Raw genomic sequence first — 129,134 nt, 5'->3', positions numbered from 1 at the left:
TCCTGTGAGCCACCACTTACTACCCTTTACTCCTGTGAGCCACCACTTACTACCCTTTACTCCTGTGAGCCACCAATTACTACCGTTTTACTCCGGTGAGCCACCGCTTACTACCCTTTACTTCTGTGAGCCACCTCTTTCTACCCTTAACTCCTGTGAGCCACCACTTACTACCGTTTTACTCCTGTGAGCCACCACTTACTACCCTTTACTCATGTTAGCCACCACTTACTACCGTTTACTCCTGTGAGCCACCGCTTACTACCCTTTACTCCTGTGAGCCATCACTTACTACCCTTTACTCCTGTGAGCCACCAATTACTACCCTTTACTCCTGTGAGCCATTACTTACTACCCTTTACTCATGTGAGCCACCAATTACTACCCTTTACTCCTGTGAGCCACCACTTACTACCCTTTACACCTGTGAGTCATCACTTACTACCCTTTACTCCTGTTAGCCACCACTTACTACCCTTTACTCATGTGAGCCACCTCTTTCTACCCTTAACTCTTGTGAGCCACCACTTACTACCTTTTAATCATGTAAGCCAACACTTCCCTTTACTCCTGTGAGCCATCACTTACTACCCTTTACTCCCGTGAGCCATCACTTACTACCCTTTACACCTGTGAGCCACCACTTACTACCCTTTACTCCTGTGAGCCACCACTTACTACCCTTTACTCCTGTGAGCCATCACTTACTACCCTTTACACCTGTGAGCCACCACTTACTACCCTTTACTCCTGTGAGCCACCACTTACTACCCTTTACTCATGTGAGCCACCACTTACTACCCTTTACTCCTGTGAGCCACCACTTACAATCCTTTACTCCCGTGAGCCATCACTTACTACCCTTTACTCCTGTGAGCCACCACTTACAATCCTTTACTCCTGTGAGCCACCACTTACTACCCTTTAATCCTGTGAGCCACCACTTACTACCCTTTAATCCTGTGAGCCATCACTTACTACCTTTTAATCCTGTGGGCCACCACTTACTACCCTTTACTCATGTGAGCCACCACTTACTACCCTTTACTCCTGTGAGCCATCCCTTACTACCCTTTACTCCTGTGAGCCATTACTTACTACCCTTTACTCATGTGAGCCACCACTTCCCTTTACTCCTGTGAGCCATCACTTACTACCCTTTACTCCCGTGAGCCATCACTTACTACCCTTTACACCTGTGAGCCACCACTTACTACCCTTTACTCCTGTGAGCCACCACTTACTATCCTTTACTCCTGTGAGCCATGACTTACTACCCTTTAATCCTGTGAGCCACCGCTTACTACCCTTTACTCATGTGAGCCACCACTTACTACCCTTTACTCCTGTGAGCCATCCCTTACTACCCTTTACTCCTGTGAGCCATTACTTACTACCCTTTACTCATGTGAGCCACCAATTACTACCCTTTACTCCTGTGAGCCACCACTTACTACCCTTTACACCTGTGAGTCATCACTTACTACCCTTTACACCTGTGAGCCACCACTTACTACCTTTTAATCATGTAAGCCAACACTTCCCTTTACTCCTGTGAGCCATCACTTACTACCCTTTACTCCCGTGAGCCATCACTTACTACCCTTTACACCTGTGAGCCACCACTTACTACCCTTTACTCCTGTGAGCCACCACTTACTACCCTTTACTCCTGTGAGCCATCACTTACTACCCTTTAATCCTGTGAGCCACCGCTTACTACCCTTTACTCATGTGAGCCACCACTTACTACCCTTTACTCCTGTGAGCCATCACTTACTGCCCTTTACTCTTGTGAACCACCACTAATTACCCTTTACACCTGTGAGCCACCACTTACTACCCTTTACTCCTGTGAGCCACCACTTACTACCCTTTACTCCTGTGAGCCACCGCTTACTACCCTTTACTCCTGTCAGCCACCACTTACTAACCTTTACTCCTATCAGCCATCGACTACCCATCTGACTTATCAATTTTTCCTGTTCTTAACTATTTCTCTCTCGTATATGTCCATGTTTAGAGGTTCTGTCCGATAACTGTTACGTCATTTCTATATTTAAACTTCAGATTCCCCATATAGAATAACTTTATATGTAACCTTTATGCTTCCTACATATCTTGTTGTATTTCCTTAATTCGTCTTTTGTTTTTAACTCAGTTGAAGGAAACATACTCCTTTTTCTATTCTAACCTGCTTCTTTCCGTCCTTGGAAATATTGATTACATCTCGAGAACTCGTTCTTCACATAACTAAATTGGTACATGTACTTGTGCCTATGGCGTTTTCATCAATGTGAACCTTTACAGACCTAGCCTAGGAATTAACCTGATTATTACATATGTAATGTGATTGTGTGGGTTTTAACAAAATACATTAATCAACACGAATATAGATATAGAGAGCAGAATGGTCGTGAAAAGCATTGATTCAGTCACAGGGACTTGTCAATCTGTTATAGTCTATGTGTAATTACACTTTACTATATAATGAAGACTGTAGAAATTCTCAGGCCCCTGTGAATACAGTAATAATACTTAAGTTGTAAGCTTATTTCAAAAAGACAGGCAAGTGAATCTTATCTATGCGATGTACTTTAAAGGACACAAGTGTTTGACCCTGTGATATTTCCGATTTCGAATTAGCACGGTACCAGTATCAAACCTACTGATAAACCTAATATTGATATCTTCCATACTTGTGCCTGTAACTTACACACTCTTACAAATAAATCCCCTACCTGTAAACCAGACCATCAGACTGGGTAGGAAACACAGACACTTTTCTCCTATTCCTTACGCAATGTCCATAAATATATGTTATTTGAATAGTCGGTTGAGCCATATTTGCCTAATCCATGAGGCAGAGAAGCCTGTTATTTCTGATTGTAAAGCGTGTTTTAAATTTTTTTTATGTCACCCCTCATATCAAGACATTCCCCGTACGTGTCAAATGCGACACCAAAGTGTTTATATATAATCAATTAAGAAACTCTTGATAGGCCAGAACATAGTAAAATAATCATTCCAGTCGGGAGGAATAAAAACACTCCGAGTTATCGCCCTTTGAACATGGAAATCTATCAACAATGACATACTGACGTCATCATTAGCGATGCTATTGACAGTACTGTGGTGTAATGAGGCTTCTGCGAGCGATATGGTCTATCAATCAGAAAAGAACATGTACTTTTACGAACAATATAATTCTAAAAAGGGTAACAGGAGAGATATGGGTGTTTTAAAATACTAACATTACGGTGCCGGGTTATCAAAGACCATAAAGCTTTAGATAACACATGCAGGAGGGTCATTAAAGGACGCACGTTGTTTGGAGGTGGAAGAAACCCAAAGTACCCGGAGTACCCAGAGAAAAACCACCAGCCTACATATGTAAGGTCAGTACCAAGCAACTGCCCCACGTAGGTTTCGAACTCGCAACCCAGATGTGGAGGGCTAGTGATAAAGTGTCAGGACCACCTTAACCACTCGGCCATCGCGAGATCCGAGTTATTCTCAAAATAGTTAGTAATTTTCAGGGATCAGTGGGCATGTTATTCAATGATGTGTTGTAAAATATTCACAAAAAAAGTAAAACATTGTTGTTTAATTGTTTGAATTCAAGTTGCCTGCTCGGAGAGACAGGAATTCTCTGTTGGTCGATATTTCTTAAACCTTCAGCTCATTATGTTTTAGACTTTTTATTTTATATAAGTGTTCACTTTCCCTGGGATGGAAATATAGGTATAACGTGATGTTGTACTATATAACTTTACCAAGACAATCTTCAAAAAGACAGCAATCGAAAAAACAACTTTTATGATAACACATAAACTTGTGTAGGATATAGGCGAAGCGAGATCTGAGTTATTAATAGCATACGTTAGATATCATCTGTATCTGTGACAGTCTGAAACGGTACAAATGGTCGTATCATCGGCATTCGTAGTCTTAAATTGAATACTAAACTACCCATTACAAAGTGTACAATAGTAAATACTTGTGTGGGTTTCTTACTCCTCTGACCAATGGCTCTGTAACGTCACATCATAGTAAACGCCCCGTGTAAAGTATCAATTCACGGGGATGGTCGTAACGTTGCTTCAAGATCGCGATGTTCCTGTTTCCACGAAATAAGTGTGATGTTTGTTTGGTGCTTGTAAATACTTGCTTCAATTTCCGTGATAGCTGTTGAAGGGAATTTGTGAACGACATTGTAATACCAGTAGGAAATGTTGTGTTTCCTCCTTGTATGGTATACAGTTAGACGTATTTAATGGTGGTTAATGCCAGTTGGTTCAAAACATCCTGGTTCACACATTGAGAACGTTACATTAGCTTGATTTTACCCAAGTGTATATTTCAGTGTCGGCAATAGAAGATGAAGCAGGAAACGCTTATCCTCCGAAACACCTAGTCCTATTCTTCTGGTCATTTCCAATTTGTCATATAAACAAGACTATCAGTTCCCTAATGTTGTCATTACCTTGTAACTGGTGGACTATTAGTTCCCTAATGTTGTCCTAACCTTGTAACTGGTGGACTATCAGTTTCCTAATTTTGTCCCAACATTGTAACTGGTGGACTATTAGTTCCCTAATGTTGTCCCAACATTGTAACTGGTGGACTATCAGTTCCCTAATGTTGTCCCAACATTGTAACTGGTGGACTATTAGTTCCCTAATGTTGTCCCAACATTGTAACTGGTGGACTATCAGTTCCCTAATGTTGTCCCAACATTGTAACTGGTGGACTATTAGTTCCCTAATGTTGTCCCAACATTGTAACTGGTGGACTATTAGTTCCCTAATGTTGTCCTAACCTTGTAACTGGTGGACTGTCAGTTCCCTACTATTGGCCTAACCTTGTAACTGGTGGACTATTAGTTCCCTAATGTTGTCCCAACCTTGTAACTGGTGGACTATTAGACCCCTAGTATTGTCCTTACCTACTAACTGTAAGACTAATAGTTCCCTGATATTGCCCTTACCGTATAACTGGTTGTTTAATACGATTTTGATCAATGGAGAAAATAATATACAACTGGAGAAAACCATAAGAGTTATTTCCCTTCTCACAAGTTCTAAGCATTTCGGCATGACTGGATTTTTTTTTCTAATTTTAGCTAGCTTCAATTTCCTCTATTTGCAAACAATTTCTATCAGTTCTGATTACAAACAAGAAAATAAATCTGGTTATTAAATTACCTTTAAAGATATTTCTTAATACGTAAGGCCGATTTCGGCTTTATTTCAGCCAAGTTGACCCATTTTGTGCTCCGCCCATCAACCCCTAAATGTCAATCAGAGGTCAATATATGCATATTATCAAACTTTGATCACAACCAGATTTGAATTAATTCCAATGCCATTTAAACAAATGATGGTCTAAAATATGATTTCCTAATATAATCTTGAGGTGACTAAAATATTTTTCAAGCACCTCGTGTCTTATTTCCGGGTTAGTAATGAAGTATGCTCTCGATTACGGAATTCCTGTCATTTATATATTTACGATAGAAACTAGCTATATAGTGTATAGACTAATGTGTTATTATGTATGGATTACACTGTACAGACATGTTACCCTATCCCGGAACTATAACTTCCGTATCGTCACACACCTTTCCTTTATCTGTCATGTCGTAATCTCACACCGCGATAATGATGCTGCAACCACACAAATATTTACTTAAGTCAGCATGTGGTACCACTCCACCCGTATCTCCAGTATCAGTACTAGTATAATCTTGTTTTATGTCCTATCGACAATCTGAGTCATTTAGGGCCAATCGCTTAAGGTGACGTCACAATTTTGTTGTAACCGATATATAGAACTTTCAATGGGTTTTCATGTCACATGTAATTTTTTAACCACGTCACAAATTGATACCATTTTCTCCCAGACTTAACAGGATTATCCGGCGGTTGCTAGGGAAAAGATCAATCGATCTTACACGGGGTAGGTAAAGACAGCTGGCACGCGCTATATGACGCTTTAACAATAACGTAACGTCATCATTTTTACGTTGAGTAACCAAGTCGTAAATGATGACGTCATCAATTTTGACGCACATTCCAAGGAGCATTAAAGATGGTGCGATGAAAAACTTTCATAAAACCTTACGTTTAGTTGCAAGGATGTGAGAACAATAATCAATCATAGGTCTGTTCCGCGAAAAAGGATATCTCAACCCTCGTGTAAGAGTTTGGCTGGCCAGCACTCGGCAAGCCCCGTGCTGGCTGGCCAAACTCTTACACTCGGGTTGAGATATCCCTGTCCACGGAACAGACCCATGATAGATTCTATTAACCTATTTTAACATGTGACATTAATAATGGAGCATTGAAAAGATTTCTGCAGTTTTACCGGGGTGAGATTTTCTGATCTAACCCTAGGGAAAAGACAAGCTACACGTGCTTTTTGAACGTGCTCTTGTTCTCGGTACGGTGACGTCACTATGACATGACCCGGAACGATTGAATGCTAAATATCAAGATTATTCACAAAAGAAATTAAAATAAGTATTCATTTTCAGAGTTAAATGAGTGTTTGGTGTTCTTTTTCACAAGCTAACTCGGAACTATATTTTGTAAGAAATCAACATCGTAAGGTGTAAAACGTCTGGTACAGACTTATCACAACTGTCATCCGCCGTCTACGTGTTCTTGTTCACATTTGTTTGGATTTGGTTCACACTTCGATTGGAAAACAGGGTAAGAGAAAAAATAATCATTCACCCCTTTTCGGGATGAGATAGGGCGATGTCAACCCTCGGAGAGAGATTGTTATGTTCCCAAACACTTGGCAAGCCTCGTATTTCGGAATTTAATAATCTCCTCCTCGGGTTGAGATTCCCCTATCTCACCCCAAAAGGGGTGACAGATTCTATTAATCTCACCCACTTCATCAACATGTCGTCACGTCAACAAAACCATGACGTCAAGGGGACAATACAATGATGTCACGTCAACATTTCTTTGCATTGATGTAACATCCTTATATTTAATACATAAAAGAGAAAAACAATAATCCAACCCAATGGAAGTGAGTCGGGGAATCTCAACCCTCTGGGTAAGATACTTTAGCTGTCGAACACGAGGCTTTCCGAGTGTTTTGCAGCTTAAGTATCTTAACCCGAGGGTTGAGATTCCCCTTAAGAATTAAGTTCCCCTTAACTTAAGGATCTTCCCCCTCGAGCTGGAATTCCCCTGTCTCAAGCTAAAGGGGGTGAAATATTCTATTTATCTCACTCAAATGTAATTGAAAATCTAAAATTCCGAATCATTAAAGGCTGAAACAGAGTAATGTGAAACGTTATTCGTATAACATGTATTTCACGACGATTTTCGTCCAGACTAGCATACTTGAAGAAAAGAATTGTTTCTAATTCAATGGTTTTAAGAGTTCGGTATAACAAAGGGTAACATTTCACCACATCAATGGTCACCAAAGTTGATGCAAATCTTTGGAAACTTTACACCGGCTCACCGTAATGCAAGTGTTCTTTGATTAATTCACTAAATTAAGTTAAAATGAACAAAGAATTAATGCAAACAATATCTGTTTTATTCAAAGTCTTGAATTTATTTTCATCTAAGAAAACAAACATCAACAACAACATGAACATATCGATACATAAACAACACCGATAAAGACTTAAACACTAGAAGGACATAGTGATGCCCTAATATAGCTTTAATGCTGTATGGTTGAAGTATTATGTGTATTTCTATGTAAAGAAAATACATTTTGATTTCATTGTAATGATTCCTTCTCAGCATGTATAATAATATCAAAAAAAAAAAAAAGAAGCCATGTGGGCCTGGATCGCGCACCCGGTTATGCAGAAACTATGCTTATTACCACTTTATTCAAATATCAGAGTAGGTTAGATTTATCATGTCAATATCGTTTAAAGTCTTTCATTCCATCATGCTATTGACCTAATAGCAGGTCTCATGACTATGGAAACAATCTTTGTTTAAAGATTTAAGCCTTTTCGACCCCTGCGACCTTGAATGTAGGTCAAGGTCTTTCATTTAAATAAACTTGTCATTTGTGGCCCTTCACTCCAGCATGCTACAGGCCTAACCACTCCCAGGATCTCTTGTTTATTGAAAACAATTAATTTAAATATTTAAGGTTTTTTGGCCTCTATGACCTTGAATGTAAGTCCAGGTGTTTCATTTGAACAAACTTGGTAGCCCTTTATCCATGACTGCTACAGGCCCAATATCAAGACCCTGGGCCTCTTGGCTATTGAGAAAAAAAGTCGTTTAAAGACTTCAGCCAAATTGACCCCTGTGTCCTTGAATGTATGTCAAGATTATTCATTTGAACAAACTTGGTAACCCTTCACCTAAGCGTGCTACAGGACCAATATCAGGTATTGGTGCCCCATGAATATTGAGAAGAAATTGCTAAAAGAAAAAAAGTTGACGCCGAACGGACAGACGATGGAGGCCGAACCACGACATAAGCTCACTTGCCCTTCGGGCAGGTGAGATATAAATTATTAACAAAAAGGATAATAAGAAAAACTCCAGTATTACAAGTACACGTGTAGCTTAAAACACTTGCTGGGAAACAGAAATCTACAAACCTCTCACAATATCCGCTTTGTACATAATCTGCTTGATTCCCACTAAATAACACATGTATGTATCCATCTAAAGCACATCATCACATATGCAACCTTCTCCATCACAAAATTCATTCATTCATTCATTCATTCATATGCATTCATTCATTCATATTCATTCATTCATTCATTTCTTATTCTATCCTAGTTCATTTTTCAAAATAAATACATGTACCAACTCATGGTCAGAGCAGATACCTCGCTAACAGCCTTGCATTAAAGTCACAACTGTGCTCCGTCTCCGAAAAATAGTGATTGTGTTCCATTGAATAAATAAGCTATTGTGTGGCTTTTTCTACTAATATATCAAAAGTTACTTTTCTTTACGCTATTAACATCCTCTTGAAGTTTGAGCTTTTCTTTTTATCTTTTATATTTGAAAAAAAGTAAAAAGATAAAACAACATCCCCAAGAAATTCTAACCGTACTCCACATCTATATTCTGTATGCCACTGTCGGCCTGATAAGTAATCCTTATCATAACGCCCTCATTTGTTTTCATTTGATGGTGTTAATCATAGCAAGTTTTGTCATTATACTCGAATCTTATTAAACTTATAAACCATCCTGGTAATCAAAAGTCTATCTTGGTTATTCGTTGTGTCTGTCACTGTATTTTAATACGGGGACTCTGTTGAGACATCTGTTGCTGGGATCAATGGCCTTTCGAACTGACGCGTATGGAGTCGAAGGTAGTCAATACGATTTTGTATTGGTTGAACAAACTCCGTCATGTTATCTCTTGCTAGCACGAGCGCACGTTCAGCATTTTTTAATGCATCACGTTTAAGATTTTTTCTAAACATTCGATCGCAATTGGCAATTCTAAAGTACATTTCAAGAATCGGGCACGATATAGTATTCGAGCCTTCATATTGTTCCATAATAAAGTCTGCCGTGGTTGCATCTTTCTTTGAAAGGTTAATTTTGCGACACATGCCATGTCCGTTACATCCACATCTTAACAGTAACACTACTAGCTGAAACTTCACAGCTGCAGCACCGTAAATTCTATCCTGGCCCATTTCTTCATTGAAATGTTCTAGAGATCGGTTATAACTTTCCATAATGCGTTCCCGCATTATCCACACACAGCTTGTCTCTGCATCACCGGTAATCATATCAAGCTGTAACGATTTAGCTCTTCCTTCGTTGTAGTAAACCCAAGCTGCACCCCTTCCAGTGCAATGCCAGGGGTTGGACTGAACAATCATTTTCCTGTCATCAATTAATTTTTGCAGTTTCTCAAACTTTCTCTGCAAGAGATACTTCCTTGTTTGTGGAGATAAAACCAGCAACTGTGAATACATTGGATCTTTAGTTTTTGGCATAAGTGATTTTGCCTCAGCAAGATATGTCTTTTCCCCTGTGTAATCTAACTTGAGCTGAGCAAACAAGACCTGCATATATGCCACAGTAAACAACGTATCATAACATTGTGGCCTTTCTTCTTTTAGGCTGACACATTCCAAAGCAAACTCTCTACTCTGTCCATTATTGTACATGTCCGCAAGTTTGTCAAATGCTGACTCCACATATTTGATTTGTTTTCGTTCTGAAGACACTGGTCTTGGTACCATATCAGATTTCAGAAGCTTTTTAAGCTGTTTTCTCTTTGTTTTATACACCTCACTTTCATGTTCTTTTCTACATTTCTTTCTCCATTTCTGCGACGATCTTGAAGCTGGTTCTTTCCGTTTCTTTGACAAATTAGTGAGTTCTGGTTTAGATGAATATGTCTGCTTAAAGTCACAATAATCGACGACCTCGAGTTCATTTGATAACGCCGAAAGTTCTGATATCTTTGCAATAGCTTGCTTAAACTTAGTGAATGCTTTCTCTCCCCGAGTGGCTATAAGTTCCAGCAGTTGGCACCTCCTGTCATTCTGTTGAATATCTATATCGTTAAGGTTAAGGTGTTCATCTTGTGTTATTACTTCCTGTTCGTACAGGATGTCAATAATCATTCGAGGTTCAAGGCTGTTGATAAACTCAGATTCCATATTGCCTTCATTTTCTGGAAAAGAAAAAAAGTTAATGAAGAGTGAAATATTAATGAAACTGAAAAGGAAATACTAAACCAGTTCTGTTTTATAAATCTCGAACTCAAGACTCTGCTTAACTCATAGTAAATATTTAGTTGCAAAACTAAAAATTCTATATAAAGTAGACCTTAATGACTTCAAAATAATGGGGTTTTACTACTATTATATATTTTCATACAAAATTATTGGTAGATAGCGGATATTTCACTGATATTATCACATAATATTGAAGTCATTTAACGAGTTTATTAATTTATATGAACTCCATATACGAACGTGGTAAACTCAATAAATGCTGTAAATGAACGTGATAAATCGTTAATCACGTTTCGTACTCGACTACCCCATAAGGGTTAAAAAACATAACCACCCCCATCTGCAAAGCTTTGAGTTCCTGTGGATGATACTTGATGATAACACTATCGGGATGTTATCAGCCTATCATGTTTTTATGTGGTAATCATCGGTACATGCACAGACATATTTAAAAAAAAAAAATCTTCCTCTCCCTCTCTCTCTTCTGTCTCTCTGTCTGTCTCTCGCTTGTCGTCGTGTCATGGAATACTAATGAGGTAACGCAGTACGTTACTTAAACAATCTGAAATTTCCCTTCGGCAAAACTATTAATTCTTTTCCTATTATTCCATTGAAAACGTCTCCGAGTTATCTTAGTGCGGCAATTTGTCAATTGATGTTGAATATGTACATTGGCGTAAATTACAACATGACTGCTAAGTTATCTTACCAGATGTTGTCATCATATCAACTTAGATTCCCAATTTGTCGTTTTATGGTATACTGTATTTCGTTTTTCTATTATTACACTGTTTATTATCCATGTACTTTCCATCAACATAAAATCAAACTATCCAAGAATCTGATCCTTCCTATTTGCTTTGTCTACTCACCCTGCATCACCTGACTGATGTTAAGGCCACGTGTTTCTCCGAACTGGCGGATCGTCAGTAACATTATATAATAATCAATATGTGTACATCTGTGACTCAGATTCTAGGAAATCTCCAGTGCATATTTGTGTAGACAGATTTAGGTAGTTTTCAGTTTAGATAAAACGGCTAACAGATCTAGGTAATTTTTTGTTCAATTTAGATAAAACGGCTTAACCTAGTCACTCCCCGGTATATGGTACTTGGCCCAATTACTGGTATGAATGCGTATGGCGGTTGATATCTTATTACGCTTAATTATAGATATGTATTAATGTGTTGAATAGTGTATGAAACATAAACATAAATAGCGATAAAATCGACAACAAGAATGACGGATAGATGTAATTGAGAGACATATTTACTAACAAACAGTGAATTGTCTAGCTATATCTTTAGAAACACAATGCTAGGTGGCCGACAGACTTCGTGACAACACGTTCACCAGTTAACTAGGCGGCCGGGGTTCCCCGATCGGATATGAAAAGTTATGGGGTCATCTTTCCGACCACGTGGGTTTTCTCCGGGTATTTGGTCCCCTCCCACAGTAAGATACCCTCGGTTGCTTCATCCGTATTAACAGGAGTGATTGCTATGAGGTTGATAAACTTATTTCGCAACATTGTTGTAAAATGAATAAATCTAAACAATATTTACAGATGCATTTCTGATGTTTACTAGTATCAAATATGTTAGTTTGGGTGATATCGAAATAAAAAAAATCTAAGTAGACATTGCACTTAAAAATATGCTAAGAAATTAAGACTAGATAGTCTATAACATCACATTTTAACTTGAATTCACAAGCCACAGTACGAATACTATTAATATATGTCAACCATACATGTAAGTATATCTCCCAAAGACATGACATGCATGTGAATTAGCTACCACAAATTAGTATCACACATGGATTGGTTAATTTGATAGCATATATTTTACTTTGCATCAATTTTACTTTCATATACAGGTATATACAATTATTAGTATGTTATATGACATTAGGCTGTTAAATATTTTATAGACCTGTATTTACCATGACGTATAATGGGTTGATATCATAGATATAAAGAATATCAGCTGTTATTTAACTAATCTGTTATTTGTGGTTCGTAATGTGATATAGAGCTTTCTCTCATCATCTTGTATGTACGATTCATTGAAGATAATGCCTTTGTAAAGTTGAAATATAACTTGCGCCCAATCTGTTCGCTACATCAATGAATGAAATATAATTAAATAAGAAATTGTTAACACGTGTAGAGGTGTTACAAACAAACACATTATTACATAGACGATACTAGATAATCGATTTCTATGTAACAAAAACGTTGCTTTCTGTACATCTCGAGACGGCTAATACGAATACACTCAACAATGAAAAGTAATTATGATCAACTTCATATGAACATTTCAGCAGAAATAACGTAGCCGGATTATCTGTGACTTAAACCTAGTCACATGATCATCCTAAAGAACGTAGCCGGATTATCTGTGACTTAAACCAAGTCACATGATAATCCTAAAGAACGAAGCCGGATTATCTGTGACTTAAACCAAGTCACATGATCATCCTAAAGAACGTAGCCGGATTATCTGTGACTTAAACCAAGTCACATGATAATCCTAAAGAATGAAGCCGGATTATCTGTGACTTAAACCAAGTCACATGATAATCCTAAAGAACGAAGCCGGATTATCTGTGACTTAAACCAAGTCACATGATAATCCTAAAGAACGAAGCCGGATTATCTGTGACTTAAACCTAGTCACATGATAATCCTAAAGAACGTAGCCGGATTATCTGTGACTTAAACCTAGTCATACGACAATCCTACAGAACGTAGCCGGATTATTTGTGACTTAAACCTAGTCACACGATAATCCTACAGAACGTAGCCGGATTATCTGTGACTTAAACCTAGTCAAATGATAATCCTACAGAACGCAGCCGGATTATCTATGACTCAAACCTAGTCAAATGATAATCCTACAGAACGTAGCCGGATTATCTGTGACTCAAACCTAGTCAAATGATAATCCTACAGAACGTATCCGGATTATCTGTGACTCAAACCTAGTCAAATGATAATCCTACAGAACGTATCCGGATTATCTGTGACTCAAACCTAGTCAAATGATAATCCTACAGAACGTAGCCGGATTATCTGTGACTCAAACCTAGTCAAATGATAATCCTACAGAACGTAGCCGGATTATCTGTGACTCAAACCTAGTCAAATGATAATCCTACAGAACGTAGCCGGATTATCTGTGACTCAAACCTAGTCACATGCTAATCCTAAAGAACGAAGCCGGATTATCTGTGACTTAAACCAAGCCGCATGATAATCCTAAAGAACGAAGCCGGATTATCTGTGACTTAAACCTAATCTCACGATAATCCTACAGAACGTAGCCGGATTATCTATTACTCAAACCTAGTCACATGCTAATCCTACAGAACGTAGCCGGATTATTTGTGACTTAAACCTAGTCATACGATAATCTTACAGAACGTAGCCGGATTATCTGTGACTTAAACCTAGTCACACGATAATCCTAAAGAACGAAGCCGGATTATCTATGACTCAAACCTAGTCACATGATAATCCTACAGAACGAAGCCGGATTATCTGTGACTTAAACTTTACCCCACGTCAATCGTACAGACCTTAGCCGGATAACCTGTCTGCACACACATATATTCCAAAATGTTAAATATCTATTTTACATCAAAAGATCAACAACTATAGAGACACAGTACGATAGAATTTCTTTGGGAGGTTATTGATTATTTATTAAACTTTTGGAATTGTATTAGCGTAAGATATTTAACTTTTGTCTTGTAAACACATATCAAACTGTGTATTCTTCTGTAGTTGTGGTCATAATCATGGATTTTCTCCAGGAACACGTTTCCTTTTACAATAGGGCCCATTGCGCACTTCTACCGAGAAAACAAGCATGAATGGTTATTATTAGTTGATATAACTTGTTTCGTATCTGTTTTACAATAAATAAAGTACTTGTATTCGTATAACAACACAATTCATATTACAACAAAAATCATATTTGTTGATACCTTATTTTGGACCTTACAATTAGTTTTATGATAAATATAAACAAAAAGCTGAAATACATCCATTTAGTCTTTTATCTTAGCAATATCAATTCAAATATGTTAAGTTGTAGTTGTAAAATAGTGGTCAATCCTTAAGTGGCGAATTCAATAGATAAACAAGAATTACTTCTTTCGGGAAAAAACATATAAATGTAGGATTCATTATTGAATTTATTGATAGCACAAGTTGAACTGACGTAACTAATCCATATGTTAGTTTAAAAAAGGTTATGTTGACAAAATACCAAAAACAAGGGCCCAATGGGCCCGAATCGCTCACCTGCAATGCAGTGATCTTTTCATATATGGATCCTGCAGTTATTTGAAAGCATGCTACAGGACCAATATAATGTCTCTCGGCACTTAAGCTATTCACTAGAAGTCATTTAAAGATTTAAGCATACTTGATCGACGTGACCTTGAATGTGAGTCAGGGTCATTCATTTGAACAAACTTGGTAGCCCTTCACCCCAGCATGCTACAGACCCAATATCAACTCCATGGGACTCTTGGTTATTGAGAAGAAGTCGTTTAAAGATTTCAGCCTTTTTGACCCCTTTGACCTTGAATAAAGGTCAAGGTCATTCATTTGAACAAAGTTGGTAGCACTTCACCCTAGCATGCTACATACCTAATATCAAGTCCCTGGGACACTTGGTTATTGAGAGGAAGTTGTTTAAAGATTTTAGCCTTTTTGACTCCTGTGACCTTGAATGAAGGTCAAGGTCATTCATTTGAACAAACTTATTAGCCCTTTACCACAGCATGCTACAGACCCAATATCAACTCCCTGGGACTATTGGTTATTTAGAAGAAGTCGTTTAAAGATTTTAGCCTTTTTGACTCCTGTGACCTTGAATGAAGGTCAAGGTAATTTATTTAAACAAACTTAGTAACCCTTTACCCTAGCATGCTACAGGCCAAATATTAGGTCCCTGGGACTCTTCGTTATTGAAAAGAAGTCGTTTAAAGATTTTAGCCTTTTTGACTCCTGTGACCTTGAATGAAGGTCAAGGTCATTCGTTTGAACAAACTTGGTAGCCCTTTATCCTAGCATGCTACAGACCCAATATCAACTCCCTGGGACTCTTGGTTATTGAGAAGAAGTCGTTTAAAGATTTTAGCCTTTTTGACTTCTGTGACCTTGAATGAAGATCAAGGTCATTAATTTGAACAAATTTGGTAGCCCTTCACCCCAGCAAACTACAGACCCAATATCAAGTCCCTGGATTTTTTTGGTTATTTAGAAGAAGTCGTTTATTTTTTTAGCATATTTGACCCCTGTGACCTCGAATGGTAGTCAAGGTCATTCATTTGAACAAACTTATTAGCCCTTTACCACAGCATGCTACAGACCCAATATCAACTCCCTGGGACTATTGGTTATTGAGAAGAAGTCGTTTAAAGATTTTAGCCTTTTTGACTCCTGCGACCTTGAATGAAGGTCAAGGTAATTTATTTGAACAAACTTGGTAGCCCTTTACCCTAGCATGCTACAGACCAAATATTAGGTATCTGGGACTCTTCGTTATTGAGAAGAAGTCGTTTAAAGATTTTAGCCTTTTTGACTCCTGTGACCTTGAATGAAGGTCAAGGTCATTCATTTAAACAAACTTGGTAGCCCTTCACCCCAGCATGCTACAGGCCCAATATTAGGTATCTGGTTATTGAGAAGAAGTTGCTTGAATGGAAAAGTTGACGCCGGACCTACGGACGGCCAGACGACGGACGGACGACGGACGCCGCGCCACGACATAAGCTCACTTGCCCTTCGGGCAGGTGAGCTAATAAAACTGCAAAGGAGTGTTCACCGTTCTGAAATAGGACACGAGTACAAGCTTACGTAATTAACCTTGAAATACAAAAGGGAGATTGTGACTGTATTACTGTAGAGAAATTGGATACCCTTCATTGTTATTGGTCTTTATATGTGTGCGATGTGTGGGCCTGCTTCTATTCTAAGGCAAATGGTATTCAACTGTGTAAGTGTCACAAGTTCATTTTAACGGGACGCACACTATATACAAGTTCCTTTGTCAAGATACTTCAACAGAATTCTATATTTAGATATCCGCTTTGTCAAAATAAGCACAGTCGTTCATCTTTAAAATAAAATAACATTAATAAAGACATTTATATTTACTTTATACATTGGATATGCTAATACCACAAAGTCAATTAAGACAATTATCACTGGTTACTTAAAATGAGGCAATCTAACGTGATATAACTTCGTGAAAAAATGTGACAACGATGAGAAATATACATAATAAAATATACAGACATAAACATTTTGCATCAATCAATTTAGTTGGATTGTCACAGGCCAGACACTTGAAAACAGGAAAATAATAAACCGTATGTTTTTATTCAACAGTTAACCTGTGTGCATATATTGAGTAACGCATGTAACTTATCAGAGCCCGCCTTCCACAAATGATTAAATATTCACACAACCAGGAAATGAAACCCTGTGTCTGTGACACGGTAACATCTGCACTGTGTGTCCACGTAAGGGGCATAAATAAACAGCAATTCAAGTCAAAACAGTGATATTTTACAAGCCTATAAATTCCTACTATTGTGCAGTTTAACAGAAGTAACTTGATTAACTTATAGTATCATGGCTAACCTTGCTGTTGACATGAAATTTGATAAGTTATTTGTAAATTTCAACAAAACAATAAAACTCATATTTGTGCAATATTATTTATGGCCGTCATTGGTATTTCAATGTCAAAGCAAAATAAGTGTTTATAGTACATAAACTCAAATATGGTCAAACAAATGTTCCTTTATTGTGCTATAGACACTTTTAATTGCAAGCATAACAGCTTGGCGATTTTCAGGTTTCATTATTTGTGTGACAAAGTTACTGCAAAGAACAAATTATTAGCATCTACAGCAAATTATTGGTGATTTTGAGAAACTACATTGCCATACTAGAAATTTTGGTATATTGACATGACTATTTTTTGCGATATTTATAAAATCGTGTTTGAAATTCAACATTATTATCCTATATAGACGACCCTTACAATGTTATATTAAAGAAGATTTTGTATCTTTAATAAAAACGCTGTGCACTAGCTTGACCTACATACACTCAATGATATCTAACCAATGGCATGTTTGGAAGGAAAACCAAGAAATAAACGATGACTTACAAATGTCCTCCATTTCACGGAACAAGTGACACGTGTGTGGTGTGGGTATTTTGGAAGCCATGTTGTTTTAATGCATGCAGGTCCATATATAATATGTATTTTGTCTTTAGATCGTCAATTTTAGTTTTATTAATAGTTTATTGAATTTAAGCCTTTCGGCCAATCAGATTGGGTAGGCGATTCATGCAATACAGAGAACGCTGCAGGTCGCCAATACTTCCTGATCAAAGGACACAATTTGTGCCCCGAATTGTGAGTTAGGACCGGTTCTGTTTGGCTGGATGTTTACCTAGCCAGCCTCTTCAGAATATCAAATGATTAATACCCTGCTTTAGTTATACAATACTCGAGGAAATAATTTCAGTTCTATTAAAACTGATTCCGAGAATTTTCCTTGTATACTTGGAATATATGACAATGTGTATATCGTCCTCTGTATTTAAATTGTATTCGTGTTATGTAATCGTTAAATATAGTAATTTAACGAGATCAGTATCAATATAACGTCTGTCTGACATATATCATATATCGATCGTGTCCATGTGTAGTCGCATTTTAAGTAATTACATACACCTTAACTCATACTATGCTGTCCTGTAGTGCCTAAGAATTGTTATATACTGTCTCAGTCATATCATATTAGTATCCCCATCAAAATAGAATCCGAATACATTTTTGACCATCATTTAAGTATCCGCCTACAGTATTTGCATCCATTTGATTACCATTCTGATTAATGTGATATGTTAGGTTGGTAGTAAGTCAGCTTACCATAGGTATATCATTGGTACCTGTACAGTTGTCATGGTAACTGGTCTTAAATTAAAGTTACACTGTACATGATATAGCTAGCCAGTGTAGATAGCCACTTATATAAGGTAATGGCTGTATATCTGCAGCCAAACTTTTGCTATTTATGTTACATCCGTATCGATTTCATATTTCATTCATATATAGTGTAATGCTATTATTTCTGAAGTGTACATACAGTACATATAGTATATTGCACATCCATATACACATATGTATATATGTATAGGTGTTTTTATGTGATTCAGTCTAATTTTTGTATCAAATATGGTCTTTTAAACCTAACGCTAAACGCCCATAATCATATCGCTCATAAATAGATTCCCAGTATCTCTCCGGATAGCAAAACATACCCATCTATCTCAAACTCTATTATAACTGGTTACCAATAAATAATGCTGTTGGTAGTCCTCTTAGCTTTTTTGGGAACTTTATACTTTTTTACTATTATTTTGGAAGTAATATCTTGGATCTCTTGCGCTGTTTATGGAATGAACTTTCTTTGATAAACAGTGAAATTCTTTTGAAATTCGGTGAAGGGATTTATCTTGGTTGAATCCGTTAAGTATGCGATGGGCTCTTCTTGCAGTGTAGAGCATCTATAGCTATGACGTGGCTATTTATAGAAACAAACCACGTAATCCAATTAATTCAGCTACGCATTAACATAGTATCGACCATAATTATTGATTATTATCCAAACATCTATATTAACTTTGTCTACTGAATAACCCTCTTCCTCACCACGTAATCTTCTCAGTCAAACAGTGTATAAGGAATTAAGACAACTCATAAAACATCTACAATATAATGTGATGCACGTGTAATGTATGGGCATACCTTTTCCTCATATATAAATTGAAATTATATGGCCCACACACTCTTACCTCTGTTTAGTCATGCATGCTTGCTTATTCCCATCTGTGTAGTATTTGACCTCGTTGTTTGTTAGAAACAGATAATCGGAGAAGCCAAACCGAAAACAGGGCCAGCATATTAATCTGCTCTCTGTCTGGGGTCTTTAACCGCGAAGCGAAAGGTTTTCCCAAAATGTGTATTTATAACCAACAAAAACTTCGGAATGTTGAGATTTACAAAAACACATTATTATCTTTGTAGAGAGCGTTTTACCGAGAGAGAGCAGTGGGGTTTACTGTGTAGGTACAGTATGTTTCCTACGCCTTTATAATGTCTTTTTAATATGTTGCTATGAATTAATACAAATCAATCTGACGGGTTTCAGTTGCAATCGAGTCACAGTCCAAGGGAGATAAGTCCACCATCAATAATGCACAAAATGTTTAAGTTAAAATAGTCGCCGAGTGTAAGCGATGCGGCGGGGGAATAACTAGCTAGGTAGATGGGAATTGTGACTGTCTGTAAATTTTGATTTCTTATTTTAGCTGACGTTAAAATGCGACAAATATCCTGGAATCTGGGTTATCTCTGTGTAGGACTTCCATCGTACTGTGTATTTCATGAATGTTAAAAAATAGACCACTATATCAACATCGTGAGCTGTCAGGCGCTGTATCTCTCGTCATGGTGTATCATTTAGTTCTAATAATCATATTGTTCCTTATTAGATAATAAACCGGTGTCATTAATACCTGCTGTCACCGTACCATGTATGTCATAAAAGGCGTCTAGATTTGGGATCCTGTCTTTTCTCGTCTTTCCCAAAAACTTTGTTTTTGTTTCGTAATGGCTGCTTTGACACTGCTTCCCTTTTAGCTAGTTTGTTCTTACCGCCATTTGTTGAGATAGAAACCAAGTAGAGGACAGCATGTTCAGTTATTACAGATGTTTTGCCTCGGTCACGAGACATCACGAATATTTTCCTTGCAAATAACACCTCTATGACAATTACGTAAGTGAAGCTGTAATATATTTATAGTGTCAAAATGAAAGGCGAATATTTTGACAGGGGATTCTCAAAGTATCTAATCAAGATAATAAGGATTAAGATTAAATATGAATATTATGAATCATTTACTACTATACATATGTTTTGTGTAAGAATATGTGAGAATATGTTGTTTACATTAGCGATATAGTTTTATACCGCCCCAGACTGAAATGTTTATGTTTTTGTAAATTTTGTAACAGTGTTTTACAAGTGGTACAGATGACTTCTGCTCTAATGAAAATGTTTGATGCGGATGTAGGTTGACGACAGTGAAGTTACCGAAAAGTAAAATCATACACTGGTTGTGATATATACCAAGATCTATTAACCAACCATAAATACATGTTTCATGATATCCGTTCCAAGTAGTGACACGATGTTATCGAACAAATACGCTTTTTGAAACGAAGTGAATTTAGGTTAAACAATATTTTATTAATATTCAAGTACTTGCACACAAACTCACAATACAAATCATATACACATATACATTGTAGGATTGGATAACAAAGCTAAAAGCTTATACCAATTCCTTTCCTAAGATACGATTACGGCATAAAATCATGGACATTAGCTTTGTTTTCCAATCCTATATGCTGAGAAGTTAATTTATCCATTTCATTATTGTGTGTAAACACAATAATGAAATGGATAAATTAACTTCTCAACAAAATACTTCAGTTGATTGCATATTTGATACCTTCAATTGTACTATGATTTGTATAGCCCCGTATGTACAACAAATAATTTCTGGAAAAAATGATATAACATCAGCGGTGTTTGAAAACTATAATTAAGATGTGGACATTATCAAAATCGTTTACTGTTACAAATGAAATGTTGCACAGAAATGAATATTTCTTCATTTTCCTTATAGAAGCTGTATTAGTGTTTAGCAGTTTATCACCCCATAAAAGAATATCTAGATTTTCATTATTATCATACTTCGTCATTACGTTTGATAAATATTGTTGTCTGATACGACTATAATTAATACAATTGAATAAATAATGAAAATTGTCTTCTATCATAAAACCACATGGGCATCGAGGTGAGTTCGCAAGATTTTTACGAAAAAGATGCTGGTTTAGTGAACTGCATTCTTGTCGGAGTCAAGAATTGACAATTTGACCTGTTCTATTTCCAATGTTAAAATGATTTGATGACAGTTCGTTACTCGCGTTGTGTAGATGTGTTTTGAGGACCCTGATAGAAGAATTCTCTCTCACATCTAATGACAGTTCATTCCAGAGTCTAATAGATGAGGGTAAGAAGGATTCATGATACATGTTTGTTCGTGTAAGTAGTGTGTGATGTCTGATCGTCTTGTATTATATCTATGGTTTTTCGACGTTCTTAAAGGCACTAAGGAAGACAAATAGTTTGGAGTTACAAATGTATGTTATGAACTATGGTGTATGATATTAGAATATCTTTTGTTTTTTTACGACTATCAAGTTTTTCCCAATTTGTGTCTCTGTAAAGATGTTGCAATTTTACAAGCTTAGTTCCCCTGTAACAATTCTGGTCGCCTCTATCTGCACACTTCCTAATCTATCACGAAGATAATATGGTACATTGTCCCAAACTATATCCGCATATTCTAGAATCGGTCTGATAAAGGATAAATAAATGGTTTGTAGGGAATTTTAGATCGAGACTATCAAATACCTTCTTAAAATGCAAGCACGTATCTATATATTTTGACTGCTATTGTTTCTACTGCAATATCGTTCTTCGGGAGTTATATTCCGAAATGACAATTTAATAATGCTAACTGCACATTGTGATCGATGCAAAATGCAAAAATCTTATGAAAATGAAACCGTTATTATAACTAAAAAAACATAAAATGACGGAGGACGAATGCAAACTGAAGAATACTCATTTACATTGAGATTCATGAAAACGGACAAGGATAGGACCAGTTGTTCGGAGGTGTAAGAATATACGTAATGACATACAAGGTGGTCAAACATGTTTCCTTTTATGATTGTTGAGGTCGGAGCCCCTGCTAAGGAGCAATTCAGGTCATCACAGATAGAAGACAAACATTTTTGACGTTATCATTTGACACACTTAATGTTCCACAGACATGAACAAGGATAACTGGCGTTTTCTTCTGAACTGAGAGATAGATAAATGATTAAAGTAGTTACCTGGTTTCAGAATTTGTATATGTAAGAAAATCCTTGTTTACATGTTGATATTTTTTTTGAGACAATTTTTTTTATTAATAGTACCTTTTTTTTCAAATAGAATATGATAGCATAGAATAGAATATGAGATCTGTTTAAGTGGCGTAAAAATTAAGATATAAATTTTCACAGATACATAAGATATCTGTTAATTTGTATTCGTATTATTAGGTATGTAACACATCATATATGAATTCAACTATGGGTGGTATTTCTATGAACACCTTTAGTCAGTTAGAAGTAGCATCCTCTGTATTATTTTATAGACTAGTGTATAAAATATACAAGTCAGGGTAAGATAGTGTCGTTAGACCGTGATTGATTGCTTCCCAGTGACTTAGATAACATATTAATAATATAAATTTTGTGCGATATTTACAGGATGAAATCTTTAATGTTCACATTTATATGCGTTCGAATAAAGAATGCAAATGTGGAATAAGGAACATTTAAAAACGAATTGCGAGAAAACCAGTCTCAACACACTTCAAACATTATAATTTTCGGGTGACTTGAAGAAATCGTAAGGTTGTTTGTAATGGATTGACAAAAATAGTATTGGACGAAAAAAACCTTTATATATATTAATGATTTGCCTGAAAACAATGGTGTAATATATTATCTATGTAATATAAAACGGTATGATGTATTATGGTGTATGACATGTACTGTATTAACAGTGTAATACAATAAGATGATTTGTACCAACGCTCAACGGTATAATCAGTTATTATAATGCAATAATACAAAATTATTAAATATATAAATGATGTAATATATTGTCGGTGTAGTACAAACATATAATACATAACAACGATGTTATTCTTAAGTCGGTCAGTCTCTGATTCTCCCCTTATTGTTTTGTTGGTACTTTATAAACATGTAAATAAAATTCCAGGATAGCTAGTCTACCAGAACCTGCGGTACACTGTTATCAGTAATTAACCATCTAACCTTTCCCCGTCTGGTCAAACCAACAGATCACAGGTTTCTATCATATCATAGGTTATGCATCATTAACTATGGATTTCGACAAAATTTTAGAGGCACTTGGTGTATTTGGTCGATATCAAAAGAAACTGTATTTCCTTATATGTATTTCGTCAGGATTCGTTGGATTTTTTGCAGTAATATCAGCAATTCTTCTCGCTGCACCGGAACACAGGTAAAACAAAATATTAACCTCTGAACAGAATTGATTATATTCGACCGGTGTAACATGTTTACATAGCGACTATACTTAATCGTTTTAGCAGATAAATTTATATATTATTTGATTTAATTTGCATACTACTTATATTTTTACCTACTTCGGAAACTTTTCTTCATACAATTGTATCGACTTATTCAGGTTTGTTTTCAATAATCATCCAGCAAAAGCAAAATGTTACAAATCAGTCGCATTTGAACTTCACTGCTAAAGTACAGTTTATCGTGTGTGGTATCTTATTTGTGTTATCAGAGAAATATGTTTAAAATAAATATATATACGTGTAGAGATACCCCTTTGTAATCTTCAATTATTTAGCGAAAGCTTTGCAATGGATACCGAGAGAATTTTCACCCAATTGGGAGAATTTGGACGTTATCAGAAGATTTTGTATTTTCTCATATGTTTGGCATCAGTTTTTGTTGGATTATTTGGTGTTATATCAGCCATGCTTCTCAATGCACCAGATCACAGGTGAGCTTCAACGGATAAAATTCGATCATGAACATGTAACTTATGTCTGATATTGAATCGTCCTGATGCGGGTGATAGATACACACACATCTACATATGTATATTGTGGACTTGAATTGTACGATGGAACGTTGATTAAATAAGCTGATCCAAGTAAGATATCTATATTCTAATATTCTAGAAAACACAGTTTATCCAAATTGACTTCAATATTCATATAGCATATTTTAACACTTAATTTTATAATAATCCCATAGCATTATAACAGGCAAATGGTATGAATTTTAACTACAATTAAATTTCGTAAAGGTTAAATCCTCTTGTGACCTGTTTAATAGTGTCACTGGTTATAGTTAGATATACTGATGCTTTATGACGACCTAAATGTAAATAACAGTATTGTCAGAATCCTGAGATATAAAGATAAATACTTACAATAGTGCATACTATTTGATGAAGCTGTGACAAGTGTTGTTAATTTGCTGTCAGTTATTATATATTTTGAATATTAAGTGCTCATAACTGACTTTTCCCGAAGGCGTTTTATTTGATGTACACAGCGGAGATAATCTTTTTGACCTATTTTGTAGATGTAAGATACCAGGTTACGATAATGATACATATCGTATTCAAAGTGACAGCCATCTTGCGCTCATCAACAGTTATATACCACCATCGTCGGATGAGACCCATAAATATGACCAGTGCCACCTATATGCATTCAACTTCACAGCAGTCACGTTCGATAACTCTAGTCATCCGATAAATGCCACAAAAGTGCAGTGTAGTGAGTGGGTTTATAGTGATGAAGTTTTCAAGGAAACGTTTACGTCAAAGGTAATATTTTTACTGATATTTTCTAATCAACTGGAGAAATATATGTAAGATAATAATAAAACACATTTGGATTTTAAAACATTATCTTGCTGAAAACAGTACTGTTCAAATGTGTATATATACATGCATATCAGAGTAATGCTAAAATGACGCCATAACTACTATCACTTACTTTATTTTGTATTGTTTTGAATTATCCTATGTTCCTCCTGCAGCATAACCTCGTCTGCGGGGACTCCAGTAAACCGTCTTTGGCAAAGTCTTTTTTCTTTGTCGGAATTCTGATAGGAGCATTCTTCTTCGGCAACTTGTCTGACGGGTAAGATTTAAGTGTATATTTAAATAATTTTATTGGCAGTGGCTGGTAATAAGATAAAGGAAATATCGTAGAGCTGTTGTGTTAAAGTCTTAAGATACCTTCCCTGATTCCATTATCTGCACTATATGCTAAGCATAATTTGATTGTCAAATAAGTTCCCACAAATTTCTTTAATATCTTGTAATATTTTGTCAATTATGCTACTGTTAATTACTCACTGGAACAATAAACTCTATGTTAAGTGTAATTGTATATTCCTGTTTCACGCGATGTTTGCCGTTACATACAAATGTTTATTTCTACAATACTAATAAATTAATCAATACGCCATTGATAAATTACAACAAACCACATACTTTGTCTACATAACATTCCTTCAGAATTTCTAACAGCACACGTACTGCTGTCACTGGACCTAGAGATGGCAAACAAATATATTTCATTTGTAAATACAATTGTAGTGACGTATTCATCAAACAATACCTGTAACGTTATTCTCAACATGTATTCAACACAATGTATTTTAATGTCCTATTAACCAGTATCGGACGGAAGAAGACATTCTATTTGGCGGTGATCCTCATGCTGGCCTCAACTCTGGCACTGGCGTTCAGTCCTAACTATGCGGCTTTCATCGTGTTCATGACTATGATAGGGGCGACAACTCAGGGAGTTTTTCTCGTTGGCTTTGTGATAGGTAAGGACTGAAACTGATCCAAACATGGTTTTAATCTCGATCATAAGACGTTTTATTCCATACTCATCCCCTCATCCAATCGTTCGACCATATATGTTTTTGCATATTTCGCTATGTAAGATATCCGGCTTTTCATTCTGAAGCAGCCAGAAATCGACTGTAACGTTATAATACCTTATAAATTAAAAATTACCCTACCAAAATGGCTGCCTCCATTTGATTTTGCCTCCACATTTCTACTTGATAACCTGTAAGAGTTATGTGATAACAGTTTTTATGAAACTCGTCTAAATATCTTAAGATCTGATCCCCAAGGCTTGGAAAAATAAATTATTCTGACTTCAATTAACCGCATCACAGAAAGAAAACTAATTCAAGATCTTATATATTGGCATTTCATCTAACAAAATAGCTTACTGCGCCGCTCAAAAAATAATCATAAAATAATCTGAAAAAAAAGGTTATCTTATATTCTCACCAAGCAGAACACAACATGAAACAATGTACCGCATTATAAATTGATATTTTACAGGTATGGAGCTGGTAGGTCCCTCAAGGAGGACATTTGCAGGCATCGTCAGCGAGTATTTTTTCGCACTGGGATTGGTGATTCTGTCTGGAATAGCATACTTTATTCGTCACTGGAAATATATAGAGATAGCGTGTGCTGCTCCTTTCAGCATTATACTCATATATTGGTGGTAAGACATTCTATCACATATAAAAAGTATTAAAAATCTTATAATTAAATCGTTAGCGGCTACCTATATACGTATGATACAGTAAGATAATACAAATGAAGGAATGGTAAGTCGTGATGGTAATTCGTTGTTCAAATGGGATACATTGATGCCCTATCATATATGGTGACGGAATAATCATGACGGGAACCTCATGTGGTGACAGGGTATATAATGACGGTACCACATGTGTTGGAGACATCGTAGTGGGTACTACGCATGAAAACGAGATACATCACGAGAACAATAAGTGTGACAAAACATACCATTGGTACAGATAGTGTGACAAAATATACCATGGGTACAAATAATGTGACAAAATATACCATGGGTACAAATAGTGTGACAAAATATACCATGGGTTCCAATAGTGTGACAAAATATACCATTGGTACAAATAGTGTGACAAAATATACCATGGGTACAAATAGTGTGACAAAATATACCATGGGTTCCAATAGTGTGACAAAATATACCATTGGTACAAATAGTGTGACAAAATATACCATGGGTACAAATAGTGTGACAAAATATACCATGGGTACAAACAATGTGTGGTGTTGTTAATTTGATATACCCTTATATATCCACGGATAATTTGCTAGAGTTCATTTTCGACTTCGTTTCTTAATCGGTCACGTTTGATTTTCTTTTATTTGTAACACGAAGGTTATTGCCGGAATCGCCAAGATGGCTGATTACAAAGCGCAGATATGAGGAAGCTAAAGTCATCCTACGAAAAGCAGCCAAAGTGAACCGTGTGGTCTTAACCGACGATGTTCTAAAAGTCAAAGAAAAAGAAGTTGATGTACCTAAAGATGGAAAAATCTGGCAGCTGTTTACTTCACGGGTTCTCTTATTGCGAACTTTAGTAATCTTTATAAACTGGTACGTTCATGTTGGATATATGATTTACATTCATACATACATTGTTACAATATAGGCACATTATTATCGCACGTAAACCTGTTTCTTATGTAACATTTTATACGTTCGTAGTTCGATTATATCTACGTATATCTACTATAATTGTACATATTTTTGCGGTTACATTATTTTAGCGAGTATCACAATGGAAACATATAGCAAAATTATGATTTCGTTATTCCATGTTTTGTTATGTTATTTTGTTTTATCAATGAGCCAAACATTTAAACAATGATAATGCGATAAAATATGAGAAGGTACCAGCTAGATATGAACTTATACATGCGGTATATATTTTCTCGAAGTATACAATAACATACCATATATCACAACTAATGTTTCAATTATTGAAAAATCACCACACAATGAAGTGAAATAAAGTTTTTCCGTCCCAGGTGTATGGTGACAATGGCCTACTATGGTTTGTCCCTAAACTCCGGTAACCTGGGAGGCAACTACTACCTGAACTTCTTCCTGTCTGGCCTAGTGGAGTTTCCGGCCTATACACTGGTCATACTCTTAGTGGACAGGGTTGGACGGAAGTGGCTACATTGCATCAGCATGATCGTTGGAGGAGTGTTCTGTCTTAGCACCATATTCACTATTCTGTATCTAGATGAAAGTAGGTTAAATATATCAAACGGTTGTCTTATCAAAGTGCAATATTATTATTCATAATGTTTTCATACCTATTTTGTGTTTATATACGCTTGTTTGACCCATTCGAACATTGAATTAAATTTATTTCGTTTCACAAATTAATCATAGCTTCGTTAACGTCCTCAACGATCAGCGAATGAGTCACATATTGTGATTTGCAAACATCAAACTTTGTCATTGTTTTCAGAATATCAGGCCGTTACCACTGCCTTAGCTATGTTGGGAAAACTTGGAGCAGCAGCCGCTTTCGCTATCATATACATGTACTCTGCCGAGCTATTTCCCAACGGTGGTGCGTAACGCTGGTATGGGGGCAAGCTCTTGTATAGCCAGGTTAGGAGCAATTGCAGCCCCATTCATTGCTGATTCGGTATGTAGGTGTTGTTCATTTAAAGAACAAAATGTGTAGAATTTGGTAGAGTTCATCTCGTGGTAAACTCATCCAAAATGTCTGTTAGTCCGGGATTTTCATCTACGATATTTCTTCAAAACACTAACAAAACATGCCATGGTTTTCATTCGACCCAGTTTAATTAATTTCTTTCTTTTTTGTTTTCATTAAATCCATGACTTAAACTATCTTTCCTAATAATTTGTTTGTATGATGCATTTTATCTTTAAATATATACGATTCGGTGTTGATATATTCTCTATAAAGCATATCTTTCCGAAGAAAGTGTTATATATCAGATGCTAGAAAGGCCTTGTTTCAGAAACTCTTTTGACCTGTTGACTTTCAGGGGGATAAAATCGGGGGTAAAATGGGAAAAGCCTTCCCATTGATGGTGTTCGGAATAGCAACAATTGTGGCGGGAGTCCTTGCTTTGCATTTACCGGAAACACTAAATCAGGACCTGCCGGAAACTCTTGAAGATGGTATTTTGTTCGGAACGTAAGTTTTCTTCGCGACATTAATATATTTTGATCAAATAATACAAAGTAGAAACCTGTCGCTATATTTTTCCTTTACTGTAAAATTATATTTATATATGCTTTCTCTTTAAAAATAAAACTGTACGTGAAGTCCGAAAAAGCGTAAAGGTTTCAGGTCAGAAAAGATAACCCATAAGGTATTTACGTTTGTACTATGACAAACAGTCATTAAGCTCACATGAGTATTTTAAGGGAGAGGGAAGTAAGGGTAACGCACGGGCGTCACACTTTTCATTAAGAGCGCCTTACTACTCATGCGCCATACGTGTGTCTTACGTCCTTCTCACTACCTCCACGAGGCATGCCATGCTATTCTACCCATACTACATAAATGAATGATACATTTACCTCTGCTGCCTCTGCGATCATCCCCAACAGCGTGAAATGCAGAGGATGCATGATTACAGCAGTGAGTCCGAAAGTGATCGAGACTCTTCGAGACTTTAAAGAACCTTTCTAGAAAAACTAAACCTGTTACAAAGCAGTTTTCTCTATCATTATAATCTCTACATATATTTGACTAGGTATATTTTCGAGAAGTGTGTATATTTTAGATCAGCTTACGTTCTTGTTACGAAGCAGTTTCTGTATCATTATTCACCTTTAGATACTGAAGTTTGACGATGTAACGTTTACGTCTTTTGTGTATATTTCAGGCCTGCTTACAAAGCCAGGAAAAAAGACGAACTTGCCTTGGCTAGCATCAATAACGCCTACACACCCGACGAAGAAACAGTCACAACTAATGGAGAAATCGTATCTAAGCTATAGATAGTCTATACACGTATAAATACATTGTACAGTGTATGTTTTGCAATGGATGTTGTATTCTAGGTTTTAGTCATATTTTTGATATTTTCTATTCCGAGTGCTGATCCAGCTCCATTCATATTACCATTTATATTTAATTTACATATTACTTCCATGCTGTAGAGCTCTTTTTGTTGTATTGTTTCATTATAGACTTGCATACCGAATAAAAACAAATGTGTGGCGATAAATTGGCTCAATGTTTAGTGACTGTAGTTCTTTCATTTAATTTACAGTCTTTATGAAGATAATGCTAATTGAAAATTCCAATCAATAATTACATTTCGTGGAATTCTTTGTATGAATAACACATTATATAAGTAAAGGTGGGCGGAAGAAAAACATAGTCCGCAAAAATGACAATATATTAAAAATATATGTATTGTAATCCGCCACTCGAAACAGCATGGGTAATATTCACATATATAATAATAATAGAAATAAAATAAAATAATAAAATAAAATACAGCATGTTATTTTTTGCTTTGAAAATACAAAACACACACAAATACTTCAGGCGAACATATGGGCCCACGCTCCTGTAACCAAACTGAGTAGTGGATTTATAGTGTTTATATCGGACCTATGAACAAGTACACATATATACATTTGTATATCACAAGTCATGAAAAACCGTATAACACAACAGTGAACATTTATTTCACCTATAGAGGCGCACGAGCCTACAATAACCGACTGAATACCTACTTGTACATCGTCATTATCCACATTTGAAGGGCCCACGCGCCTGCACCTTTCGAATGAAGGAAATAAACATTGGTGTCACAAGGCTTATGACCACACACTGAGGTCATCCTTGTCATCTTTCGTAAGACGAAAAAGATGAAATGATTTGTAACCCCCATGATTAAATCAATAAGACGGCGTAAGAAGGCACGACCTGGTAACACCACAGTTGTAGCGAATTGTAAAGTGCCAATGAGAGACTAATTATTTCAAAGTTACATTCTTGCTTGTTTTAAAAGATGTGATTAGTTCTCTACACCGAACTAATTTATCCTGAGGGAGGCTAGCTTCCGTGGTATCCGAGTCCAATATAATACCCAGGAATGGTAAGACCTGTGTTGGTCAAAAACTTTTATCAGGGGCTAATGGGATACCAACGTATGAGCAGATATCTTGAAAAGAGTTAAGCATGGCTTTGCATTCTGATTCTGTTTGGGCAATACACAGGAAATCATCTTAAACAATAACAACTCTTCCTGCCTTGAGTTTAGAGAAAACAACCCATTCTAAGACTGTACAAAGCTCTTAAAAAATTGCAACTCTCCGATAAACCCATTGATAAACATTTGTCAAAATAGAACTTACCTTCCCACTGCAGGCATAACATATTCCGGTCAGCCGGATGAATGGGTACTTTTCTAAATGCTGATTCGATATCAGTCTTAGCTTAAAAAACCTACCTTGCCTACTTGTTTTACTTTGACAATAGCATCCGCTATTGAGGCATATTGCACAGCTTATGACTCTAGACTGATTTGATCATTGATTGAAAGGTCTTTCGGGTGACTAAGGTGGGGAATCATACGAAATTTACCAGGTTCTTTTTTTGGAAGAACACCTATAGCACTAGTGTGGAATTCTTTGTATGGTGGGGTGATACATGGACCTGCAATACGCCCTACCTGTAATTCTTTCACAAGTTTTTCTTCGATAATGTGAGGAAGGTCTTAAGCTGATCTTAGGTTTTTACATATTGGCTTAAATTCCTCCCATCATAATGAATGAGAAAACCCTTTCTGCAACCCTGAACAAGATATTGTGTTTTTTTCCGGATTATAACCTTTCAATACGTCTGCCAGCCTATCGGCGATTAAAGGGATTACGATTTCTTGGGGCCCCGCATGTTCTTGTGGTGTATGGTTGGAAATGGTTGAATGAGGACTGGAAGTGGTATCGTTGGGGACGAAAACACTGTCGAACCAAAATTTGAACGCGGAGCTTGGGAGGAACTGGGGCAGGTACTTGGGTGGAGATTACTCTGACAAGTGGTACAGCCATGACAATGTTTACACATCAATGGCATATAAAATTATAAATAAAATCAGTAAATATATTTAAGCAACCCCAATATATTACTACATGTAATTGAAATAGGATAAAATGTTCAAGCACAACATAACTAATGGACTTTCACGCGCACTCAGTCATTGTTGTAGGGGAGGTAACTCCAAGAAACAATCCAGACTATTTGTACGACTTTAAATTGGGGAAGCGCTGTCACTGCTTTTGATGCCGAATAACCACCCCGTACAGATTAAAAGTATGAACGCCGTCTCTGTCGTAAAACCGACTCAAATCCTTAATACGATCATGCTGCCAAAATTTGCAAAATATGCTCCCGGCTGGGGAGTCTGTCAAACAGTCACGTCAACATCACCTGTGTGGTTACGAGTCTTCTGGCGAGGAAAAAAGGTCAAACATTTCAACATAATGCACAAATGGGACCGCAAACAACTGCTCCAATAACAGGGTCATAGTGTTCATAACTACGTCGGGGGTCTGTTTCGGACGACTAATGTCATTCCCAGCTATCTGTACACAAATTACATCTGGCTGATAAAATTGAATGTCATCCAAATGTCGCCGTAGCATGTCAATATTACCGCCTGGGTCACCAACTTAATGAATATTGCTGGAGTCTGGACGAAATCCGAAATTGTTGCAGTCTGGCTGTTCGTCGCAATATTGTCCTAACCGTCGTACGAGGCTATGCCCACAAACTAAAACGGTCTTATGTGACATGGTAAGAAAAATACTTAACGTTACCTACGTGAAAAACTGATTAAATGGATTAAACAATTACTCTCCTTGTATGGTAAATGCCCTTAGACTATCTATATTCGCCAACATCGCAGATTTGTAGGCCGCCATGTCAGTTTATTGCTTTTCTGTTTCCCTGATCCATGCATAGGCAGCTTAAAATCCACAAAACCACACACAAGAAACGACATATAATTGTTTAAAGATTAGCACGGAATTGTCCCAAATCAAAATATACCGAAAAACAAACCAATCAGTAAACTCTAGATGTATCAAGTTCGGATAAAGTTATGATCTTGGAAATAAAATGGCGACCTTCTGCAACTTTTTTCACGATGCTTGGATACCAAGTTAATATTGACCAATGAGCGATGACCTTCACTCTATGAGCCCGGATGTGACGCTTACCGTATATGGGTCGTAGGAAGTGACTTGACCCTATTGATAAAGGAATTGGGAAAAATAGACAGTTCCTGCAAAAACAAGTTTGTTTGTTACAAACTGTAATTTATATACTTATTTTCTTTATATTACTTTCTTTATGATGTATCAATGCTTGCCCTCGCAATGATAGAAAACACGCTGGGTTTACAGTTTATCACGTTCAAAAAGCATATTGAAGCCTGCTGTGGGGCTGACCAGGTATGTCCTTCATAGGCCGTTTTGCACGTCGTTTGAAAAAGAAAAATTGAAACATGAATACACAAATGCGGTTCGCATGACTTATCACCATGAGTATCACTAGCTGATATACTTACAAGGATTGGTAAAAAAGTTCGTTTTGAGAGATTCAGGTTATTAAAGGTCATAAGAACGTTTGATTTCAATAGTATTTTCTCCAATGTAGAGTAAAAATTCCATATACATTGTATAGATACACTAGGATTGCCTGTCACGTGTTCTCAAAAATGTTCCGTCCTGTTTATGGTACTGTTGTTGAATTCCAAGTAAAACGCCACGACTCGGGATCAATACATAGACTATGTGATAAAAATAGAACATGCATGTTTACATTCCCATTGTAAATCAAAACAATAGGTACGTCTGCCTCTCAACTTCAGATCTTTATGAAAATTTCAGCATGGTTCGAATGGAGAATGGACAAAAATGGAAAAAAACAAATCGAAACAAAAAATTATGCATTTCATTTATCTTTTCATTCTCATTTCTCACGTTCCTGGAGTTTATTTTTTCAATGAACTGTATATGAAACCCATCTTGACCAAACCATGATCTTAAATTTGACTTTACTGATCAGATAGACCGGCAAATAAATATTCATCCTAGCAATGTTGACTGACTTAAAGTTAGTCCATTATCGGTGTTACCTGCTGCATCAACACGGCAACGTGTTAAGGAATATATTGATGGCAAACTTTTGTAGTAAACATTTGGAAATAGTTTACTATGGAAGGACAGGAGCAAACTGCCCCCTTACTGTTTGCTTTTGATATATAATGTATATATAAATACACATAAATGTACAAACCTTCTGCTCAATCTTTAAGGCAGCAAAACCTATAGAAGTAAGCATAATTAGGCATACTGTCTGTTTATTGATAAAGATGTATTATCTAAGAAACATGGCGTTTGTTTCTTTTTCAACGACATCTTGTTAAGATATTGATATGTCTCTTGTCTTGATTATAAAAAGTAAAATTATCTTTTTACAGATCCTTTCTTTATTTAGAAGCAACTTAAGCTTTATAACGTTATACGTGTATTTCTTGTCTTGTTTGAAAGATTCTCTAGAATTTGTTGCTGTTTATAAATTGATCAACTAGTCTCGACACACGTTGTGTAATATTTAGAATATTGTCTTATCAGGATGGTAATATTTCAAGACTCTCATACACCTATAGAACTATTGAATTGCACATCATAATATCAAAATAAGATTATTTCAGCACGGTAAATAGGGTAAATAATCTGTCTCAGCTGCTAAAATCAACCTGTTTATAAGACATGACGAGTTCAAGATAAACAATCGGTTTTGTCCCTGGAGCCTTAGGGACAGGTCCCAATAGGGGGAAACATAGATATTTCAGAATGAAAGGATGTTGTCCAAATTTGGTATAAAGCAAATGACAAAGGGCAAAGGGAAACTAATTTTGCATAAACGACGGGTCTCTCTCCCTTTCCTGGGGTATGAGAGACAGGGTCCAATCAGGGAAATATTGCAAATTAATATCTTAAAGTACTTTTGATGAAGGCCCGATGATCAAACTTCGTGTAGAGGATTATTTGGTGAAGGAGACAAACACATATCAATGGAGTGTCTGCCTCCCCTGAAGATGTAGCCTCGAAATAGAAAGAGGAATTATATTTATATATCAAAGATGTATATGTAAATATTTTGGTCTACAGAATATTTGGGCTGTATAAACTGAATATGGATTAACTTGACAGTCTATTCCATAAGATGCAGAGTACGGGTCTAATAAAGAAAGTCGATAGTTTATAATAATAATATTTGGTGTTTTTTTAAACTTAATTTGCTTTTATTTTATTAGTAGGAAAAACTGCAAAACATGCCTATGAGAGACAGGTCCCGAAATTGGAAATATATGTGTAATTATATGCTTTGCCATAAACATTGATATATCCAGAAGAACGATACAGGCACCATGGACCCGTGTTAACAATTTCAGACTTTGGAATTCCTTTTTTGGTCATTCACCCAATCACAGTCACCGTAAGATAATAACTTGGAACAACTTTCTTATTTCATAGTCACGGTCTTACCTAGCGGGTTGGAAACACTATAAATCATGGTAAATATTGCAATGTTCATGACTACCTGTATATCATTGATAGATGGGTGTTAACCACTGACGAAAAATAGTAAAGATTGCTATTTATACATTCTAGGCCGAATATTTGCAATGATCTAGGCCACAACAATATAAAAACTTTATATATACGAAATGCTGCTATGTTGTTTTTTTTTACTCTAAGTTGATTATTTATCCTGATATAGTCCAAAATTTATTCAGCATAATAATTATACTCTTAGGTATAATTGGTTCCACCATAAAATTACCATTTCTGTGCCCGATGGTATACAGTTACATGTCAATCAATAATGTATGGAATGACAGTTCCTGCAATATTTCACCCTAACACCAGCTAGTTACAGCTGAGAAAAGGGCATCAGTAATAATATTTTTTATCGGTAGACCTGCCAATTAGAGCTTTTTGTGATGCTTCTCCTTAACGCTGCAGGTCTAAATGTTCGAGAAATTTCTGTGAATCCATGTTTGATAAGACATCCGAATCCTGTTCACACAATACAGCTAAATATGTTTTACCGGTTCAATTGGGCTGGTCGACAGGAAAATTCAACACATAAACAACAGCACAAGGGAGCAACCAAAAGTTTATTTTAGTTTAATCTGTACATCCCTAGGAGATTCTGTACAGGTAATTCAATGTGTGTTAAGGTAAACAACAATGAAAGGACATGCGTTTGAATAGATAGAACGTAATGCATACATTTACTTTAATTGCGCTGTCGATATACTAATAAACATATAAGTTCATCATAACCAATCTAAGCCATGTTAAATGATAATGAGATATTAATTAAAAATGATTGAAGGAATGGCGTCACGTAAACGTATCTATTTTGGTAAAAGATTATATACACGTAAACACACAAATGTTACAAGTAGAAGAAACTATTGACGTCTTCAGTTTTATCAAGACAATATCTGGGATTCAAATTTAAATAAAATCCTGGTAGTGATTAAGAATGATTCCGGTATCGATTTGTTCTCTATTTATTTACTAATAACAAATGTATTGGATATGACTGGTATTTTTTTCATTCAAATTTACTACAACAGGTGTCCCTTTTCTGTCTTAAGTTATGCTTGAACATGAACTAGAATGTGTAAAAAGTAACGAAGTCCAGTAACTCAACAACTAAAACTATCTTCACCTCAAATTAATTATTCAAAACATCCTGAATGGATAAATATCAATACAAGAATAATCAAACCTTCAAGAAAACAGACTCCCCAGCCCCCAACCACCACTTCAAAAGCACATATTTCTTTTGCAATATTGAAATTTGGAAATTAAAATCATGCGTAGATATGATATTGTACACAACATATATCTGCCATAATTGCATCGACAGTTGTCCATTTAAGAATTCATTGAATCATCAACACGATGTGAAATTGTTCTAAGTTGATAAAACTAAGGGGTTCCCTTATCACAAAATCAGTTTATCTTAACTGAAATAAGAAGTTAATGACTGCCTGATATTCTATAGCTAAATGTATATACACAAAAACATCAACTTTCAAATTGACTGTAACGATGCTCACGTTTATCCTGTTTATAATTTTGAAAAGACACCCACACAAATGCTTCAAATGCGAGTTGTTATAATGTTAGGTTAATGAGTAAAGGAACAAAGCCTTGACAGAAACTCTGGTTTCATTCAACTTGAAGTAATTCGTTAAAATTGTGTTCTAGAAGATATCCCTTTACTGTTTTATCAGACTAAGAGATGGCTCTAGAATGAATTTCAATATCCTCTGGAGTTCATTACGCACAAGTATATTCTGGAAAGGCAGTACTGATTCCAACAAAATTGTCATTCGAAGTCACGTACAGCTAAAATATTGTTTGCGTACAACTAAATTATTATTCGTACGTGTTATTACACATTTAAAGCCCGCTTAATATGTTCATGATTTGTCAAGAACAAATGAGAAATATCTCGCTCAGAAAAAAATAACATCCATATGTCAATTTCTACGATCAGGATGTATAGTGTAAAGTTTTCCTTCAATGAAATAACTTTTTAGTTTTGTTAATTGGAAATATATTTCATATAGTACCACTTAACTATAACAATCTATATTGTTTTACGTTTTTCGTTGTTACATTCTAACTCACTAAATAAAACAGGGATGTTGTGTTGTCTAGTCTAATAAATGGTACATTGTATTAGGTCAAAGTACATTGAATTAATTATATGTTGCATACTTATTACACAACTGCAGTAACATCTCGTTGTGATTATAAAAAATACACGCTTATAAATACTACAATCCTAGTACATTATTCTATTTACGTGATACACATGTGATTCGTGTCAAAAATCTACTATAGCCAAAATGTTTCACTCATGATAAGGCCAAATGTGGTATTTTTTTCTAGAAAGATAACTTATGTAATGTCTTACTTTTTTCAAGATGGTGACTGGTAGATTATTATTGAAATATTTAAATTAACTCGCATTTATATCCTATAATCATAAATACGTTAGGTTTCACGTCAAACGTCGGACATTGGTAAGACAAAAATCTATGAAAAACATAAATACTTTGTTATAGAGATATAAAGCAAACACAATAAGAATAGTATTATGATCGGTTCAAATGGTTAAGGACACAATTTTTAGAAGATTGTGTAGAGTAAGGTTTTTGGCATGATAATTAAGTTAATTTGACTCGTCCCTACACTTTAACACTAGCCCTCCACCTCTGGGTTGCGAGTTCGAAACCTACGTGGGGCAGTTGCCAGGTACTGACCGTAGGCCGGTGGTTTTTCTCCGGGTACTCCGGCTTTCCTCCACCTCCAAAACCTGGCACGTCCTTAAATGACCCTGGCTGTTAATAGGACGTTAAACAAAAACAAACCAAAACCAAACTCGTCAACATTCGCATTAGATCGGTAGAAAATATTGGATCGTTCCGAGTCAGTTGGAAGAATCTCAGGTGGCAATAAAATGTTATACGCACGTTTTGATACACAATTAACTACTGTAGGTTAATCTAAGATGAGTTTCTAAATTGACTTTGATTAAATTTAGATACAAATTTATTGTATTTCCTAAAAATATGTAGAAAAATAAAATTGAATGGTTTATTGTATAAGATTGTAATACGTTCCGTATAAAACACATATAACTACCAGATACACCCCTACAACAATACAATATATTCACGTTTATGCACAGTACATATATATCTTCAAAAAATAAAGGATAAGATTTTTTATGTTGAATACAGTGTTTTTGTTAGCCAGTTTTTTAATAACCATGTGCAAGCATATCCCCCTTTGAAACATATTTACATTCCAGTGGTGAAGTGTGATTTATAGGACAATAAATGAAATCCGCCGACCACCCGTTATATGACGCCATAATTTTAGTCATTGGAAGGCAACAGTTCGATGTGAAAATGGCCGCTTTATCTACAGGATCATGTTACAGGTAACGAATAACTTATTTTAGTTTTAACCGAATAGTAATCCACATACTCAGCTAAATGTGTAGAAAATGTAAATATAAACATTGCAATTTGAAATATCTAAATATATCATACAGTTATGACAAATTTCATTGGTTGATTTGTCGTAAACACAAAGAAATGTTACATGTACAGGTGACTTTATACATAGTGTATCTGAATATAACACGAGTACCGTTTTGCTATGGTAATTAACCGTCACAAGACATGATGAAATAGCACGTATATATCAGAATAGCAACTGGAACAGTTAAATATAATACAATATGTTATATAGAGAGAGTTTCGTTAATTCCTTTAAACCTCTGTTTGGGATTCTTCTGTAAAACTAGTCCAGTACCCTATGTATTCCGGGCAGATGTATCTTAAACTTCAATGTCAGGTCCCGTCTTATCTTAAGTGTCATCTTGTTCCTTCACATGATCAGGTTTAGATATAATCAAAATTATAAAGCCCATAGAGACATTCGCCTTTAAACGTGAACGCCTGGCACTTCTTAAAATCGATTTACATTGAACACTATCCTTGACCCTTGTTGACCAAAGTGAAATACGACCATGCTGATAGTTCATTATCTGTGGATTTTCCCGCCCAATAGGAAAATCTTGTATACTAACTGTCCAGTTTAAAATTAAAATTAGGCAGATTTGATTGGCACATCCAAAGCTATGTTGGTGACCGTACATACACTTAACGTTTAAACTTAAATCCTATAAGATAAACAGCCAAACAAACACTTAGACAGAACACATTGACACTGTGGTTTATCAGAACAACGGAAGCTTCATCTCACTGTACCTTTGTTTACCCCACCATGGAGGACCAACAACAAACAGGTCAGTACCCATGTTATATATATAGTCTTTGTATAATTACGAAGCACACTATCTAGATGTACTGACAAGTAATTTATCTTTGATATACAAGTACTGTGACAGTCACACTATACAGTAGATAACTATAGACTTTTGTTAATGTCAATACATAATTTAATTAAGTAAAGAAAAAAATAATTACCGAAGAGGATATCAAATAATAAAGAGAATTGATAATAAGATATTGTTCCATTATTAGATATACTGTAAATGTTTAGATCAATTACATAGCGCAGTTAAGAAAATAACAAGAAAATCCTACAAGGTGCATTTAAAATAGTCGCATATAAAGTATACTTCCAAATATCCCCCGTGAATATATTTCTGGAAAACTAACCCAGAAGAGATTAAAATGTAGCAGGAAAGTCTTGAATCTCTCCCAAATTAAACGTCTCTTTAATATGGAATCCGCTGTGTACTCTTCCATTACCTTAAAACATTGACGAAGCAATCAATAGCACGTGCGCGTGTTTGTAACGTTATTTGATATATTTTTTAGTAGATCAATGGTTTTACGCTTTATTAAAATTATTTATTAATGTAAATATATCTATTATCTCAAACATACTTGCCGTCATCAAAACACAATATGGTGTATTTGCACGCCTGCCTGGTTTAGTGTATTGTTGTTACCAACTGGATATATAACAAGGCTAAAACAGAAACCGACTGTATTGACATCAGAGGAGGAACTGCATTTTCTTATTCTTTATATTTACCGTTATTTGATTACCGTTTAATGTACGATAATGAATAATCAATAGCTTCATGTAAACTTAAGTAGACTGAACTTTTTGTTAATTATTTGCTTTCGTATGATAACGTCATTCATATAAAATATAAAAATACACACGTCACGTTCTATCATTATGATGTCAAAAAGGTAGATTTGGGGTTTTCTTACCTAATTTGAAGATGACTGTTCTACAACTATCGTGAACAATACAAACATTTAATTTGTATTATCACATAGTTCCATAATGAAATGTCAGTTATAAAATTGATATAAACGCCGTGAATGTATAACTATTATTCCTTCAGTTAGTGATCATCATCACCAACTACAATAAAAGGGTGTAAAAGCATTCTTATATCCCATCCCCTATCATAAGGAAGTCCGACTTAATTTCAATCAATAAGTATTTTTCTCCATCCGACACGGTGCACATTTGGTGTAATGGTTTTCGTTATATCAATATAACATACTAAGTTTTTAGTACAGCAGATGTATAGGGTAAAGGCAATTATCGAAAAGTAGAAATATCACCGCAATTTTATGTAATTAATGGCGCAACATGAACCCGCTACTGTCACATATACCGACAATTGCATGGCTGTTACACATACAGTGTAGTATGAATGACGTAAACATGACCAGGCATACAGACATTCTACATACATCTACATTGATAATGCTTTACGTGTATCACAGGCGTGTGTACGGCCTTATAATACGAAGGACTCTGGGATCGAAGTATGTGGTTGATATTAATGATACCGGCATTGCAATACTGCTACTGTAATTACTGTACAATTAATTAAATGATAGAAGTCTAAACGATCATTAAAAATGTTTGAAATGTGCATTGCCAGGATAGCGAAGACATTTATATTAATGTTGGTCGTTTGTACGAATCATATATGATACCCGCATTACACGATTAGTGGGAGGCATCCTATCTTTTTTTTCAAAACAAGTTCCTAATGTCTGCTCGATGCTACCTGACGTTTTGCCTTTAGTTGAGCGTTAGTTCCTGTGAGGAAGGTTTTGCGATTTGTATTCTAGCTAAGACATACCTAAGTCTATAAAATGGTAGTTGATACTAGTACTAGTAACGTTAAGCATATTGGAATGGGGATGACTTTCTTTGCCCGTTGTCAGTATAATGTGACCGGATGGGCGGTTGCCTTCATTGACATAGAGCTATAAAGCCGGCATCAGTTTCGTGCCATCACACGGAGAAAAAAAGGATATGCTTTACAATATATGCGTATAACAATACAAATGAAATAATAATAATAAAAAAAAATTAAACTCTTCATTAATAACAATACATATATTTTCCTCTGTAAATCTAAAAATAATGCCAAGTCATATCACATGTCCAAATGCATCATATTTCATTGTTCTTCAAATTGAGATTATCTAACGTTTATCCTTAAGTATCCTTAATCTTTGTGTGGTCATAAACTCTCGCCCATCTACGATAAGATGTTTCAAAATGTATGAAAATATCAATCTACTTTTCCTACCATCTCACTGTAGAGTAGAATATACGGTATGGATTGGTTACAATTACGTACACTTCCACATAGTGTTCATCTATCACACTTTTTATCCGGAATTCTGACAATTCACGCATTAGTTGTAAAAACTGGTTCAGATGTATAGAAATATTCATTCGTGCACCTGTTTTAGACCATGTATACACATACGTATTCGTGACCTCATTCTGGACAAGAAGTGTCTTATTGCCTGCCATACGGTTGCATACTTGTAATTATTCATAAATATACTATTGTTTTGGAACTGTTTATGAATGTTTGATATAAGCTCGTTCGCGCAACTACGCACGGTCGCAGAACTAACGGGAGGCGTACATACGGCACCGTGACCGCACACGCTGTCTGTGAGGTATTTGGTATGCTCGACATGATAGCTGGCCACATGCTAACGTATGTCAGTCTGACCCTGGTTAGATCCTGCAGCCTGTTTACTGCTGTCATAAAAATACATTTAACTGATATCAAGACACAGCATAAATGTGGCATACAATTGTTGTTGGAATGGTGATTTTTTTAATGGCGACATATTGTTACGCAGATAAACGTTAAAAGTTGACATAAAAATATAAAAAATATAATTCCCCACAAAAAACAAAAACCAAAAATCACTTCAAATCAGTAGCCATCTTTATTATTTCAAAGCAGCAAAGATGGGGAAACGTTATTGCACAGATAACATACATCCTTTATAGGTAACTCTTGTCATTCCCCAATCCAATCGGAACGAGTCTGTGTTCGCTGATTATATTCACAAATCTGCCTCATGTACGTCACTTACTGTTAATTACTTAGATTTCACGAATACTTTATTTCGTGATTTTTTTTTTACCAGAAATACATGATTTCGCGAATGCTGCTCTAGAAATACATTGAAATTCGCGAATGATGGTCGCCATCCAAAGGTAAAGATAATAGCGAAGGATCAGAGTTCGCGATTGACTTTCCTCGCGTATCAACGCAAAATAAATCCAACAGTAGTGATTAACAGTACACAACGTAAACAACTATATCATAAAGATCAAATATAGAACAGACTCGGGTCACTTTATCAAATGATAATCGTTACGACGCTGTTATTGGGTCAGACGCGCAAGCTGCCCTACATTGTATATCAGTTGCGTTATTTAAAGATCTGGACTTCTTAACATTTAGGTCTTTGTGCTATCTGCTGTCTATAATCGGAACACTGGTACATTGTATATATACGCGCACAATTTTAAGTGCAATTTCACGTGTTCTTAATGTGATTCATTACTTATTAATCAAATATCTAGTACCATTATATATTTATCAAATATGTACTCAAAATTAGAAAAATAACTAACTCGAGATGGATAAAAATGATAAACAATCTCCACTCGTTGGGGAACCTCTATTTATCTAATATGACCAAGCTGGTAACTTTGATTATTTCATCGATAGAACTAATTCAATCGGCGATTACAGGATTCGAATTTGTAATATTGTTTTCTTGTATAACCGCTAATTATATATAAGCTAGTGTCAATTAAGGACGGCCACCCCTGCATGCGCTGTGATTGAGGTTCGAATAACGAATCATCAACGAATTGGAGATAAATGATTCCAATACAGCTTCCACCAGTTCACTGGAGAATTGGGAATAGTGTATTGATTAACGAAATCGTTTCTCTATATCATAGAAGAATTAACCAGAAGAACAACCACTTTTTAGATGTTATATACTATTCCCAATTCACCAGTGGACTGCTGGAAACTGCTTGCATTCAAAAAAAAACTTCAGCTATATCGAAATGATACTCGATCTCGTTAGAGGTTACAACGGTAGGACCCCTTCTGGTCTTTATTTATTTGTACTATAGCCGCTGCTGACAGTGGATACGGTATTCGAATCCCAACAGCAAAATGCCAATAATAAGAAATGTCAATTAAATATAGAGAACTGAATTCCAAATTATCACGATTTCCGTGACAGATGTGGACTACTGACAGAGGAGGTAAACACAAGGTTTCGTGAAGTCCCGGTTGATGAAGACCATGTTTTATGGTCAACATCATGGTATCATTTCGAAATATTGTATTTCCTGATACGACATGAAGCCAGGCGTGTTTAAAGCTTATTGATAGGTCTAGCGGTTCTGTTATCACCACCCTAACTCTCATTTGAGATTGTGCGGATTTGACCTAGATTTGTATGACGGGTGTCGTGGATGAAGCAAGCTTACTTTTTTCAGGAGCACCGATTCTTATTCTTCTTATACTTTTTATGAGTCTGCATGCAAATCTTTATTTTTATTTTACATTTGACCTCGTTTAAGTGCAATGTTCTTGTATTTAAAAGCACATTTTTATTATTTGATTATAATTTATTTATATAAATAACGTCATGTGTTTTACGTCACACTGCGGAGGCATTTCTGCTGAATGTAAAAACTTATCAATGTGGTCGTCATGGAAAATATGTCTGCGTCCAGATGGTTGATGAAACTGGAGAAACGGCTTTTATAAATATTGAGTTGCTTTAGAGCCGAACGCATGGACAACCTTGCTGGTTGACTACACTGTTTACATGGGTAAGAGTATTTTTTTTCTCCATGTTGTCATGTCAGCTTGCATGTTATCATGATTTTAGATATTGAAACGATATTATACATTCTGAAAATAATAAGTCGATGGTCTTATAAACGTTGGAACAGTGAGAGATTTAACACGTTTGCATCTATAATATCAGCAGTTAGAGCAATAATTGAATTGGGAAAACAAAGCAACTACGTTTGCTTTCACTTCTCGCCAAAACGAGAGTTACACGATTGTGATTTGCATGTTTGTTTACATTGATATTCCGTACTGTAGCGTAAATCTAAAAATCAAATAAAGAATAGCACCTCAAGGACTTTTCACTTATGGTAGAGATAAAAGTACGGAAATCAAGCAGGGAATTAAACTGGGAAATCAAACAAACTGGTCCTGAAATATAGTAAGCGTTCATGCTAGTAAGTATTTTTCACACGGGAAAAGACCAAAAGGAGCAACTCTGGAAAGCAAAACGGTTTATATATGTATAGTTGTCACGATATACGAGAACCTAATAGACGAAATTCGGCCGGTGGTTTTGAGATTCTGCATCAGTCTATATTTTGTATCATCTTAGGTTCAAAGAGACTGAACGGAAACGTGGACAACGCGCGCATGTTCGCACCGGATATTGGAATGCTTACCTATGTCAGAACGTGCACAAAATGTACTTAATACACATAATACAGATCATGCATGCTGGGCGTGTGACACACTCTCACAGCCTGTCCTTGACACACGAGCCACGCATTCACACATACGCGTCAACACGTTATAAATAAAAAAAGAATGGGAGGAAGTGTCCAATTACGTTCTGGGTTTCTAAATTATAGCCATGAAATCTATTTTTACAACAAATCGGAAACAAGTTATACCAACATATATATATCTATCACTCTTTCTGGCCCGGATGGAAGCGCAAAGGGTCTTACTGTGGGAGGAAACCGGAGTACCCTGAGAAAAACACATGGTAGGGCATATGACCTCACATTACCTTTACACATGCAAACAGGGAAATACAGCCATGGCCGACTACGTTTAGGTGAGAGGCGAGTAAAACCTTTGTTTTAATTTGCTCATTATGATTATAGTAATGTATAGTATTTTATATAGGAATTAAGTAATCAAATTGTATGTATTAAATATTTTCAGAAAATCAACCAAAATATGGTTAGTCAAGCTATAATATATTCAAAACTAAAAGAAATTTTAAATTGCACAAAGCCAATGAAATAAATGAATCGCCGCCCAGTGAGATCAGCATGACAACCATCGGAAGCTTTGATTTGGGAACACGTCTTCAGATATCAAACAAAAAGCGACTTGTTAACACTAAGTTTGAAGAGACGTACAGGGGTGTAATCATTAAAAAGGGAACTAAAAAGGGTTAGCGATCCCTGTTGGTTAGGCAACACGGACTACAGGAAAATATCCAGGTAACAGACTGATATAACAAACGTCTTTTCCTCTTGATCCATTTATATAAGGGTAACACCCGGCATGTTAAATGTTATCGAACTCATCATTTATTTACCTGGCCCCTATTTCGTCCACGTTCCTTCACCTTACGGAGCTACTTAAATCTTGCTGTAAATTTAACTACACATTAATGTCAATGGACGTTGATAACCAGAGCTTTAGATTTAATTATTTGAAAATTCCTTTGTCAGTTTTCGGTAAGCTTTTAAATTTGATAAATTCCTAGTAAATCAAAATGATCCTGGCTGTTTCCGGGGCGATAAACCCAGCAAACAAACAAACAAACAAACAAAGTCAATCTGGTGACATCATAAATACATACTTCAACACATTAGCGTCACATGATTGTCTCGGCGGTAAACGATTCAGGCTATTTAGATAGTGGCATAGTATAAACTTTCGTGGTAACCTCATCCAAACCTTATTCCCTTCGCAAAGGTTCACACACAACGGACTTTTTATGTTTTGCATTATTTTATCAAAAATAGATTGTTCGCTTATTTTCTGGTGAATACTAGCTTTATGACCAAATATATATATCCTTGTAATATATACATATCAAATCTCTGTCCATGTGTGCACGTTTTCATATCACGTGGAAATTCATTTAAAATCGTTTTAGTATAATGTTAATAAGCGTATTCGTACGAAGTCAATATAGCATACCGGTAAAATGTCAACATAGCGTACTGGTATAATATCGATATAGCATGCTGGTATAATATCAATATAACGTACTGGTATAATATCGATATAGCATGCTGGTATAATATCAATATAACGTACTGGTATAATATCGATATAGCATGCTGGTATAATATCAATATAACGTACTGGTATAATGTCAACATAGCGTACTGGTAAAACGTCAACCTGACGTACTGGTATAATGTCAATATAGCGTTCTGGTAAAATGTCAACATGACGTACTGGTAAAATGTCAACATGACGTACTGGTAAAATGTCAACATAACGTACTGGTAAAATGTCAACATGACGTACTGGTAAAATGTCATATAACATACTGGTAAAATGTCAACATGACGTACTGGTAAAATGTAATATAACACACTGGTATAATGTCAATATAACGTACTGGTTTAATGTCAACATAACGTACTGGTATAGTGTCAATATATCATTGAATTGCCCTTAAGACAGATCACAACTACAAAATCTTTTAATACTAGATTCCTACAATTTTAGAATCGATGAAAAATATCTTGCAGACAAAATGGTTTCATTTCTAATTGTAAGTTTAGTATTCTAGATACGGAGAACGGGGGTCAATCACCAAAATAACGTACGGGTTATTGGCAGTATGGCGTATATTGTGACCGAACGTACATTCACACTGTTTTTGTAAACAGCTTCACCATTGGAATCTGGAACTAATGCTTCAGTGTCCAGAACGTGCGTTGTCCTACATATTCACGCGCATATACACGTCCGAGATCTACAATGTACTGGCTACTGTTTATGCTTCATGTCATATCAATCGGTTTGTACTTACGCGCACTGACCCAGTTCTACACCCAATTAGTCTGAAGGTCTATCACTGCATGCATGGCCACCTAGTATGTTACTATAATGGTCAGCTTTCGTATACAACGCCCAATGTACGTACAAGTGTGTATGCGACTATCCGTGTGAACAAGTTTGTCCTCCAGAGAAATAAGGTAAGACCGCATATACACAGTCAAAATGGCTGTTTTAAAGCTTGTCCAGTATGTACTATTAAACACTAAAAATCACAAAAAGGTTACAAAAATGTTGCTTTCTTTTTCATAACTCATTCTGGAGAGTTTGAGGGAATATCTGTAGTGCACGTGTTGTAAACATGCACGCCGCTTTGGTTCATGTGTGAAACTGCTATGGGTATTCGGCATCTTGTAATATCTTCTACTTTTAATTTCTATTTTCTGTTTCATCTATCCTTTAGTTGGAGTTTGTATGGCATCCTATCTCGTAATATCAATATTTCTGTCGATGTGGTGCTGGTTTGTACCCTACATTTTTTGTATTTGTTTTTAGCTTTCATCAGCTGGTTAGGTTGACCGAGATTTCGGTAACATACCACCAGCACATATTTTCTGTGATTATATCTTGTACATTTGTATTCTGCCTGTCATACCCAAGATGTTGGAGTTTTGTGGGATTACTCTCATATTCTATCACTAGGACGCTTGTAAGACTACCAATGCGCTTGTGAGCAGCCTGCAAGACTAGCCGTCAGCCACAATATGTTGGAACTCTCTCTCGGACTATCTTGGAGGCTAATATGTTATTTAGATGCAACAACAGTTAAAATGGTTAGAAGGTAGATCGAGTAGACATGGTGTCAGGGTCAGAGGAAACTCGAGCTAGTTAGAAGGCTATGATGGTGACTCTTAGAGGAACGCAGAATAGAGATCAATTTACGTTAACTCTAAAATTGCTCAGTACCTTTACATCTCGAAATTCCTAGTATGATTAATATAGTACACTGATAATTTGAGATATGGATTGAGTTTTGTAAAACCGATATGTGTCCAGATAATAATATTGAAATAGGTTGGATCTTAATACCATAATCAATGCATTGAATATGTTACATCTTAAGAACACATGTAGAGAATTCGAGTGAAGATAAGGTTTGTAATTCGATACCTGATTTTGATTTTCGGCCAGCATGTGGAATATCAAACTCAAAGGAACTTGTATTCCTCTCATTACCAGGGAATCTTATCAGCGAACTTGTGATTACTCACGCTCCATTTACTGATCCCACACTTTACCTTGTCAATCATTAAACCTGGTAGAGAGTATCTTCACCAATTTATAAAAGTCAAATAAATTGAAGGCGTAATTAAGATAAGCTTGTATCAGAGGTTTACTTATATCTGTTTACATAAATGCAGATCCATTTTGAGTTATAACAACTGATTTACATAAATGTCCAAATAGTTTACTCAATGAACAAAACATATGTTTTATATCATGACAATAAAACCAAAAAAGTATTCGTTATTGAAAATAATCTTACATTTTGAGAAATGTTATGAACTGTTTACAAATTGTTTCGATGAATACTTGATTCGACATTTTTTATAATAACTTAAATTGAATTTGAATCTTTTAAAACAAGAGTCTCTATAGTTTCGTAATAGAATATTGGACTTCGAAAATTGCATAACAAATGTCAAATTTAACTGTTCAAGTCCGTTTGTGAATTATTGTCCTTGATTGATGTATTACAAGCTGGCGAAAAATATAACATTTCTAATGTTTCCCACACGGACAAAACCTGTGTTATATGGATTTTTGTTCACTCTGCATTTAAAAATATTTTTTCCAATCTTAATGCGTGTTAGTAACATTGAGGTAATTTGAGTCAAAATACATGAAATTAAACAAGTATGCATTAATTAACTTTGATTAAAATAAAACGGATTTTTATTTCTTAATTGAATTATTGTCGTTTATATATCAGATTTATTTCTATTGAAACTGCCATGAGGACGAAACATGCATAAGCATACGCAAACACCGTTTAATTCATGACAAGCAAACGTAAAAGAAACTATTTATATGGAAAATAAATCTGTATATATTTAAAATAATGACCATTTTATATTAATAAAGCAACAAATGCATTGATTGTTGGTGTTATCTCGTTTGTACATAAAGAGTTTTATAGGAATGTTCACGGTTATTTAATATTTAGGAAAAACCCGGGACAAGGCATAGGCGATAATAATCAATTAATAATCAAAATAAAGCGTCGAACGTAAAAATAAGTAAACCGCTGTATGTTTAATTACCATCGTACTATACTGAAATATAACTGGGAAAACATTCCATATGCATTGAAAAAAATGCATGAACGGAATTTTTAATGGAGATTAACAACCATTAAAAATTGATAACATTACGTTATGATTTAATTGAAAAGCATAACCAACCGTTCGTGAGGCTATATCACCAGGTTTGATTATGCTATCGGAAATAGTAAATAAATATCGTTAATGGAAGATGAAGGCAACAACACTCTCAAAGATAAAGATTTTATCTTAAAGCAATAAAGGTCTTTATCAGTTTTACTTATCTAAATATTTATTCTGAACAGTGTCAGTGTTTGTAAATCCGAGTACATTCTTAACGAGAAATTGTCCAAGCTATCAAAGCTATACATGGAGCTAGCAATTGTTTTTATTGATTGACTGAAACTAGAGGGCGGGGCAAGTTTGAGGGATGAGAACTACCTACAGCAGAACATTGGAAATTTAGGTAGTTTTTATTACTGGCACGGCGTGTCCTTACGTAACGCCCCCTTTCTATTATATCCGCGTCCATATTGGAAATCATTTTCACATATATCCACACTTTGGGTGACATTTGGGGCAAGTCGTTAAGATAAAGGCCTTCGTGTACCCGACTAAAGAAGTATTTGATAGATATGACCTGATATCCGTCACAGACAGGGCAGGGACCTTTACAAACCACAACTTGTTATCATACCGTACCACGCTACGAAACAGTGTTCACCTGCCATAAATAAACACATGTAAAACAACTGCTTATAATTTTTAGAAACCCTTGTACCGAAGGGGCCCGGAAAAATGAAGCTGGACGAAGTTCTGGATACGATCGGCCAGTTTGGACGCTACCAGAAGTTCATATTCGTGTTGATATGCATTCCTGGTATAAGTTGTGGCATTGTTATGACTTTGGCAGTGATACTACTCGGGATTCCGAACCACAGGTAAGTCCTCTTACCCACGTGCTCAACTTTATATATCGAATAATAGTAGAACAATGAAAATTTCTTCTTATTTACATAGTAAAATAAAAACGACATAGCCTATAAGAAACACCCTCACAACATTTTGGTGTGTAAACCATTATGTGAGTATTATATAGTGGTTACTAGGTTCTTTGTACGAAAAAACTAATTAAACTTCTAACTAAATTGGGAAATGAAGTTCAATATGCAGTATATTGGGTAGTACATAATGCTATAGCAGAGTGATTCAATAGATTTGAATAACAACCACTTAAGTTTATGACCTGATAACAGTTAGATGCAGGTCAATGTTAACGTGTTACATTTGAAAAACGTAACACGTTTGTTCATGAAAAAAATGCATGAATTACATAATAAGTCGGCTATATGAGAATAGATAAATATTTCATAATCGTTAACATAATATATTATAACATTACGCATTGCACAATAAGATTTATTGTGAATTTTTATTAGATTGGTAAATTGATAACATAGTTAACAATATTTACAAATCGTTGTTACGTTTTCTATATAATACTAATGTTAACATGTTTAATGTAATTAACCGCTGTTAACCAAGGTATTTTTCAATTGTAATAGTTATGGACTATTGTGTTATATCAGCAAGTGTGATATCAACATTATAAGCCTTTTAAAACCGATATGTGTGTCCAGAGAATGGTGGTAAAAATAGATATCAATAGCAGAATTAATGCATCGAACACAACAATTTTACATCTCGAGAGCTGATGTAGAGAATCCTAATGTAGATAAGGCTGGTAACTTGATTGGTATGTTAATTTGGGGCCAGACATACATGTACGTTGAAGACTGATTACATATATTTACAAATACTATAATGTAAATAAATTATTAACCTTTTGCGTCCATTAAAACAAAGAGTAATCTATTGTATTGTTATAACTGTTATCTGTTATTACTGTTATCTGTAATTACTGTTATCTGTTATTACTGTTATCTATTATTGCTGTTATCCTTACTACTGTTGAAACGTATACTAGGAAGTGACTTACAAGGGCGAATGTATAGATGTTTTCCGATAGCAGTATACATTTGGAAGCTATATAGAGGTTTTCCGATAGTAGTATACATTTGGAAGCTATGTAGAGGTTTTCCGAGAGCAGTATATATATGGAAGATATATAGAGGTTTTCCGAGAGCAGTAAATATATGGAAGATATATAGAGGTTTTCCGAGAGCAGTATACATATTGAAGATATATAGAGGTTTTCCGAGAGGAGTTTACCTATGGAGGCTATATAGAGGTTTTCTGATAGCAGTTTCTATACCTTATATATATGCAGATGTATAGAGGTTTTGTTAGATCAGTATATATATATATATAACAGAAGTATAATGTTTTTTCCGAACAGTATAAATGACAGAAGTTTAGTGGTTTTTCGATAGCAATATAAATGACAGATCTATGTATATTTGTTTTTCACCCGCATGTAAGCCGATTTATTATCCAATCAGATGCAGTATTCCTGGTTATGAGAATGACACCTATGCAATACAGGATCCTCTTCATCAAGAGCACGTGGCCAGGTATATCCCGCCTCCAACAGACGACACATCTCTGCCATATGACAAGTGCCACCTCTACAGCTATAACGCCACCAGCACAAGGTTCGACAACTCCAGTCATCCAATCAATGCTACGCTGGTGACATGTACATCATGGGTGTATGACGATAGCGAGTTTTATGAAACTTTTGTATCAAAGGTAAGCCAGCTAGTAATTACAATGCCCAGTACTCAGGTACTGTATGTAAGAGCTGTATCTGATACTCATCGATAACCCCTACAACTATACTCAGCCATTACATACTCTTATTGTGGCATTCAAAATAAGTATGAATGATACAGCTTTTCAGGAAAACATCACATTGTATGTTTCTTCCATAACAAAAGCGTTTATCTTCGGACATCCCTGATCAACCCAACACCATTTACGCCGTTAACAGTGTTATGACTTATGTATGACTTCTCGTTGAAATAAAATGATACATCCTGAATCGTGCGTTATAACAACATCACTAACTCATATTAATTGTGACATCTTAAAGAATATCATTGTAACGTCAAATATCAAATAACATTGTTTATTGTAAAGAAAATAAACAACCAGCATACAGAAATGATGTACGTGTTACCATCTAAATCTCATCAAAGTACTGAGAATTCCTTTACTTCGTATTGTAATAATCTCATCCTGATTATATTTAAAATAGCTTATTGACTTCATTATCGAGTTCATTATATTTAAAATAGCTCATTGACTTCATTATCGAGTTCATTATATTTAAAATAGCTTATTGACTTCATTATCGGGTTCATTACACATTCCCATGACGTGGGTAATATAATCAAAACATACATAATATCTCGTAAAGCATATTCTAACTTAAAAACGGTAAAAAAAGATTAAAAAAATAAATAAAAAAGGGTCTAACATATAGAGGAAAAGATGCATAAGTCACATGGTTTAAACAAATAGGCAAATGTTAGATATTGGATATTTTCAAACCTTTTATACCCTACGTCTCTAACGAGACACGATTTAGGGTCTGAATACTTAAGTTCCTCTTTTCAGCACGATCTGGTTTGTGGCAATCATTATAAAGTATCTACAGCTAAGACCATCTTCTTCGGGGGTGTTTTGGTGGGCGCCCTCATCTTTGGTTCACTCTCGGACGGGTAAGACTCTAGCACAGTATGACATATGATCATGAAAGAATCGAACAGAGGCCTGCAAGGTCGTATCATTAGACGTCATATACTGTATAACATGATATATTCGTGAGGCATACACTTTTGCGATGTCTGTGGGTTATAATGACATATAAAATTAATACAACAAATTAAATGGAGACCATTATACGCTGTTTTTCGTTTTATCTAGGGCAATCACCAAAGGTTGCACCACGAAACTCAGTTTGTAGCTTAAACCGCAAAAGAAAGTACCTACGAATATATTATGTTATACAGTATAATATTGTGTGGTGGTTACATACTAATGTGTATGATTTAGCACAGTGAAGTGAATAGCGTGTTATGATTAATCTCTGATTAAACATAATTATGATACGCATCGAAAAAGATATAAATTATTACGACTGAAACAATAGCATATGATCATATCTATTTAGTTGAATTGTTACCACATGACATATCATTTGATATTAATATATTGATATTAATAGTGTGAATACCATCATTAAATAGCTAAGTTTTGAATTGATTTTGTTAACATATTCTAACAATTAACTATTCAAGCGGTGTATGATATGTTAATGTCTCCATCCACAATCAGAAATAACAGCTGTTTATGATATGTTTCAGTCTTGGCCGTAAGAAGACCATCAATATATCAATGGCATTGCTGTTTGCATCCTCTATAGGCCTGGCCTGGGCTCCAAACTACATTGCTTACGTCATTCTTAGGTTCTTAGCCGGTATGGCATTCTCGGGAACCTTCATTACTGCCTACGTCATAGGTAAGTTTATGCGACAATGATTGAATACAGGACTTGACGTAAAAAACTATGAACACTTTTCGCATGCATATATATAGTATTATCGACGATCTTTATCGATGTCTTATATTATTCTTGCTAATTATTATTTAAATGTAATACTGGATTCCATGCATCGATGGTATACCAAAATGTGTGTTAAAGGAAGATAATACTTATATGCAAATACATCTGTTAATGCAGCCAATGTTCCCCTCAAACTGTAACACGTAAACCCAGACATGATATCTCAGCATACTTGTCTCAGAATCATAGCGTCATTTTATTCTAGAATAAATAGTTTACACTTAAGATATTCACGTAGACGGAATATGTTTAACATCTCGACATATTCTAAATCAACAAAAATCCTACTCAATAACGATAACTTATAACTATGAGGTTATCCTTTGCATATATCGGGATTAGCTGCAAAATGACTCGCAAATCATAATTCATTTGGAAAATTATGAATATAACCGTAGTACAATGTCTAATAAAGAGTATAACATACATTGTCCTTTAAAGGATCAATTCTCGCAGAATAAGTATCCGGATATTATTTCTATCTATCATTTGTGACGTATTTTCTTACAATTAGGAATAGATGTCGCAGGGATTCCTAAAATTAATTTAATCGTATAAACGACATGTCAAGGTACCTTATCACTACGATGGAATGATGATTAGATTAACAACATTTGTCCTGATACATCAATACGATTGGCTGACTATTTATCGAAAGAAAACAATCTTTAGCAGTCTTAACATATCACTATCTTTCCCCAAGGTTCTAAATCGAAAGAATTTTCCCTAGTGTATACGGGAAAAGTAAATATTTGATAATAATTTATATCGATAATATTTAAGTGTTGCTGACCCCGCTTTAGAGTTCAGAACCAATAAAGTGAATGGGATGCCATGTTGACAGTCCGTTGTTGTGACACTGATCCCCACACTGTCTGAGATAGCTAAGTAGTTATGGATAGCCAACTACTTAAAGCTTCTTCACTTGACCTTTCTACTTGTAACTATACGTATGTCAACAATGTCGGTATGCAGTGTAAAACACGCAAAAACAACATCTGATATAAAATTTAGCTAAAATTGTACATTTAGATATCTAATTTATGGTATCCATACCCATATATTTAAATTTACTGATGACACAAAATACATTCTGCAGTATAAAACTAATACATACTCTAACACAAAATCGATCATTATCTGAAATTAAGATGTAATCACATTGAAATTAAACCATTTGTTATTTTTTGGTAGATATATAAAATACAAATAATTACTGGCTGCACAATTTTTTCTCTCCGAAATTCGTAATCATTGTTGCGACCAAACTTTTCTGATAAGTGATATGGCTATTATTATGATTATTATTTTTCGTCGACATATTGACATAAATTATGTACCAATTGGTCAACAATTAATACTAAGGAGAGAGCATATAAAGTGATCTTATAATACCAATTGAACACCCGTTCACCGGACATAATCGTATTTGTTTCTAAATACAATTAACTAACGATATTTTGCAGGTGTTGAAATCGTAGGGCCATCCAAACGTAAATACACGGGCATAATCAACGAAATTTTCTTCGCATTTGGAGAATGTTTTTTGGCCGGCGTTGGATTCCTAGTAAGGGACTGGCACTATGTGGAAATCATAATAGCAGCGCCAATGGTCTTGTATCTAGCCTACTGGTGGTAAGGATATTCAAAGTTATAATCTTTTGAGCTGATATAACTCTAATACACACATTTTAATAGTGTTAGTTGCGTTACGTTTTCATCTCATCGGGTAATGAGATGAACATACTATCTGTTGAAAGAGAATGTCAAAGTGATTGTTAAAATATCGATTTTATGATGGGTTAGTGAATAATATAAATGACAAATAAGTCAAATACTGTAAAAGTGGATATTTTCGCGTGTGGAAATTTTCGCTTAGCCAGCTTCTAAAGTGTTCGCGGTGTGGATATTTTCGCGCCGTCAAGATATTTTTGCGCTAACTTGTATCTTTTATATTTAGTATTTTTGTGTTAATATATTCGCGTGTGGAAGTTTTCGCGGTGATTTACTGATAGCGAAATAAGCGAAAATTTCCACACCGCGAATATTTCCACTTTTACAGTAACAGAATCATTACTAATGAGTTAGTATGACTTAAACTTTACTTGTAGATATAAATTCAACAGCTATATGTCTCTAAGTTTGTACCGCTGTTCTCTATCTTTAGCAATGTAAAATTATACACTAACATGATTTTATTAAGCATACATATGCATTTAAAAAAAATCGCTATTGACGGGATTTGAAAATATGATAATTTATAAATAAATTAGGTACGGACAAAACAGTTTCAGATAAAGTTCATTTTATTTATATAATAATCACGTGTTTAAAGGTTAATACCTGAATCCCCAAGATGGTTGATCAACAAAGGAAGGTTTGACGAAGCAGAGGAAATACTCCGAAAAGCCGCCAAAATCAACAAGAAAGAGTTACCTAGCAAACAAATACTTGACAGAGACATGAGAGACGACACAAAAACAGAAAAAGTCTACAAGATATTCACATCTCGAGTTCTCTTCATCCGGACATTAATCATCTTATACAACTGGTATGTACCTCAGCTCCGACATAAATAGCTACGGCGTAGTGTAAAACTATAGCCATAGATAAGGAGATACATACACTCGTCGTCATAGTTACTACATTAGCACCATAACTTATTGTCATGGACACATGTTTCTCATGTAATAATATCGTAATAAAAAAAAACCTCTGCCGGTGTAACAAAGAATTACAAACATCATTGTTAATAAAACATAGACAATTTATTTCATGAACACTGGCATGGCATATATACATTATCTTTAATGGGTTATCATTATATGAGATTTATCAATAAATGATACTTTTTATCATACAACTCAGAAAACTTACATTTTTGACATGTTTTAAATTCAAATGGAGATAGACATTTTTTCTGCGTCATTCACAATCACGTCATTGTCCATATTAAGACGAACCAATGACAAACGGTCCAGGGTATGTTACACTAGTAATGAATACAAAAGTATTACACTTGCTGGTTAATTGAATAACAGGTCGATTATGTGATAAAGATATATTGCAGGCAAAGCATGGCTATTGTGTAAGTAATTACTACCAGTATAGGTAAAGTAATCTTAATGCTAATAATATACTGACATGTCATAAAAATCCCGTTAATTTAAAAATGAAATGTATTAGTTTTATATTTAATATTCGGCATATCAGAAGATGATATTTATTTGTGTATGTATAACTTTATGATTACTATGCCATAAAATGACTTTTGTTATTAGTATCACATATTACCCGTAAAATATGATATTGTATTGCATACTACTAGTCATATTACTGACGACATAGTCTTGCATAAGGGTACTAGTATTATGTTTTAAATCTAATATTACATGATAATGAAGTATGGCATACTATGTACATATTACTAGTATTACATATTACTTCCCATAGTACTACTGTCATATTTAATGCTACTGTTATCACATAGCCATCGCGATGAATAATATTTTGCATCCCAGTTACACAAAAAAGAAAAGTATACCCTCAAAACTCAAAAACAAGACGACATAACAAATAAGCCTATCCTAAAAATAAGCCTGTATTTTAAATGAGCAAAAGTGACTTGAAAATGCGCCTTGGTCAAAAATAAGCGTTTTCTCGAAAATATATAATATGATGTTTACCTTAAATATTTTCCAGCAATGTCCTAAATGTCTGATTCGAAAAGATAACATCTGCGCATTGTTATTCCTATACTTTGGTTTCTACTCTAATACAACGTCATTTTGATACGGCCTTTATAATTGGTCTGTATGTAGGTACAAAATGTAACTGGTAGTATCGGGGGAGTTCTGGCTTGGTAATTTTTATCATGTTGCACAAGATAAGCAATAGTGGAACATTTACCATGAATAATACATCAAAAGTTTGACAAAATAAAACCTTCGTATTTGCTTTCTATTAAAGAAAGTAAGTCACGTCTTATTTTCGAGTTGTTTTGGCATTACATGTAAGGGGTTGGGGAGTTACATTTGTCCTGTATTCAGCACATACACAAAATGTATTATATCCTCTTAGTTCAAACTTATCCATTTAGGATTTTATAATGAATGTTTAATACATTTGCATGGTTACTGTTTTCACCAAAAAGGAACTGACCAGGTGCTAACAGTGTAACTGTGTACGGAACCTAAGGCCAATTAATTGTTTGTTTTTGTCTAGGAACCACACTAAAACGTTAGGAAGGTATATCTTGTATGGAATAAATTAAAGATCAATTTAATTAAATATGTTTTATACAATAAAAGATATAAAGCGAAATGTTTTATGAATCCTTTATAAACATCTATAGCTGTATACTTTTAATGCTTGAATATTTTCTTTTATACAATGTATATGGTGTCCTTCTGACATATTTGTGCGGAGATTAAGCAATGCTCAAATGTGTTAATGGTTATTGTAAATGTCATTTCTTAAGCATTAGATGTTTTTGTTTTAACACAGAATTATTAAGTTTCAATTAATAATGTGTTACTTTTCCTACAGGATGGTGGTCAGTATGACGTATTACGGACTGACCCTTAACTCTGGAAATCTCAGTGGAGATGTTTACCTCAATTTCTTTTTTTCTGGAATGGTCGAGTTTCCAGCCTACATCATCAGCATCGTTTTTCTCGACAGATTAGGCAGGAGGACACTTCATTGTATAATGATGCTTGCTGGAGGCGTGGCTTGTTTGTCAACAATATTCACAGTTTTATATGGTGGAAAAGGTATGGCCAATTTTTAGTAGACCTAAAAATTAAAGTTGAATCCATTTGTTTAATATGTTTATTACATTGAAATCAAATACATCGTTATAATTTTCATTCAGATCATTACAATCAACTTTAACTTATTAATTTGATGGGTTTTTTTTATTATACATGTATTAATTAATCATGACTATGGCATCTGCCTGATAGCTACAACAGTCTTCGACGCCCCGAATGTCACAACGTCTTAAATTGATTTTACTTTTAGAATAAAAATCACGTATCTATATTTGAATGTTTTAATCTAATTTGTGTTATTTCCCTTTATTTAGATCTTCAGATTTTAACAACGGTCCTAGCTTTGATAGGGAAGCTCGGGTCATCTGCAGGATTCGCTCTCATCTACATATATTCCGCAGAGCTGTTTCCAACTGTTCTCAGGAATGCCGCCATTGGTATATTCTCTTGTGGTGCCAGGGTCGGTGGAATGGTGGCGCCATTGATAGCCGACTCGGTATATCTTATTACTTTAAGATGTTACAAGTATGCTACTGCATGTATACAGATTAGAATGAATATAAAATTTGCCACAAAATGTTTCAGCTAAACTTGCACGTTCTATTAAAGTGAGTACAATTTGATAATCATATCGTTGTTTGAATTAAGGCTATCCAATTTTCACTTTTGACCCGTATTCCGTTAATATCTTTTGCTGTTGCAGGTAACTATAATAGGCGGGAAGATGGGCCAGGCCATCCCGTTGGTGATATTTGGAGCGGCGTCTGTCCTTGCTGGTATTCTCACATTGTTCCTGCCTGAAACTCTAAACACACGTCTGCCAGAAACAATAGAAGATGCTAGACTATTCGGCACGTAAGTAACGGTATCTTGGTATACATCACATCACACATGAGAGTGACTGACATAAAGGATGTGTTAAATACACAATGTTACAGGAAGAAGCGTAATCAACAAAATAAATCATATGTGTAAACAAAACAATAATTCTAAGACTTGTAAACATGACAAACAATTAACACATTTCAATAAAGATTGAAATTTAGAGATAGTATAGTCAAAATAAAGTATACTACTGCATTATAATCATACAGCCGCTTCATCATTCGAGGACACGTGCTTCAATGGGCCTAACATTTTGGTTCCTATTATACGATTGAGAAATTCGCAATAGGTCAAAAGAAATCTGTCAATAAGGAGGATTGGCTAGTCCTTAATTCATTTTTTAAAAATAATTTTCAATATTTGGTTTTAAAAGAAAGTCTAGTGCATGTTTGCATTCTTAAGCGTATCACTGTTTAAATAAATTATGCATAACATACAGGATAGAACCTAAGTTACTCTAAATCTAATATATATTGTAACAGTAAGTAAAAGACGGGGCAGTGAAAAATACACTGTTACTTTTTAAAGAAGAAATAGTATTCATTTTTTTCGCAGATAGTATGGTTATTGTATAACATATAAGAATACACCTTTTAATCAGATCTGAAGTATACATTTTCATCAACTTTGAAAATTAATATAATTTCATCTACCGAGAAATGAATATTCCGTATGTATTACGTAGTAGACGTCATACTGCCACTTCAGATTGCATATTTTGTCATCATTCACACTTGAATTAATTATGTTAAAAGATTTTTTATATTTATTTTCCAGGGAGAAATACAACAAACAAATTCAAAGAGATATACATGTTAGTCCGGATGAGGAATCGACGACCAAATTTTAGTTTTAATTTACAGACAGTGTGCACTGATATTCTTGGTTATTTCTACGTCCAGGCAATCTATTAGATTTATGTCACTGTGAAGGGGCAAATATCAACCTTAAGGTTAATATGCATTAATGATAGGTATTTTGTGATGTCTACATTTGTCTACAGTTGTCCACTTTTTATCTCGACCATATGGAAATGCTACCTGTTAAAATGATTTGAAGAATTGATATTCTGTTGTTTTTAAAATCGGTTAAGGAGTACAGTTATGGCAAAAAAAGATAATTAGTTTGTATAAGCAATAATATACTAATAATAGATTGACAATTCAGTAACAGAATTTTGACCTACAATTGAGTAACATAATCTTGACCTACATTGATGGTGTGATAGAACAATTTTCGACCCGAGGAATGATATTCTTTCTATGAAAAAAAAAATCCGTGAACAATGGGGAATATATGTGTGAAAGCCATCATTTGAAAGAAAATGAAAGTAATCAATTAGACAATTTAGGAAAATCAGTTAATTATTACATCAAAGCACATTACACAAGTTTAGTTTACACCTAAATGAAAGTTTGCATCTTTTCCATTTGGCATTTCCCTCCGGATAACAACTTGTATAGATATATGTAGTTATGAAGTATTGGGAATATACTCAAGTTAGAATATGAGCGATATCCATGTATAATTAATGTTTTACGGGTTCATCCTTCTTTTGATTGGACGAGACGTTTCCAGCATTATCTTTCAGAAGCAGTAATATCATTCAGCCCAAATATGGAATATCTGATATAATCAAACTAGGTTCACACATCACCAATGCAAATCTATGAAATGTACTTATGTGAGTCTTACTGGATGCATTCTAGACAATAGAAATGTATTATCAAGTATAGGAAGTATAACGGAAGTGCTCAAGTGAAATTTAAAGAAAAATATGATGATAATACATCAGGACCAGGCTACTTAATTAATTATGATCAATTCTGTCTTATCTTAAACTAAGGTTTTATTCACGAATGCATTTTAATAAATTTGCTTATCAGTTGTCATTTTATTGGTCTTATTTTTGATCCAGCCCACTATTATCAGACGGTGAGCTATTCATATCACCATTTGTCTGTGGTCAGTCTGTCGCCTGTCCGTCGTCCGTTTGTCGTCCATCTGTTGTCTGTCCGTCCGTAAATAATATTTGTTATTGCTATTTCTTGAAAAGGGTACAGAAGTATATTTCTCAAACTTCATATGAAGGTTTATCTAGGTCCCTTGTTGTGCCAATTTAAATAAGATTTTTGACAAAGAAAAAAAAAAAAAAATCGACAAGCAGCCGTATTGGCTTTTGATAATTTAAGTTTGTTATCACAATTTTTCGGGTAATTTTGGAAGAGTGTTCCGCAAATTTAATGTTTTGGTTCCCCTTGGTCCCTAGCTGTGCTTAATTTGTTCACATTTATGAAAAAAAGAAAAAAATCCGATAGGCGGCCATCTTTGATTTTGAAAATAGAAGTTATCGCTTTATTCTTGAAAAGAAGCGAAGGGATGTTTCTTAAACTTTTGTGGTGTCCACTAGTTCTTGTTATAAGATTATTAAGAGGAAAAGAAGAAAGAATGGAAAAGCAAATATAAGATCAGAACTTATAAAGATCACTCAATGGTGGGCGCCAGAATGCCTCTTGGATATCCTGTGCATTCTTTCCACCAATCCTATGTTTTCTTTAATTATGTCAATCCATCTTTCATACAGATGCGCCTCGACAGAGGTGAATTTTACCTTTGAAATGAAAAAAAAAAGAAAAAGAAACAAAAAGGAGTTTTATTTGAACTATAACATTCACCTTCTACAACTACGTGAGTGTGGTCTTTTGGAAAATCCTTTAGGAATTACAGCAGCGGATATAAACAGTTATGGTGAGCACAACACAATACAGATTAGTACAGATTATCAGTGTCTTAGTGTTCATACTGATATGAAATAGAAAACAAAAAAGTGATACAATCTCACAATGTTTATTGTAAATAAAAATCGTATTAGTGATTCGTGGATAATTAAATGAAAGTCCGAAAATATCTGCAAATTGATCCGATGGATATAAAGAGCATTATAGATGAATCACTATATATGTATATAAAGATGTGTTTTGATGAGCATGTTTGTTATGAATGAGAAATGATGAATGATTTTATATCAATAAAGAAAACTTCTCCGTATACACTGAAACTTGCTTCTGTTAAACAATACAAGGACTAAAAGCGACATATCTTAGAAAGCTGGAATGTTGAATTATATATGTTTAATATGCCCATGCCCAGCACATTCAAGAATTTAGCGTTCGATTATTATAGTAAAACTAATTCTATCCATTTAGGCCTTAAAATGTGCATATAAACACAAAGTGAAAAAAAAACATAAAAAAAACTATACATAGCAACTATGCACGAATTGTTTTAACTAAGCAATTTGTTTTTTTTTCTTTTAAAAATCTGACGGAAAGGAGGACTTTGGTAACAAGGAACATACATGTTCCTTAGGTAAGTGGATAGAGTGAAAATATCAAACGTATAATTGGCGTTTCGCAGGACCATATTGCTGAATAGCTTATATTCCGTTTTTTTTTCGCATTTTCAGTATATTCTTGCACAATACGACTGTGGTTATGAGATAAGCGTAAGTCGTACTTGAACTGTAATGGAGACGATTGCATTAAGCAACCAGCATAGATATGTTGCTTATAAGTGTTCCCGTGAAGGATTCTAACGTAAACGAGGCAGGTTCATATCCAATTTATTCATCTGTCTGCTTCACACACACTTTTCTGGTCGTTATAGCTGAAATAAAATCAAATGCAATCATCAAAACGTTACATGAACTGGTTTGACACCGGGAAAAACTATCCACGCGTCATTGTGTTTCTTAACAACTAACATCACCCCTATCATTTTTTGTTAACCCTGACCTTGATCCAAACACCGTGTGAACGCATATATATTACACATCAGTAATATATTAAGAATTGATACGTCTGTACACACATATGTATATTTGCTTATGAATAAGAAAAGCATGTCCTCTGTATGTCCTCTGTATGTCCTCTGTATGTCCTCTGTATGTCCTCTGTATGTCCCCTGTATGTCCTCTGTATGTGACGAAAGCTTTGCAAAATGAATTTTATCAGAAAGTGTTTTTTTAGGTGTTTGCTTTGTGCAGGGAGATCCATGCCTATCTTTTACTGGTATACGTATCCTCCAATTTGATTGATTTTATAAATCCGGGTAATGGTGTTTATATAAGAAGACATCAATAAGTATTATTGTGCATATATATACTATATCAATTAACAAACTCATTAACTTTATTGTCAAAATAAACATGTGTTTATCATATACCTAACCTGCATGTAGGGCGTAAGAATCGACCTACTGCCCCCATTACAGGATAGAAAGAGGCCACTATATTTGAAATCTTTTCTCTTTCTCAACTTTCTTCTTCCTATTGCTTCCCTTGACATTTTTGCCTTTTAGTTGAACGTTCGGCCTTGCCAGGGAGGCTTTGGGCTCTGTCCCCAGATGAGTCTATAAAACTGATACAGTGTAGTTGCTACTTCTTTTTAACGCTCAGCATTTTGGTAGTGGGATGACTGGTTTATACGTTTTGATAATGAGACCAATTGATGTGTCCTGTTTCGTGGCTTCGCTGGTGTGTTTCATTGAGGTAGCACAATCGACATCAGTTTTGCGCTATTACCAGCACAAACACGAATATACCACAGCCTCCCAAAACACACATACACTAATCGTATTCATCTTGCCCACAGGGAATACCGTCCATTAATACGACCATAGTTGTTGATAAGACTTGTCAGTGTAACATCAGAGTAAAAATGTTTTGCTATTGATCTATTAAAGCGAATTCAGATTTAGTGACAAGATTTTCTGACATCGATGAAACAGACACCCACAGTCGCTTATACCGATCTTAACTTACAACATGACCAACAGGGCAGCTTACAAGTAAGCGGTAGGTTTTAATTTCCTCATTAGTGAGTTGTATGCCCAAAAAGTAACACCATTCCTTCATCTAGGTTTTAATTTCCTCATTAGTGAATTATATGCTCAAATAGTAACACCATTCCTTCCTCTATGAAGAGTGTTAACATTTACCTGTTGATTCGATATTCAAGGACCTGTTCCAAAGTAATAACGTTTTCCGTGACAGATTTCCATCTCTGACGGAAGAACTAACAACATTCAGTTTCGGGAGATGTAGGTTGAGGAAAACCAAGTGGAAGTGTTATGTTCGACATGATGATCTTATTTGGTAATATTATATTTCGATGTACAACATTAAGTCAGGAAATCGTACATGTATGTTACCATCAACGTTTTCATTTTGAGTATGTGACTGAATCAATATTTGCCTGGCGGGCGTCGTCAATGAATACTCGGAATACCTGGTCTTATTATTGTACTTTTGCAAGGTTCTCAATGTGGATCTGCATTTTGTGTTAGTATTATGTCCTCTTTTAAGTTAGAATTACGGTATCGTCGTTATGTCTGTATTCTATATTGCTTTTGTGAATACATTATTGACATTAAAAGAGCAGCTGTTCCGTGTACATGCATATACATTTTATCACGTTATAATTAAAAGACGTCAACCGCTAGGTATGCTTTTATATAGCTGTATGTATTATGAAAAGCGACTAAATCATTTTCTAAATGAAGAAGTTCGAAGAAATTTTAGGAATTATTGGAGAATTTGGATTCTATCAGAAATGTGTTTTTCTGATGCTATGCTTCCCACCGCTAGTAACTGCAATGCATTTGGTAATGAGCGTGTTCGCACTTGGCATTCCAGATCACAGGTATGGTCATCTACAAGTATGTTGTTGACACGATTTGATATTCCCCGTTCATATATGTAGGTGTGTTTGTTCTTTAAAGGGACATAGCGGTAAAAGTGTTATATCTTTTATTGATTGTACAAGTTTTATAATCTTCTGCTGAAAGTCTCTCCTTAATAATTCTGTTTGATATGTTTAACTAATTACGAAAGACACAACATATACCCAATAAATGTTTGATAGAATGAGAGAATTAAAGGCTTAAACTAAGTTTTTTTTATATCATGATATGAAATATATCATGATTAGATTAAATATTATAGAATGATTATTTGACTTTTACATCCGTTACCGACTTTTGAAAATAAGATCGCGTTCTAGAAGCGTTGTTAGTCGTAATGTAATTTCAAGCTTATTTTCAGATGTGCCATACCAGGGTACCCTAACGATACATTTGCCATCCAAAGTCCATCTCATGAAGCTTTGGTCAAACGACTCGTGCCGCCGTCGACGGACGAAACCCTGGATTACGCCAAGTGTGACCTGTATGATCGGTCGTACGACGGTGATGATAACTCTACCGACCTAAAGGCCTGTTCGAGTTGGGTTTACGACAGGAGTGTCTACATCAACACATTCACGTCGGAAGTAAGTTCTGGATTCATTTGCATTCAATGCATTCATCATATCTATGATGATATATAGTTAAAAATTATCATATCTATCTTTCCAGTATCTGATGCTGTCATACTAATTATTTACAGTTTTTCTCTCGATCCGTCGCAATGAAACTAGTACACTCAAATCGCTTCATTTTCCGATGAAGATTGCTTGTCTCGTGCTTTTGTTCTTCTGACCGGCAATTCACATAATGAAGTTGGTCATTGTTGACATAGGCCATCCAGTTTTATACCGCTTCAGAATTCAATGATTTTTTTTTTAGATATATAACTATTGTTTTCCACAAGAATAATAACGCAAAGCAACTAAGTATGTACTAATAAAAGGTGGAAGAATAATGTTTAAAAAAAACGTTATCTCACACACCACAGAGAGGTCACAGAAACCCTCATCAAAAGTGAAAGTCGTTACACTGTTATATAGTACGAACACGGACTTACAGCAAGACAATATCTTCTGTTGTTGACGGTCATCCCTCCATTGAAGACACCATTCCCCCATTCCACCACCTAACTTACGCAAGTCTTGTTATTGGCTAGGTACCGTCAGATTGCTAATTAAAACTTACATTTTCTCAAGTGGTCTTACAAGTCGAATTCGGCCTTTACTCTAACTGTGTTCACTTCCCTCAGTATACATGCATGCAACAAAATTACCTATCAATTCTTAAATATTAGGGTTTCATTGTTTTGTCAGATTGTAATATTATGGTGTAATAATTTCAAAATGTCTGTTGATATGAAATGATCTTTTCTAAAGCATGACATCGTGTGTAACGACAAATTGAAGACGACACATGCGCAGATGATTTATTTCGGTGGAGTGATGGTTGGATCAGTTGGCCTGGGGTCTATATCAGACATGTAAGTTTCCATTTTGTTAAATACACGAACAAAATTAATATGCCGTTTCATTGCAATACACAGTTTTATAATGTCATGAACAGGATGTTTGAGAATTTACTTCGATCCGCCTCTGTTCTTTTTTATTTTCTTCTATTCTTTTTTATTGCATTTTTGCCAGTGAAATATAGAAATTTATCATACTTATAAAACTTATATTTTCACTGCAGCAATAAGCAGTAAAAATAAAAGATTTTGCAGTGAAAAGGTATCCGTTTATGACCAATCAGAGCGAACTTTTGTTTTCACCTCATTGGAACTTGCCGATTTTTCCAATCGAAGCGAAAATAGGTAAATGTGTTACTTTGACATATTTCTGATATATTTAGACTAGCTTTTGACAAAAATACTCAATTGATGTTAGCTTTTCATATACATATTATCCAAAATAACCGCAGAAAACATTTAAATTGCCCTGATCAGTCCTTTCAAAATGACGTCGTCAAGTTTACGCTGATAAAAAAAGAAATTAAAAGATTTCCTGTTGAATATAACACATGTATTTCACTCGTATGACAGAATATTTCGATATTTTCAGAAGTGCTTCGCATACTCTTGAAATATATGCAATATTCAACAGGAAACCATTCAATATCCTCTAAATATTCTGTTTGTCATTTTATCCTTATGAATAAGATCTTACATTTTTCCTTTTGCCAATAAAACATTTATCGACGAAGATAACATATTATTGAAGACTGTCGAAAATGTTGGACTTCATGATCAGTTCAACTATCATTTTCTTTTAACGTTTATTTTTTTTTTTTTGTAATTTACGAGGTCAACATTTTATGTCTGGTTAATGTATACATTTTGTAGATAATAAATATTTTTGGAATCTCAATGTATGCGTTCTTAAAACTGTTGTGGTGTCTTCAAAAAGTAAGACAAAACATAACATATGTTTGGTATATCAATTATCTTTCACACCCACTTAATTTGATTTTCCGTACAGAATCGGACGGAAGAAGACTTTGCACTTTTCCTTTTTAATGCTACTGGGGACGACCCTAGGTTTAGCATGGGCTCCGGATTTCGTCACCTTTTGTGTACTTCGGTTCCTTATAGGAGTATCGTGTGCTGGAGTATTCATGACTGCTTTCGTCATAAGTATGTATAAATCATCAGTAAGGGAAAATTGTATATAATATATGGGTTTGGGTATTTATATATATATTTCTAATATGCAATCAGTAAAGAGGAAAAGAATGGAACAGCCATACAATATACTGTGTCTATAAATGAATGAACATGACTGCCAACGTGTTTGTAAGCCTGTCTTTCAGCGTTTGTAGTCAGCTTAATGTTGCAATTATGCATTATAGGTATGGAGTTGGTTGGTCCTTCAAAGCGTGTGTGGGCAGGTATTGTCCTCCAGTGTTTTTCTGCCGCCGGATTGGTCATTCTGGGAGGGATAGGCTACGCCTTCGGAGAGTGGAAATCTATTGAAATCGCGGCTGCCGTACCTTCCGTCGTCTTCCTATTCTACTGGTGGTAAGTACATGCCTTCCAGTATTAAGTGACATTTAAGCTAGTTACCCATTTGTATAACGTATATTATCTGTCTTGGTTTATCATGATCTCTTTATGAAACACAACATTTTACTTTGAAACAGTATATTTTGATTGGAAAAAAATACAAGAAAGATAAGGACTGATATTATTTTTTTTGTCATGGCAGATTTCTTCTAACTCATGATCTACGGCTTTAACCAAATTGCCTTGCCAGAAAAATAAAAAAAAAGATGCTTAACCTTTACGTCACGACAACCGCCCCAAAAAGGGGTTTCAAAGTCACAAAGCTTTCTAGTCAGATAATATAATATAACAATGGCAAATTTTCTTTTAGATGATATGAATGCAATGATCATTATATGAATAAACAAAGTTACGAATTATACGTATAAATTACCGGTAATTCACGGCTTTCAATTTTGTTTCAACAACAAAATGATGATGATACTATTGGTAAATAATGTGATCATTCAATTCAACAGGACACCTAAATTAGCGCACAATTAATGTTCGGCTATTGATTGAGTAGCTATCTAGAATATGTCATGAAATACAATATCAAACACTTTAACTATCAAAATGATACGGGGGTCAATTTGAAAAGTAATACAATATATGTCCGGCAAAATTCGAATCCGTCCATTCGAGGCTTACAACTTATCAATCAGCCCTCGTAATTTACCGAAATGGTTTTATCTCCCTAAGAGATATATCATCATTCATTATGAAGGCTAGGAATTTTGAAATGTATCCTTGAATTTTCATTATTCAACTACAAACAACACAAGAACCTGAGCTGGTCAGTTTTGTGTTTAGGTTTATCCCTGAGTCACCGAGATGGCTGATCAGTCAGGGTAAAATCGAGGAGGCCAACAAGATCATACAGAAGGCGGCCAAGGTAAACAAGGTGACGATTCCAGAGAAGATTCTGAATGCTGACTCTATAGAGGAACCGGAAACTGGTCGCCTATGGCACCTGTTTACATCCCGTGTTCTCCTTATAAGGACACTCATCATATTCTTTAACTGGTAGTTATTTCCCTTTGATATTGGCAGTAATTGTATGCAATTGAATTTACCGAATTTCATTATTTTCCTATCGCGATACCTGATAGACTAGGTTTACGATATAACCAATCTTGTTAGTTCACTGTTATGTTTATGCTACCACTTCTGGAGGATGTAAGATAGTTTTAATCAATAGAATAATCTTTTATGCATACATGTTTTGAAGGGGTGTGGTCAGTTTGGTTTACTACGGCCTCTCCTTGAACACCGGAAACCTCGGAGGTGATTTCTACGTGAACTTCCTATTGACTGGCCTGGTCGAGTTTCCCGCTTATGCGTTATGCCTTGTTTTACTCGACAGAGTCGGCAGAAGACTTCTCCATGCCTCATGTATGATAGTTGGCGGTGCTGCATGCGTAATAACAATATTCCCCATGTTATACGCAGGTGAAAGTAAGTAATTTATATTAAGTGTTCATAACTGTCAGCTCAAAATGAAAGAACTGTATCGATTTAAGTTAAAGGCAGCAAAAAGTAAAACAACTTAAAAATGAAAAAAAGCAAATACGCGAATAAAAGATATAGTGAACATCCTAACTTGTTACATCTATAAGATTCGTTTATGCCTTGTTGTCACTTGAAAGCTGTCGGTTTGCTTCTGTTCAAATAAATTTGGGTGTTAAGCAAAACAAAAAATTATAACCTCATAAACAAAGGTATAATCACATATATGTGATATAGCAAAACCTGATTTCATACGCACATAAATCTGACACATACTACAGAAACATATGAAAAATAATAATATTCCGAAAACAGAAATTCTTGATAAGAAATCATCATAATAAAGTGTCTTACTGTCTCAATACCATAGGTCTTCAGCCAATTACAGTCACTCTGGCCATGCTGGGTAAGGTTGGAGCAGCTGCTGCCTTCGCTGTGATATATGTGTGGTCAGCAGAGTTATACCCGACCGTTGTAAGGAACGCCGGGATGGGCGCCAGCTCCTCGTGCGCTCGTATAGGGAGTATGATTGCGCCGTACATTGCCGATTTGGTATGTAGTTTGACAGTGAATGTGTACAAATTGTGTTTCATTGTATCTTATAATTTCTATCTTTACAGTTGAACAAGTCTTTCATACGGTGACATAATCCAAAAATACAATAAATTTTGATGCACAATTATCTTCTCCTGAAAAGTCAATAGGGCGGCGCACTAATATACAATGTAGCCTAACTTCATAATTATATATCATTTTTATTTTCGCAATTAAGACTAAATTTCTCAAAAACGACCAGGACGGTAGAGCAGACGGTTGACGCCTCAGAATTTCATATTCGCTAACAATAGCTTACGCTACCATTGTTGTCTTTCGAAGACGTAATATGCCTACAACAACAATAACGACGCAAGCCGTCCTCCGTTATGTACCGCGATAATACGGAACTATAATATTTCTAAATACTATTCCTCTGTTTGTTTATTCTGTCGCCATGAGAATATTTCATAAGACCTCTAATGTAACTAAATAAAGTCACTTTCTTATTTTGTAGAGTCAGGTCGTTGAGGGTAACTTAGGACGAGCAGTACCCTTGCTCATTTTTGGCACAGCATCCGTAGTAGCTGGAATAATGTCACTATGGTTACCGGAAACTAAAAACAGCGAGCTTTCCGAGACTCTTGAGGATGGGAAACGATTTGGTAAAACATTTATTTTTTGTTTCAAAACTAGGAACAATTACGTATTGGTCAGTTGTTTTTGAAAATTGGTTATATTTTGGTTTACAATCAATATTCATTGTACTCATTGTAATAAGTGGGTAAAGGAACACATATACTCGCCTAGTTTGATACGAATGTTTAAAATTTAAATATATGCAATACATTCGAATAAGATAACATCATTCCTTTCACAAAACAATTTTAGGCCTCCAAAGGAAAGATATCATACGGTGAAGATGATTATGTACAATTCTAACCATTTAGTTAATGGAATATGAAGCACTCGTAAAATGCTACCTGCCGAGAAAAATGATTTCAAATCAAGCGTCAGACCTACACTTGAGTGAAGTTCGTAAGAGTTATTCCCCTGCGAGCACTGATACATCTTCTTATGTTGTGTCAGAAGTCATGTTGGTATGTGACACCAGGAACACGACAGAACAATGTGATGAAATATATTTATGTGATAAACGAAAAACATTGTAAATACGTTATCTTATTTTTATTTTCATGGTAGAGTAATATTCTATTTTTCTAATATTTATCAAAATCTATTACTGCAAGAAAAGTTATTTGATTTAATTTATGGATTTTTTTTTTATCTTTGGTGTAATACAAAAATTAATGACGCTTAAATGAGATTCTTACTTACGGAAAAGTTTCACAACATCAACTAAAAAGGGATTATCCCTGTAACCAATAGAATATCACATAGATTTGATTAATTTGAAAAATAGGTTTTTGGAAAAATTCCCTGTTTTTCTTTTCAAAAAGTCTAGATGTCAAGATATTTAGCATGGAAAGACAAAGATTTTTGTAACAAAGCAAATAGTTGCACAAAGATCACTCATGTTAATTTTCATGAGCATCGGTTATCTATTTCCTGACATTGTCATATCCCCTTAAGCGTGAGACGTGGAGTAGTTGATTAGGACAATTGCTTTCAGCACGTATATTATGATAAATTCTTGATTCTTTTGGGAAAGTCTGATGGAAAAAAATAATACACGTAATCAAATCAAGCGGTACTCGTGTCATTTCGAGATATTGTGTTTGCAAACACTATGAACTCAATAAATCTAGATTGACTAACTTATATTTGTTTGACCTTATGTCCATATATAAGACGTAAAGTGAGTAACATCAATGGAATAACTTTTCATACTCTAATAATTTGAAGGGGTGTGGTCAGTTTGGTTTATTGCTGCCTCCCTTTCAAACCAGAAACCCACCTGTCGACATGGATGAGTAGGAATATACAAGAATCCAAAATAGAGAAAATGGCAACTATTTCGTTTGAGGAAATAATAAATAAAAAGAACCATTTTTGACTAGCGTGGGGAATCTAGCAGTTGACAAAGTTCTATATATGTTTAGCTTGTCAGAAGACGACGCGTCATTCTATCCCGAGTTTATCTTACATGTATATGTTTATAATCTTCGGATTACAATTTGGTATTAACCTGTTTACAGTCTTACCCCAGATTGACTTTGATTATGTACAGTGATTTCGCTCTGACCAAACTATACATATATATCTATAGTATGCAATCGACGTAAACATAGCCATGCTGAACTTTAACTATGCAAAGTAAACGTTACAGCTAAAAGGTCGATACCATATACCAAATAATCCACAGTTCTGATTGATATTGCAGGTCGACAGACAGATAGGAAACAGGGCTGTAATTTGGTTATGAGGCATTTAGTTCCCCGAAACGACAAAAATGGAGTGACCACCATCACAAATTTATGAGGCTATGCCAAGTGTCGGGACATTAACATTTTGTAGGTGAGGTACCCTGGGACACTGGAGGAAACAGGAGATGTTGATGTATCCAAGTTACTGATTGGAATTTAATACTCGAAACATAAAAAAGAATGATGTGATTTTAATAAATTCATTGTTGTAAACCGTTTTTATCATTGTGATAGAGTCGGTTATAGTGTTTGGTAATTTTTAGTTTCTTTTGGTTGAATTCGGATGACAATGGATAAATCTGTAGTAGTAGTAGTAGTAGTATACGTAGTAGTAGTAGTAGTAGTATGCGTAGTAGTAGTAGTAGTAGTATAAGTAGTAGTAGTAGTAGTAATAGTAGTAGTAAGTAGTAGTAGTAGTAGTAGTAGTAGTAGTAGTAGTAGTAGTAGTGTAGTAGTAGTAGTATACGTAGTAGTAGTAGTAGTAATAGTAGTAGAAGTAGTAGTAGTAGTAGTGGTGGTAGTATACGTAGTAGTAGTAGTAGTGGTAGTAGTGGTAGTAGTAGTAGTAGTATACGTAGTAGTAGTAGTAGTAGCAGTGGTAGTAGTAGTAGCAGTGGTAGTAGTGGTAGTAGTAGTAGTAGTAGTAGCAGTGGTAGTAGTGGTAGTAGTAGTGGTAGTAGTAGTAGTAGAAGTAGTAGTAGTAGTAGAAGTAGTAGTGGTAGTAGTGGTAGTAGTAGTAGTGGTAGTAGTAGTAGTAGTGGTAGTAGTGGTAGTGGTAGTAGTGGTAGTAGTAGTAGTAGTAGTAGTAGTGGTAGTAGTAGTAGTAGTAGTAGAAGTAGTAGTGGTAGTAGTGGTAGTAGTAGTAGTAGTAGTAGTAGTAGTAGTAGTAGTAGTAGTAGTAGAACCTAGCAAACGTGCTAATTCGGATCCAATTATCAATCAGTTTGGTAGAAAACTCGTATCGTTATGCAAAACTACTACTTTGAGAATAGTTAATGGAAGACATAACGACGATCCTAATGGTAGTATTACCTTCTATAATAGCAGAGGAACGAGTCTTATAGATTATGTTTTAACTTTTGATAACTTCCTTTCAGATATAATTCACTTTGAAAGTGGTATTTTTAACTGTTTTTCAGACCACTCTCCAGTTTGTATAACTTTAAAAATTAAGGTACCAAAATATTCCACAGAAAAAGAAGTAATTAGGGAGAATCTAACTGGTGTTAAATGGAATGATGAAAATACAGTTGAGTTATGTAGAATATTGGAAAATAACAGACAGGAGTTATTGAACTGTTGCAATAGCAATGATTATAATCAGTCTGGTGTTGATAGTTGTGTCGAGAAGTTCACTGATACTTTAAAAGAATTGTTATTACCACTTACTACTGTTACTTATTCTGGACGCACTCAAAAGAAAACCTGCAAAGAAAATGAAGATATGCCATGGTTTAACAATTCGTGTAAAACTATGTACACAGAATATAAGAGAGCCTTATATAATTTTAATGCTTGTAAAACTGAAGAAACCCACAATATACTTGTATGTAAAAAACGAAAATACAAGAAAGCAGAACTAAAACTGAAGCGGGAGTACAAAACTCACCAAGGTAATATGTTGAACTTTATGAGAAAAAATAACTAAGTAAAGTATTTTTTATAGAAATTTTAAGAAAAGGAAAAGTACGGGTGTAAATTCAACTCTAGATGAACATGATTTTTTTCCAACATTTCAAAAATCTGTCGTCAACTGAAGGTACAGAGAACGAAACAGTGAGTTTTGTTTATGCGCAACTATGATGCTAATATACCGCCCGATATGCTTCATGAACTTGGAGATGATATTTCTGAAGAAGAAGTTAAACGAGTTATTTGTAATTTGAGCACCTCCAAAGCGTGCGGACATGATAGGTTAATAAACGAATTTTTTATCAAAGGTAAAGAAATCCTATTACCATGTCTTGTTACATTATTTAATAACATTTTCAAATCTGCGAAATATCCGTCTAGTTGGTCTATTAATAACTATAGAGGAATTACCCTTATTAGTTGTCTTGCCAAGATATTCACAGCGACCTTAAACTACAGACTCATGTAATTTGATAGCAAATATTTAATAGTTAGCGATGCTCAATTTGGTTTTAGAAAGAAGATGTCTACCACAGATGCTGTTTTTGTATTACAAACACTAATTCAAAAGAAATTGAAGAATAAACAGAAACTGTATTGTTGCTTCATAGATATTTAGAAGGCCTTTGACTTTGTTAATAGACAAAAATTATGGTATAAGCTTGTCAAAGAAGGAGTAGAAGGTAAAATGTTAAATACTATACGTTCTTTGTACAATGATGTTAAATGTTGTGTTAAGTTTAATAATTGTTTGTCGGATTTCTTCTCTTGTGAAAACGGTTTATTCCAGGGTGAAATAATGTCGCCGATTTTATTTTCGCTTTATGTTAATGACTGTGAAATGCATTTGTTGACCGAAAATTGTCCATCAATAGAATTACAAATGATTAACTTATTTCTATTAATGTATGCAGATGATATGATACTATTAGCTGAATCAGCAGAGGGGCTACAGAAAATGTTAGATTCATTGTTATTATATACTGATAAATGGAATTTAACAGTTAATGTTGAAAAAACAAAAGTAATGGTTTTCAGAAATGGCGTTAAACTGAATGACGCTGAGAAATGGTACTACAATGGTTGCTTACTAGAAAATGTAAATAGTTTTAGTTATCTAGGAATGTTGATGAAATTTAATGGAAAATTCTGGATAACACAAGAAAAAATAGCGGAACAAGGAAGAAAGGCATTGTTTGCTGTATCAAATGTTTGTAAAAGAAAATAGTTTAACGTTGAAACCCAATTAAGTATTTTTGACACTTTTGTGGGTAGTATATTGAATTATGGATCAGAGGTATGGGGATTCCATAAAGCACCTGGTGTGGAAAAATTACATTTAGGGTTTTGTAAGAGAATTTTAGGGGTTAAGAGAAGTACTCCAAATGTAATGATATATCAAGAACTTAGAAGACTACCTTTACAAATAATTCGAAAATTTAAAATTTTTAAATATTGGCTTAAACTTAAATCTTCAGACAATTGTATTTTGAAAGCGTGTTATGAAGAAATGATTCAAAGAGGCAGTGAGTCGACCGATAGTATAAGAAATGAATTATTTAGATTAGGTTTGGGATACTTATGGGAGATTGAACCCAGCGGTAACGAAACGAATATATGAAGTATTATTAAATCTAGAATACGTGATAATTTTCAACAACATTGTATGGAGTTAATAAATTCATCGTCTAAGTGTTCTTTGTACAAATATATTTGTGGAAATTTCCATCTTAAGCAGTACTTAACAAAACCCATTGGCCAACAAACTATAAAGCAAATCGCAAAAGTTAGATTATCATCGCATAAGTTGTATATAGAATATGGAAGATATAGAAATATTGAAAGAAATAATAGAATTTGTACATATTGTGACAGCGATTTGATATTCCCAAATGTTTTCCCGACAATTACTTTCATCTCCCTAAACCTTTTGGGATGTGTTTGTTATTGTTTTGTTTTTTGTCGAATAATAACATTTGGTTTATTTTGTTTAACGTCCTATTAACATACAGGGTCATTTAAGGACGTGCCAGGTTTTTTCGACTAATAACACGGGACATCACAAAATTCATGGTGTTGGGAACACGCAGTCATGTAACACAAAGACAATCGTCAGCAAATGAATGCATTATAATAAAAGACAGTTATAATTTGATAATTCACCAAAGTACGTGATGTTAGTCTATATTAATTAAGTCTCGTGTCGATAAGGATTATGGTAAAGCCACTCTAATGACACTTTTTATATCTTAATTTAGTGAACAGATCTTATGGCGGCAGAAGTAATGCCACCTCTTAATATTTGTTCAGACAATTTAAATACATGTACCATGATACTGCTAACAATAGTTAAGCTGATAAGTATCTTGCCAAGGTGACCTAAATTACTGGATATGTCGGTTTTAATTGATCTCGTCATTAATATGTCAACTACTATCGTCATGTAAACTATTTTGGCGAGTTAAGATGAATATACCTAACCACAAAACTACCATACATACATACATACATACATACATACATACATACATACATACATACATACATACATACATACATACATACATACAGACAGACAGACAGACAGACAGACAGACAGACAGACAGACAGACAGACAGGTTGTCATGACCTTTCGAGATGCAAAAGTTTAGTTTCACGTCTCAAAGTAAATTCTTAATGGCAGGAATATGTCACCATAAAATTATTACAGTATCAGATACATTATTAATAATATGATGACGGAATGGTATTACGGATAATAGAGAATAAAATAACGATTAAGCAAAATAACATAGTGACGAGAGTAAATAATATAAAGAAAAAAGGTAATAATATAATGATGAAATCAAATAATATAACGACAACAGCGTATAATATAAAGGTGTAACGTAATCATATAATGATAACATCATATAAAACAATTATAAAATCAAATAATATAATGATAACATATAACAACATAACGACAAAATCATATAATTTAATGATAAAATTGAATTATATAATGATAAAATCGACTAATATATTGATAAAATCCAATTATATATTTATAAAGTCTAATGATATAATGAAAATATCAATTAATATATTATTTTAAGGTCATGGGTGACAGCTATGGCGTTCCATACATTAGAGAGCAGTAAACTTGTGTATGGCAGTTGCTGTATTAGTAGAAGATTAAAACAAGATATTGTGAAAACTAGAATGTCATGCATTTATTGCTGTCACTGTTGTTAAAAGAGTAATCATGTTAAACGTATTAATTAAATATATAAAAACTAGCACGACAGAAAGTAGGTTGTCAGTTTAATGATATAATCCATTAAGTGCCAAGGTAAGAAACGTCTACCTTGTTGTGTTACAAGTTCCCTTGTAGAGACAACTGAAATATTTCGTTGTTAAATAAACATAGTGAATGTACCTTAACATGGAATGTTTATATTCTTGTTTTATGCATATATTATCATCATAAAACGTTCTGACGTCCCATGTGTGCGCATATATTACAGTGATATTCGTCAATCTGTTATTGCAGGGACGAGCCTTGATATAAGCACACGGATATATATGTAATATATATGTAATTCACGTATGAAAACTGTCGTTTTTGATAAGACATTAAAAATAAGTAACATGAAGAAGTTTGACGAAATTTTGGGCATTATTGGAGAATTCGGATTTTACCAGAAATGTGTTTTTCTGCTGGTATGCTTGCCTTATTTGATATCTGGATTTCATATGGTAATGAGTGTATTTGTTCTGGGAATCCCAGATCACAGGTAAGGATATTTATGTTATATATATATATATCTTGTTTTGGAAATATGTAAATGTTACAAAAGTACTAAAATATTATAAAATAATGGATTTTAAATGACTAAATTCTCCACAGCATTAGCAGACAGTGACGTATTACGCGAAATGAACATTGCATATGTAATGAACTTCAAAGCATCCCATTTTATCCACCATGGCATTATTCAGTACTCTTCAATTTGCATTTTCACAAGTTAACGAGAAAGCCGGGACTAAAAAGAATTGCTAACGCCATGCTTTTTGTATGTATTGTCAAAGAACGTGCGTGTGCGCCGAAGCGTGATGGTCTTATGATCTTAGTTATATCTGTTTTAATCCGCCCTTACGTACTATCATTCACCATGTTGTTGTCCTAGGTGAATTAGGATATGACATAGACAGGTTTGAAAGGTCAACAAAAAGTTATTGTTTTTATTTATGCGACACACTCGTATAATTGATCAACAAACATCTTCCTTCTGGTTTAAATGATCTGACATACGGATTTTTCTTAAAAATGCATCTGTTATGTTGTAAATGGCAAGCGCATACATGAATGTACTGAAATCAACAAATATATTAGATGCATTGCAGTTGATTGCGTATTGAGTTTTATTATAATCACTCACACATTCGCATTGACTAAAGGACATGTAGCTATGAAGTAATTAATACAAAGCAATGTTGTTCTATAACGTATCAAATTAAATTTCAGTCTTAAGCATACACTCTCTTACGCAAATGTTTAAAACACATTGATTATTTTACGGGTTTATATACACAGGCGATCGGTAAACTGTATGCATAACTGTCGTTTTAAGACGAAAACTATACAATTTCCAAATTATCTTATTGAAAGAAAATAACACGTTGTAAGCTACAGATTTTTTCTGATTTCGACTAATTTAAAATCGCTTCCCGAAGAGTATTCGCAGCAAATTGAACTTATTTAATAAAATGATTCCATGGCTGATTCCTTAAGCGATGACGGCGATGTCATTATTGCGATATGATTGCAATGATTTTGATAAGTTTATAAAACACATTAAATATCATTCTGAAAATGATAGTAATTATATCTTAAAACAACAAATACAGATATAAATAATAGGAAAGTTTGAATAAAGACATAATTGTTGAGAGACAGCTTTTCGTCAAAACTGACTTAAAACAATTACATCAAGTACATGTAACGCTTGATATAATGTCATTATAAGTTGTTACCTGAAACTTGTATGGGTAATGTGACTGGTAAGTTATTAAAGACCAAGATGAAAATGCAATGGATGTGTAAAATTAACTGTAAAAACTATATTTTATATTTCGTAATATTATTTTTCTATTGTAATTTGCTAAGCAAATTCATGAAAGAACATTTGTTTCTTTTAATAAAAAACACTCAGACATCAGTATGTTGATACTGATGCAGCTAAAAAACAGTTTTGTTAACTATTGTAAAATATCGTATATGGAAGAATAGCAAACATGTCAAAATAAGTCAACGCCGGAAATATTTATGCCAAAGAAATATACTTTTTATTACTCTTTCTAAGGCGAAATTAAGGATTATGTTACATGATAAAATATTGAATGTTCGGATTACGTCAAAGAAATGTTCACCTACAATTTCGGAAAAGTGCCAGAACAATATTATACCAATACAGACTTTGGTGGAGGGCAAGCCATGGTTTTATGGACAACCTGAAACTAAAGTCTGCATTTCCTTTATTATATGACTTATATTAATATAAAAACAAAAAAATACCGAAGAAAAGTCCTTTAAAATAGCTCACCACATCACCGGGAGGTCAATATAACGTTTCACCAGAACAGTGGAATGTTTCAATTTATGTGCGAGTAAATCTTAATGACTCTTCCGTTCTCATCCTATCCGATAGAGAAAAATGATTTCATCAATATGCATAGGTCTCGTAATACAAACAGTACCTCATTACAACCAATGTATAGTCATGTAAATGCGTTTGTCAAGTAAATATGTATGATTTATCAAAATCATTAAATATCTCCGACTATGAAGATAATTCAGCAAAGAACAGTTATCATGATTTTTACCTTAACACATTTTTGCGCCACTTTTTTCGAGGGTAATATTCTATTTTCAATCAAAGTTTAATTTCAGATTATATCATTTTCAGGTGTGCTTTACCAGGGTACCCTAACGATACATTTGAAATCCAAAGTCCCTTCCATGAAGCTTTAATCAAACGACTCGTGCCGCCGTCTACGGACGAAACCCTGGATTACGCCAAGTGTGACCTGTATGATCGGTCGTACGACGGTGATGATAACTCTACCGACCTAAAGGCCTGTACGAGTTGGGTTTACGACAAGAGCATTTTCATCAACACTTTCACGTCGGAGGTAAGTTCTGATTTGGTCGCATCCAATGGTAAATACATATAATAATGTACACATAATGTACACCAGAAATCCGACACGTATCATTGTTGATTCTGCCTGAAACTTTTTTTTTCAAACTTCTTACTTCTATTCCTAATACGAGGGTTGGTTAATATGTTGTGAACCTCATATTGAAGGATTTAAATTTTGCCGGACATATTGCATTATTTTTAACATAATCCTCTTCAGTATCTACACTTTTAGCGGTGTTTAGGGGCCTCAATGCCACTTTTATAGAACTCCATTTCTTGGCTGTTCAGAAAGTCATCCACTGAATGTATGACGTCATCATCGGACTGAAAGTGGGTGCCTGAAATAGCTGTTTTCAGTTTTAGAAATAGGCGAAAGTCTGATGGAGCGAGATCATGTGAAGAAGGCGGATCCTCAATCAATTTAAAGCCACAATCGTGAATGGGGGCCATGGCAATGACATACTTGTGAATATTGTCCTGATGACAAAACACAAATTTAGTGAGTTTTCCAGGGCGATTAACCTTAAACTTTCCCCTTAACTGCCTCAGAAGTGAAACAAAGTATATGCCATTGATTGTTTGTCCCTTTTGGAGATAATTTATCAGTAGAAAACGATCTGCATCCCAGAAAACCGAGGCCATAACTAATGGAGCAGTCTTTGCCATCTTTTGCGGGAGAGAGGCTGGGTGCTTCCATTGGTTCGATTGTTACTTGACCTCTTGGGTGAAATGATGGACACATGTTTCAGCTATAGAGACAAATCACTGAAGAAAGTTGGCAGGATCGTCATCAAAAAAGGTTAAGATTAGCACTCGATAATGTGCGTCTGGGGTGCTTTTGAATAAATGTTAGAAATCGTGGTACCCATCGGGCCAAAAGCGTTCGCATTGCCAGATCCTCGGTCAGAATGGAATGTACTTTTTCCTGTGAAATACCAACTCTACTGGATGTATATCTTACTGTAACTCGCCTCTCAGTCTTAATGACATCGTGAACTTTATTGACCATTTCTGCAGTTGCAACATTGACAGGCCTTCCAGGACGGGGTCATCCTAAAGGCTCTGTCGGCCGCGCTTAAATTACGCCAACCAATATGAAGGGACATTTTTCCATAGCGTTGGTACCATATCTTTATGGATATCATTTCTGCTATTTCACCGCTTTTGTCCATTTTGAATAATCCGCTTGTCTTGTTTACTTTAGAGTGCTACCGCGTCGATATAAACTAACCAAGTGAGACCAGTCCTTTGGTACACGGCTCTTTATAGTCAAAGAATAGTAGGACTTAAAAAGAACATCCTTGAGTACCTCCTTCAATACAAGGCTCACGACATATCAATCATCCCCCTCGTAGTTTTGTAATATTTTGTACACCAGAAGTAGAATACCTGAATGGAATGTTGATTTTGAAGAACTCTCATTTCTAAGACGGCGGAGTTTCAATTCCAAGACGGCAGGGTTTCATATCCGAGACGATGGGGTATCATTTCCAAGACGTTAGAGTATTTCGTTAAACACACGACTAAGAGCAAGATAAAATCAACCGATGACTTTGATTTAATTATCAATCTAGGCTGATTATATTGAAAAGTTTATCTCAACAGAACATACTTACAAAGTCCTTTAGTTTCCCATTAGGTATATTACTAATGTGAAGTCTTTTAATAGCTAAAACTATTGACCATGTTGATCATATATACTTTAAAGAGCTTGGAGATCACAGACACTACATACTCCTCAACATTAGATAATATCTCGAACTTTTCTGACAAAGTATCCAGCACGGACAGCTACCACCTTTCTGTATGATAAGCAGGATCCCTCTTTAATTTAATATCTATATATAATAAATAGAGGATATCTTACAGTGTCTTCAGTAATACCAAATATTTTTCACGAGTGGGCAATGGTATCACTGAAGACACTGTTAGATATTCTGTTTATTACATTTTTTATCAACGAAAAACCTACCCCGTATGTTAACTAGGCCTACAGCGAAAGTTTGCAAACGTTTACCGCTTACATGTCTAGACAATCCTACGCGACAAAATATAGTCCAAAGTACACAAATTCTCAAACAATATAAAAAGTAGTTCAAAAACTATTTCAATCAATTCTTTTACTTCAATATGTATCCAAGTTTATATCTTTTACAAATGTTGCCATAACATTGTCAAAATATAAGTATCTCATAAAAGTCCCGTCAAAACAACACAGATCACTACGCGATGAGCGCTCAGTCCAAAATGGTGTACACACAAAACAGTTCTGCAGGCCTAGTAGTGGGAGAAAGTCCTGACTAACACACGGATTTTGTTTACTCCTCGGTCCTGATGATAACAAACTTCCACTCATGTAACAGTGAGTCATTCCTACTTACTGCACTAGTGAAAAATATGACTTTTATAGAATGAATAATTTTTGATATTTCACTGGTAAAAATGTAATAATATCCGACTTTCCCCTTTCTCACATGCGAATATATTTGATTTCCATGACTTGTTCCCGATATCAGAAATTCCTTGAAAAATGTCAACTGATGTTGAAAAATTAATAACACATAGTTTTTGTAGATGCTGGATGATGAATACATGTTACAGGCTATGTACTTAATACCGCAATCATCATAAAACCACCACCGGAAGTGGAAGAGGATAAAATTAACATTTTAGATATTGAGGTTAAAGCCGTCCCATCTTTTAATTATACTGAAATTTGGGAAACTTAACATAACCATAACAAAATGATTACGGTAACGAAACAGAGTGTCCATAACATTCAACAAAATTGTTTAAAATAATGAGAGAGAAAACCATATTTAAAAAGATGCCATCGTTTTTGCTCGTTTTAATCGCAGTATAATGCTTAGATTGTGGTATATGGTATATCTCTATGTTATTATTTGCCGATGATTTATATTTTGATGTTTCGAAATTTTCATTTTTCCCCAGCAAAACATCGTGTGTAAAGACAAGTTGAAGACGTCCCATGCTCAGATGATATTTTTCGGTGGTGTGTTGGTAGGGGCTATATGCTTGGGATCTTTGTCAGACATGTAAGTACATGTTCCTGCTGAGTACGTAATACATTAAGAAATTTTGTATGATAAAGATATATTACAATTGTTAGACGTACTATATTTTGAATGCTACGTTAGGATCCATCAATTTTAGCACTACATATTTGTTAAAAAATGTTGTTCTTCTGTTTAATTCCAAAAGAATATCATTTAAGTCGTATATAAGAGGTTCCAATCTCGCCATACCAGTCTTGTAGCAGGTTAATATATGTACTGGTCAGTATAAAACAAGGAACTACTGGTCAATAATATCAATAAATGATTTTAATGAAATAATTGGGCATGGAAAATAAACAATTCCACCCAAACCATTAACAAATATAATTAAAATTATATATGCTTGTGCAAATTATTGTGATCTGATATTAAAGATAACGTGAAATTTGTGTTAGAAATTGAATGTTTTATGGTTGGGTTTTAAACAACTTTTTAAAATTTTCTACTTTAAGCCTATGAGCCACTTACAATGCCTTTCAGCAAATTTCATTCACAAGAACACAACAAACTTGGTTTTTTTTTATGCTTTATCTATGTGATGCTTTTGTAGATGGATAGTAATTGGTAAAAATAATGCTGACAGGGACTTTCGCTCAGGATTACAAAAAGTATTTGTGTTGAAATTCTCCGACCATGTCAGTTATATAACCAGTGATAAATCACCTCACTACGTATCCTTTGTTATGTTAGATAATAGACATAAAGTAACAAACGCATGTATGTTATTATACAATACATGTATATGCAATGGATACATCCAATGTGCAACTGATACTGGCCTAACTGTGAGACTATACCTTGTGTTCTTTCATGCCATTTACCTTTCATCTTTGTTTCATATATTCTAATACTAAACAGCTACAATAATTAATATCGGTTTGTGGTTGTGAACAAAAGCATATAGCGAGATCAGATAAAGAGCGTGACATACACTTATATCTATCTATCTTGGTCATCAGTAAGAGAATGCAATGAAAAGCTGCGAATGATTTCATGTCAGATGTTGTTACATGCTCAGGGACCATCACGTGGCTTTCGAGGAGGTATTAGATATATGTTACACGTCATTGTCACGTGAGAGTCAGGATCGTTAGCTACCGACGATGAGTGTACACATGTTAAAACAAACTTGAAAGCAGCCGTTGATTTTTTTCTATTGTCGTTGATATCATTTTACATAAGATACATGCACTACATGGTACAGTGTGGTATGATAAACATACCGTACCTGTACCTCAACAAAGGGTCAGAAACCAAGGTCACGATGTCATCGTAAAGCCGTGGCTTTATATGTGTATTGGCATGCCTTGATCTGTTTATACAGAATAAAATTACATTAGAGACATACAGAGTACATATAAATGACTAAATTTGTGGAATATAATTTGTGCCAGAATATGTTATTATAAATATGATATTTAATTTATTCTCGTTGAGTTAGTATGACTAGCTTTAGTACTACTAGTTTAAAGAGAAGATAAAACTAACATTTGATATAAATATCAAATTTCTAGTGTTGAGTTCAATCTTTGGATGTCTATTTTTCACCACTTTAGTTCATAATTTATGATTTGACACCGATATTTCTAAATTTACATGGCGGATGACGTCCATTTGACCTAGATTAACATGGCGGATGTCATTAACTTGATCTAGATTTGCATCTCGGGTGACGTCCATTTGACCTGGATTTACACGGTGGGTGTCGTTAATTAGACCTAGATATGCATAGCGGGTGTTGCCGTTACCTGGATTAATATGGCGGGTGTCGTTGATTTGACCTAAATTTACATGGCAGGTGTCGTTGATTTGACCTAAATTAATATGGCAGTTGCCGTCGATTTGACCTAGGAGTACATGGCAGGTGTCGTTAATTTGACCTAAATTTACATGGCGGATGTCGTTAATTTGACCTAGACTAACATGGTGGATGTCGTCGATTTGACCTAGATTTACAAGGCGGATGTAATTAAAGTCACAGAAGACGGACGTGTAACTTCTGGACGCCTGGATTTATTGCTCTTGTAATTTATATGTTGTCTACGCCAATTTTTATTTTTGTTCCGTATTTTTTCCTCATGTTTTCGATTGTGAAATAGAAATACTGTCTCTGTTGTTTTACTTCATACAGCTATGCATCGAATATACCTAATACTAAAACCATACTTGCCCCAAGGAGACAGAAAAACACATTAGGTCTCGCATTGTACAATAAATTGTATATTTGTATTGCTGTTTTTCAAACAAAACGGCTTTACTTTATGCCTGTGTGAACTTAACAATGTTCATCACACCGTATATAGATAAACATTAATATGTGTATTGATAAACCCTTATGATATAGCTGAGCCTGCCAACGAAGACAAGGTCATAACTGTTACAGTAAATTGATTTAACCTTTTTATTTCGTACTTTAACCTACACTTGGGTAAATGATTGACGTAACCTACACGCAGGTAAAGGATAAACATAACTTAATTCTATGTAAATAATTATTATAACCTAAACTAAATCGTAACTACACTCAGGTTAAGGATTAACGTAACGTACACTCAGGTAAAAAATAATGTAACATACACTCATTGTAATTATTACCATAACGACATTCAGGTAAAGGATTAACGTAACCTACACTCAAGTAAATGATCAATGTAAGCTACAGTCAGAAAAAGGATGAATATAACCTACATTCAGTTAAAGGATTATCGTAACCTTCATCTTGTAAAGGATTAATGTAACCTACACTCAGTTAAAGGATCAATGCAAGACGCAGTCAGAAAAAGGATGAATATAACCTACATTCAGTTAAAGGATTATCGTAACCTTCATCATGTAAATGATTAATTTAACCTACACTCAGGTTAAGGATAATTGTAATCTACACCCATGTAAAGGATCAACTGGTCATACAATTGAATCTTTAATTTATGTGTTTTAGTTATTATATTTAAACGATGCTTCATCACTATGAATTGATAACTTATTAATAATGTTGGCATAACAATATTGCGTTAAGTAAAATAATACATTTAAATGCATTCAATGCACTTATTCTCATGCGAGTTCAATATCCTAATGAACAAATTATTGCAAATTATAAAACATCGTATAGTGCTTTCATCACCATTCATAAAACTGCAATGCAAATATCATGCTTTTTATTAAATTCCATACGTAAACCTATGATACAATATAATGACATACGGCATTAACTTTTGTTTTATTTACATCAATATATTTTCATCTTCTTTTTTGTCTTGATCACGGCCAAATTTGTGGGGAAATAACATGCATAACTTACCATATAAAAATGGAATCTGCATGGGTGGTCTTGGCAACCTCAATGTATTTACGTTTATTGATATTTGCTCGCGATACTAGTAACTTCTTGGTTGTTTTTTTTTAAACTTTATTTATTGTTAAGAATAACACAACAACAGGAATGCCAAATCTAGAAACAATATATTAAATTCTTAAAATGTACATTACTGGATTAATGGTTATTTAAGGCATATATAAAATCATGAACCCAGCAAGGAAAAATTGTTATGGAGTAACGCATTCATTGCTAACTGCGTTTACAGTATCATATAGCCATCCAAAATAACATTAGAATATTAAATATGTATTTAAACCCATATGATATCGTATATCTTTGTTACATATGATTTTCGACCGTCCGGTCTTTGTAACGGCCAAACTTTGCGCAATACAGTATATCTATGTCAGATTTACTTTTCCACAATAGTTTGGCCTTTACCAATGTCATTAAGCCCAAAGTAGGAAATATTTAATTAAATTTTTAAAAGACTTTGCCTTAAAAGAGATATTCGTCATTATGTTGAACTAATATAGATATTTAGTATTTTCAAAATAGTTTGAATCGTTCTATCGTTAAGGGGATTATGGCAAGGTCAATTATCTCCCTTTGTATTGGTTTTATTTGATTTAATTTATTTCAATTTCAACAGACCCTAAGGTCCAATAACAGAAATGATAATTTAGATACATTACAAAGAACAAAATCATTGTATAAGATGCATACATGGAACATATATTGATGTCCTAAGTAGATATCATCTAGACAATTATGTAGGTCATGTTATGAATAGTAAGAAACCTAGTTTTAAAAACAAATCTCTAAATCCGACTTAAATCTTTCAAGTGATACGTTAAAAAACTGTCAGAAACAATACCAAGGAATTTGAAATTAATTTGGACTCAGTTAAGAACACTATATTTTCTTGAAATAGTACGGAATTTGCAGGGTTAAAACAAGTTGAGCTATTCGACCTTAAAAATGTTGTGGAACTAAAAAGTTCATTTCTCCTCAATCAATCAGGTTGTGTACACATTTGAATAAAAATATAAAATCTATGTATTAACGTCTACATTCCAGACTAGGTTAGTTTAAGTGTGTACACATTTGCAAGTAAGATAGACTGTTATAGTTTAATTGTGAACAAACACTTTAAAGATTCTCTCTGTACTACTTCATCCTGGTGGATGGTTATTGTTTGATATGGTGACCATATTCAGGAGCAGTATTCTGACTGCTACAAAACCAATGTACAAAGAGCGAATAACATAACTTTTGTAAATGGCCTGCAAGAACGTTTAACGATGTTTTGTCCATTGCATACACATATATCTCTGAAGGTACACCCATATGTTCCCCGTTATATACTAGTTTATAGAATACACAAAATTAAACTTAATTAATTAAAGATAGTGAAAGCCCGCTTAACAAAACAAGTTGATAGTTTTGTATTCTTGCGGAAGCATGTGCCATCGATTTGGCCCTCGACCATATCGAAGAACAACGCATTAGAAAGGCAATCATTTGTTCCGACTCTCTATCTGTCCTTCAGAATTTACAATCACGAGATCCGAAGAATATACTCCTACAAAACCTTGTTTTACGAATATCTCGCATCTTAAAAAAATGCAAAATAACCTTACTTTGGATTCCGAGCCATGTCGGAATTAAAGGCAACGAACTTGTTGACCGCCAAGCAAAACATGCTCTAAATCTGCAACAAACAAATATTAAAATACCATATACAGATTTCAAACCTGTAGTAAGTTCTGCCATTCAGAGTAAATGGCAGCAACGCTGGTCTCTCGAGACAAGCAACACACTTTTTAAAGTACAACCAAAACTTAAAACATCAACACAAAGTCGGAAGGATCGTAGAGAGGAAATAGTCCTCTCTCGGCTCCGTACCGGGCACACATATCCTACTCATTCGTTCCTTTTGAAACGAGAGGATCTACCGGTGTGTTATGCATGTGATGCTCAATTCACAGTGCAGCATTTTTTAATAGAATGTTCCGATTTCAAGCACATTCGTGATAAATAATTTCGAGTCCCGGATATGAAAACCCTTTTCAGTTCCGTGGATTCGAAAACAATATTTAGCTACTTGAAAGAAATCGATATATTTCATAGACTTTGATGTCTTTTACGTTACTCTCTTTGACGTTCTATTTATATCACAAAGTTAACATAATCTATTCCTACATATATATATATTACCATTTTTAACCAACTTTTTTATCATAATGATCTAAATATACAATACGGATGCTTTTAAAAATGACAAAATTTATCTGATTTTGACTTAAAATGTTGGTATATTGTTTGGCCCTAAATGACCCTAGTTGTCGATGGGCCGTAAAACATAAACAAACAAACAAACAAACAAACAAAGTATTCTTTGGAAGACCTGTCAATCATCAAAATACATCTTATTGCTATTATACCCTTCGTTAATTAATCTTGCTGTGGAAAACATATCCATTAGTTTATACATGTATCGCCAATTTCAATTGTTAATTTTAATTTTCCATTTAGAATTGGACGGAAAAAGACATTGTATCTCTCCTTTTTGATGCTACTTGGAACAACGCTAAGTTTAGCATGGGCTCCGGATTTCACTACCTTCTGTATTCTTCGGTTCCTTATAGGAGCATCATGCGCTGGGATGTTCATGACTGTCTTTGTAATCGGTATGTTTCTATTTCAGTATACCATTCCCTACAGTATATATGAGCTCAATGATGGCTGCGAGATGCTAACTATGTTAAAGGATGAAATAGTTAAAGACCAAATTTTGAATTAAATTAAAGTAAAAATATTTATGTGTAATGCAATAGGTGGTTCATTGATATATTTATTAGGCATGGAACTCGTTGGTCCCTCTAAAAGAATGTGGGCCGGTATTGTCATCATGTATTTCTTTGCCTTGGGCATGGTAATATTGTGTGGAATTGGCTATGCCTTCAAAGAGTGGAAGTCTATTCAGATAGCGTGTGCAGCACCCTCGGCATTCTTTCTCCTTTACTGGTGGTATGTACTATCCATGTATTAAGAAATAGGTAGGTTTAGCATGCCTTATGTAATATATCAAAGTTTATTGACATAGTTCTTAAAACGAACTATTAGTATGATATGTATTATCCACATGGTTTATTTTTCAATAAAAGCACGGAGAAAATGTTATATTGAGCTGTTACAGGAGTTATGCCCGACATACATAATAGTTCATACATGATCTAAATAATGACAATGGCAATTCAGTGTATGCTAATATCTCTGGCCCCTGGGGGCCAGCCCCATCATTTGTACAATTTTGAATCCTCACCCCATAGTGATGCTACCAGGCAAATATGAGCGATATCCATTGCTCAGTTTCAGAGAAGAAGTCGTTTATATCAATTTAGCTAAATTGACCATATTTGGCCCCGCCCCTCAGGCCCCTTGGGGAACAGCCCTCTCATTTGTACAATTTGGAATCCCCACCCCATAGTGATGCTACCAGGCAAATATGAGCGATATCCATTGCTTGGTTTCAGAGAAGAAGTCGTTTATATCAATATGGCCAAATTGACCACATTTGGCCCCGCCCCTCAAGCCCCTTGGGGGCCAGCCCCATCATTTGTACAATTTTGAATCCTCACCCCATAGTGATGCTACCAGGCAAATATGAGCGATATCCAATGCACGGTTTCAGAGAAGAAGTCGTTCATATCAATATAGCCAAATTGACCCCTTTTGGCCCCGCCCCTCCGGCCCCTGGGGGCCAGCCCCATCATTTGTACAATTTTGAATCCTCACCCAATAGTGATGCTACCAGGCAAATATGAGTGATATCCATTGCTCGGTTTCAGAGAAGAAGTCGTTTATATCAATTTAGCTAAATTGACCATATTTGGCCCCGCCCCTCAGGCCCCTTGGGGGAACAGCCCTCTCATTTGTACAATTTGGAATCCCCACCCCGTAGTGATGATACCAGGCAAATATGAGCGATATCCATTGCTTGGTTTCAGAGAAGAAGTCGTTTATATCAATATAGCCAAATTGACCGCATTTGGCCCCGCCCCTCAGGCCCCTTGGGGGCCAGCCCCATCATTTGTACAATTTTGAATCCTCACCCCATAGTGATGCTACCAGGCAAATATGAGCGCTATCCATTGCTCACTTTCAGAGAAGAAGTCGTTTATATCAATATAGCCCAATTGACCCCTTTTGGCCCTGCCCCTCAGGCCCCTGGGGGGCCAACCCCATCATTTGTACAATTTTGAATCCTCACAATAAGTATAATAACATTTTATCTTGTTTCGCTGTCATATGCGTGTAAACGTTGTATTTGTTTTTTTCTTATATATTCTTATTCATCCCTGGTTTTTATTATTTCATACATTTACTAACACGAATGTTTCTTCTATTCATACCAGGACAAACACTTTTTTGCCAATCAATTACTTAAAATCATGTGTCTGTTTATACTGTGTTTAGGCTTATCCCTGAGTCACCGAGATGGCTGATCAGTCAGGGTAAAATCGAGGAGGCCAACAAGATCATCCAGAAGGCGGCCAAGGTAAACAAGGTGACGATTCCAGAAAACATTCTGACTGCTGACTCTATAGGTGAACAGGAAGCTGGTCGTCTATGGCACCTGTTTACGTCACGAGTTCTCCTTATAAGGACACTCATCATATTCTTTAATTGGTAATTCTGGTATTCCAATATTTCTCCGTATATTGGTATGACTGAATCAAATGCAATCAACTATTATTAAGATACAAACAACAAAAGTTATTAATACAATTTGAATTAATTCAGTTTATAACAATAGCGAAAAAAAAAAAAAAAAAAAGCTTATATTAATAATTCTTTTTGACAAGGAAAGAAGCGCATTGTGGGTCTTACTGCGAGAAGAAACCCGAGTGACCTCCATACCTTTTCACGACCAATCGGGTAATCGAACCTTTGTCCTCTAGGTAAAAAGTGAATGCTTTAGCACTGCGCCACCTTACTACATACTATTGCACAGGATATTTGACATGCGGGTTACGTTATTATTTGTAAGTTTTATTCATATTAATTATAATAGTTTATTACTTCAGATGATCTTTTATTTTGTATTTGTGGAGTGAATCTATAAAATATATCATTTAACAGGGGAGTAGTCAGCATGGTTTACTACGGCCTTTCTTTGAACACCGGAAACCTCGGAGGTGATTTCTACATCAATTTTCTTGTGTCTGCCCTGGTCGAGTTTCCCACCTATACGCTATGTCTCCTTTTACTTGACCGGGTAGGCAGACGTCTTCTGCATGCCTCATGCATGATATTTGGAGGCATTGCTTGCATTGTCACTCTCTTCCCTATGCTTTACGGAGACGAAAGGAAGTCCTTCAATATTTTGTTTTCATTGTCATATGTCTTCAGTCGAAATAAATATGTTCCCTATGTTCTGTATGATCATAATGACAAACAGTGCTTATCATGTCCATTAATCTTTAAATATTATTTCAATACGATAAAAATATAAATATTAGATTATTCATTATCTGCATTTGTTCTGATATTTCTTAACTTGAAATTTCCATTGGAAGGCATTACCGAATTTAAAGAAAGCAACATTGCTAAGAGGGTTTCCTTAACTGTTAAGTAGTATGGATGAAACTGGGGCTTGTTACTCTCTGAAAAGGCTTCATTCGGTTGAAGGTTTTTGTTGTCAGTTTGATTTCTCTTTGTCTAGTACCATAGTACGATAATACATAAGCATTGATTATATTAAATTGAACCTTTCTCATAGTCTGACACTGAAATCAAACAGTACAATTTAAGTCTCACTCTACAGGTCTCCAGCCCATTACTGTCACTCTGGCCATGCTGGGTAAGGTTGGAATAGCCGCTGCCTTCGGTGTGATATATGTGTGGTCAGCAGAGTTATACCCGACCGTTGTAAGGAACGCCGGGATGGGCGCCAGCTCCTCGTGCGCTCGTATAGGGGGCATGATTGCGCCGTACATTGCCGACCTGGTATGCAGAGTTAATATTTCATTTAAAAGCGTAAATATCACATGCACAGGATTGTTTACTTGCTAATTACATAAATATCTACGTACTCATGTGTGCCAATACAGAACACCCGTCACCTCCTTTGTATTGTTAAAAAGATATGAATTACATATCAATGGTGATATTTTTGTCTATGAATCAACGACTGACAGATATTTCTACTATGAAAATTATATTTAAAATCAATCAAACCTCCAATCACGTGAGCCTTCAAGTGTATAATTTCTATCATTAACAACACCACTTCTGTTTAAAGAGTAGGGTGATAGAAGGTAATCTAGGACGAGCGGTACCCCTAGTCGTGTTCGGTGGGGCGTCTGTTGTAGCTGGGATATTGTCACTATGGTTACCGGAAACTAACAACAAAGACCTCCCAGAAACTATTCAGGATGGAAGATTATTCGATAGAAAAGAGTAAGTACAGCTAAATAGTTCAAAAACTAGTTAGCTTTGATAAGCGTCACTAACTTGCCATTTGCTATAACAAAGAAAGCAGGCTCACAGTACATATGATAGAGAAATAAGTTAATTCTGATTAACTAATTGAGATTATTAAGTTGATGGAAGCCCAAACTGAGATCACTGTTACTCATAAAAAAGATTATATTGATACATTCTTTTGACCAATAATGCATTGATGAACCAGTCATAGCATGTGCACGCAGACTTGTATATAAATGCATGTTAGATTTCTATTTCTAAAATGGAATATGTAATTGTTTGTTAGCAACTAATGTTTTGTTAACAATGAAATGTGTTTTGCCGCGTAATGGAAACCCGGGTGATTAAAATGATTAGGTGTTATTTTCCGTATTTATCTTCTACTCAAGACACTTTGGTAAATTAAGGAAGATTAGTAACCAGGACAGTCAAAGAAATTATGAAAAAGGTGGAATTAAATTAAGTGGTTTGGGTAAAAAGATTGTCTATCGTTACACAAGAACATAATATATTTCACGAGCATTCGTGATTTCATACGATTTAGAAAGTTACCTGTTTGTAATTGTCGTGTGTTGTTTGCTTTACACCTGTCTTCTCTTTGCCAAATATCTTAAGTCTGGCGTTTGGTCAAGAGAAAATATTTCTACATATTACTATACGTAATGTTAGTTCACATCTACATGTTTAGTTTATATACTTAGTAGATGATTTATATAAATACTACTAATAATTAGAAAACGCCGTAAATAAGACAAACGTGGAGTTCCTATTGTCATTTCAGGTCGTCGGAAAAATACGAACCAAAACTTGACTATGACAACAAGGCATTTGATACAGAACCAGGTATCTCCCAGGGTGAAAGTGGAGTCTCTACCGCAACAAAACTATGATGCTTTGAATGATGGTAGAAACATTCATGGACCCCGGCGTCAATGCCACATGCTAATAGTCACTTTTAAACTTATTACAATACGTTTCATATCAAGCTATTTACTCGATTGGTTATCATATTCTGGCACAGTTCGCTTATGCTATGTTGAATCCTAGCGAAGTTATAAGGTTTCTTTAGCCTCTTTGACCATCTTCTGGTATGTGGCATACGTTGTTACCATTTTCAAAGTCATCAGATTTACTTAGGAAATAATTACAGGGTTGTGGTGTGTTGTGCGCATGTGTTGTCATGTATGAGGCAAATGATCTACATATCCAGACAAACTGTTGACCAAAAACGAGATATTTCATTTTTATAATTATCAATTAACTGTTGTACATATTTCAACGAAATCCATTTATAATTGTTTAAATGTGAGGGTCGGGTATATATACATATATACAATAATAATATTAATGAAAAAGTAGAAAATCCTTCAAGCCACTTTGGCATTTACCTGCGGTTAGTTGTTTTAGCAAATACCTGCTCACAAATATACTTACATCCTTCAGCTAGGAAGTAATTTTGTTCTCATCCATGTCTACAAGGTAATATCATATCATGGCTTAAAGAATGTTGGTCTAATCTTTTTCTTTCATACACTCAATTTTTGTTCTTGGGTTTCTTTTCGTGAACTGTAAGATATAATTGTACCAACAACTAAATCGATGATGTTAGGGTAAATGATATCAGTTATGACGTCTCGTGAAATAGTTCTACACCATATAGCAAGAAGTTACTAATATATCAAACGATTTCGTAATGATGTACCATTGATGTAAACTTACATGTTGAATGTCTATAGGTGACATTATGATAAGTTACATGTTGAAGATGTATGGTGGCTGAATTCGGCAATGTTACACTGTTGCATTGCGGCCCCACCAAGAGAAATGCGAAAATGCGACCGTGCCAAATTGACACTTTTCACTTGGCACATTATCGCTCTTCTCTTGACGCACTGTCGCAATAGTTTCTTTTCGCATGTTGCATTTTAGCACTTTGCATGGCGGGGGCGCTATGCAACAGTGCGACCTTGCCGAAATCAACTACAACAGAGATGGCCATCTCGTTGGTCACAGAGCGACAACTTAATGTAGTAATTGAAAAATACAATCTTAATGGTTTGCAGATATATAATGCAAGAAATTCATTTGTACGAGTTTGTTTTTATGTTGATTACGTGCTTTGGTTAATAAATAATATCGCACCTGCCAAACGATTTAGTGTTTTGCTACTTTCTGCCACAACTGTATTCTTCATAGTGATTTGTTAATTGAAACATGAATTTAGACGTGCCATGCAATGCAATACATACATATGACTTTACCACAAAATTATATATGCCAGAATTAACCTTACTTAACGGCACTATGTTCTTTTTGAACTATCTGTTTGATTGAGTGTTCGGCACATGCATGCTATCGTTTCATCCTCAGTTTCGCATTCGGGAAGAATGATATTTGAAATATTATTTCATTCTGTATTTGAAAATAACATTTAACTCGTTGTACACTTTTTACCTTTTTGGTTCCTCTTCTGCCACTTACAATAAATACCATGTTAAAAGCAATGTTGGTTGGAATTGAAATGATTCTATTTCTATCGAATAGCAACATGTGAAAATCCGAGATGAATTTGGCGTCCACTTTCAGCTGTACTTGAACGACGCTGTTGATCAAATACTTTTTGATTTTTTTTTCAATCTAAAAATCCATATCAGAAGGAAGCATTTGATAAATGACTTTTTGAATTAAGCGTATATTGTTAAGTGAAGTTGATTGATTGTACATACAAATACCGCTGTGTTCGGATACATAATAATCATAATCTTTCTCCTTTTTTTTGCGTCTCCATATAGCTTCTGAAGCTCCATCAAGAATTTCGCCTTAGACTTTAGCGATAAAAGTCCAACTATAGCGGGCACTAAAGTATATAATATCTTAGGGATTAAAATACATTTTAAATTCACCTTCAGAACGTGCATAGCATTTGGAAGCAGGCTAGCACCGCCAATGCACCAAATCGATCAGCAATGCAGACGACAACGTATCATAGATCATATCGATCATCAATATCGAGGACCATACATCATAATATATAATTTTCCACTGCATTAAAGACCCACCCTCTTAAAATAAATCTCAACATTTTTGCCAGGAAATTTTCGATCTAGAAAGATTGCTGATCAATACATCAACTGCACATAAAGCCTGAATTTATTATCAAGAATAGTTTACTGATTAATATATGTCGTCCACATACACTTGCGTTGGTTTGAATGATATCGAAGTTAAGTTAAGTATGATTATACAATATAGAGTTTCAATTCAATAATTCAATGATTATTTTGTGCCACACACTCATGGAAAGTCATTAGGGAAATTACAATTACTCATCCAATACCTTATATTTACAAAGATAAATCAGAATTCATTCAGCTATGATGATTCCTTCATCACAAGAAAACATTGCGAGATAATAAACGAATTTCAATAAAATGATTTATTAAACATTTATTTTGTTCGCCGTGTTTCTGTTGTTAACTGGAGTTAATTCAAACATATTATCACTTCATCAAATTCTATAAATAATAAGAATTCAGTGGTCAGTAATCAAGTTTAAAGGCCTCAACTGATATTTTCAAAGTAAGAAAAGTTTGCGTACAAGGTATTTCATTAACCGAAAGACAAATTATTTTTTGATGAGGGTTTAAATTATATCTAGGTAAGCCCCAGGTACTATTACTGAACTTATTTTATCCTCCATATAAGATCATTGCATGTGATTATCTATATTTTGAGGGTCAAGGAGGTCATACGGTATTGATAATGGTTATGGTACATGTGTACTCTACTGGCGTTTGTTATCTGATTACACCTGGCTATACACACCTAGGGAATGTCATGACATGTTTTAAAAGAGAACCAGGTTAAATATTGCACATTTTGTTGTTGCTGAGACCTTAGCATACAATGGACGGATATGACATGCCAGACCTAATATCAATAGGATAGATACTGACTTTAAAAGAATCCAAATGCCTTAAAGAGGCTACATCACCGAAAATGTATTTCCTGATTGTTACAAAAACACATACCATGGCACGCAAATTATGGAAAATATACGGAATTTACACCAACAAATGAAAAAGAAATCATATCAACGAAGTAAAAATGATCACGTATAAGATAAAAGGTAATATAATAGATTGAATTAGTTCGAGAAGCTCAACATTTGGAATGCAGTGATAGTGTGAAGTATTTATATTGTGAAAAAAATTTACCAACCTATTGTTGTTTTCAAACAATCACAATTACTCTTTCTCGGCTGCCTCAAACAGATATATATTTATGAGTGAAAAACATAGTACGTCGTTTAAATAATCAATATATAATTTCATAGAGATGAACATTCAAGAGTATAACAGGTTTTTTTTTTTTTTGGGGGGGGGGGGGGGGGGGGGATACTATGTAATTATTCAATATCAAGGAGCTAAACACCGCCATGAAAAACGTTCTGTAGCGATCTCTTTTATACATTTTGTGTAAATACATATGTGGAAATATTATATTTATTTTCACTCTGTATCTAATCACCACGAATATAGCATTTATACAGTAGCATCACTTCCTAAGTCAAAAAACATAGTTCAATAACATCGTGTCTAAAGTAAACAATATTGTATAGGGTAAAGAAGATGGTTATCTTAGCTTATCATAATCTAAGCAAATAAAATGTTATCTTAATTTGATTACATGGTTGACATAGCGTTGCCTAAATACATTTAACATATGGCGTGTACTGAGCCACGCGCAAACCTAGCATAGACGAAATCACTTTGAACAATATCGTAGACTAAAAACTAATGTTAGAAATTACTTCCATATCTGTGAATGTATTAGGTGGCTAAAAGAGTGGGATGGAGTAATATACAAACATAGTTGAAATATGTTGAATGTCTTTATTGTCAAATATATATATATATATAAAACAAGCTATATCAGCAGGGAAAAGTAAACAAATATTTCTTACAGAAATTGAATTTAAGTAGTCAATTATATATAGTTCATAATCTTACTTATCATCAAGGTGAAGTGATAATATAAACTGGTAATGGCGTCACATTTGTAATATTAATATATTGAAGACCACATGAAAATGGAAATTATAACATTTTACTTTGCCCTGCACTCACCATTTCTTGTTAAGTAATATGTATAACCATGGATAATGGATAATATAATATTAAATCAATTATTATTTGTAATTCTGATTTTGTATTATAAAAGTTCATGTTGAATTCGCATAATGAAGATGTTGGATTTCAATTCAGCAACCTTTGTGTTGATAATTAAATTATATACAGTTTATTCAAGTGTCTTCAATATTTCAATTTATGTCTTAACAATTATGTTACTTCATTAACATATTGAACTATTAAATTAATATTCAATTCAGATGACAATTGGTCCGCGAATCACGAATGATTCAAACCTTGATTTTAAATACTTCTTGGTCAATTAAACCCCTTATATTTTACATATGGTTCGGTTGTGCAGGGAAGAACATATCTTTGGGTTCATTCTCTGAAAATAATGCAAATTTAAACCCCATTTTTTTCTCCGTTTCGGTAATTCTTAGTCCGTTTCAGCAAATATCTCAACCCCACCAAACACCTTTGAAAGCTCCAGGTATTCGCCCTCATAACTCCACCCCCCATTTTTCGCTATTTCATAGCATTGACACAGAAAACAGACAAATAACACATAAAGCAATATTCCGGAGGCATCGACGAAGCCATATATATCACATACGAAATTTAAACAGTATGCGAGACCGTCACAGGCTCATCTCCATTCGCATCATTAATGTACCTTAGCTTGAGCGAATTGCGAACTTTTCGTTGAAATATACATTGTACAATGTATTCACGCTTCGCGCTCCCTCTGAGTGCGTCGCCGCGCCTCCTAATGCAAGGGGACGCAAGTCCTGCGCCCTCCAAGTCCATCAGCCTTCTCCTTCACGGTGATGAAAGTGACTTGAAGTCCCTTCTTTAAGAAAAAGATTCTAAAAGCACTAGGAAAGCAGTGTTGGTGTGGCAGTGTTGATGCATTATTTTGAGGCAAGGGGACAAAACAATCGAGGAGAGTATCAAAATTGTGGCGGGGATAATAGGGTAAAGAAGGTGGTTGTCAGAGGAGTATGATACGTTTAACAAAATAAAATATCAAAATATGTTCTAACAAAGGTGTAAAATAGTCCCAGCTTAGACAAAATGAAATATCAAAGTCTATTCTGACAGAGGAGTAAGATACGTCCTAGCTTAGAAAAATAAATAACATGTTTTGTCTTATACAGATTAAGTATACTTCATAATCCGTGTGTATACATTGCAACATAGAGCAATATGTTGTGCACATATATATTTTTATAGGTAAAGTTATCTTTAGTTTATCATAATGTAAGCAAATAAAATGCTATCTTCATTTGATCACATGGTTGTCATAGCGTTGCCTAAAGTACATTTAACATCGCGTAGCTGAACCAAGCGTTAACATAGCATAGACGAAATCACTTTGAAAAATAGCGAAGACGAAAACATTATAGTGTAAACATAGCGTAGACTAAAATTTCACATTGTAAACATAGCGTAGACTTAAACAACCTAGTGTAAACATAGCGTAGACGAAAAAATCATAGTGTAAACATAGCGTAGACGAAAACATTATAGTGTAAACATAGCGTAGACTAAAATTTCACATTGTAAACATAGCGTATACTTAAAATACCTAGTGTAAACAAAGCGCAGACTAACACATCACAATGTTAACGCAGCGTAGAATAAAACATCCTAATGTAGACAAAACGTAGACTAAAACATCGTAATGTAGACAAAGCGTAGACTAAACATCATGGTTTAAACACCTCGTAGACTTAAACATCATAGTGTTAACATAATGCATACCAAAACATATAAACCATCATAGTGTAAATATATCGTGGACTAAAACATTATAGTGTAAACATAGTGTAGATTAAAACATTATAGTGTAAACATAGTGTAGATTAAAACATTATAGTGTAAACACAGCGAATATTATCAAACCTCTACTTTATCTACTCTTTATCAAAGTTCACTGTTTAAATAGACATATTTCCTCCTTTTTGTTTAACCTCGCTTTTCTGTGAGGTAGTCCTGTGCGTTAGTCTTGAGAACTAGCGCAGCCTTGAGGTAACACAAACTTGCATCATCGGGTATTTCCGCCGAGCCAATCAGACGCGAGGTGGTCGGAGCTTGTTTCCAAAGATGATGTTAGTTACTAGCGTAGCCAAGTGGGCGGAGCTTGCTTCTGAACACGCCGCCTACTTGCAGATTAATTTCTTTTGTCAATGTTATAGCTTAGAACAATGTTGAATCGATAAATGAATTTGCTTACTGATTTACATATTACATACAGTAACGCTGTTATCATCGGTCACCGTATACACAGGTGGTACTCAACATAGAGGTGGTGGTATAAATAAACAGACTCGTGAAGTCAACTTGATCTGTCTGGCAGATCCATCATATAGATAAGATATCTTGTCAGGGGAAGACGGGCGAGGAATTACTAGATATTTTTGCACAATACGGACAAAAAGATGAATTTTGATGAAATCATTGAGCAAATCGGCAGTTTCGGAAAATACCAAATAATCCAAGTCATTTTGCTGTGCCTTCCTCATATTCATGCCGGTATATTCATGATTGTATCTGTAATATTGCTCGGAGTACCAAAATACAGGTATGTAATATGCCTGAATGTGTTTTTTTTTCTCTTTAATTTGTATCCATATATACGTATGTAGCACCTTAAATGACAAAACTCCGAAAATGTTGTTGATGATATCAAACTGAAGCAGCTGTTTTACTTTGCCAGTTTTGATTCGTTTCGTAACGCCATTTTAAATATATGATGACATCACATTCGAATTCTGAGTTGCGCTTTCAATGAAACTATACCTAAAACTAATGACGTATCCAAAATTACACGGGCAGATAACCGGATAACAGGTAAATGTGAAAAATAGGGTTTTATCTGTGATACAATATCCACGTTCTACCATATATTTTATGCATTTATGTTCCTGGATGTAGGGTAATATGAAAGTTTGTTAACCGAAGGTATCATATTTCCCGAGGGCTTGCCCGAGCTGAGGGTAAACAAACCTTCATATTAACATACATCAAGGCAATATAAATGGTTTATTATACCGATAAAACATCAGTAATGAATGAGGATACTTAAAAATAAACAGAAGATATGAAATATCATTTCTATCACAAACCCTTGTATGGCGTGTCAAACGTTGCAATATTCAATAATTCCATATTTGTATTCAATATTATATATTTATATTCAATAGTTTATGTTTATATTCAATATTTCATATTGATGTTCAAAAATTTGTAAATATATATTCGATAATTTGTAAATTTATCAAAGACACAATACAAACACTAAATTGAAATTCAAATGACATTTTATTTTTTGAAAAGGTTTGGCGATTATATGGCCACGGCGGCTTCAAAAGATGTGGTTACCGACTCTAAACTAGAGTCATTGGGCAAACCAGAACTGAGATAAATTGAAAATAACTTGTGCACATTTTTTCTTAAAAACTGCAATATGGATAAAAATTAGGTGAACACTGGGAACAGCTGAACACCTCAATTTTTCACTTTAACCAATTACTTGACTAGAATTTAATTGGTCCAATATGAATTAATTTGAAAATTCAAGGGTACACTGGGAACAGCTGTACTCTTAAAAATCAATTATGCTATAAAATTGCAAAATACAATTTGTAACTTCAGAAGCTAGGTAAGTTCAAAATAAATTTTTCATTAATTGATAACTTGTCAATATAGTAAATATTGCACCAAAGCGGTACTGGTGTTGCCTCAAAAGACCGCCAACCACACCTGGAAACTTAGAAGACCGTGACGAAGTTTTTGACTCACTCTTTGCCCTACATGTAGAGGTTAACCAAGGAGCCAACTCGAAATCCTCACTCCAACTGCAAGAACTGAAATATACAAAAAGATACAGCAAAAACAAAGTCCAAACGCATTTGCATTTGTTAAGGAGAGGGTGGGGGGTAAAATGCAAATATTTTTTTAACAAAAACCGTAATTAAAATTGTTTTGAGCAGATGTAAACCTGCTTACCCTAGATCCCACGATAGGATGATAACAATTCAGGGGAAGTAACTCTGACAACATGTGCTCTTATGTAGGGGAGAGAACTCTGTCAGTCTAAGTTCAAATATTTTTAGATAGTTGTATAGTTATATCATAAACTGTGCTTAGATAAATCAATTTAATTTTTAGCATTAAATTTAAATATGTTAAATAATTTGTACATAGTTATGTTCAATAATTTGTAATTTATATTTCATCATTGGTAAATATATGTTCAAATAATTTGCATTATGGGATAGCATGGGTGTGAATAAGTGTATCCCGAGCCGAGCCCGAGCACAGGTCCCGAGGCCGAGATTTGGTTATTCACGGTAGGACATCACGTGACATCAGTTGATGAATCCACGATAGTCCAAGATGGAGTCACCGGTCGACTCGATGAAAAAAAGCAGAGAAAACGCAGGAAAAATGTAACATCTCAAATCTAGACATAGCCCATGTCTTCTGGACACTACTTCTGTATCTTCTTTTGTTTAAATTACTTTACAATTTCCCGTAGTTTTCTCAAACACTTCTACAAACCGTCGGCTATTGCCGATATTTCCATGCGATTTGTTGTGGTATTTCCCACGGTAAAAAATGTTTTAGCGCCAAGACCCATTCTACCGCAACTACTGCCTGAACAAGTTGGTATATATTCATATTTGATCAATAGGCACCAAATACTAAAACATAAATGGTGAAAATAGACTAAAAATACGATTTATACTAATTTTTCTCAAATGATGAATTCCCACGTATACTTTGTGGTTATACGAAATTGATTAGTAACCACGAACTTGGAACATTCATTACGGAATAAGGCACTTATCATGTCTTAGAAACCGCTTTGGTTTCCTCAAGGTGTCTAGTATATTGATTTAACTTTTAATTTAACTCCAATGCCGAAGGAATGACGAAAGTACAAACAAGATTGTCAAGGAATTCTGCCAGGCAAAAGGGTTTTAGGGAAACAAACAAGAAACTCGACTTTTATTCTTTCGATTCCCCATCAGAGCTTTTTTCAAAATCCCTCACTCCACCTCACAGCCCCGCGCCAAAACGATACATACTTTCCAAAGCATACACCAATAAAACTGTCACAGAGGCAAACAGAAAAAACACACATACTGACCATCGCCTAATGTCAAACGCTTTTTAAAAGCATACCACTCCAAAAGTGAAAAGAAGTCCTACTCCCGTGCGTGTCTTATTTACATCACAAGATGAAAACAATGAAGAATTTGGAGACATTAAACTTTTACATGATGACATCAACAACGGTAAATCCACAGAAGACGCACCAGAAGATGGGAAAATGCAGGGTCATTCAAAAGGAGGAATAAATTGCGTTGATTACACATGTCGTTAACGAGTTTTTCTTAGTATACTAGCTGTACATACAATAATTAAGAAATGCTACGTATACAACATATGAATACTCGTCTACATACATATGTGTTGTGATATGAATAGACCTGTGCGTATGTCCAGTCCACTTTTAATAGAGCTTTAGCACAATCATTCTTATATTTCTCATAGAGCCCATATGCCTATCTAGAATAGAATCAAATGTTTAATAAACTATTTCCAAAAGATATAACCACACTTTTTCCAGTGATTTTTAACAGTAATATTTAAAATAAAACATATTAATTAATGTGTCTTTAAATGTGACACCCTTCACCTGCTTTAAGCTGGTTGGTCACTAAACATGGTCATTATAATGCTTGAAGAAGAATCCCTTATAAAGTAAGCGCTCAAATGATCAACAAGAATTGTTTTTTTTACCTTGCCTGAGAAATAAGTAAAAAAAGTCAGTTATATATGAAATATTATGAAATACCCAAAACGTATCAAAAGTATATATATTACCTAAAGGCGTTGAAGGTTAGCCCTACGAAAATACATCTTGTCGCAACAACTGTAAGGTGCCGTATCTCTGTGGGCAGTTTCATAGCTGTACAGTCCAAGATACAACAAGATACAAGAATTTTTATTTAACGTCGCATATTTAAAACAGTAAACATTAGCGCTGTAGTGCTATTCTTGCGACAAACATAAGATAAGATACCAAGTATAAACATAGTACTAAGAAATGCAATATTATCTAGTTAAGATTTACATGTAGCATACCGGAATCACAGAAGAAACGATACTGAATTACAAACAGCTAAATTAATAATATAGCAATACACATATCACAGATTTGCTTTTGAAACCCTTCCCACATATCGCACACATCCGTAAATCTGAAATCAAAGGTAATCAGCAACTATTTAATCAGCCAAACGCTAAAACATTGAAACAGAAACGTCACTTTGAAGTACAATGTATATTTATTGGAAAATAGGCATTTCCCCGTTCATTTTCACGTCATGTAGACTAGATAAAATTCCATTACTCTAAACGCATATGTACTCAATGATTCTTTCGTGGTCACTCATCACTTTCGTGTTTCGCAAAAGTACGCGTGGGAACTGATCATGTGGAAAAAATCAACATAAATCGGTTTTCTATTCTACTTTTCTTATATTTTTTAATTCATCAAGTGATAAATGATTGAAATAAATACATACCTATCCGTTAAAGCAGCACGATGGCAGGAATATAGGTCTTAACACTAAGTCAAGTTTTTGTCGTGGGAAATACCACAACAAATCACATGGAAATATCGACAATAACCGTCGGTTTGTAGAAGTGTTTGGGAAAACTACGGGGAGTTTTATAATAATTTATGTATCAGAAGAAGCAGAAATAATGACCGGAAGACATGGGCTATGTCTAGTTTTGAGAGATTATTTTCTTTTCTTGTTTTACCTGCATCGTCTGTGCTTTTCCGCCTTGAAGCGGTCGGCGACTCCATCTTGAAACATCGTGGATTCACCATTTATGTCACGTGATGTCCTACCATGTTATTACCGTTTTCTCCTCAACGGCTTAATTAATTAAAGTCATTTTTCTATAACAATTTGTTATAGTGTGTTGACATTATTCTATCCAGGGTCAGCTGCACTCAGTCCTTTAGGTCTGATCCCTTGACTAGGAAGGAGAAGATAAAAGTTATCAGTCATCAGGGGCCGGGGTGATTTTGTGTGAAGCGTGTCAAGCGGGACTATTTACGTGTTTTGGTTAATTATCCCAGAGATATGCTTTAATTTTGTGATATTTTTTTACATCCAGCAAGTAAATGTAGCTGGTTTCAAAAATAACAAATTTCATTATAAATTGCAATTGATTTCTCGTCAAATCGTGATTTTTTTGCAACCAAGGCGTCAATCCTCTCGGTTGCGAGTTCGAAACCTACGTTGGGCAGTTGCCAGGTACTGACCGAGGACCTGCACAACCTGGATGTCCTTAAATGTCATTGGCTGTTAATAGGACGTTAATCAAAACAAACCAAACCAAAAGTATATATACCTCGTTACCATATACTGTAATGATACTACCAATGGTCATCACTTGTATGATGGTTTTGTGCTGCTGCTGCTGTAGTTGGTTGCATTCTTTAAGACTAAGCCCACTTACGTTTTTTTTTCTTCAAATTGAACCGTAGCACGTACCCTGCATACCGTTTATCTTAGAAAATGTTTTCTTTGAAATGTCCTGAACATAACACATAGTATTTCCGCAAGGTTTTCTATCCATATATCTTTATTCTTTAAAACTTACTGTGCTCTAACCGTTACCTATCCAATAACGTTTTGTTATATCATCTAAAACTTTCAGCGTGAATTTTAATTTAAATCCGTTTATATCATACTAGTGTTTGTTGTTATTATTATCAATCAGTATTATTGTTATTACCCAACAAAACATTTAAAACCAAAACTATAATCAAGCAATTACATGAATGTATCATTCACTGGTAATACACAGATTTCGTAAACGGTCATATACCCTAACCGCTCGGTCTCGGTCCCCAGGCTGTCTGTCCTTAGTACGGGCTCGGATGAACAATGCGTGAACAATGAACAGTGCTGTGATCGTCTCTGCGGCTACAAAAAAGTTACGATTTGAGAAGAAATCACCTGAAGATTTTGTTGAGATTTATATTTTTGAAACCTGTTAAGTTTACTTGTTGTATGTATAAAAATATCACGAAATTATAGCATATCTCTGGAACGTAAATAGTCCCGCTTGAGTGCGGGATACACAAAATCACCCCCTGATAAATCGTCGACTTACAGCAACTCGAATTGTTGTAGCAAAATGATAAGCAATTCACCCCATGCTATCCCATAATGCAAATTATTGAAAAAATATTTACAAATTATTGAATATATATTTACAAATTATTGAATATATGTGTACATATAATTGAACATAAATATCAAATATTGAATATTAATATTAATTATTGAACATAAATATGAAATATTGAATACAAATATGGAATTATTGAATATTGCAACGTTTGACACGCCATACCCCTTTGATTCCGGTCGCTTAATTTATACGATTCCAAGTCAAGGTGTTTCTTTTTGAAACTCTTGGAAACAGTTGGCGTGTAGATTTGTTAATAATTTCGTTTTCTGAGAAATCTTGTTTTGAAGAATTGTTGTTGTTTTCTGCTTCCTTGACTGCACGAAAACCTTTGCGTTTCTATTCGTCCGCCATTTGTAATCAACTGGAAGGGAGACAATAGATTGTTTGAGTCGCCATTTGGGCACGCGGTCCAGGGAGATATGATATTTATCTCCATGGCTCACGCGCCTCAGGGAGATATGATGTTTTATCCCCTTTCCACGTGATGCCTTTCGGCTAATCACAGGAACTGTTATAAACATGAGGTATAATAATGAAGTTTACATCATGTTGAGTTATCATGTACAATATATACATAATTTTTATTCAAGGGATATTAAGGACTTGAATATGCGTTGATCTAAAATACCAATTAGACTGAAGTACTAATATATCATTTTTTTTAGAATTGTATATAATATGTCACTTATACACATCTTTGCTGACTTCAGATGTAATATACCTGGCTACACCGGTGATACATACTTGATACAGAGCCCTGAACACCAGACACTCGTGGACAACTATATACCGAGATCATCTGACAGTACAAAAGACTATGATCAGTGTCATATCTATAATGATAACAGTACATACAGTCACAACAGTACTTTCCCTGGCAATAGGTCGACAGTGGAATGTGACAGTTGGGTATATAGTCAGTCGACGTTCACCGAAACATTTGTATCAGAGGTAGGAATAATTGACCTCATTAACGTGCAAGAACCTTATCAGAATTAAGTATTACACCCAAACCAAAATCAGACATTCAGGACAGGAATACATATGCGTGCCAACAGAACTACTCAAAATGAATTGTGTTGTATTATTTAATTTCTAATTTTTGATAAAGTACACATGTACAAAGTAGTTATTTAGTAACTTGAGCTTGAGGTATATAACTAAATCAAAGATATTTACTTTTGTTTATCTTCTCCAGCACGACCTTGTTTGCAGTAATGGAGATTTGTTATCGATGACAAAGATGATGTTCTTTGTTGGAGTTCTGGTCGGATCATTCACTTTCGGATTGCTCGCGGATAGGTAAGATTATGATAAGATATGATTTGGTGACTGTTTTCGGATTCCACATTATTTGTGCAGGTCTTGCACATGGGTTTTTTGCAGATAATCTCCTGGGATATTTGGAGGTAAATGTAAGTTAAAAATTAAAACTAATCCAATTGATTCATAATCACGATTTTCAATTGAGTCGTCTCCCTCTGTTCACCGTGGAATACGGAAACAATTATCATAGAACTGAACTGACACTAACATCATAATCTGGGTCCCAAGGTCAAAAGAGATTTATATTTGGGTATGGAGGACTATCACCATGATTAATAAAAAGTATCCACCACTTCAGGGTGAAACATAGAAACCTCCAACCAGTGGGGTGATTTTCGTGGTTGTCTATTCGAGGTCCGGCCGAAGGGTTAGACAATTAAGAATATCATCCCGACGGCTGAATATTTCTATGTCACGTCCTCAAGGTAGGGGATGACTTTTCTGCAGTCATGCTTAATTTTACGCGGGTTCCATTTATAGAATAATGTAATATTGCGATGTTGACGTGATGTATTCTATATTGTTGGAATGACGTTATTTTATTGTTAATGGCGCCTGCTATCTGTCCTATCCTAGGGATTAACCGCGAAATCACATCCTAAGAGGGCCGGGGAACCAATATTAACAAATGGTAAAACAGGGAGATCAATCTGTAAACGATGGGAAAATGATTATCAACCTATTTAATGATCAACGGAAAGGTTCATGCGTCTAAAGAACGAAAATGTTTCTGCTCTTGTTAGGGTTGCCTCTCTTCAGTATAACTTGAATTTCTTTATCATTTCATATCTTTATCTTTGCCTGTAGATATGGGAGGAAGTTTTCAATGTGCTGGGCTATGGTGCTTCAGTTGACGTCCTCCGTTGGTCTAGCATGGGCCCCTAACTTGCCAGTCTACATAGCTCTCCGGTTCATAATCGGGGCTACCACTGCCGGGGTTATGCTAACTACGTTTGTGCTAAGTGAGTTCACACTAGATTTTGTTCATTAGGTTTCGTAGGGCCACAGCTATCTTGCGGGAAAGCACTGAAAGAACTCTAACAGGTGAATTTGCACACATACATTTAATCTAACTTATCTGTATGTAATCAAGTTTTGCCTACTTTTTTAATATGAGCACATCTATCTTTATTCCAAGCTGGTGCCACTGGATAGATGTGTGCGACGTGTGAATGTAATTGTAATTAAGATATACGGATGAGTAATCTCCCTTTAAATGATATTATACTGTTATAACTGTATTATATCAATTTCAATTTAAACTGTTTAGTATCTGTATTTACAAAATGTCCATCTATTGCTTTAGCCGTCGGAGAAAGTTTATGTACTCATTTTCTGTTATTCAATCCCAAACACATTAATCATCTTTGCCGATAAAATTTGTTGAGATGAAATGAATATAGATTAAAATACTTGAAAATTAAAGATCATGAAACTATTCAAGTTATTGTGAGTAATACATTTCTTGTTGTAGAAAATAAATTTCTTATTGTAGATAAGAAATTTCTTATTGTAGATAATAAATTTCTTATTGTAAATAATATATTTCTTGTTGTAAATAATATATTTCTTGTTGTGAATACTATTCTGTTTCCTAATTAATGTATTACTTATCGTAAGTAATATATATTTCTTGATTTAAGTAATGTATTTCATGGTGAAAGTAAAATATGTATTGTTTTTAGTAATATATTTTTTATGTAAGTTATATATTTCATGCATGGATGGCAGCTTTTTGTCGATATTTCAATCTCGCTTTCCATTTAATTTACGAAAGTAATAAAATGAAACTGCTATTCATCTAGAATAAGAAAAAAAAATCAATCTATCGTCAAATGCATTTCATGTAGGATTAAAAAAATTACAGAAAATACAGTTTCCATCATATTTCTTCTGCATTAATCCCTTATGGATTAACAATTTTAGTTAATCTCATTGACATTTAAGTCTTGTTTTCCAACAGCTTTGGAGATAGTTGGGCCTAGTAAAAGAGTTCAGGCGACCATGATAAACGGATTTTTCTTTGCTAGCGGAGAGGTGATCCTGGCCGGTCTAAGCTATTTATTACGTAATTGGCAGTATATTGAACTGATTGTTGGGGGTTCAACAGTATTCTTTCTATCCTATTTCTGGTAAGTCTTAGTTAGTACCTGATCTATATCAAAAGTGGCACGAAGACATATCCTAAAGGACACTACTCATGTAGTTGAGAAATGTGTTTAGTCTTTTCTATACAGCTATAACTATAAATAGTTAATATGGTCTCTGTGTTGATATTTAAGATCAGTGCCATCATCTGTTATCCTAATACCAGTCTGTTTCCAGTTAAAACAAAATGAGACTAGTAACAGTTCAACTACAATATCCCTCATATATATTCTAAAACATTTTATTGCCAAATAGATCATTCGATTTCATGGAAATCTGATATTTTTTTCCATTCCTTTCCATATGGCGTTTGACATCCACGGCCCTTATTTCCATAACATTTAAGTGATAAGAAACGTGAATACAACGATAGTCACGTCTATTTAACATTTTGTGTATCAGTAATCTTGTTTAATAGAGCCGTTGCTATACTAATAATTGATAAAACATCTGATAATCACTTGTTTTCCTAGGATAATTCAAGAATCTCCCCGATGGCTTCTTAACCATGGTCAGACTAAGAAAGCAGAGAAAGTGATCAAACGAATAGCAGAGGTCAACAAAAAGAGCCAATATTTAGGACCAATCCTGAATTACAAAAAGGACAAAAAACACAAGGAAGATATAAGACATCTTTTTACCTCCAGGGTATTGTTTGGAAGAACACTTATATTGTACCTAAACTGGTATCTATATATCTTATTGGCCTCCTTAACGGTATAAAACATAATAATTTCGAAAAATCTGAATATGATATCAATGCTTTTAATGTTTAACGCAAATGTTCTTTTTGAAATAAATTTTGAATTATAATGCTTAGGACCAATCCTGAATTACAAAAAGGACGTAAAACACAAGGAAGATATAAGACATCTTTTTACCTCCAGGGTATTGTTTGGAAGAACACTTATATTGTACCTAAACTGGTATCTATATATCTTATTGGCCTCCTTAACGGTATAAAACATAATAATTTCGAAAAATCTGAATATGTTATCAATGCTTTTAATGTTTAACGCAAATGTTCTTTGTGAAATAAAAATTTATCATAATGTACAGACAAAACATTGCAATCATTACATGATTTATACTTGATCCTGTAACTTTGATGATTAAACATACAGGGATATTATGTATTGATACCCTCATCCGTATACATGGATATATAGTAATTAGATGACAATACTGTTATAAACCGCCTTTACTCAGTTTTTGGTGGTAGATGTAGATGTATACATTCGAGCGATGTAATTATTGTTTCGATATATAAACTAATAACTATTCTCCGTATCATTGTTACAGGTGCGTGATATCCATGACGTTTTACGGGTTGTCGATGAACACAGAAAATATCGGTGGCGATTTTTACCTGAACTTCATGCTACTTGGGTTTATGGATTTCCCGTCCTCTCTGCTATTGCTACTGTTATTGAATAGAATCGGCAGAAAGAAAATGTTCTGTACGTCTATGATCGTGGGTGGCGTATCGTGTCTATCAACATTGTTTACTACAACCTATGGAGGCGAATGTAAGTTTAATGTTCATTATGCATGCAATACATCAACATACATGAACAATATCCATGTAATTTCTTCTTGGTATATTATGCAGTGGATACTTTGATGTTCTGTGGGGTCTGTATTCCGGAACTGTAATCGACCAAGTTAATATAGCGCTAACCGGCGGTAGCGTTGTCCTGTCATTTTGTATGTATTTCCGTATTACCTTATATTTTTCTGACGTCGTTTCATTTAAGCATCTGCGGGTGCAATAAACCACCCTGTACCAAATTCCCCGTGTTTGTTTCTTATTCTCGCTATATTCCAATGGAACCTTAGGTCACCGAACATGTGTTAAATGTATTGAATTATAGGTGGTTATACAGGCCTATTGCAATTAGAAAATGTAAAAGCATTCGGATATCCCGAGGTTCAATATTTTTGTGAACAAAGCCCTAAATAGATAAACTACCATGAACTTTAAATAAAAGGTTAATTGTGTATGTGTTTGTCTTAAATAAGCAAGATGTTGTGTTGTGCAAGCTATTCAATTTTGTAATTAGTTTAGGTAAGGTTTGGGGGTTATTAGGTTCTTTGAAACAAATGACAATACACATGAGTTTGTGTTAATTTAATACAAAACTGTATCGCACTGATGTTATTACTGGTATAACTTAGAGACGAATGTACACAGAGACTCCAACTATATCACAAGCACCAACGTCTATGTTAAAGTCTCTATTTAGTTCTTTTATGATATATATCTATGTTGCATTGAGATATTCAGAATGTTACAATGCATGCTATAGAGCAAACGTCATTTAATCACTTAATAACCACTTTTGTGAACAAAATAAATGAAGGATCATTTACCGACCGTAACACAATCTATAGTTGATAATATTCGCTGTGCATTAAGTTGTGCCATATTCGCGGTCTTTAAAATTAGCACGAAAAAAACAACAACAAATACTTATAATAATATTCATACAAATATATAGAAGTATTAACTGCATAACTTTTAATGTTCAATTAATTATTCCAGCTCTTCACGGTTTGACTGTCGCTCTGGTGTTGATAGGAAAGCTTGGAGCAAGTTGTGCGTTCGGTAGTGTCTACATATTAACGTCAGAATTGTACCCCACCGTGGTGAGAAATGCCGGTATGGGGGCGTGCTCCTGTTTTGCCCGGTTTGGATCTATGATAGCTCCGTATGTTATTTCATCGGTAAGTATCAATTAACTCAACTCGGCAGAAACAGTACTGGCCTGTATTAAACGGTTGATTCTTAAATGTGAAAATATGGCTTTCTACATAAGAGATCCCTGAGATAAAATAGGTGAAGATGAAGACAAAACGGACCACCAAACCATCGCTCCTTTCACTCATGAAATACTTTTCGAATGAACCAAATTGTGTGTGCAGCTTTCCCTCTCGGTATTTTATAATCAATGCATCCAAGTAATGATTAGTTTTTAGTTTATTAGTGCTACTAGAGACAGGAGACATAGTCCCCAAACGCACCATTTTGAACCTTTAAACACAACTTTCTTGGCTTGGAGTGTTATTTGGAAAAAAAAACTTTAATCGGAACACTCTGCGCAGGCATCTGCATTGAATGACTACTTAACTGAAAAACTGTGATGCAAAAACATATTTGAAATTACATTTTGAAAGGAGGCGCCATTTCGTTAATGATGGGATTTTTCCTATCCATAACAACACTGTTCTTGTTTAACCAAGATATTGCATGGTTTGTGTAATTTGGTTATATACCTATATCACAGTTTAAAGGTGAAGGACATGCTCTATGCTTCAGTCGTCCCAATATCGTAATACGTACTACTGAAGTATGTACTACAACAGTATCTGTTTTAACATACGTCTACATGCACTCATGTTGCCGTGTTCTTCCTGAGGTGATGTATATACATAATGTACATCAAGATGTTGAGTGAACATGTATGTATACTATAACATATTACATTCTGGGAGTGTTTATATTGGTTTCCTTACATTTTGTGGTCTTTTCACGATCTTTTATAATGAATATATTTCAACCTCCGGACGCAATTTCACACATTTATCTAGTTTATTCCTGGCAATTACCACTCAATAAGTCATTGACAGGTAAAATGTAACACTCTTGTAGTGTTTTCACTGGCTCAAATTCAAGTTTTCATTCATGCATGCTCTTGTAAAACGAATTATTTCAATTTGCTGATACAATGTCAGTATCTAGTGTTTCTTAAGTAGGTCTTGCTGTTATCTGCCCCTAACCCATGGTGAGCTGATGCGAATTAAAAAGGTGTATTCACGTTTAAGTCCATAATCTGAATCAATTCAAATGCTTTTTATTTATATTGAATATTGTGTAAACTCTTAATTAAAACCTAACTGTTTCGCATGGTAAACATAATGTTGGTAAACAGACATAATTTTCATTATTTTCGACAGGCTGCGGACATTGGAGGGACTACCGGGAAGGCAGTTCCATTGATTGTATTCGGTTCAGCGTCCATTGCCGCCGGGTTACTGGCCCTCCTCCTTCCAGAAACGCTTAACAAAGACTTACCGGACACTATTGAAGAGGGAAAACTATTTGGAACGTAAGTTGAGCAACATGCTGTGCGTTCAAACGTTTTCGAGTTGAGACCGATTCATGCAACATTAATCTAATATTGACCGGTATCAAAACCAGGGTAGCATCAACTTTAGTTGGTAATTTTAATAAAAAGAAATAATTATTTTTGATGGTAAATTATGTAGTTATTCAAAAGTCAAAGTCAAAGTTTCTTTTAAAACATGCATTTATGCATATATCTTTCAAATTTTAGACCAGGATACGATGCCATGAAGAAAATGGGAAACGTCAATAAAAGTTTTGCTATGGAAGGAGAATTATCCGCACACGCGGGCAGCGTGTAAATGGACACACTTCAACTTCCTTGCTACAAACAAACGGTCATATTATGTAAAGGCTCGTTTTAAATTAAAAACTAAGATAAACGAACTATTTTTTTTGTTTTCAATCATTTAAAGTAGGAATAAAATAAGCCACGACGTTATCATAATGACATCATCACAATTGCACTTAATCTGAATGCATAGAATCAGTGGATAACACTTCATCTAAATAAAAAATAAAACAAAACAGTGAATACCGACATAATAACGAAATTCTATTTCTAAATCGTTAAAACGAGGTCAAAGTACCTTTTTACATAGAGAATACTGAAAAAAATCCAATGGGAATAGGACTAGAAATGGTAAATCATGACAAGAAACTTCCTGAAGATAATGGAAAGTGTCGATCTTATAGAGTGTAACGGAACGGCAATAGAATATCAACGCTCGTAATCTGGGCATAGAGCAGTAATGCATTATTTTTTAACTTGGCCATCAATATTACATTCGTAAAACAAATAGTCTAGGAAGTGGTAAAGAAAAGAACGGGTGATATGCTTTTCTCGAGAAAAAAAAATCGGTCTCGAAATTTAAAGTTACCATGTTAATGATATAGTTGGGTAGTCAGATAACCCATTTGGTTTTATAAAGGTGATTCACTTATGTATTAGGTAGAATAAGTAGTATGGGGGTCACCTGTTCTACTAGAAGGCTATTACCAGATAACCCCCCTTTTCTGCCATAATAATAGTCCGCGTACAGGACAAAGGGCAGTGATTAATATGAGTTATTTATGCTTTATTTCAATTGTATTTATTTCAATCCCTCAACTATGGATCGAACCGTTGACATCTGGCGTACTAGTCTTTCGCTGAACCGATTTCTTCGCTAAAGAGGGTTCTCTCTAACAAAGAAGATTAATAGCTGAAAGAGGCATTGCCGGGGGTTACAGCGATGCATGTAAAGGTAACACTTTGTAGAATATCAGAGTATATATGTTGGCGTCAATACAATAGAGTTATATATTATGTAATCATTGCACTGTCTCTACTAGAGTTCGAATCAAAGATTCCATGGCTTACGTTTTTTATGCTCAACAAACCTACCTGCAGGGACGCTTTCCCTGGCCACACGGTATTTCGTGACTAGTATATATCGTTGTTGCATTGATTCTTATGTACAAAGGTTCTATATTTCGTTTGTACATAAACAGTATGCCCCAACCAAATACTAAATTGAATGGTAACCATTTTCTGTGACTTAAGCAACATCGACCAGAATTCGCTTTCGCAACGATGTTAATCGGAAGTTCCATAATTGAAATAACAAAAACACGAAGAAAGTTTGACATTCGTCATCAAATAATCAAAATCTATCAAGGACACTGCAGACCTTTCAAAACCAGCCGCTTACGTTTATTTACAACGTAACCAGCAAGGACAGCTTAATGGACCCTGAAGTAAAAGCTAGCATTTTACATCATTTTAGGGAACAACCAACCAATTGAAAATATATTTTTTGAAACAGCCCTTGTGTATAGAAAATTGAGCCAAGGATAACATGTCTGGCAGCCACTGATTGGCCAGTATGTTATGAAGTGAGAAAATAGATATGTAGCCTGATAGGTAACTATCAATAAGAAATGTTGATATAAATTTCGATAGTCCGATTGATTTTTTTTCCCCCAAAAGTTCAGGTAATAATAATAAACAGGTAAACATTTAAGATTTTTGAGAATTTTTACTGCGAAATTCACCTATTTTCAAAATGGCTACCCTGGAGAAAATTTGAGCTGAAGGACCCAACTTTTTTTTTTTTTGATTAGGTGTTATATCAGACCCTAAACTTTTGTTATAAACCATAATTGTCATATTGAATTCAAGAATTTGAATGAAATACTCCAAAACGTTAACACTAAAGTCTATGGGAAAACAATTGGTTGGTTGGTCTCTATAGGGCTGTTGTGTTATTTCAACATTACTTAAATTCAAATCAATTTAATCCTGAAACGAATTTGTGATGTTTACTTTTAATAGTCCATAATTGTATTCTAGATTGAGGCCTTAACTTCATTATAAGATTCATGTCAAGGTGCAAACAGGTTGTCAGCTAATTTCGTAGACGTTTACAGTATGCACCCGGGCATGTCAATACTATTTCAAACATAATTTTTAAAAGAACAAACATCATAAACCTATTCTGTATATACCCCGGTTGGAATAAAGTTAATCCAAATGATAACAAACAGGATGTTTAACATCCAACTACCTGTCTGTTTAACGTCTGATTTGTCGTTTGTGAAAACAATGATTGCAAGGCTTATGTTTCTCAGGTTTTAATAGTTAATTTCCTCTGTTTTAGAAATCTCGCAATGGATTGCTAGGTTGTAGATTTTTTTTTACAGTTTATTGTTAATGAATAAGGAGATAATAGTTGGTTCTGTCCCCTGACATGATGTTCTCTGCATAATGTCAAGCAACAAAGTTGTCGGTGAAGGACTTGTCAGACAGTTGTCAGTGTAATGTATCTGACTGGTCAGAAGATTGTCAGTGCAATGTGTCTAAAGGGTTAAACGGTTGTCAGTGTAATGTGTCGGTTGTCAGTGCAATATGTATGACTAGTCAGACGGTTGCCAGTGTGATGTGTATGACTGGTCAGACGGTTGTCAGTTTAATGTGTATGACTGGTCAGACGGTTGTCGGTGTAATATACCTGACTGGTCAGACAATTATCAGTGTAATATGTCTGACTGGCCAGATGATTGTCAGTGTAATATGTCTGACTGGTCAGATGATTGTCAGTGTAATATGTCTCAGTGGTTAGACGGTTGCCAGTGTAATATGTCTCAGTGGTTAGACGGTTGCCAGCGTAATATGTCTCAGTGGTTAGACGGTTGCCAGTGTAATATGTCTCAGTGATTAGACGGTTGCCAGTGTAATATGTCTCAGTGATTAGACGGTTGCCAGTGTAATATGTCTCAGTGGTTAGACGGTTGCCAGTGTAATATGTCTCAGTGGTTAGACGGTTGCCAGTGTACTGTGATTCAGTGGTTAGACGGTTGCCAGTGTAATATGTCTCAGTGGTTAGACGGTTGCCAGTGTACTGTGATTTAGTTGGTCCCCAGGGATTCGTTATAACCTTGTTTTACTGTATCTATATTTAAAGGTCGAGTGGGTCATACGGTATTTATAATAGTTCTTGTACATGTTTATCCTACTTACGGTTGTTATCTGATCACACCTGGCTATACACGCCTAGAGAATGTCATGTCATGTTTTAAAAGAGAACCAGGTTAAAGATTGCACATTTTGTTGTTGCTGAGATTTTATCATAAAATGGACGGATATGACATGCCTGACCTCACATCAAGAGGCTAGATACTGACTTTAAAACAATCTAAATACCTTAAAGAGGCTACATTGGCGACATTGTGTTCCCTGATTGTCACAAAAATACATACCACGACACGCAAATTATAGAAAATATACGGAAGTTACACCAACAAATGAAAAAGAAAGTAAAAATGATCACGTATAAGATCAAAGGTAATATAATAGATTGAATTAGTTCGGAAAGCTCAACCTGTGGAATGCAGTGATAGTGTGAAGTATCTAATTTGTGTAAAATATTACCATCGTATTGTTGTTTCCAAACAATCATTATTACTCTTTGTCGGCTATGCACCGCTTATCAATAAAGTCTCAAAAAGAAATCTTTTTATGAATAACAAACAGAGTACGTCGTTTAAATAATCAATACATAATACATGTATATAGCTCCAATAGGAAAGGACTTCTAACAGTATAATAGGCTTTTTCGGGGATATTATATACTTATTGAAATTCAAGGAGCTAATTTTTCGCGGTTGTCAAAGTCGGACCTCACGAATCACCGCCATGAAGAAAATTCTGTAGCGATTCCATTTTGTGTACATACATATGTTGAAATGTTTGTATTTATTTATTTTTGCTTTATCTAATCACCACGACTATAGCAAGTATACAGTAGCATCACTTCCTTCAATTTTCTGTGCAGTAATCTCTTGTCTAATGTAAACAATATTGTATAGAGTAAAGAAGAGGGTTATCTTTAGCTTATATTGTAAGCAAATAAAATGCTATCTTCATATGATTACATGGTTGGAAATCACCTTGAAAAATAGCGTAGACAAAACATCATAGTATAACCATAGTGTAGACTTAGTGCGTATCTCACTGGCCTGGAGACTAACTGGCGACCTACTGGCGACTCGAGTCTCCGCTAGTCGCGGCGTCGTCGCTGCGACGTCTCCTGGAGACTAACCGAGTCTCCGTGGAGTCGCAGGAGAATCGAACATGTTCGATTTTTTAGGAGACTTTTTTAGTCTCCAGTAGGTCTCCAGCAAGTCTCGGCGACGTCTCCGAGACGTCCCTGCAACGTCGCCGCAACTGATGGAGATTAATTTTGTCCGCGACTAGAGAGACGTTTTTGCGACGTCGCGAAGACGTCTCCGCGACGTCTCCGAGACCTAATAAAGACTAATAAGACTGAGGAGACGTTGTGGCGACGTTGCCGCGACGTCTTCGTGACGTCTCCGCAACGTGTCCGCGACGCTGCTCGACGTATTTCAGAGACCACGTGACACACCCCAAGCTCACATCGCCGATACTGCCGCGACTAAGGAGACGTCTCAGCGACGTTTCCGCGACATCCCGGCGACTTTTCGTGCAAATTGATCGTCAACTTCTCGGAAGTCGCCTTGATGTCGTCTTGGTGAGAGTGCACGACATTTTTTTCTCCCGAGTCGCCGCACAGTCGCGGCAATCGCGGCGACGTCTCCGCCAGTGAGATACGCCTTAAACATCATAGTTTAAACATAGGGTAGACTAAAACAGCATGGTGTAAAAATAACGTATACTAAATCATCATATTGTAAACATAGAAGCGTAGACTAAAACATCTTAGTGTAAACAAAGCGTCGACTAAAACAGTATGGCGTAAACACAGCGTATGTTATCATACCTCTACTTTATCTACTCTATATCAAAGTTCACTGATTAATTAGACGACTTCCCTCTTTTCTGTTTCACTTTGCTTTTCTGTGCGCTAGTCAAGTGCGTTAGTCTTGAGAACTAGCGCACCCTTATGCTAACACACACCTGTGTCTTCGGGTATTTACGCCGAGCTAATAAGACGCGAGGTGGGCGGAGATCGTTTCGGAAGATGATGTTAGTTACTACGTTGAGGAGTGTATCAAAATGATGGAGGGGGTAATCACATGGAAGCTTGTTTCACAGCTTATGGTTTAAAAAAACAAATCTGCTAATATAATTTCTCCAGTTTGTATCGGTATAATAAAGTATTGGGTTGAGTGATATAGCAAGTTTCTGGTGTCCCTTGACTAGGCCTTTTACCCTCGGCTTTCGGGAAATACACATGGTCTCGGGACACCAGATATATCCCTCAACTCCATACTTTAACTTATAATATTTACATTTGTCTGGCATTGTCACTATATAGTCTGTTTGAGAGCTCTGGCATTGATGTAGGTTTGAATGCCATCCATCACGCGCTACACTTATTCGCGTATTAATTCAACACAAACCGGAACTATAATAACCAGGATAATTAAGTTTAACGACTAATTATTTTGTCTACATTATTTGTTTAAAAAAATATGCCATTTGCGCAATACGTTGATATTAAAATGTTTAAAGGGGGGCCGAGACTATAAAAGGAAATGGGCGGAGCTTATTTCAAAATGTTTCACTTTTTGAGCAGGTTTCACTTCAGGAGCAATATTTATGCCGATGTATCACATTTAAAAAATATATCACACTAAAAATAAGCATGCATGCACATACAGACATGGTTAACATATCTGCCAAACCTTTTTGTTCAAACTCAAATAATAAATCAGTAATTACAACTTTAAAACCTGAAGTGTTGTTCATCTGACAGTTAGTTGTTCCAAATAAGGAGAGTTGACCTTTGCTAACCCCATATGTAATATAGTCCATAACAACTCCACATGCCTGCTCCACGTGGTCTCTGTGCTGCATGTGTTTATACAGTGTAAGTGTTAGATGAAGATTTAAAGTGCATGCTTACATACCTTTAAGCCCATATTATTTTCCATATAGCAAAATATTTGTCACTAATCACAGACAGGTAGGAAATTCTTCAGCCATAAATTGAATATGAAAAAGCTGCATGTATATCATGAAGTATAGCCACTTTTGCTCTTTTAGCAAAGTATATGTACTGACACAATTGTAATTATTTACACCATTTCACAGAGAAAAAGTCCTACACCCATCTATGACCCATGTATGGTTTACCAGATGGGTTTGGATACATGCTTCGCACTTTCAATAAAACACAGTGGGGAATAATTTCCCGTTTGGTCCACACACAGCCATCATTCTCACTTCTTCCCATGTGTGCCTGTTTTCTTCTTTTATATATATGGTTTGTCCATACACCTCTTCGTGATAGCAATGTCCAAAACTTTTTATATCTCTCTTTTCTTAAAGCTGAATTTCGTGCATGTGCAGGTGCACCATTTCCCAGCCATGCTTGGACATCTGAAGTAATACATGGATTACATAAACAGTCTTCACACCCTTCTGTTATGTCATCTTCATGGTCAATATCTGGCACTCTACTACATCTATCAGTGTGGTCACATGCTGTTTCAACTGTTTCCTGGTTATGGTGGTTATTAACATTGGTTGAGATAACATGCTGTGCTTCCTCCTCAGATATGCTCCAGGGGTTACTGACCACATCATCATCAAAGTCCCAGTCATTATGGTTGAACAGAGATGATATTACATCTATTTGTTCACATGTTAGTCTTAGTTGTACAAGTCTCCTTTCGTCTTCCATTTCTCAATGCTATAAACTTCTGACCACTGCTGTGAATGTGGATAAAGGAAGAATTTTGGCGCTTTTGATGTGTTGGCGGGAGATGGCCGGATCTTGGTCAGTTTATTTTGCTAGGGTTTACAAGGCTGTGTTATGTCATGAAATAAATTGTCCTATATCTTACCACAACATAAATAAAATTGTATTCTACAATTCAATATTACTATTAGTACGGATACAAGATATACGTGTCCAAGATAAAATTACTTCGTGTTCATATATCAATGCAAAACAAATTGTGTAATATATATTATTTACAACACCCCCGGTCAAGTAGAACAGTCCAATTGCATGTGTGTAGTAAATACTCAACCCCTTACACATGTGAATCAGTCTTAAGAATAACTATGGCAGAACAAAATCCATCAAGCACCAGCTCTAGGGAGAGACATGTATCTGATACAGGAGAAATGATGAGAGATAGAAATTTGAGAAGAAAAGAAAACCCTAATAAGGCCATTCTTGGAAACATAAAGTTTTATGTCAATTCTGAAGGTAAAAAGGCAGAAATGTTCAGCAAACTGGAAAAAGCAAAACGTGTGCTTAGAGAGAGAATATCTAATGTGACCAACGCAGAAATTCTACATGAAGCACTTGACCTGTATTTGAGGACATACGATGACGAAAGCTTGGATAACAACAGCGACAGCAATTTTCATCAATATTTGCATTGTAGCCAAGAGGAAACCAAGGAAGATATATTCTTGACAACACAGTCAGCAATTAGAAACATGTCTGCTGGAATTCACCAACACAGTCGGATATGTAGGAAAAACATAGATGTAAAGGATATACGCCGCAGTGGACATGCTGGAAAGGTCACATTTATGTGTGAGGACAAGCACACGTTCAAATGTGATACGTCACCACATATAGGAGGTGGGAAGTTCTATGTCAATCTTCGAATGATGCATGCAGTGTTCGGAAGTGGACTTCGTTTTACTCAATATGAAAGAGCATGTAACAGTGCTAATATTGGAGTATGTCCAGAATCTTACTTCGGAAGTGTGCACGATGTTTACTGTGATGTAACATCTGATGTTACGCGTTCATGCATTAGGGATGCAATTGATGAAGAAGTTGCTCATACTATTCTCCAATGTGATGAGGAAAGTGAGGATACAGAGGAATAAATATCTTGTCTGATGCAAGGCATGGATGGAGGAAAAATGCAGCTCAATCAGATGTTATTGCCTTGGGATCTGCAACCCATAAGGTAGTAGGTGCAGTAACAGTAACTCGTGATGATGACCCAGTGAGTCAACGACATGAACTGATAGGAGCAAAAAAAATCTATGACCATTTTGAAGAAAACGGAGTGAATGTCAATATCCATGGACACGACAGAAATTCATCGATCAACAAATATCTGGACACTGAGCAACCAACAGTAACTAACGCAAATGACACTTGGCATGCTACAAAAGGTATTGCAAAAGTGCTGAAGGCAGTGTCATTAGGACCAAAGAAGATGCACGCAGTTACATGGCACAATGAACTCTCAGACAAAGCAGGGTCCATCAAAACCCACTGTTATTATGCTATGAAAAACTGCAGAAAATCGTCCCAAAAACTTAAAGAACTCCTAGAGAATACTGTGGAACATTATAAAAATAATCATGAAAAGTGCTTGGAAAATTCTAGATGTAGGAAGGACAACAATTACATTCCATCAAAAACCATCATAAAGGACTCTGACGCTGAGAGAATTCTTCTTAAAGCCATTCGCGGATTGCAGATTTATAGGAATGCCTCTGATTACATTCACTGCATGGACACACATTATGTGGAGTCCTTTAATAATGCTTCTCTGACATACCATGACAAAAGGATAGCATTCGGGCACCGAGAATATCAGAGGAGGACAAACATGGCCATTCTGGATTGGAACCATAATGTGGACAGGGAGTACACTTCCATCTCGTATTTTGAGGATGCTAGACACCCCAGAAAACATGCTGGACATAAAAATTTATCTCCAAAGAGTTTTTCATTCCTCAATGAAATATGGGAACATGTCATGGACCATTACAACATGATATAGAAATACTGTGCATGACATGTGACTTTATAAATATACAGTGTACAACATATGTGAGGTTGTAAATACAGTGTACAACATATGACGTAAATACAGTGTACAATATATGACGTTGTAAATACTACAGTGTACAACATATGACGTTGTAAATACAGTGTATATTTATAAATCATTTTACAAACAAAGTAGATACCCTGTTATACTACACACAGTTATTAAACATAATGTACATTGATATATTGCACTGTCATGATGAAATTTATTTGGAATACATTCTATTCCTTCATATGTGGATTATAAATGAAACTTCTTTTAAATTATATGCAATTATTTGTTTTGTTGAACATAGTTTACATTTTAATAGAGTAAATATCAGTAATGAATATATATATATGCATCAAATTACTAACATAAAATGTTAATAGACTACTGATACAAAATTTAAATAAATTACTTATTTAATATTTTATCTAAAAACATTATGTCTCCTTGTTATACCTCTTTAGTTTTTATTGATACAGTGTATACATTTAGTAAGTGACCACCAAACAGATAATCACTCAGCCAGCATGATACCGTATGTCCAGTACCATGTGCCTGTGTTTACAAACACACAGTGGGGCTATTTTTATTGCTGCCAATCTGTTATCTCCCACCCCTCAATTACCACGCTTGACTCCGGTAGGGACCCATGCTCAGCCCGCCTTTAACACAATTTAGTTTAAAAAAATTCCATGTACTATTTTGCCAAAATGCACGCGACCATATTCCGGCTGTTCCAACGACTGACAAAAAATCTGCTGACTGTCGGTAAGGCGGGAATTATGAATTTTGAATATGAATTATAGCATTTAAAAAATCAAAAAAAAGTTAAAGGAATGTAAATATAAGTGTCGAACTGTTTTTGTATGGTATTTATGATCTACCCAGATAGCATGACTACGTTGGGCCAACGTTGGCATATGGTTGTACGGTTGGCCAATGGTTGGCGTTGGTCATACAACGTTGGCCCGACGTTGGCCCAACAACAACTTGTTTTACTCGACAGGAAGTGAAGATAAGTTGGGAACACTACGTTGGCCCAACATTGGCCCCCTGTTAGTACATTTCAGTGCTGAATTACCTAGGTTGGTCCAACGTTGGTCCAACGTTGACCCGATGTTGTAAGCCCAAGCAGGTTTACAACAAATTCAAACAAAAGTGATTATCTGTAATCAAAGTTGATATATATATTATCAACCATTTTTAAAAATACACTTCATAAGATTTTTTAATAGTGATTTTTTTTTCAAAATCACTATATAATAGAATGTATTGTTTGCGTGAGAATAACTAATCATAAATTAAAGTCTTTTATACTGTAGTAAAACAGGAACAAGGACATAAATGTTTTGGTAAATATTTTAGTGGCCGGTTTAAGAATGCCATTATCTATGCATGTTTACTGCCCACAAAACTGGGTCAGCGCTTCTCACAGCAAGGGTCGGACCAGTTCCCTTGGTAACCGTGACATCTGATACTAGGGATGGTCAAGCTGCCTGCAGATGTTACATTCTTATCAGGGACCTTGTCCGAGGTGTTCAACTGGTTGTACACAGTACAGTGCTATTTCGACTTACACAGAAGATATTTGGATTAATCACGAAGAAGAAAGAGAGCATTTCTTTGATCAAAAGACAGTGTAAGTAGGCTATATGATTTGCTTTTTAATTATATGTTTCAATTCCTGGAGTAATTTTAGTATATTAATTAATTCCACAAGACCACCTGCCGTACGTACACTACCGTACGTACACTTTTGCTTGCTAGATATCGGGGTCATAAAGTTTTCAGAATTTATTTTTCATTTCTTACACACACACACATATATACTAAGTATATTTATCTACAAAATTTGTGTAGCTGTTCCATGTTCAATGTCAGATCGTTTGTAATTCCCTTGTTTCTTGATAAAGGGGCAGATTGCCTCGAAAATACTTGTCTGTACTGTCGTTATTACTACTTGACAAATTTCATATATATATATAATATATATATATAATAATGTATTACTTTAATGCCATAATGCCATAACTGCAGAAATGTCCAGGTTAGCGATTCAGGCCATCTGTGCCGCTTGATTTTTACATTCTGTGTAGATTTGATATATTGTTTATTTATTCCAACAGCTACAGTAAGGAAGAACCGCCTGTGTGCGACAGCAACAGATTCGGAAATTGCAGCAATTGCAAAAGATTGGTTCAGATTTGCTTGTGATCGCGATGGTGGCAGGAAAAGGAGAGAGGAACAAAAAAGGGCACAACAGGCAGCTACTGCAACCATCAATGCTGTGCTTAGTGACAATTCCGAACAGGACTGATCTGGGACAGATAACTAAAATTTACATCTGATAATCATTTATCAGTTTTGACTCTTTATAATGATACAATAACATACTGTATTCAAAACTGTTGATTGTAATTTAAGAGAATAATGTACATTTAATCACTGTATTGTCATCATATACAAATAAATTGTAAAGCACTTGCCAATATGACAACTGATTAATTTTTATGTTGCCGGCATTACACATAAGCATCACTTTATCTACTGTTTGTTACGTTGGGCCAATGTTGGGCCTATGAAGGTGAAACCAATAGTTGGAAATACACACTTGAAACCAACGATGGGCCAACGTTGGCTATCTGACATACAATGTTGGTCCAACGATGGGCCAACGTTGGCTATCTGACATACAATGTTGGTCCAACGATGGGCCAACATTGGCTATCTGACATACAATGTTGGTCCAACGATGGGCCAACATTGGCTATCTGACATACAATGTTGGTCCAACGATGGGCCAACAATGGGCCGATGAGCAAAATTACATTGGGCCAACGTAGTTTGCCAACATTGGCCCTACTTAGTCAACATCTGTGGGCCAACGTTGGCCCAACGTAGTCATGCTATCTGGGTATTTGAATGTCAGAGCATACAAAAACAGTTCAATGCTTAATAAAACATCATAGTGTAGATATAGCGAAGACTTCAACATCATACTGTAAACACAACGTATACGAAAACATCATAGTGAAAACATAACATATATTTAAGCACGCGAAAACATTGTTCGCACAAAAACACTAATAAATACAGTGGGCAAGTTATCGACTCTCCGATCAAACTTGAAAACAATTAACCTTTTCAATTAAGATACTCTGATTCCTCTTCCTGTCGACAGGTAAATATGTAAGTTTATCAAACTTGTTTATTATCTAATTTCTTGTGTCAATGTTACAATTTAGAACAATGTTGAATCAATAAATGAATTGGCTTACTGATTTACATATTACATACAGTAACGCTGTTATCATCGGTCACCGTATACGTAGTTGGTATCTCAGCATAGAGGTGGTGGTATAAATAAACAGACTCGTGAAGTCCACTTGATCAGCCTGGCAGATACCTCATATAGATATAGATATCGTGTCAAGAGAAGACGGGAGAGGACTTACTTATACTAGCACAATATGGATAAAAAGATGAATTTTGATGAAATCATTGAGAAAATCGGCAGTTTCGGAAAATACCAAATAATCCAAGTCATTTTGCTGTGCCTTCCTCATATTCATACCGGTATATTCATGATTGTATCTGTAATATTGCTCGGAGTACCAAAATACAGGTATGTAATATGCTTGAATGTTGTTGTTTTTTTCTTTAATTGTATCCATATATACGTATTAAGCACCATAAATAACAAAGCTCTGAAAAAGTTGCTGATGAAACTGATCAAACTGAGTCAGCTGTTTTATCTTGCTATTTTTGATTCGTTATGTAGCGCCATTATATAATGACATCACATTCGAATTATGATTCGCACATGCAATGAAACCTCAACTGTTTATTTAGCACTGATGACGTATCCAGAATATTACACGAATAACCGGATAACAGGTGAATGTAAAAAAAAAAAAAAAAAAAAGAGTGATATAATATTCACGTTCTACCATATCTTTTAAAGTTTACATCATGTTCAGTCATCATGTACAATATATATATTTTAGTCGATGGTAAATAAGGACTTGAATACGCGTTAATCTAAAATACCAGTTCGACTGAAGTACTGATATATTTGATTGTATATAACATGTCACTTATACACATCTTTGCTGACTTCAGATGTAATATACCTGGATATACCAGTGACACC

General features: G+C 35.0%; 6 protein-coding genes across 6 annotated transcripts in view; 5 read left to right on the top strand and 1 right to left on the bottom strand.

The window, feature by feature from the left end:
• Positions 1 to 7,547: 7,547 nt before the first annotated feature.
• LOC117327356 lies at positions 7,548 to 19,770 on the bottom strand. The gene is made up of 2 exons (XM_033884294.1): positions 19,625 to 19,770; positions 7,548 to 10,661 (listed from the first exon to the last, which is right to left on the bottom strand). Exon 2 carries the CDS (start codon positions 10,645 to 10,647, stop codon positions 9,262 to 9,264), a length of 1,386 nt encoding a protein of 461 aa, XP_033740185.1. The 5' UTR covers positions 10,648 to 10,661; positions 19,625 to 19,770; the 3' UTR covers positions 7,548 to 9,261.
• A 4,042-nt stretch (positions 19,771 to 23,812) lies between these two features.
• Positions 23,813 to 30,891, top strand: LOC117327355 (organic cation transporter protein-like). Its single transcript, XM_033884293.1, is given in 11 exon segments — positions 23,813 to 24,009; positions 25,119 to 25,365; positions 25,581 to 25,684; positions 26,227 to 26,381; positions 26,914 to 27,082; positions 27,791 to 28,009; positions 28,444 to 28,670; positions 28,896 to 28,987; positions 28,989 to 29,078; positions 29,449 to 29,600; positions 30,298 to 30,891. Coding segments are annotated over 11 exon segments (1,713 nt in total). The 5' UTR covers positions 23,813 to 23,866; the 3' UTR covers positions 30,413 to 30,891.
• Positions 30,892 to 40,222: 9,331 nt separating this feature from the next.
• On the top strand, positions 40,223 to 74,129 carry LOC117328333. The gene is made up of 22 exons (XM_033885859.1): positions 40,223 to 40,346; positions 51,276 to 51,447; positions 52,969 to 53,218; positions 54,089 to 54,192; positions 54,838 to 54,992; positions 56,564 to 56,732; positions 57,433 to 57,648; positions 59,646 to 59,872; positions 60,187 to 60,368; positions 60,576 to 60,727; positions 61,535 to 61,606; positions 62,644 to 62,692; positions 66,320 to 66,459; positions 66,861 to 67,086; positions 67,879 to 67,982; positions 68,977 to 69,131; positions 69,386 to 69,515; positions 70,353 to 70,565; positions 70,771 to 70,997; positions 71,419 to 71,600; positions 72,100 to 72,247; positions 73,927 to 74,129. Exons 1-22 carry the CDS (start codon positions 40,325 to 40,327, stop codon positions 74,022 to 74,024), a joined length of 3,393 nt encoding a protein of 1,130 aa, XP_033741750.1. The 5' UTR covers positions 40,223 to 40,324; the 3' UTR covers positions 74,025 to 74,129.
• A 5,050-nt stretch (positions 74,130 to 79,179) lies between these two features.
• LOC117327352 (organic cation transporter protein-like) lies at positions 79,180 to 96,827 on the top strand. Its single transcript, XM_033884289.1, has 10 exons — positions 79,180 to 79,381; positions 81,554 to 81,779; positions 84,743 to 84,846; positions 90,725 to 90,879; positions 91,051 to 91,219; positions 92,669 to 92,881; positions 93,335 to 93,561; positions 94,020 to 94,201; positions 94,497 to 94,654; positions 95,463 to 96,827. Exons 1-10 carry the CDS (start codon positions 79,194 to 79,196, stop codon positions 95,569 to 95,571), a joined length of 1,731 nt encoding a protein of 576 aa, XP_033740180.1. The 5' UTR covers positions 79,180 to 79,193; the 3' UTR covers positions 95,572 to 96,827.
• A 16,059-nt stretch (positions 96,828 to 112,886) lies between these two features.
• On the top strand, positions 112,887 to 116,033 carry LOC117327354 (organic cation transporter protein-like). Its single transcript, XM_033884291.1, has 4 exons — positions 112,887 to 113,111; positions 114,128 to 114,309; positions 115,540 to 115,691; positions 115,920 to 116,033. Exons 1-4 carry the CDS (start codon positions 112,898 to 112,900, stop codon positions 116,008 to 116,010), a joined length of 639 nt encoding a protein of 212 aa, XP_033740182.1. The 5' UTR covers positions 112,887 to 112,897; the 3' UTR covers positions 116,011 to 116,033.
• A 12,393-nt stretch (positions 116,034 to 128,426) lies between these two features.
• The window catches only part of LOC117328332 (organic cation transporter protein-like), a 10,267-nt gene continuing 9,559 nt past the window's right edge, over positions 128,427 to 129,134 (top strand). The window contains exons 1-2 of the mRNA XM_033885858.1: positions 128,427 to 128,606; positions 129,035 to 129,134. The exon at positions 129,035 to 129,134 is cut by the window's right edge and continues 210 nt beyond it. Of these exons, the coding sequence (XP_033741749.1) occupies positions 128,452 to 128,606; positions 129,035 to 129,134 (255 nt within the window). The 5' untranslated portion in view covers positions 128,427 to 128,451. The remainder of the gene's footprint in view (positions 128,607 to 129,034) is intronic.

This window comes from Pecten maximus, chromosome 5 (assembly GCF_902652985.1).
Source record: "Pecten maximus chromosome 5, xPecMax1.1, whole genome shotgun sequence".
In the NCBI taxonomy this organism is placed as follows: Eukaryota; Metazoa; Mollusca; class Bivalvia; order Pectinida; family Pectinidae; genus Pecten; species Pecten maximus.
This window is presented reverse-complemented; position numbering and strand designations above follow the sequence as displayed.

Excerpts from the sequence above, each read along its gene's own strand:
- LOC117327356 (XM_033884294.1), bottom strand. The coding sequence starts at position 10,647 with ATGGAATCTGAGTTTATCAACAGCCTTGAACCTCGAATGATTATTGAC.
- LOC117328333 (XM_033885859.1), top strand. The coding sequence starts at position 40,325 with ATGGAGGACCAACAACAAACAG. Across the intron at positions 59,873-60,186 it reads AGTTTTATATGGTGGAAAAG|ATCTTCAGATTTTAACAACG; the intron begins GTATGGCCAATT and ends CCCTTTATTTAG. Across the intron at positions 70,566-70,770 it reads CTCATCATATTCTTTAACTG|GGGTGTGGTCAGTTTGGTTT; the intron begins GTAGTTATTTCC and ends CATGTTTTGAAG.
- LOC117327352 (XM_033884289.1), top strand. The coding sequence starts at position 79,194 with ATGAAAACTGTCGTTTTTGATAAGACATTAAAAATAAGTAACATGAAG. Across the intron at positions 81,780-84,742 it reads TCAACACTTTCACGTCGGAG|CAAAACATCGTGTGTAAAGA; the intron begins GTAAGTTCTGAT and ends ATTTTTCCCCAG. Across the intron at positions 94,202-94,496 it reads CGCCGTACATTGCCGACCTG|AGTAGGGTGATAGAAGGTAA; the intron begins GTATGCAGAGTT and ends TTCTGTTTAAAG.
- LOC117327354 (XM_033884291.1), top strand. The coding sequence starts at position 112,898 with ATGACGTTTTACGGGTTGTCGATGAACACAGAAAATATCGGTGGCGAT. Across the intron at positions 114,310-115,539 it reads CTCCGTATGTTATTTCATCG|GCTGCGGACATTGGAGGGAC; the intron begins GTAAGTATCAAT and ends TATTTTCGACAG. Across the intron at positions 115,692-115,919 it reads GAGGGAAAACTATTTGGAAC|ACCAGGATACGATGCCATGA; the intron begins GTAAGTTGAGCA and ends TTCAAATTTTAG.